This window comes from Bombyx mandarina, chromosome 11 (assembly GCF_030267445.1).
Source record: "Bombyx mandarina strain Sakado chromosome 11, ASM3026744v2".
Taxonomy (NCBI): Eukaryota; Metazoa; Arthropoda; class Insecta; order Lepidoptera; family Bombycidae; genus Bombyx; species Bombyx mandarina.
Genome location: NC_143218.1, coordinates 7,270,525 through 7,414,703, shown reverse-complemented (window position 1 = coordinate 7,414,703; position 144,179 = coordinate 7,270,525). Strand labels below are relative to the sequence as shown.

At 37.5% G+C, this 144,179-nt stretch overlaps 5 protein-coding genes and 2 long non-coding RNA genes across 9 annotated transcripts; 2 read left to right on the top strand and 5 right to left on the bottom strand.

The window, feature by feature from the left end:
• The first annotated feature begins 31,201 nt into the window (after positions 1 to 31,201).
• Positions 31,202 to 34,775, top strand: ND-24 (NADH dehydrogenase ubiquinone). Its single transcript, XM_028173314.2, has 7 exons — positions 31,202 to 31,360; positions 31,483 to 31,608; positions 32,090 to 32,280; positions 32,823 to 32,970; positions 33,570 to 33,629; positions 34,064 to 34,140; positions 34,623 to 34,775. The coding sequence occupies exons 1-7, from the start codon at positions 31,325 to 31,327 to the stop codon at positions 34,720 to 34,722; spliced, it is 738 nt and encodes a 245-aa protein (XP_028029115.2). The 5' UTR covers positions 31,202 to 31,324; the 3' UTR covers positions 34,723 to 34,775.
• LOC149501995 (uncharacterized) lies at positions 31,615 to 33,656 on the bottom strand. Its single transcript, XR_016323765.1, has 3 exons — positions 33,524 to 33,656; positions 32,672 to 32,777; positions 31,615 to 32,008 (listed from the first exon to the last, which is right to left on the bottom strand). It is a non-coding gene; the product is annotated as an uncharacterized LOC149501995 (long non-coding RNA).
• LOC149501994 (uncharacterized) lies at positions 34,767 to 36,750 on the bottom strand. The gene is made up of 2 exons (XR_016323767.1): positions 36,451 to 36,750; positions 34,767 to 35,631 (listed from the first exon to the last, which is right to left on the bottom strand). It is a non-coding gene; the product is annotated as an uncharacterized LOC149501994 (long non-coding RNA).
• A 69-nt stretch (positions 36,751 to 36,819) lies between these two features.
• On the top strand, positions 36,820 to 87,272 carry SPoCk (secretory pathway calcium atpase). 3 transcript variants are annotated; one of them, XM_089730846.1, is made up of 18 exons: positions 36,820 to 37,208; positions 48,446 to 48,538; positions 54,147 to 54,312; positions 66,687 to 66,843; positions 67,311 to 67,569; positions 68,773 to 69,010; positions 69,582 to 69,713; positions 69,823 to 69,989; positions 70,828 to 70,973; positions 72,097 to 72,296; positions 73,795 to 73,974; positions 74,653 to 74,750; positions 76,064 to 76,151; positions 76,516 to 76,645; positions 77,899 to 78,068; positions 78,615 to 78,778; positions 79,460 to 79,697; positions 80,610 to 87,272. In XM_089730846.1, exons 1-18 carry the CDS (start codon positions 37,113 to 37,115, stop codon positions 80,744 to 80,746), a joined length of 2,859 nt encoding a protein of 952 aa, XP_089586972.1. In that variant the 5' UTR covers positions 36,820 to 37,112; the 3' UTR covers positions 80,747 to 87,272. The 3 variants fall into 3 exon arrangements, with proteins under 3 accessions (XP_089586972.1, XP_028029183.2, XP_028029184.2); XM_028173382.2 differs by lacking the exon at positions 36,820 to 37,208 and adding an exon at positions 40,163 to 40,355; XM_028173383.2 differs by lacking the exon at positions 36,820 to 37,208 and adding an exon at positions 43,948 to 44,125.
• Positions 87,273 to 87,837: 565 nt separating this feature from the next.
• BGRP2 (beta-1,3-glucan recognition protein 2) lies at positions 87,838 to 99,792 on the bottom strand. The gene is made up of 9 exons (XM_089730851.1): positions 99,664 to 99,792; positions 96,903 to 97,130; positions 95,363 to 95,535; positions 93,413 to 93,558; positions 91,900 to 92,057; positions 91,635 to 91,759; positions 90,227 to 90,350; positions 88,704 to 88,840; positions 87,838 to 88,300 (listed from the first exon to the last, which is right to left on the bottom strand). The coding sequence occupies exons 1-9, from the start codon at positions 99,785 to 99,787 to the stop codon at positions 88,100 to 88,102; spliced, it is 1,416 nt and encodes a 471-aa protein (XP_089586977.1). The 5' UTR covers positions 99,788 to 99,792; the 3' UTR covers positions 87,838 to 88,099.
• A 3,645-nt stretch (positions 99,793 to 103,437) lies between these two features.
• Positions 103,438 to 121,389, bottom strand: BGRP1 (beta-1,3-glucan recognition protein 1). The gene is made up of 11 exons (XM_089730849.1): positions 121,263 to 121,389; positions 119,623 to 119,755; positions 115,129 to 115,353; positions 112,774 to 113,069; positions 112,042 to 112,172; positions 110,888 to 111,054; positions 110,636 to 110,780; positions 109,807 to 109,886; positions 104,872 to 105,014; positions 103,951 to 104,140; positions 103,438 to 103,580 (listed from the first exon to the last, which is right to left on the bottom strand). Exons 2-10 carry the CDS (start codon positions 119,732 to 119,734, stop codon positions 103,952 to 103,954), a joined length of 1,488 nt encoding a protein of 495 aa, XP_089586975.1. The 5' UTR covers positions 119,735 to 119,755; positions 121,263 to 121,389; the 3' UTR covers positions 103,438 to 103,580; position 103,951.
• A 4,095-nt stretch (positions 121,390 to 125,484) lies between these two features.
• On the bottom strand, positions 125,485 to 142,245 carry BGRP3 (beta-1,3-glucan recognition protein 3). The gene is made up of 8 exons (XM_028173384.2): positions 142,062 to 142,245; positions 131,006 to 131,230; positions 130,059 to 130,318; positions 129,699 to 129,832; positions 128,693 to 128,859; positions 128,127 to 128,351; positions 127,178 to 127,320; positions 125,485 to 126,629 (listed from the first exon to the last, which is right to left on the bottom strand). The coding sequence occupies exons 1-8, from the start codon at positions 142,192 to 142,194 to the stop codon at positions 126,447 to 126,449; spliced, it is 1,470 nt and encodes a 489-aa protein (XP_028029185.2). The 5' UTR covers positions 142,195 to 142,245; the 3' UTR covers positions 125,485 to 126,446.
• Between the last annotated feature and the right edge of the window lie 1,934 nt (positions 142,246 to 144,179).

Sequence of the window (144,179 nt, the reverse complement as noted above, 5' to 3'; positions counted from 1 at the left end):
TTCGACTTTAAAATGGCTGCTTTTCGGAATTCCTAATTATGAGTTCTACTTCAGAGTTCGGAGGTTGGAAAGATAAGTTTGACAAGATATGGAAGGTATGAGAGAGATCTACGCTAGTTATAAAAATCTCATCATTGATCACCGCTGTTTCGGAGATTTAAAACGGTGAAATTCCTTCATTGTGGATACCGTTAATACAACAAAATTTGAACCCAAAAATACAAAAGATAATTAATATATAGCTATAATTTTAATGAAGTTATAACATACAACAGAATCCTTACATCTGCAACGAGGCATCATCGCCATAGCTCGATTATAATACTTATAAATATATACAGAACAACATTCTTTATGAACCCTTCCAGTGTATGGAGTTCGAACATTCACGTAAGATGACTTTAGTCCGTCTAAATAATCTTGATACTTATAATTCTATTATTAAAATAAGATTTTTGTATCTTTTCATTGAATTACGCTTGTATCTATATAAGTATTTAAATTATTATTTACAACATTTTAAATTTGTAAATAATTTACTCACTGCATCAGGCTTTAACGTTAGGTGCTTCAAGGCACTACTTGTTACCTCTTAGCTTTGACCATATCGATGTTAACGCATTTTGCCTATTTTTCCTTGAATCGTTTTCTGGTCATCCCAAGGATCTCTAAGGATCTAAGATCCTAAGTATCAGACTTCCGTTGTACTCGTATCGAACGCTTAGTCCATGGTGCTGTTCGAATTCCACTGAAAGATACCAATTTTTGTAAAGAAATGACTTGCTTAACACAATATGTACGAATGATTTCAACGGTGAAGAAATAATATCGAGTAACAAAAATGAAATCTGATAAGATAAAAACTTGCGTAATTAGTGGTGTTAGGCGCTTTGTTGGCCCACATGGGTAGGTACCCCTACCCTACCCGTTTTCGCGGCAAAGCACTAATGCGTTCGACTTTAATCCAATTAGCTAACTAGGTAATTTAATGATAATTAAAAGCCCCACTTTTAAAAAAAGTTCCAGCTCAATATGGACACTTCTTTTACTTTAATTGCAGGCAACTGAGCATACGACCCACCTGATGGTGAGTGGTTACCGTCGCAATGCCAGAGAATAGCCAAACTACTATCTGAAATCTGTAGTCGTAGCATTCACGTAATGTAATTATGCCTACAATCAGGTGAGCCTTGCAGTTTTGTATCAAGTATCAAGATTGATCGATCGCAGTAACGTCCGGTGACCACAAGATGGATAGAGCACCTGTTTGAGCCGCGGGCGATCGGGCTCTCTCGGCGATCTTCGGCTATCTTCGGCTCAACTCTATACGCAAGCAAAACAGCTTACTTTCTCGCAGCTGTCTCAAGGGCATAGAGTCGAAATTCCCTCGTACATACACAAAGTTGATTAAGTTCCTAAGGGGTTGGTACGTGGGAAAAATTCATGAGGGATTGTTGTCTAATTTTATTAACCCTTACCATGCGTGGGTGTTTCGTTCCACAGATGTGGCTGGATTTATACACGTAAGGGCATTCCCTTGTTTTTGGTAGATTATGATCTTCAAGAAATTTTTGTGGTGAGTGCATTATGGTGTTCAAAAGCTATGAGGTTATGCATCAGACTAAATTGGGGACATTCGTCTTTCAAGGTACAACTGGAAAATTAATTTATCATATATTTATTGACTCTCAGATAAATAGATACAGATAATCTTGGCCTGACATTAGACTAGATTGATAATAATAATAACCAAGGACACAAGTCACACACGGACATCTCGACTCAAACTAAAAATCCCTGTATCATGTAAACCAGAGACTGACAAACATACTTATATAAGTTTAAATCTTTGATCAACAATAGTCACTACATATCTAGATAATAGCGACCCGCTCCGGCTCCGCTCGGGTCTTTAACAAAAATTTCAACGATATTTGACGATGTTTTATTTTTTTAAATAAAAGAACACTTATTGCGGCATTACTGTAATAGTTAGACATATGCTGTCGCGACACTTTGTGTTAATAATAATGTGTTCTACAAAGTCGTAGCACATTATTTTATTCAATCATCAATAGTTTTCGCAGGGCACGCAATGTAAAGAATATTTTAGGTATTTTTTTGACATCTTAGGTTACATTATTGGAGTTTTAGTAAGGATCCCTAATTTTTTTCAAAAAATGTTATAGCCTATGTCACTCGGGAATAGTGTAGCTTCCAAACAGTGAAAGAATTTTTCAAATCGGTTCAGTAGTGTCGGAGCCTATTCAATACAAACAGACAGACAAATCTTTCCTCTTTATAATATTAGTATAGATAAACACAAAGATCAAATAAAACTTGTTCATCACACGAAGGTTTGCTCGATGCGGGAATCGAACACCCGACCCTCGGCCCAGCAATCAGGAGCATTCACAACTGAAGCATCAAGTCCTTCAAACTGCCACCAAAGCTGCCAAACTGAGTCGTGAAGACCAGTGCTCAATGGATCACAAGTTGCCGTCTATAAAAGACCGATTGTGTATACTTCGCTTCCAACAGCCAGGAAATAAATAGGTACACAGATTGAAATAGTTCACTTGATTCTGTATTGCTTTGTTTTCAACTCCCCTTATACAATCATTAGATATGTGCTCACTACATAATACGCCGCTTTTTCTGCTGCTTTTTCTCTTTTCCAGATTACCGCCTTTTTTATTATGTCTCGTCCCCACTACTGCCATTGCTCTCACAACAGTGTTGCAATATAGCAATCCGAAAATTGCCAAATTTAACATGCTAAATTTTCTATTACTTACTAGCTGACCCGGCAGACTTCGTAGTGCCTCAATCGATAAATAAAAGACCTAAACTTTTGTATAAAATAAACTTGAAACAAACAAAAGGAATCGGTCCGAAGGGGGACACATCAAAGGAAAAACAAAATTGTTATTTTTATTTAATTTAGGACATTTTCATATCTATCTACCTTTTAAACCTTCTCTGGACTCCCACAGATAATTCAAGACCAGAATTAGCCAAATCGATTCAGCCGCTCTCGAGTTTTAGCGAGATTAACGAACAGCAATTCATTTTTATATATTACTAGCTGACCCGGCAAACGTTGTTTTGCCATAATATATAAGATTTCTAGGGAATTTCTAGTGTAGAAAAAATAAACTAACTTATTGTAAGTGTGTAAGGATGTGGTAGATGAGTGAAAGAGGCATGTAGCGCTGTGAACGATGAAGGAATATAAAAATAACAATACCTCATTCAACCACATAATGTCTCATAACAACAAAAAAAAAATTGTCCAAAAAATAAAAAAATAAATCTTAGGGGTGGACAACCCTTATCACTTAACGTTATGAAAAATAGATAGTAGCCGATTCTCAGGCCTACTGAATATGCATAAAAAAATTCATGAGAATCGGTCAAGCGGTTTCGGAGGAGTATGGGAACGAACATTGTGACACGAGAATTTTATATATTAGATAGTGATTTTACAACAAACTTTAAAATTGCAATAAAACGTTCACAAACATCAATTATGATAAGACGCCCGGTGAATTTGTATCGATTGTTGCAACTACGCATATAGGTCATATCCAGGAGTTGATGCATATAGTTCAAATCCAGCAGACAACTACTAACTAATTCTTCTTCTAAGGGAATACGATCCCAATACGTATGGTAGGCAGCGCCTTGGCTCTGTTACTGGCATTGCTGATTGATATCCATGAGCGATGGTAGCCACTCAGCATCAGGTGGGCCGTAAGCTCATCTGCTTACAAGGGCAAATAGAAAAAACATATACACGTGCCTGGAAGATTTTTAAATTTCGTAAATACTGGCATAAATACGCATTGTTTCCACACGAGTGTGATACCACTATTCTGTTTATTAAAATGAAATATAAAATATCGACCACAATAATTCTCAATGATTAATTATTTACGCCAAATTGATTGATGTAATTTTGTAAGCCAGGTCAACGCTGGCCTGGTTTTAATAGTTATTATACCTTGAGACAAGATTCAGTATTATATGAGGTCTATTTCATCCTTATTACCGGAATTTGTGATGGTTTCTTTGTACAAATTGAGAGGATGGTGGTACTCACCACTACCACCAGTGTACGAAGTTTCAATCCAATCAATAAAATAATGACGGGTTAAATTTTTTTTTTTTTATGTTTGAAGGATTACTGGTGGCCCGGAGGCCTTTCCAGTTTCACCAGGACAGGGGGTTAACATTTAAAACAAACAGAGGTGTATGCAAATGTTTACGCTTCAGATTTTTAATGCGATTTTTAAATGATAATTCTATTTATATTTCCACAATACTCGCGATATTTGTATTAAAAAGCGCGACGCAGTCTGTTGGTCTTATTAAACAAAACAATAACTAAACAATAAAGAGAAACACTTTATTTGTCCGCGTAAATTTAATGAGAGTGCAGTTAATAAACAAAATGGGACATCAGGAATTTGTAGCCTCTCTAAACTTGACTACGATGTACAATGTCATTCGTGGATACAGCGTGTTCGAAAACAATCCACATGTGGTTCGCTGTTTTGTTATGTTGTGTTATTTTGTCTGCAGCTTAACACGTTGACGGCGGGTCCATTTTGAGGGATTCTTAAGCCAGTGTATATGAGGTGTTCTCGATGCAAAAATGGACTTCTTTACGGCGCGTATGATACCTCACTAAATTTTATTTTTTAATATACCCTTGAACATAGAAATGCGGACGTGTTGCGAAAAAACGCGGCTTTGACTGCCGCACAGTGCCGCAAGGGGACAGTCCATCATGAGGCTTTTTAAACCACATGACGCGGTCAACGTGTTAAATTGACGACGAGCTTACAGTCTCGCTGATGCTTCACGTATGTTAGAACTAGGGTTTGCGTAGCCGTTGTAACTATACTGAGACCTTAGAACTTATATCTCAAGCTGAGTGGCGCATTTACGTTGTAGATGTCTATGGGCTCCAGTAACCGCTTAACATCAGGTGGGCTGTGAGCTCGTCAATCCATCTAAGTAAAAAAAAAAATCATAGTCGAACATAAACACAAAATCAAGTTTTCGATTTTTTTTATTGTCCTTGTAAGCAAACAGCATATGGCCAACCTGATGGTGAGTGGTTACCGTCGCCAATAGAGTCGAAAGCGAAAATATTATTTACCATATAAAATACAAAGCTGCTAGGAGTTATTTCATATTTATCCCGAGATTTCGGAGCTCATTGTAAATGTACTGTTGGCGCACTGTGTTTGTGGCGGGTAGCCATCATACGACGCAAGATATTTGACAGATGCCTGAATCTCGCTTACGCATTTTTAAGATATGTATATATATATAAGTATAAGTCTAAGTTCCGAACTTGTATAAGTTCCGAACAACAACATTCGGACCGTCGTCGGTCTAACGAGCAATATCACCCGCGCGGTGGAAGATCTTCTTCCCTTTGTCGTTAAATTTACTTACATATTCTGTCAGGTGAAAAAAAATAAACATTACTCGGTGTTGCTTAGTACTATACTCGTAATATATTAGGTTCATTGCCCTATGAAAGTGCTTGTATTGAAATAAAATTTAACAAAACAAACGAGAGTGAGTACTAAAAGATTACATACGAAAGAAACCGAAAAAAAAATGTATAAGAAACATAATGATTCTCTCAATATTTAACATGTGCTATAAATCCTCTCTCTCTATACAAGTACTCAGTTAATCCATTTATTTTCATGACGTAAAAAGAACAAAACCACTCCCCTTTAAAAATTGTTATCTCACGGATTTATAATTCTCATAAGAATAATCATAGTAGTAATAAGGCGCATTGACGCAAGTACTGAGTGCAGGAAATATAAAAATCACATCACATGTGTCATCCTTCTGTACGAAGACGTGGTGTAAATGTAGAAAAATCTTACAGAGAAACAATTTCGGAAAAAAACTATTATTGAATTTGATAAAGGCATTATCTATGTTGACGATGCTGTCATAAAATCAAGCAAAATCCAGAATAGAACCTTGTAACTCGACCAGATATATGCGAATATGCAAAAAATACTTTATTACTGAATATAAGTACCGAACCTTTACTAAGTATTTCGGAGTTATCAGTATCTGCCCGGCGACCACAGCAATAGATTGCTGACACATTGCCAATATTTAGTACTCTAACTGTATTCAAATATTTGTTTATAAATTCAATCAACAGCTGCTCTATTTGGATATGGCATTCAATGATTTGGTTAAATTAATTTTATTTTTTGTTTAATTTTAAGACGTCTTGAAGTAGCAAGGAAACGAGGATGAAACATATCTGAGCGCTTGTAAAATAAATAATTATTTGAAAAAGCCACCACCCTGTAGACGGCCAACCCTTTCTTTGAAGGCGATTCATTTTTACCTTTTTTACCTCCAAGTCAATCCTTTTTTATGGCTATTACTTTTTTTTTCGTTCGTAAAGCTATCGTTTTTTACGAGATCCCAAATTAATACGAGTTTTTTTTTGTGTGTGTGACCGTATCGCGACCGAACCGGTTAGTCGTCCTTTTGTGGGAAACGTATCCGATGAAAGTGTTTCTATGTTACTATAAAATCCAACTTTCGATTTTTATTCTAGTCATATTACGTATACCACGAGTCCTACGTAGTATTAGAAAGAGTACAACTTAGCCGATTTTAGAACAGAAGCGCATACTTTTGATTGAGCCATAATAAAAATGGTAATTACAAAAAACCTAGCTACGTAGTTTCTGATTTTTACGTAAATAATAGATTTCTTCAATTCAATAAATTCAGATGATAGCTTTTTTGATTTTGATTGAATTTGAATCTGTTATTCTGTCTGTATTTTCTGTCTGTTTTCTTATTCCTTCACGCTCGAGTCCCCCGCTATCCAGCATATTCTTTTATTTCCTAATGTACAGTTTTAGTAGGTGGCCATTCATTCAGAGTTTAATCATGCAAAATATTGCGACTTCAAAACGCATCAGGATTGCTAAATTAATCTGATTTGAACTAAAATCATTCGATATTGGAACTTGGGTAATATAATTAGAATATCTTCTACCGAGCCGGTTTGTTTGGTGGGACAACGTTATAAATGCGCATGTGTTGTGATATGAAACCTTCTAAATTATATCTTGATATTATTCAATACTAGCTGACCCGGCAGACTTCGTAGTGCCTCAATCGGTAAATAAAAGTCCTAAACTTTTGTATAAAATAAACTTAAAACAAACAAAAGGAATCCGTCCGACGGGGGACACATCAAAGGAAAAACAAAATTGTTATTATATTTTTATTTAATTCCAAGCATTTTCATATTTATCTACCTTATAAACCTCTCTGGACTTCCACAAATCATTCAAGACCAAAATAAGCCAAATCGGTCCAGCCGTTCTCGAGTTTTAGCGAGACCAAGTATATAGATGTTTCACTATGTGCTGCTTTTCGTATGTGAATTCCCTTCGAACTACAACAGGTTTTTAAGCTTCCGTCATGATTAAACTAGAGTCCATACCTAGCCTTGTGTGAATAGTGCTTCGCAGAGTCTACCACCGGGTCGGAATCGCGACCCATTGAGAAGATCCGGCGAGAAACTTAGATGGCTGTGTCTATGGGTTAATTCGCTCGTCAAACTCGTCGATCACGACGAAGACCGGACGGTGACCGGTGCTTGAGAGACCTAAAAGCATCGATAGTGAATCCCCCCCGGATTCACTATCGATGTTTCCGACAAGACATGTTTCGGGCGACGGCGGCTTTGCGTTGCCCCGCCGCGGTCAGATAAGACATGAGTGAACGAATAACGCGAAGGCAAACTTGTAGAATGTTCGGTATCAACCGGAGTAGATGGTAGGACCTCTTGTGAGTCCGCGCGGATAGGTACCACCACCCTGCCTATTTCTGCCGTGAAGCAGCAATGCGTTTCAGTTTGAAGGGTAGGGCAGCCGTTGTAACTATACCGAGACCTTAGAACTTATATCTCAAGGTGGGTGGCGCATTTACGTTGCAGATGTCTATGGGGTCCAGTAACCACTTAGCACCAGGTGGGCTGTGAGCTCGTCCACCCATCTAAGCAATTGAAAAAGAAAGAAAAAGATGCGAAAATACCGCTAGTTATGTAGTGACCAGGGAGGTACTTATGCACCACCTAACCAAAGCTATCATAATGAGACTACGACCGATAATACTCTTATTAAAATTAAGAAACAATTTGTAACAAATTAAAGCCTTTTAGTAAAAAACAATATATAGGATATATGTACCTGATCCTGATTGAAATACGCAGGATGTCAGAAGCCGAACTGGTTTGACGGTATGCCGTCAGACTGGCAAAGTCTTGTTTTGAACTCTTGTTTTTCGACCAGTAATTGCGATTAACTGTTCAATACTGTTATATGGGTTGGAGCGATCTTTTGTTCGAAAAATTAATTCTTCATTCAATTAATTTACGTCACTACAAATTTAAGATTTCAATTGCATGTCACCAAATAAACGCAATTGTAGTTTTGATTTACATTATCAAGAAAAAACACTGTACGAGACATTAAAAAAAATTAACATTAAATGATTCCGAAAATACGATTTATCTCCTGTGTTATTCGTACTGAAAACAAACAAGACCAGAACGTTCGGTTTAATACAAGTAATGTATTTTAAATCTCTTCGATTATCTATATGGCTGTGGCTTCCAGGAATCGCATTATCCCTAATTAATTATCCAATATTTATTCTCTCCAACTACCGAATCGCCGTAGGCTTGAAAACTGCAGATCGAAGCCAAGAATCGTGTTTTTTTTTTCAATACGTAACAAAGCCTTATCCGCGAATATCGCCAAAAGACCAGACGCAACGCATAAATCCTCATTTAAATATACTTCGTTGACCATAAAACGAAAAGGACATAACTACACATATTTTTTTTAAAAGATTTCCTACATTATTCCTTTGCGAATAACAGTCATTTGTAACGGAAGACAAATTTTATACAGCTTATTACAAAAGGTCGTCAATGATTTGTATGTGAATAAATCACTACCTTATTCTCTAGCGATTACAGTGCTTAATGCTATGTAACGCTTTCAAAGGGCTTTTATAGCAATAAATAAAGGAATATCGAAGTTGGCTGTGTCAACAACGCGTTGCATTCTTGCGTCGTGTGTACGATGCATGCACACACGCAAATAATTGCGAGGAAATTCCTGTGTGCGTGTGGACACAAATACTTATTGGTAAATGTTGAATAGAGGACAAAGGTGTCGTGGAGTGTTTTAAAATTATGGATTTTGTTTTGAGTGTTAAAAAAAGAACAGGAAGAATTACATTGCGTATTTACGACCATCATGCCTGTTTTTTTGTTTTGTCACAATGCAGCAATGATTTTTTAGAATAAGATTGATTCTCCGACCTCATATGTTAGGGCAAATGTCGGTATTTCATTGTCCTATCTGGCAAAGTTGTTCGAATTGGGAATTGGGAATGGGAACACGAATTCTTCGCGGCAAATGGAGATAAGATTTTTAAACAAAACTGCGAATAGTTACACCTGTCGCGGCTGACACATAAAAAACAAAATATATCAACATCCTCTCCACAAAACCCTGTTCATCTTCCCCTGACCTTGAGCCGAGTTGACCCGTTCCCGCGAATCAGCCGCGTTTACTCTCTCAGTCGAGGGGATACGAAACACATACCCACGTTTAGTATAGGCAAAACTTTTAAAGCAAAATAATCAATTTATTGTACTATATATTAGCCTGAATATGAAAGATTCATACTACTACTATACTACTACATATTACTATACTATATATTAGCCTGAATATGAATCTTACAAATAATATATTTTTTCCATTGTGGTTTTCTAAGCCTGCTAACAGATCTTCAACATTGTCTGAATATTTAAGGCTCTGTGAAAATAATATAGTTATAAATTGGGTTATAATTATTTACTAGTTGATGACCATCATGAGCCATCTTGTTGTGTCTTTAAAGCGGTTAGTTGCCCTCAATTAAAAAAAATAGTATTGTTGCTCGCCAATAGATGTCGGGAAGAGTTGATTATTGAAAACACGAATAAAACAACATTTTCTGAAAATAAATCGTAGCTAGATCGATTTATCGCCCCCGAAATCCCCTGTATACTAAATTTTATGAAAATCGTTGGAGCCGTTTCCGAGATTCAGATTATACATATTTATATATATACAAGAATTGCTCGTTTAAAGCTATAAGATACCAAAAGTATAATGTCCCGCCTTAATTTATGATTAAGCAAAAAGTACCACAATTATTTGGGGTATTGGGTATTAGAGACGTATTGTGTTCCTGGAAGATTAGACTCAACCGTTTTGCCTTTTTCTGTCGCGTAGTATTGTAACGTCCCGTTTTGAAGAGTGGGACAGTCAGTTGACACGTTGTCTTCATGTTTCAAGGTCAATGTCGGCAGTCACATAGTTGAGAATGAAAACCTTAGGCTGGCCATAACTTCCTTCAACTATCTAATGCAATAAAAAATCAACTTATGAGTAGTTTTTATTAACGATCATGCCAAGATGTATGGATTAACAACTTATTCTACTTACGTATAGTTATTAGGATACTAAATGTCAAACAAATATAGTAACATTCAATTAACATAGTACTATTTTACTGGTGGTAGGACCTCTTGTGAGTCCGCTCGGGTAGGTACCACCGCCCTGCCTAATTATGCCTTGAAGCAGTAATGCGTTTCGTTTTGAAGGGCGGGGCCGCCGTTGTAGCTATACTTGAGACCTTAGAACTTATATCTCAAGGTGGGTGACGCATTTACGTTATAGATGTCTATGGGCTCCAGTAACCACTCAACACTAGGTGGGCTGTGAGCTCGTTCACCTATCTAAGCAATAAAAAAATAAATATATTTCATGACCGCGAATACGTCCAGTAGAATGATTCTGTAATAACATCAGAAAATGAGTTTCTTGTCTACCCCAAAGATGGATGGATGAAAGGACGGAGGATGGAAGGAAGAGGAAGTTTCAAAATACTAGAAGGAGGTAGATAGTTTTTTATATTTATACCGGTCACCGTCCTCGTCGAACGCGTCGGTTTCGACGAAGAACGAATGAACGAATAGATACAGCCCACTAAGTTTCTCGCCCGATCTTCTCAGTGGGTCGCGTTTCGGATCGGGTGGTAGAGTCTGCGAACCACTACTCTTGCTAGAGCTAGTGTTAGCAAATTCTCTCAGGTTGAGCCCGTGAGCTCACCTATTCGTCCGGGCGTAGCTTGAATAGCCCCTTAGGCTACCAGCGTATAGGTAGGAAAAATAATAATAAAAAATCCATAATATATAGATTCAATGGTTTATAATTTTTAATTTCCCGTGGAGGAAAACTTCGTAAGGACACAGCTGCGTATCCCACGTTTCCTTTTAACTTAAACATTCATTCTCCTGCCCTCCTCCCAGTTACCTGGGATCGGCGCAACATGTTTTCTCATTCCATACACCTCTATCATATACCATTTCTTCGCTCACTCCTCTCTTAAACCTATCATCTGTCACGCAATCCAGCCTTTTCTTGTTAGGTCAACCTCTTCCTCGAACTACATATGTATATGGCTATATAAAAACTACAATATTATTTAACAATTTTTAAACAACAAACATTTCTATTGTTAAAACGTTTTATTTCGAATATAGGTATAAACAAATGAGAATTCCCTTGAAGGTCACAATCGTATCTCGAATAAATAAAGTGTGTTTTTTGCAAATTTTTATAATTGTTTATTACACGGAGCGGCTTATCTCGGTTTTAGATCCGCTTGGATCTTTAATCAACTTTAAATACGATTGCTGGGCAGCTTCACCGTGGACCACGTTCGCCAGCCCTTTAAAATAACCGGTCCGATCCCGTCTCTGTCGCACTTAAGCCGAACGCATCCTTCTACGCCGTTCCTTCGATTGGTTATTTTTTCATCTCACTCTCACCAATGCTTAATCTACCACTTTCCCTTTTTAAAGGACGAAGACTGGGTTCTTTGTCTCATTTTAACGCGCTCGATGAGGTCAATGCGTCCTTGTCGGTCTTCAGGATTTGACCTTGAGACGGGAGATGCAAGCTTCCAGTCTATTTTTACTTTTTTTCTCGGAACGATGACGAAATCCTCTGTGGTGTTAGTGGCCATTTGTGATATTTCATATTGGACTTTTATTGTTGGATTAAAATCGACATAGGTTAAGTTTAAAAAAAACAAAGCTTTTGGTTGATATTTGAAAAATTCAGAACAACATATTGTTATTATGTTTTTGATGTAGAATTTTATATAAAATAAGAATACTTAGTACAAACAGAGAGTTATACAAAAAAAATGATTGTACTAATATAATATTTATTTATTTATACTACTAATATATATTTTTTACTGGTGGTAGGACCTCTTGTGAGTCGGCGCGGGTAGGTACCACCGCCCTGCCTATTTCTGCCGTGAAGCAGTAATGCGTTTCGGTTTGAAAGGTGGGGCAGCCGTTGTAACTATACTGAGATCTTAGAACATATCTCAAGGTGGGTGGCGCATTTACGTTGTAGATGTCCATGGGCTCCAGTAACCACTTAACACCAGGTGGGCTGTGAGCTCGTCCACCTATCTAAGCAATAAAAAAATATATATTTATATATTGTTTTCTGTAATTGCATTACAGAAACACGTTATTTACTTACTTTTTAATACCTACTTATAATGCTTAATCATTGCCTAAATTATGTAAAATATGATTTATTATAATATATTATGTTTTCTGTCATAATTTTTTGTTCACTCATTTTAACAAGGAAAAATTGTTGGATCATTATTCACTGACGATCGTCTTGTTAGGCTAGGGACAGTCTTGACTGTTATACCACGGAATCTGAGTTCGATATCGATTAGGAACACTATTTTTAAGATATTCGGTTCCGTATTAAAATTTCCCGCTGATGTGTTTCCGGTATTTAGAATCCTAGCTTACCGCCTTTGACTGTCTTTTTATCATTACCATTGCAAGCAGACGTGCTGTGCCATCCCCCTGAGGGTACATTACCGTCGCTAAAGGACATCAGCAAAAACACGAACTACTGTTAGAAACATTTACCAAGCCTCGGTTGTTGAAGTCCCACCGCTCTGCGTGCTTTTTTGCGAGTTTTTTAACGTTCTCGATAGCGTAAAAGTTAAGTCAAATTTGTATGCACTTGGAACAGCGCCCCTAGAGCCGAACGTAGGCAAACGTTCCAACTCCATACAAATTTGAGTTAACTTTTGCGCTATCGAGAATATTATTATTAAAAACTCGCATTAAACACACACACACACACACACACAGAGAGAATACGCTATATTGCACATCCAAACACAATTTACATTCAAAAACAAGATAGTAATAATAATTGTAAATAGACGTGCTTTAACAAAAACCGACTTCAAATAGAAAAAAAATTATTCCAAAACAAATTAATATACACTAAAAAACAATAATCATCGAAATCGGTTGGCGTGACATTGATTTATTGAGTTATTCATTTATTTGTCGCGCACGTACTTGATGCAAATTTAAGACTTATATGGCTATCTCATGGATACCATTATCAGAACTGGACTAAATTGAAATGGGACCACACGGGAAGCGTCAGCTTTCTAATAAAAAAAGAATCATCAAAATCGATTCACCCAGTCAAAAGTTATGAGGTAACAAACATAAAAAAAAACATACAGTCGAATTCAGAACCTCCTCCTTGTTTGAAGTCGGTTAAAAACCAGATACATTTGTACAATAGGCGGTCCTATCACTAAAAGCGATCTCTTCCGGACAACCATTTAAATTATAGAATTTCTGCAAAATATAAAACTATAGCAGTTATGTTGCAGATTAGAAACACAAGGGATTCACGGGGGAATGTGTATTATATGTACTTCGATCAACAATAATAACTATAAGCTTAATGCGATGGCATTTACAGATAGTAGTGTGAGCTAAAACCCGTAGGTACGGCCATCCTGGCTATTTATGCCGCACAGCGTAACAACTGTAATACAGTAATAGACTTCAACCTCATAGTTTAAGGAGTCTGGATGAATTGTCTAAAGGCTTTTATTTTATTGCATAAATGGGTGGACGAGCTCACAGCCCACCCGGTGTTAAGTGGTTACCGGACCCCACTACAACGTAAATGCCGCTACCCGCCTTGAGATATGAGTTGTAAGGTCTCAGTTTAGAACGGCTGTCCTACCCTTCAAACCGAAACGCATTACTGCTTCACGGCAGAAATAGGCAGGGTGGTGGTACCTACCCGTGCGGACTCACAAGAGGTCCTACCACAAGTAAAAATTACACCAAGTGAGCCGTGAACTCTTTCAACTAAATATAAAGTGCAAAGTAGATTTTTTTACCAAAGGCTGGTTACTGAGGCGAGAACGCGAGACTTACAAAGTTGCTTGCAAAGCTCAAATGCTCCCAAACAAGTGTCGATCGCGAATCGTTCGTGGCAGCAAAATAAAACGAGCTTGCAAAGCTTGTCTTATCCTTTACATGTTTATTTATTTAGGTAAGCCCCTTCGCAGGTCACCTGGTCTTAAATTCTTATTTATACCGAAGATAACAGGAGGATACCACCGTAGATTATGAGACATAGCTTTATATATACAAAAGCGCCTATTTCTGCCGTGATGCAGTAATGCGTTTCGGTTTGAAGGGTCGGGCAGCCGTTGTAATACTGAGACCTTAGAGCTCATGTCTCAAGGTTGATGGCGATATTAACTTTGTAGATGTCTGTGGGCTCTGATAAGTACTTAACACCAGGTGGACCGTGAGCCCGTCCAACCATTTAAGGATTTTAAAAAAATCGTGTCGTTACAACAGCTGTCTTACAGTTCGAACATGAATGGATAGATGATTAGCTGCATGATGATATCATAGGTAAGACTGAAATCTAAGTGTGCGTCTCACAAAAACGTAACAGTAATTAGGTAAGCAATTATTTTTGTTACACAATGTTATTCCGTTACCGTGGAAACGTGAATGTTTTTTTAAGTACGTATTTCATTTGAAAAATTGGTACCTGTGTGCTTATAGCGAGTTTTTTAAGGTTCTTGAAAGCGTAAAAGTTATGTATGCAGTTCGAATAGCACCCCGAGCGGCAAACGTAGGCAAACGTTCCAACTCCAATTAAATATTAGAATTAAAATAATGGAAGCTGTTTATATGTTAGAAAATAGTATAATCACTTTATCATTTAAACTAGAGGACATTGCTAACGGTTTAATGTTCAGTAAGAATAACGTGCTTTACCCTGCTATATGTTCTCCTCAACAACTATATAACGATTTAGTGGATAATTATAGATTCCTTCCCAGTTCTAGAGAACTTCCAATACATTTAAACCCAAGTAATATTCATATATTAATAGATGTATCTAGCTTAAGTACATTTTATGAGAATAACAAGATCATTGAAAAACCTCAAGTACTTATAAGTGACGATAATAATTATAATTCATTATCTCTAATTGTATACACTATTGTAATAGTTCTAAGTCTAGCTTTAGTTTATAAACTTTATAAGATCAGCAACCCTTCTAGATTCAACCCTTCCCATAACTCAAACGTCTCTCCAGATCCAGAGTCACCTCCTATCTCTAGTAATCCTAGAATCCGCATCCATACATAAACTTCACCATTAAGGGTGTAAGTTTAGTCCTGGTCGGGGGGCTGTTATGATGCCCTCTGGTTCCTAGCTTTCCTTTCATCATCACCTTTCCCGAACAGCATCAGCAGTTATGATCCTTTATTAGAGAACAATCCCCTCCCTATCCAGTCAGTCCTATTCCAAATTCCACACGGCACGGTTGCCGTCATTAATCGTCGTGAAATCTTTATATATTCATTTCGTCAATAAAATCTTTTTTTTAAAAGATATTTTTTTAATTCCGTATAACAGTAAGAATTTGAATTAACTTTTACGCTATCGAGAACGTTCATAAACTCGCATGAAGCATACTGATTGCGGGATTCGAATACCGGCACAGTTGCGTCGCTCGATACGAATGCACCGGGCGTCTTATCCTTCAGACCACGACGTCTTTAAAAACCGCCCACCTTCAGACAACAAGTCGAAATATTTTTGCTATGAAACTCATCACCGTCATGGAGCAGAGATGGTGATATTTAGCATTTACAATTTACATACGCAGACTTGTAATTCCTGCGGCTTTTTATTTTTAATACTATACACAATATTTCACCGTGGAAGCTGTTTGTAAAATGGTAGAACCTTAATAATGACGTATTGGTTTAATTTTCATGCTGTCATGTCAGCCATCGTCGGTAAAAATATGTAGTGACAAAAAAAACTTACAAAAATCACCCTCTTTATTCCATAATTTGAAGTTATTTGAGAGAGCGAAATAAACGACGAGATTAATTTATTATTAGATAAGTTGTTAGAGTTTATTTATTTATGTGTAGCGCCAATCAGTTTCATTGAAGAATTCCTGACGAATTTCTCAATTAATAATCTATTTCGTTTTCGGGAATTGAAAAAGAAAAGTGACGTCACAATCTCGCAAGTAAGACCTCAAGTTCAATGTATCGGTTCAACGCACTTGCAGATCACAAAACGAGCAACGCGCCCTCAATGAGTCTCGGGGAACACCAAAAAGTTCCTCTCCTGACCTACATACGGCTCACGAGATAAAAAGAATAAAATAATAATAAACAAAGTGAAAAATAAAAAGAAATGTAGCACTAAAATAAAAATAATAATGACGGACTTACGGTTGCGCTTCGGTTCACAGCGTAGATTACTTCCAGCTAGTACATTGCGGACTATCGTAGCGCTTTGTGACTGAATAGCCCACTGAGTTTCTCGCCAGATCTTCTCAGTGGGTCGCATTTCCAATCCGGTGGTAAATTCTGCGAAGCACTGCTCTTCCTAGGGCCAGTGTTAGCAACACACCCGGTTTGAGCCCCGTGAGCTCACCTACACGTCAAGGAGAATCTGATATAGCTTCTCAAGGCTAGCTAAGTATCTTACTTAGGTCGTAGTTACAGTTTTTATTAGCAAAGATAAACGAGCTGGTTTTCATAGTAACCATCGAGCAGAGTCTACAGTTCATTGTACCGCTTTTTAGAACATAAGATTAAGATGCATATTTATTTAGATGAGATATATGTATATTTAAATAGGATTGGTACTACATCTAGCAATTAATATAGAATTGTTACAGACTAGTGGTAAATTAAATTAGTATTATCCATGTAAACTGATCGAAACTGGTGGCAGTATCTCGAGGCAGCTAGAGTTAATTACCAAACCGTTTTCTACGGTGTGAATGGTACTATTCAATAATTTTTTTGAATCAAACAGTCGCGTGCTATTTTATTTCGACATAACGCCAGTTTTTGTTAGGTACCATATAGAGTTCAACTTTCTGGAACTCATTTACGCTATAGCGCAATCGTCACAAGCGCGTTTTTCATTCACGCTTCGCCGGAATAGTTCTTCTCTTTTTAAAGGAACGTGCCGCGAACTCTTGCTCCGATATTTTCTTTTTTATCTTTTTCATTTCTTTTTATTCCTACTTTGTTCTTTTTTTTAATCATTTCACGAATATGGAGATTTTTTTTATCGTTCTCCCGGCGGTTAGGTCTTCATTCATGAGCTTTCTGAGTGAGCGATAGCCAATTTTAGTACGAGCATAGTAATAATAACCAGTTATTATTAATATTAGTTATAATTATTTCTGGTGGTGGGGCCTCTTGTGAGTCCGTACGGGTAGGTACCACCACCCTGCCTATTTCTGCCGTGAAGCAGTAATGCATTTCGGTTTGAAGGATGGGGCAGCCGTTGTATCTATACTTGAGACCTTAGAACTTATATCTCAAGGTGGACGGCGCATTTACGTTGTAGATGTCCATGGGGTCCAGTAACCACTTAACACCAGGAGGGCTGTGAGCTCGTCCACCCACCCAAGTAATTAAAAATAATAATAATAACAATGGTACTTTTATTATTATTGAAATTTAATTTGGAATTGTATAGATTGTAGGGCTAGAGGCTTAGCGACCTCATATGGGTGGTATCACCCCACCTATTCCTTCCTCCAGAACTCGCGAAGATTCAGGCGCGCGCTTATTAATAATAAGCGGGAATAATAAGAATAGATAATAGAACAGCGGCACAACCCGAAGAGCTCACAGTGTATTTAACCTATATGAGTATTGTGACCTGACTCACCATAGAATACCTCAGTAATTTATTCATATAATTGACAGTTAGGAGGTTACTGAGACATTATTTGGCAAACGAATGAAACATAATTAGAATTGTTAAAATAAATAATAAAAACGGTACAAGAGTCCGTGCGTGACGATGAAAACTGTATTAGAGTTTTCGAAGCGTCAGGAATAATAAAACAAAAATAAAAAAAAACGCGAGATTAAACCGTAAAAGTAAGATTAATTATGTCCACGACGTACAAAGACTGAAGCAAATACTATTTAATATTAAACGCTTTTATGTTCTAAATTTCATGCCCTATACCCGGGATTACGTTAATCGACAATCACACATATTAAGCGAAATTTAGTCACATAAAAAAACAGGAAAAATCTCACAAAGCGGAGGGAGGGTTTCGAATTTAAAGATAAACTTCTCATGTATGTAAAGAACTTTTTCTTTGAGATAGAACGTTTCTGGGTGTTCCGCAAACCTTGGCGCATCACTAGGACTGATTGGCTAACTCAAAAGCTCATAAGTAGAGATTTGCTTGATTTTATGTTCTAAATTTCATGCCCTATACCCGGGATTACGTGAATCGACAATCACACTCATAAAGCGAAATTTAGTCACATAAACAAATACGGAAAATCTTACAAAGGGGAGGGAGGATTCCGTATTTAAAGACAAACTTCTCATGTATGTAAAAAAACTTTTTGTGTGGCATAGATGGTTTCTGGGTGTTCCGCAAACCTTGGCGCTTCATTAGAACGGATGGACGAGCTCAAAGGCTCAGAAGTAGAGATTTGCTAACAACCCTAGTGGCCCTACGTGAGACCTAATGATAAACTCAGGGGGCTGATATCACCAGTACAGGAACCTGGGCTTTGATTGCAGCTATCAGTAGTGTCCGCCAGCACGGAGAAGATTGGGTGGATGCGTTGCGTCCTGGGCTCCTGAATGAGCCTGATCGACTTATAAAATGCCCCAATATGTGTTCACATATAAGGATTCGAAGCATACCTATGACGACAATACCAGTAAAATTGTGTTACCATTAAAACCACGTTAAAACTGAGAATACCTTTCTCTGATTCCTCGTTTTATCATCGGACACCGCAAAACTTAGAAAGTGTTGGATCTAAGCAATAAAGACACAATCATTTTGTACATTTTTTTTTTTATTCTAACTCTTTCTAGTGCAACGTACTTTTTTGTTGTTTTTATCTCGAAGTCCAATTTAACACTTGTCGCACCGCACTCGCGTGGCGCCTTAGTTGCAAGAAGCTCGGTTCGGATTGGCGTCGATGTAGGTAAAAATTAAAGGTCGATGAACCTTTGCAAGCTTCTTAATCATTTCATTTCGTTACGCGAGAATTTAAGTGTAAATATTTCAGATTGCATACTGAATGATTTAAGAGTTGGAAAATTTAGTATTCGCATGAATTATGTAATAATTCTAACAATCATGGAAATAATCACAAGAGCATACATTGTAGCAAAAAAAGGCATAAAAAAGGAGAGAACAACTTATATCTGATACACGCAAATAAGTCGGCTTGACGGCATATTTCTTTATTCAGAACCATTGTGCATTAATAATTCTATGAAATGGTGTTATTTGAACAATGTTGTCAAAAAACTTATTTAGGGATTATGTTTTTTCTTGTTCTCCAAATATTAGATTAACGCTGTCTCTAAAACTTATGTATCCATTAATATTGAAGCACCAACATATCTGGCAAAATTAAGAGACGATTTCGAAAAAAAAAAATATTACCATAAATATATTAAAATTCAGACATCTACACATAAAGCTTTCAGTGCGTCTTGCTTTATAATATAATCAATATAACTAACAGCCAATGTGCACTATTACGACAGCCAACCGTTCAAATCAACGAACTTTTTGCGCCAAAGAATGTCCGATAAAAAGCAACCGTGTAATAACAATCTGATTTTGCCGACCGTTAGCGGCGATGGCTCGCGATCCCCCGGTCCATTGTCCGATTCCGGGCAAAAAGATAACAGATACGTGAGTAATTTTATCTTTAACACTTTAATTTGGTTGTAAGTGTATTTAATAATTTTTTTAAATGGCCTCCGCCGTAATGAATGAACGTGATCCATTATGATTATTTAATTGAATTTTCACTTGGTTGTAAACTAATAGGTTATTTTGTTTTAATGTTTTGTGTTATTTTGCTTGAATTCACTGATATTTTTATTTATTTTTAAAGGCAATTTTTTTAATTTTATATAGATCGATCGCGTCTTAGTACCTAGTGCCATCTAGTTGTAAGAAAGCGAAACAAGCATTGATTTTAAAAGCTACAATTTTCAATTAGTGATTTCTTTTGAATGTAGGGAAAATATTATCTGTGGTTTTTTGTTTTTTAAGTTGTAGTTTTATGTAGTGATTAGTATTTTATTATTGATGAGAAAATGCAGAGCAGATCACCTATCAGCTGCTCATCTGCGCAAAGCAACCTAGAGTGGAATCGAGAATGCTTTAAAAGTGTAAGTAAGCGTCTTATCACTAAAAACAATGACTACTACTCAACGATTCGATGGTCATTAAACATCACTATTTCTATTATCTGTATAAATAAAAATTAAATGCAGATCTTTATTATGTTTTCTTTACTTATTTTTAAACACACAACGCCAAAAAAAATTTTTTTGTTTAATCTATAAATATATAAATCTACGGTGGTTTTTACGGATGTTCTGTTATAACCACTGAAACATGCATCCGATTGATTTGAAACTTGGTATCCATGTAGAAAATACATGTACTTAATGGATAGGCTAATATTTATATGAGTGTTGGACTCCCTACACCAGTTGCGGGTGCGTTAATGATAAGAACCTTTGTGGAGGTGAGAAATAATAATGTTAATTTGAAATGCCCAGCGAACACCCAGTTAAAAAACACATTTCAAATTCTGACAAGACTTCTGTATCGGTTACCTAGTTTTAAATATAAACAGTTGGTTCTTTGTATGTGTTTTATGAACAAAAAATATTTGAAAATTATGAATAATTTATTACCGATTGCGATAGTTAAATTCAGCTAATCGTTCAGCTGAGTGTGCGAATCCTGCAAGCAGGTACCAATTTCTCTAATGAAATACGTACAAAACATTATTTCACGATTGACTTCCACGGTGAAGGTATGACATATCGTGTAATCAAATTCAACGCGCAAAAATTGTATATGCGAAATTACTAAGCAATTAAGACATAAACTTTATGTACCATAGTGGCACTCACGTGTCTACGGGCTCGGTAACCTCTTAACACTAGGTGGGCCGTGGGCTTATTCACTTAAGGATGCAATAAAAAAATGGCAATTTATAATTGTTTTCCGCTTCAGTTAGAACATTGGACATTTTCGCCTTCAGGAACATTACAATACCAAAATCACTACGGTAGTAATTTTTCCACTCTACTCTGTGTGGGATAGCTGTCAAATGTCATAGCACTTTGCAGACACCTTACACTTGTACAGCCGTTACAGTATTGAGATGTCCATCTTATATTTCAAGGCAAACTGGAGAGTTCTCTACCTATGTTCAGGAATAAGCAATCGTCATTCTCAGTTTCAATTAATTTTTATTTGCAGCCAAGTGTGAGTTTCCTTTAAAAAAAAAAATGACAAATTTTCGCGCCCATTTTTCGTATACCTTTACTGATGCGTCATTTGAGAGATGTTCTCTGCACTAAGCGCTTCACGTTTCCCCCTTTGCCTTTTCATGAGTGTGTCATGCGAGGTTCGGACGTGGATTGTTGAGCGACAGAAAGATTTAGTTGGTTCGACTCCGACATGCCCCGCCCTCCATCCCTAGTGGAGGGCGGAAGTCCGGCGAGGACTTTTTGGCGGGAACGCGAGGAGAGAATTTGCGTGATTTGTTTTATTTTATCTATTTAGTGTTTCTTCAGGTTTAAATGTGTAATAACGATGGCTTATTAATTGTTTAATATCTGTGAAAGTGCACAAATGTGGGAAAATTACACAAAGTTGTGGGACGTAACTTCTCGGGATCCTCCAAAAAGTCCACTGAAAAAATCTCAGTAATAAATGACCACCATTTTACTGAGATTACATTTTATCCCATGTCATCTCATCTCATTTAATTTAATTTCATCCCAGTTGATTAATGTCTCAAATTAATCATCTTCATTTCATTTCATTTCACTCCATATAATCATTTTTCATAAAAATAAGAATATAAATTAAAATAAGACATGACTTAAAGGTTTTAGTTACCAGATCATAAAATTCCTTAAAAAAAGTCCGACGATTTCCTGCTGACCAAAAAAAACCGATTCTTCATCTAGCCTCAGTAAGCCAACTTCGGTATCAACCGAATTATAAAAAAATCTTCATCGTAATTTAAAATATAGTTGCACACTCCAAATTACATGTTCATTGTGTATAACGGATGTACTTTTTGAAATAAATTGTCACGCGAGCGCGTCGTTTGAACACATGTTTAATATAAAACTTTACACGCAGGAGAAAGTCATAGTACGTCTTCACTGTCAACATGTACCTATCTTATTGAAGTGTGGATGCAGCAACTAATGCTGGACCATCTATATTGGGATCGAGTCCAAAAACTGATTAAGTATCTCAAAGCATTACCTTTTGGAAGTTGTCGTGGCCTAAAGGATAAGACGTCCGGTGCATTTGTATGTTGCGATGGACCGGTGTTCTAATCCCGCAGACGGGTACCAATTTTTCCAATGAAATACGTATTTCTGCCGTGAAGCAATAATGCGTTTCGGTTAGAAGGGTGGGGCAGCCGTTGTAACTATACTGAGACCTTGGAATTGGAGCTGTATCTTCTTAGCTTGTCTCGCTATTATAGCATGAGAAAACCATATCTATATATTAATACGTGAAGCAAAAACTGTGTATCCCTTTTTACGAAAACTGTGCGGACGGAGAAGTATGAAATTTTCCACACTTATAGAGAATATAGAGAAGAAGTGCATAATGCTATTTTTTTTTTTTAAATAGTGCATAAAAGATACTTTAAATCAATAAAGAAAACATCGAGACGTCTGTGGTCAAATTGAGAATAGATTAAATGTTGTTGTAGCCTTGGCGAAATTTGTGATTATAGAAGTATAAAATACCGTCATAATAATGTACAAACTTATAATTTCAATTAATTATAATAGTCGAATTTCGACTACCGGGGGACCACTAGTAAGACTTAAACTTGCATCAAGTACGTGCGCGACAAATAGATGAATAATTCAATAACTCAATATCACGCTAACCGATTTCGATGATTATTGTTTGGAATTAATTTGTTTTGGATTTTTTTTTTTCTATTTGAAGTCGGTTTTAGTTAAAGCATGTCTATTTACAATTATCGTAACACGAACGTCACTCTACTTAATGGCATTTTGGGGGACACTTTTTACGGATAGAGTATATTATCTCTGGCCGTAAGAGTAGGACGTTTTGTAAGTAAATTGGGTGAGTAAATTTGTAAGAGCACGCACAGTTTGTTGTCGTTTTGGTATTTCTGCTCATTTCTTAGCCAGTCATCATCTCGGCTTCACGTGTGGCTTATACACAAGGATATATACCACGTCTGTGCACTCCGCGACTCGCCACATTTTATATATATTTTACAGGCGAAAACTGCGGCATCTCTTGGATTGTTCATCGTCTTCAAACTTTCGTATTATAGAATTATCTCTCATTACCTCTATGCCTCATAGAGATAATGTCAGAACCAGTGTCAACATACAGGGAGTAATTTTAGTGTTTCCGAAAAATAAGGTAGTTCAGATTCCTGATAAGATAACATTGAAAACATTAAATGACACAGAACTAACTAAAGGAATATAATTTATTCAAATTTCAATTTTGCAATTGGTTCCGCTACACCCTGTATAAGGAGCTGTGACTCCATACCTCCGTCTCAAGATGTGCGAAGAGATATCCTTTATGCTGCCCATGGATAATGCTTCAGCCTGTTGTTCATAAAATCCTCTACCCTTCCACTTCAATAACAAAACATGCAATACAAATAAAACAAAAAAAGAAATTAGTACTAACACTTAAATAGTGCCGTAAAGTAAACTCGATTTATCTGCACAATTAACTTTATAAAAAGCTTCCAAGATTTTATTGGTCATCACCAAGTTATTGCCTATTAAAATATTTATGGTTTAAATTAGTTTATGAACGCGTAAAACACGTGACAAATGCCACCAAAAGCCAATGGTTCTCTGAACACCATTTAGGACTAGATTATCCGGCCTTTATCTACACATATAATAATATGTAAGTGTATGAGAATGAATCCCTATTTCCCTCGTTCACAGCATCACGCGTGAACGATTGGACCGATTTTGCTAAATTTTTTTTCTTGTATTTGTTTATTGTCAGGAGAAAGTTCTCGTTAAGAATATTGTAAACTCAATTCTGGGTAAAGCTACCAAGGGCATTCAGCGGTGAAAGGGTTGGAGCATCATACCAGCTTTATTGCGATTTCCAGTCGGCATTTACGGGCGGTAGGGCGTATCTTAATCACTGGCAGGTACATCTAGCTTATTTCTGCTGCGAAACAGTAATGCGTTCTAGTCTAAAAGGACGGTGAGACATCATTAAGATTTATATATCTTAATGCATGCGTTGTGTAAATGATTACGAGTACTTGAGATTCGTGGTTTGTTTGTTTTACAGTTTAACTCACTTATTAGTGTTAATTCGACGAATGCTTTTTCATATATATATATATAGAATTTTACGTTATAGTGGTTTGCCGGATGAAAATTCACGTATGGTTAAGTGAGAGAGAGAGAGAGGGAGAAAGAGCCCTTAACTAGTTTACAGGCTAGCCAAATAACATCGAGTCGAAAGGCCAATTCGATATCAGAAAAAATAATCTGTATACCCAAAGAAATTTATCGTTAATGAATTTATGTTAATTAGTTAATAAGAAAAAATACAATATTAATATTATCATTTGGATACCGATGACGAAGCTATCAATTTGAGGAATTAGTATTTGGTATACAATTTATTAAAGCACCATTTAAATAAAGCAAAAGACATTGTCAAACAAAACACGTTAAGCACTCTCAGCGCGCGTATCGGCAGCCATAACTTAGGTTTTAGGGCCGTTTTGACCTTTAACTTTTTATAGTTTTCTAGAAATAGCGCGGCCCGACCTACAGACGTTCTCGGAACTAGTCGGTTCGGTTCCAAGCTCGAGGAGACACAAAAAATACACACTAATACGTTAATTTAAATATTCACTATGTATACGATACCTAAACGCAATAAGTATTTTGTTTGGATTTAGTATCCCATTAAATGTACCACCTATCCTATATTCATAGATAATATTTAAGCATAACTCAAAATGAAACGATTATGGAGGGTAGAAGTAGGGAGCACCATCTTGTCTAAGGAACAAATTGAAAAAACAGTGCTAGTGTAGGCAGTGGAAATGATATGAATATAGCAGTTTCCCAGTATGAAGTTTTTTATATTGCATAGATGGGTGGACCAGCTCACAGCCCACCTGTGTTAAGTGGTTACCGGAGCCTATAGACATCTACAACGTAAATGCCACCACCCACCTTGAGATATGAGCTCCAAGTATAGTTACAATGGCTGCCCCACCCTTTAAACCGTATTACTGCTTCACGACAAAAATCCCTGCCTATTTTTGTGTACCCAAACTGCTAATCAATATTCGAGTATTAAAAAAAAAAACATTTTCTGACAGGAAACATCCCGCCCGTTTACTGGCATTTTAAAATAATCAATATTGAAAAATAAAACCGTAGACATGGACGTGACCACGGAAATACACAATATCATTTTTATTGTTTGCAACCTTTTACAGATTGTATAAGTGTAAATTGGTTTTGTTAGTATTTACTTTATACAATACAAAACAATTTATTGCGCCTAGATAGACTAAAATACCGACAATGTACAGAAAAATTTAATGAGTAAAGTTAAACTTAAAACTAAAGTACAATAGACGGACTTATCGCTGAAAATGATCTCTTCCAGTCAACCTTGTGTAACAATGCTTACAAAATCATCATAACCTTCATCGCTACAAATCAGCATGAATAACATGTTAATATCGCAAATTAGTTCAAAATACAAAATAAATATGTTTAAGGCTGCATAGCCCTTGATATATTGGCCCGTTCCATGTCCAAGCGATCGACGAAACGGCCACTGGCGGCAAACAGCAATGGCAGCTTTCACTTCCAATTTCTTTTAACAATAACTATTATAAACGAGCTCTGCATTTAATTCGTTATCAATGCTGTGTATTCCGTTAGTTAATTTCTTAACTGTAGCAAGAAGTATTGCCGCTAACCGTGACGGACGGTTCAGTTTGGTGTGTCGTTGGCTAGTGGATGTTTGGACATTAAAATAATAACAATATACATACCTATTATTTTCTATCACTATTTATAAAATTAGCTCGGTCTATATGAATGTCAATAATTCTGCTAAAATCTTATTCTAGGCATCTCAATTATTCAAATTTTACTAATTTGTATTGCACTATCACCATTTTTTAAAGCCAGCCAAGAGACAATACGAAACCGAATTTTATAGCGATATACTTTTTAGGATAAGATTATAACAGATTGCAATCTAATCAGCCATATTCTTGCTGTGACCTACAAAGAGTGTTACATTTTTAGTACACCCCAAATCCGGTTTTAAAAGGGAAAAGTATTTTTTACGTACAGCCATTAATACTCTAAAGCCATTGGTATTTTGCAGATTCCATTGAGAAGGAAAATAAACCAAAACACAATTAAATAAAATCTAGTTCACATCACTTAATATATTTCGACAAGTCTGAATATACATTAAGTAAAGTTAAGTTTTTAGTTCACATCTAGTTCGATAAGTCAGAATATACATATAAGTAAAGTATGAGCCATAAGTTTATGAGTTTATTAGTAGCCAGTTAAGAAATCCTTTGACGAGGGAAGGTGGGTAAGACAAGGCACGATGCTCGTCGCAACGTGAACCACCACCCACTTTGATACATGAGGTCGAAAGTCCCAATTTCAGCTAAGTAATTTAATTGAAATTCAATTTCAAACATTTTAAGAGTAATTACTTCACTGGTACATTTTACGTACTGCAGCTGTAAAAGGAAAACAAAATACGTTGACATTTCTAGTGATGTCGTGTACACTGTGCAATTAATTAGGGCGAGCAGAGTTGCGATTTACTAAGTACATAACTGCGAGTATAATAACAATCATTAGTCCTGAATGAACAATATCCACTGTTAGCAAATTGTATTTTAAACGCCAAGAGATTCCGAAAGTCTCCGTGCTAACGACGAGTTTAACATTAATGAATAATAACTATTTTTGTTATTTTTTTTTACTTTGAATTGTTCTCAATATAAAGTGAACAAATGGCAAACAGAATAAATTAATTTAATATATTTCTTAATTTAAAAGATTCGTCCCGTCGTGAGCATTATGCAATTACCAATTAACCTGAACTTAACTTTACGTTCTGTCTATGGATTTGACGGATTCCATTACAAAAATCAGACGGACAAAGAACTCAACTGTCCGTCTTTAAAAAAATAGCTACCTAGATTACGGCACGGGTTACTGGTAAATATTGAAAATATTAAATAAGACTGCATCAGACAGCAAAATAAAACAAAATCTATCGATCATCGTGCATTCTCGTTACCCTTTGCAAAACCTTTGCGACCATATTTTCGGCGGAGTGCGGCAGTTACCATGGCAACCGTGTCGTTGTTTTGCCAATCGCCCCGCGTCTATTCATTTTGTTTTTGTTGCGCTTTTTTGGACGCGGAAATATAGGCACAGGGAATCCAGCAGACAAAGCCTGCATGCGACGTGGCGTGATTGTGTGTGTTCTATGTTTACATTGTCTACATACATGTAGCCTTTGTATGTGTATATGTATGAATCTGGATTATTACGTTTCACATTGATACCTAAATACTGATTTTTTTCATATAAGTATTAAACAAGCCTCCATTATGAACTCAGGGAGAAATTTGTGTGGATTTTAAAATGACTGTCATTACAACGTTTATGGAAGCAAACTTTTATTAATAGTTTTTTACTTTTTCGTAGCAAAATGACAACTTAAGTATCATCGTTCTCCTCTATCGCATCGATTTAACTTAGAGAATTAAAATATTTTATAATATTGAAATATTATGTATTAACTAACAATGTCATTCTGTATAAAATTATGAAAATTATGCTGTATATTATGCTGTATATAACCAAATAATAGATGGATACATTTTTTTTTATAAGCATGATCTTAAATCAGCGTATCTATCATACCATTAATAACTACTGTTTTCAATTAAGATCTTAAATATTTTTTCTTCTTATCATTGTTAATGTACGGGGTACGTTGGGGTTCTAATAATTTCATTCCAATAAAGCGTAAAAATACATTAGAAAAGCTTTAATTAACTTGCATTAACTGTCTCTATGTTTGTATAGGTCAAATTTTGCAAGCTAATTCAGAGCCACTTCTTGTCTTACATGTTGGTTCAAATTTTAAGACAATTGTTTTTGTATGGTTAGCATGGCCTGAATCGGCAGATTAACTCTAGATTTCCTCAACGATCCACGGTTTTAAGTTCTACCGTGGTTCCTGTACTCAGGGTTGGGTCTAGACTCTAGACTAACGAAATCTGAATTATTAGCAGTACAGAAAATAAACATATTAGCAGTAGAGATATTCAGTTATGATAACCCATTCTAAGTGTGATCAGGGTCTGATCTGCTCTCAGGATTCTGAATGAAGAAAGAACAGTCCTACGTTCACGGGCACGAAAATCGATATTCGTTATTCGCTATACATACCTACATAAATATCGAATATCGGTCACAACAATGGCACACCTGTAACACAAGTTCTTTACGAACTTATCACGGGACCAGTTAACGTGGCGTGATTGTTAGTAAAAATATTTATAAAAAAAAAATGGCTGAACAAATGATGTTTTATACAAGGAACACAAGATGCATATTGCAATATTCTATGTCTTTTCTATTGTATTATCAACTGTCCAGACGTACGTGGCCTTAATTAGAATCAAATCGCTAGGAGGTCTCCTTTCCAAAGAATTAGACTGTACTTAATGAACAAGTAATGGACTATGCAACAATGACGCGTTAAATGAAATGTGCAGACTTAGTACCTAACATGTCTAACGAACATATAATAAAAATCAATTTTAGACAAGTTAATATCGCGACAAGCTTTTCTATTGCACATTCATATGTGGTACAGTTAAGTAACTAAATGTGAAACATTTATGGGTTTAATTTTTTTTAGAGAAAGAGAGAGAATGTGCTATAAAGTACACAAAAATAAAGATGCAAAATATTAAATAAAAAAAGTACAATGTGCGGTCTTATCGTTAATACCGATCTTTCTAGATAACCATCAGGTGGATAAGAATCACTTATGAAAATAAATGAATTTTTATGGGATTAAAAAACACATATTTACGAATTTAAAACATATTAATCTTTGCTTGTTTGCTCGTCGATCTTTGATTTAATCGCTAACAAACTTCACATGGTCTCCCGCTAAGCCAATTTAAAGATTTCTTGAAAATTTCATCGAAATTGGTCCAGCATTTTAGGCGTCTAAGGAACATACACACACATCGACTTTATATGTGTAGATTGATTTCTCCAAAACATTACTTTTTTTTCCTACCTCTAAGTTGACAGTCTAGAGAGACCATCGCTGGGCTAGTAGGTGAGCTCACGGGGCTCAAACTTGACGATATTGCTAACACGAACCCTAGTAAGAGCCGTGCTTCGCAGAATCTACTACCGGATCGGAAACGCAACCCACTGAGAACATCCGGCGAGAAACTCAGTGGGCTGTCTGTGGGTTAATTTACTCGCCGAGCCCTTCATCGCAAGCGACGGCTTCGACGAGGACGATGACCGGTCCTTGGGGTACCTAAAAGCATCGTTAGTGGATCGGGAGGCAACATTACTTCTACATTATTCTGTTGTCAAGTATTAATGCATTGAAAGGAAGTACTGTTAAAGTGAGACTTCGAATTCACGTCTCAACGTGGGTGGCGATATTGACGTTGTTAATGTCAGTGGCACCGGTAGCCACTTTGCACTAAATGAGCTGTGAGCTCGTCCACCCTTCTTAGCAATAAAAAAATCTTTGGTTCGTGTATGTCTTACCGGCGCTTTCATAAGGCTAGAAAAATCTTGCTGACTATTGCATTAAAACGATTGAAAATTAAACGTTGGATTTAACTTTTTTAAACTTTTTTTTTGTTTTCCTGCCACTAATAATTTTTTTTTTTGTTCAATTGCCCGGGAACGAATTATCATTAAGAATTGAATCAGTCAACTTGGATTACATTTTGTAATTTTACGTTATATTTGGTATAGTCTTCTCGGCTGCAGAACATTAATACCCCTGTCCTGGTGAAACTGGAAAGGCCTCCGGGCCACCAGTGATCCATCAATCATAAAAAAAAACCATTAATATTGTGTATCAAATACTTCACATATTTCCGATCAAGATATTTTTCGCACAAAGGTAATGCGTTAAGTAACAATTTTTTTTACAAAAGAGTTCGGAAGCATTTAATCGTAATGCAATTTTAGTTTTGAGTTATTTTGCTAAAATAGTACGCAGGGGCTTTGTTGAGTCTGAAGTTAGCCAATCATTGGTTGCGTACGTTTAGAATAAACTCGCCACCCAGGTTTCACGGCTCACAAGATTCTAAAATATGTTAGTAAATTTCAAACAATAATGATAACTTAAGCAAATTCTCATAACTGCGTGTTATTACACTATTTTTTACTTTAAAGTCAAGTTGGTCATGACTTAATATTACTAAATACAAATATTTGACAAAACAATAATGGTAGGTATGTACTGGTTTTAGAACGCACAGTAGAATGAGTGAGATACGAAGTTTGAGCTGAAGTTGTGAGCAAAACGAATCTGTTCGCGAACAGTGTTTCGCAATAACTTTTATAGCAAATTAGAATACAATCAAAAAAATGTTATCCAGCCTCAGGACTGGAGTACAGGGCTTGGTAGGTAAAATTTCACTCACAATTATACATAAACTTTGGATATAACAGGGTTATATAATTATTGTTTTGACGTTTGTGATACCTATTTTTCTACTGAAAAAAGTGATCGTTTTTGATTTCAGTGGCGTATATCCTCTAGGTCAATTCAGACCACAGCATCAAGGCAACATGACAGTCTATTTGTCCACCGAGACACTCCTGAGGACAACCCGAGCATTCCCTTTGAGTTCTCGCAGGCCAATCAAAAGGTGTGCCTTCATTTGTTATTGCTGGATCTGAATTTGAATCTTCTGACAATTGAAAATAAAAATAAAAGACGATTTTTAGTATTCTAATAAATAGTTATAATTTTATCTAAGTTAAATAGAATTAGATAAAAAAAGGTATTCCAATTTTAAAAAATTCTAAATTTTTTTTCTTTTTAATTATATTGTCTTAGTTCAAATGAAAACTTAACAAAACTTGAAGAAATCATTCAAATCTGAATTCAATAATATTGCCATCTTAATAATGCCATGTACCATTATTTCTCAAAAGAATTTAACCATTGATATTGTGACTTGGAGACACATTTTCAGTTAAGTGCTACACAATGCCATAGCTATAGGTACCGCATAAGCACATAACAACAGATGGAGCGTCTGACATCTGGCAAAAATATTAAAAATAAAAATAAAATGGTATGTTTTTTTGAATTCAAATACATCAATATTAATTTTTGTTTTCCAGAGAGTAGAGGCTTTGTTGGCCATTTACCCTGAAGGTCACAAGCGAGGTGCCATGATTCCTTTACTGGATCTGGCACAACGACAGAGTGGAGGCTGGCTACCGATCTCAGCTATGCACAAGGTGGCTGAGATCTTAAATCTTCCAAAAATGAGAGTTTATGAAGTAGCTACATTTTACACAATGTTCATAAGGTAAATATTAGCTATTAAAAGCTATATTATTTACTATTTAAATATTATAAGCACCTTTAGAATTATAGAGACCCATATTGAAATTTTTGGATTTCGTCTTTTAATTCAAACAACGGATCTAGCACGACACTTTTCAGTGATTCTTAGTAATCAAATGATCAGTAGTAGCTTATAAAGGGACAAAGCTATCCATCAGTCTCCTTCACTCCGTCCCCTTCCTCTACGTTTTTTCGGATTGAGAACTTTAATCGATGTTTTCCAAAAAACACATTTTTTGAGTTGGGTCTTTATAATTCTAAAGGTGCGTTACGTGCATAGACAATATATACAGTTCATAGATATTTTTAAATTTTTCTACCAATTTTTTTTTTCCAAAAAAAAAAGAACTCACGTTACGCTTGGTGTTAAGTGCTTTCTGAAGCCCTTAAAGATTAACAGCGTCAATTTTGTGATGTGTATGGGTTCATTAACATGAGGGGGGTTATGGTCTCAGTTACCTGTCCAAGCAATAAAAAAATTATCAGAATTATTAACTATTACAGACGACCAATTGGTAAATACCATGTCCAAGTATGTACAACTACCCCTTGCTGGCTTCGAGGCTCTGATGCCATATTGAATGCAATTAAACAGGAAACAAACTGTGAGGTTGGAGGCAACAGTCCTTGTGGAAAGTTTTCCGTTTCAGAGGTTCGTACCAAATTGTCATTTCTTTTGAAACAGCATAGTGACTTATACAACAACATGACACATAATAATACTAAGGTTAAAAATAATTTTACATTAGATTGTTAAATATGTTATAAATACTTGAAAGCAGTAGAGAGAATACACAGTCCATGGACCACAGTCATTGCATGGCCATCATCAGATGCATATTAAATTTGAAAGCTTTGAAAAGAAGAATGTATTTGAAATTTTATATTAAATATCTAATCTAATTTAATAAAATCGTTTCCCTAAGGAAATATTATATTGTTTTTCGTTAAAAAAATAACAAACTAATTTAGCTTAGATTCTAGACCAAGAAAGATAGGATAGAATTGACTATGCAGACATTTATTGCTTAATACACCAATGAGCCTACATTAATGGTGTATTTGATTTTTCGTTTTAGCTTACCTAACATAAAGTATGTCCATAATACAAAATTCTAAGTACTGACAGTTGTTAGCTTGTTACTGATGTCTATAATTGGAAATATGATATAAATACAATTTTAAAAGATATTACAGTTACTCACTGTTAATGTGCTTTGAGATTCATTTCACATTACTTATTTATTTCAGGTTGAATGTTTGGGAGCTTGTGTGAACGCCCCAATGATACAAGTCAATGATGATTACTATGTAAGTTATTATATTTATCTGCAAGTAAATTAAAAAATTACTGATATAAATTCTTATATCCTTGATCAAACATTTCAAAAATCTAAAGTAATGTATATTCATTCATGTATATACATTACTTTAGATTATCATATGTAAATTGTTTAAAATATTTGTATAACGCATATAAAAATCATGTGTAACGCATTTCACACACGTAGGAATGAAGCCTCTAGAAGTAGATTGTCTTATTCTCTTGCAAGTTAAATCCCAGAGAGTTATAATATGTCTGCATCTTTTTAGTTTCGTTTTCTGACTGATATTTTTCTTCGTCAAATTGCATTGAGTTTAAGTCACAATGAAGCAAATTCTTTCCACAAATAGAACATTAAACATTTACAGGGTTTTTTAATAAAAAAAAGAGACTTCTTAATAAATGAAATGTTTTGTTACAGGAGGACCTGTCTGTAGAAGATACAAAAGAAATTATCAGCAAATTAAAGAAGGACGAGAAACCCAAACCTGGGCCCAGGTATTTCAATTTCTCATATTTTAGATACTGACAATCTGTAACCCACTTCTGGTGTGTGATAATTGATTCATATGAACTATTGAATACACACTAGAAACAATTATTTTTATGTATGACAGTGTGGATAGTGTTAAAATTGTGCTAGGATCATAAGGTATTAAGTATTTTAAAATATTAAAAAAATATAAAATTTGATATGTCATACCACAGCTTAATAAATAGCATTAAGTATCATTAAGTTGGCCTCGTAACCTATTATTGACATGCGAGTCTCCAGCATGTTGTGAGCCTGTGTAATATGCTAACTGGTTTATTACTGCAAATCAAACATGCATTTCCTTTTTTGCCAATGAAATTAACAGTTTGATCTCACGTCTAGAGAGTGTGAGAGTGTCTAAATATTGTTTAATTGTCTATGACAATTTCTTAACATGGAACAAACTAATGAAGTTTTTTATTTTTTTACGTCCATGTAATTTCAGGAGTGGAAGATTCGCGTCCGAGCCTCTCGGAGGATTGACCTCGCTGACTGAAGAACCCACAGGGCCTGGCTTCGGAGTACAAGATGCACTCAAGGCGTAAATCTGGTGTTGTCTTGTGTAAATAGGAATTATTTAAATAAATCATGTTAGTGAGCTTCTGTTTTATTTAAGTACGTAAAATTTTGAGGTATCTGCCAGTGGTATGAACGATATTATACATAAAGATAAACATGAAATCCCAACTCATTAAAACAAAAAGTGTTTTTATAGAAATATTGTTTTCCATTCATTCATCATCATTATTCTACCGGCACGCTATGATGGCCGTTTTCACGTTTGTCCACTCATGAAGTCTCGTATTAATAGTAATTACATTTGAATTTCATACTTCAGTGCCTTTGATGGAGCAAATTGGTGTTCTGTATTGTCAATAGTGACGTGCAGTTAGTCTTAAAATTTATCGAATGTATTATTGTAGGTATTGATTTGTAAACTATTTATATATTAGGGTCCCGTGAACATTTTTTTTTTAATAAGATTATAATTATTGGTGTACTTATTTTTTTTTTGTAGCTCACAGTCGTCCACTTCGGCTCTCCTTATTCACCTCTTGCCAACCACGCTTCGGATGTCATCGTATCACCAAGCCACGGGGCGTCCCATGTTACGTTTTCGTTTACGTTAAAGGAAACTCTTTATATTTGTTTCGTCTTCAGGAACGATCCTCTCTAACTGACGTACTTACAAAGTTTTTACCTTAAAAATTATCATCAGCATCGAGTTTCTCTCTCTCTCTCTCTCTCTCTTCAATCGGTGCGACTAGCTGTCTCCATCGATCCCGTTCTGTACCTTCCCCAAAGGTACAGACAAGACAAGCTACAGGTGCGTCGCTGACAAGTATTTTCAGTTCCTCCGCTATTTGGTCCGACCATCGTTTGGGACTCTACCCCTGAGACTTTTTCCCTCGATTTTACCGGTCAACACAAGGCGTTCAAAATTTCTGGTATTCCTGCGAGTATCGAGTTTCATTAGATGCTATAAAATAAATTGAACACATAAAAGAGTTTTAGGAGCAGGATCTTGAGACATTATTGCAACTCGTTTTTTCAATGATCTTCAATGTGCATTCCGGTTTTTAACCAAAATTGATCTCACGTATTTCATTAGGACTGTTAGTGACGTTGTGGCGTCTGTCAACGACTTACTAGGATGATTGTGATTTCTTATTTTCATAACTATAAAAACCGTTCCGCAAACACTGTGATCCTATCTTTGAACTTCCACTGCTTTTCATTTATTCAAAATGATCACCTCTTTTTTAAACAATAGTTTTGTTTAGAGCCCTCATTCCTATTTTGATCTATTATGTACTGGCCGCATCGATGGATAGGGGCCGTGCTGATATCTCTGCTAAGATTTATATGATATCTCTGCTAAGAAGGGAACCTCTAATTGTAACAGACTTCAATCGTGCTTAAATTAGATATCTATGGGCTCCGATAATCGCTTAAAATCATTCATGCTAGCTTCTTGTTCTTTTTTCCTTGAAGTATATCCACTTAACATACTACATACGCCAAATCCCTGGCATACATTTTACGACCGGCTGCATTTCAATCCGCTTTGGGTTATATAGGCCGTTTTCCAATTAGAGCACAAGAGCGCATTATGCGGCAATGGTAGTTTTCCAATTACAGAGCATAATGCGACTCAGTGACGCACAATGCCGAATTATGCTGAAGCTTAGTTGAGCATAATGCGCTCTTGTGCTGTAATTGGAAAACGGCCATAATTATCCAGTAAGTAGTATACATCCATCGTAACGTACCTATCATAGAAAGAAATATTTCTGTTTCTTCTTTTGGTGTGTCATTTCCTTCCTTTCCTTCATTGATTTTTAGTGCTATGATTTGAATTTGATAATTAATTAAGAACATTTACGGTGATATTTAGATGTTCAGTTACCAAAAATATGAAAATTTCACATTTTATTCATTTTCCTTTATTTTCATGATAATATTTGGGTTGTGACATCATCTACCTGTATTTTTAAATATATTTTTTTCATAAATACAAGCCATTTTCAATGAAGCCCAAAGTTAGTAAGAACGTAGATAAACCACGAAATCTGTTTATCACCGTTGCAGCGATAATGATAACTCCATGCGCGCTTTTACACGCTACGTAAAATCACATTTTCAATGTATTAATCGTGGCATTTTGACGTCAAACCTTATGTAGTTTTGAAAATTAGCTACTAAATACAGATTTTCCATGTTTATAATAATGAATACGTGCTTATTCATTCATATTTAAGATTAAATGAAGTGTATGGTAGTGGTTGATCCAGTGAATTTTTAGTTAATAGTTTATTGAAGTAGTGAACGTTTTAAACATTACTTTAATTTAACATTCAGTGTAAAATTGGGTTAAAAATTGGATAACTAGTGTCGAACTCAATACCAATAAAGTGCTCTAAAAGCATTTTAAATGAACCGCAAACAATACAAAAATGTGCCGAACAGGGAAATCAAAGAATACACAAAAATAGAGCTGTGGGATACGGACTCCAAAGATTATGGATATGTAAGCTTTTTAACATTTCTGATTGTTTTCATTTCAATAGACATTATACCGTGATAAACCACGTCATCAATGTCAAAGAGTTTGTCAGACTTTAACTTACTTGGTCAATGTCATCAATCATCGTTGTGACAAAATGTAGCTAGAGTATAAATTAATTCTGAGCACAGAATGGAAGACCAAATTTTATTCAGATAATTATGTAACTTTTAATTTTGATATTTTTTCACATAAACTCTGTCTTTTCTATAATTCTTGATCACCAAGCACGCAAGAACTGAAAACAGCCATTTCAAAAAAATAGCAGAATATTAAAGGTTATTTTTATTAAGTTTTTAATTATTTTAGTACCGTAAAATGGGGCGATTAGGGACAAATTCCAACTTTATGAGCAATTTTAAGGTAGTTGTTGATGTATATAATGCTATATCAGGATCAAAATGATTGAGTCTTGGGGGCATCTTTATTGTCTAATTTAAAATTATGCAACTAGCATTCCAGTTTAAGCAAAAAATGCAAAAATAGGTGTGATCCCTATTTACCCGAAAATTGCGGTTAATTGGGACGAAATGAGAAATTTCCTAGGGTTGGCACTACTTTTATTTTTATATATAGTTTTAATTTATTTATTTATTTAGTTGCACCAACAAAGTGATCATCAATAAAAAAAATTGAAAATCTGACAAAAGTACATGGCAGACATCACCTCAATTATAGGTGCAATCGACAGTGCTGATATTTCTATCTGGGTTAAGAGATTAGGTGTGTCGGTTATTCCATGGATTAATCAGATGAATACCCCCACTCTGAACAAATATTAAATATTTTATTATGTATTACTTAGACATTTTTGTCCACCTTGAGATTTCATTGATCTTGTTACATGTCTCTGCAAAATCGACTTACTTATATTAAATTGCTTATCTATTTCAAATAAAGACTTATTCCCAATTTCGCTTCGAATAAACCAGATTTTTACCAACAAATTTAAAAAATATTGTTATAACTACATAGACAACCCTACAAACCTGTACCTATTTATACTTAGGTCGTTTCCATTTCACGTATTCTCATCCCAATTGACCCCTTTTTCGTTGTTATTTGTACCTAAGACGTCCCCAATATCCCCAAAAACAACAGATTTTTACATGTATTTTTATTTAATCAAATACATTAAAACCAATAACAACTGAGACTTACCTTTAATATATATGCTGGTTCAAACACTAAATAACGTTTATAAATCATATTCGTCTTCTATTATTATCAAATAAATAAAAGAGAGCAAAGTTTCTAGCACTAAATTAATGACCACCACAGGAAGTTAATTTGAAACGCGATTTTTTATAAGTTAGCAGCTATTATCATGCATATTCAGAGTTGTTTTGTGAACTTTCAACATTCTACTATTAAACTACAAAAAATGGAAGATTTTGCAACGAATATAAAACTTATATTGAGCGTCGAAAGATTTTCCCGGTTTTTTCCCGATTCGCCTGTCAATCCCTAATCGCCCCATTTTACCGGTATGTAATGCTTATAAGACCTATTATCTCATCATGGGTAGACTAAAGTGATCTTAAAGTAATAGTAAATCACATCTGACATTTATTTTGTCTTTTCGATACTGCTACCTACCGCAATCGATTTTGAAATAGTTTTGCGATGGTTTAAGCAATTAAAAGTTTTAGTTAGTTAGCTCTTTGTTTTTTATGCTACTGCTCATAGCCTTGACAAGCTATTTCAGCTTCATACTAGCGTGTAGGTGACCTCTCGGAGCTCAAACCGGACGTGTTGCTAACATTGGTCCTAGCAAGAGCAGTGCTTCGCAGAATCTACCACCAGATCGGAAACGCGACCCACTGAGATGATCCGACGAGAAACTCAAGTCTGTGTGTCTATGGGTTAATTTAGTCCCCGAGTCCTTCGTCGCAAGCGACGGGCTCAGCGAGGAGGGTGACCAGTGCTTGAGGTACCTAAAAGCACCGTTAATGGATCGGGAGGATCCGTAATGACGTGTTTAGGGCGATGTCGACTGTTTACCATTGATTTCACAGGATCGGGTATGTAAATTTCGGCGGACACAACAAGAGGGTTTTCGTGTCGTGTCGCCTTCTCAAAATGTATATAGCTTAGAATATACTTTTACCTACCTTTATAGGAATGAATGGAAGGAGGAAGGAGAGAATGAAAATTCAATTCTATTTTAATTGGGCTATGTTGAGGTAAGAAATCACAATGAAGATATAGACAGGCTAAAATAGTAGTAGACAATATTAGTTTCTCACATTAGATCTTCTGGCATATTTTACAATTAGATGGTAATCATGATAATTGTAAGTACGTATTAGTGGATGTTTTTTAGTTGTTCACTATAAGAAAATATACAATTGCTTTATTCATTGGTGCAAGGATTGTTTGTATAGACTGATTAACATAAATAATCTGGTACCACTGATGGAAAGGCAAGTACTTGCTTTTTCGTTTATAGCTTTGTGGACGCTTATAACTCGATATGGAATAGTTTATTATTAGGTAGGTACTGTTACTGTTAGATTTATTGGCTGAAAATGTGAGGAATGACAATTTGTAAATTGTTTAATCGATTCAATGTTTTGATACTCAGTTTATTAACAGTGGCATATTAATTGTTTAATATTTGTGAATGCGCATGTACGAAAATGAAAAAACATAACTGGACGTAAATTTTTAAACAAAAAAATCTTTGAAGTTTTAATAAGTTCCCAGCATATATCTTCTCATCTTATCCGACACCAACAGTATTTCTCTTTTTATATTTCATTCCTTCCATTTCGCTTTCCCAAGATCAGGCATTACTTCAAACTTCGTTACAAAATATATAGCTGCATGGGCTATGTTTTCTGTGTCTGTACATTTAACGACGCAAAAAAAAAAAATTAACTTGATAGGAGATGTCACTTGCTTGACATATTTCAGTAGACTTCTCTTTCTCGTTGATTCGTGTCGTCTTTTCTGGGAAAAAATGTCTATCGGGGCCTAAATCTTTAGGCATTGTGTGTGTGAACAATGAGAAATAGTCCGACACGTAAATATGAACCTTTTTCTAAAGAAACCATTGGTAAAGAAACGGATAAGCACTCGCTAGGCAGCCAAGACACCGCTAGTGTGGTGAGTTGCTTTGTTGAAATTATCGATTTTGTTTGTTAAGACTTGATATTATTGATTTGTAGGTGTTAGTCATTAGTGGAGAGTGTTCTAGTACATGCTAGGTGAAAAAAGACGATGACGCGGGTACTATATTTTGGAAGAATTATCTGAAGATTTATACTAGTTGGTTACTTTGCTGTTGATCGATACGTTGTATTGAAAGAAAAATCCCTTAAATCGCTTACTTTAAATAAAAATGATCATGATTATTGAACATTGCTACGTATTCATGATTTGAGAATGAAAATGTTGACAAAAATTAACATCAAGGAGATTTCACTTTCATTATGTTTTAATTGTGTGAAAGTACAACAATCTTTCGTTTGACATAATTAATAAATAATAATACGCCGCGGACTGCCACAAAAAGATCACTTTCAATTTATGTAAAAATACTTTATCCAATTATTCAAATTGTTTGCTTTAAATGAATTGCTGATTCAAAATAAAGGGTATTCTTAAATTACAATTACTTACAATAATTATTTAAATATTAATAAAAACTAAATTTTCCAAAGAAAATTAATTCCAAGCAAATCAATTAAAATAACACAATTACTAAGTACAAATTGAATGCATTTGAATGAACAAAGTATTTCAACAGAAAAAGAACAGAAATGTTTCAAATCTTCTTATCTCATTAGAAATTGAAAAGGCAATACTAACTGAATGTTAGTATTGCCTTTTCAATTTCAATATCTACTAAAATATGTAAAAAGGAGAACAAGTACCTTCTGTGCAGATTGATAAAACTTTAACTTGCAAACCTCAGGAGAGTTTGTTTGTTCAGAAAATAAAGTTTAAATTTAAAATTATATCTGTTGAAGTCTGTTAGACTATTATCATAATAATATATATTATAATAGTATATCAGTTTCTATGGTTATAGTTCTCTGTGAGTTTAAAATTGCAAATTAATCAATAGGTACTCTAAATTTGATTGAGATATAAAATTTTATTTTTATGGAACACTTGCAACACATATACATTATTCAAAGTCATAATCAGCTAACTTATAAAAAAAAATCTAATATAAACTTGATCAATATTATGTTGCAACTTAATCTTAGGTGATCTTAATCTTAAGGTTCGTAAATTTTAATCATGAGTAGCGACTAGCCTTCATAGTCACACAATTAAACTTAAATGTCAATAAATAATAAAAAAAAAATTTACACATGACAGACATGAAGATTAACATAACAATGATAAATATGATTCTTTTTTTTGCTTTTTGCTGGTGGTAGGGTCATGGTAGAGCATAGTGTGTGTCTGTATATGTAGGTAACATAACCATGCACTTTTTTGCTGCAAAGCAGAAATCCATTCTGGACAGTTGCTATATAATACAACTGAGATTTAGACTTCATATCTTAAGTTAAACTTGAAATGTGAAGCTTAATTCATCAGCCAATAAGATCATTAGAGTCAAACACTTATACTTTTAATGTCTACTGGACTTGGACTGGTTGAACTATTGAATCCCTATTAGGGTCATGAGTTTATTAACTCATACACATGATTAAAAAAATTTAAGAAAAAAGTAAATGCTCTTTCATCCTTTATAAATTTTTATTTTTTATTTTCTCTTATTGTTTAGTAGGGTGGACGAGCTCACAACCCACCTGATGTTAAGTGGTCACCGGAGCCCATAATAGACGTCTACAACGTAAATGCCGCCACCTACCTTGAGACATGAGTTCTAAGGTCTCAGTTCTAACAGTACAACTGCTGCCCCACACTTCAAACCGAAACGCATTACTGCTTCACGGCAAAAATAGGGAGGGTGGTGGTACCTACCCATGCCGACTCACAAGAAGTCCTACCACCAGGTACCACCATTACATTAATTATGATTTTGCGCGTTTCATTTTTATTACACACTAGCTGACCCGGCAGACTTCGTAGTGCCTCAATCAATAAATAAAAGACCGACGGGGAACACATCAAAGGAAAAACAAAATTGTTATTTTTATTTAATTCCCAGCATTTTCATATTTATCTACCTTTTAAACCTTCTCTGGACTTCCACAAATAATTCAAGACCAAAATTACCCAAATCAGTTCAGCCGTTCTCGAGTTTTAGCGAGACTAACGAACAGCAATTCATTTTTATATATAGAGATTACACATTACACATTTGAATGTTTATTCCTTCACCGTGAAAGTCAATCGTGAACAATTGTTAAGTACATATTTCATTAGAAAAATTGGTACCCTGTCTGCGGGATTCGAACCCCGGTGCGTCGCTTGACACTAATGCACCTGGCATCTTATACTTTAGGCCACGACGACTTCAACTTTCCGCCGTTTCGAGAAGTCTAGTACAAAACGATATGAGCGCACTATTGTTTTCGGCGCGAAATGTCATCTAAACTTATCCAAGACATTGCACACATTACGACTGAAAAATGTAATGATTTTTATAAATGCCGAAGATATGTATCTCATGATATGGGTGTGACGTTGCACACACACAATCGGCAACCATAATCTGTTTTCAATTCCATGTAGACTTTGAGATTGTATTTATTGAGTGCCCACTGATGTTCTGTAGGTACTTGTTAAAAATCTCTGGGACTTTCTTATACAGGTTGTTTTTTCCTACCTATGCTGATAGCCTTGAGAGGCTATTTCAGCTTCTCCTTGACGTGTAGGTGAGCTCACGGGGCTCAAACCGGGAGTGTTGCTAACACTGGCCCTAGTAAGAGCAATGCTTCGCAGAATCTACCACCGGATCGGAAACGCGACCTACTGAGAAGATTAGACGAGAAACTCAGTGGGCTATGTCTGGGTAAATTTACTCGTCGATCCCTTCGTCGCAAGCGACGGGTTCGGCGAGGACGGTGACCGGTGCTTGAGGTACCTAAAAGCACTGTTAATGGATCAGGAGGATCCGTAATGACGTGCTTAGGGCGACGTCGACTATCTACCATTCGGTCCACAGGATCGGGTATGTAATTACCGGCGGCCACGATAAGAGGGTTTTCATGTCGTACCGCCTTCTCAAAGTGGCGCAATGATGCCGACTATAGATACTTACTGACTGAGTCAAGCTCCAGGTCATCATGGTGATCCACGTTCCTTAGGAACCATGGTGCTCCGACGTCTATCCTGCAAAAACGGGATTGAATGACTTGAAGAGGTTTCAAGTTGGTGCGGGCCGCGTGACCGAACACTACGGTCATGACGGTGCGTATGCAAGTTTTGTAGTGTAACCTTTTTACGAAGGGACACTTTATTTCGCTTTTAGGTGTAAGTCCCTATACTATAATATGGTTATCCGAGTCATCTGCCTTGCTGAGGCTAGTATTTAGCAAATTTGCAAGGCTGAACCCCGTGAGCTCACCCACACGTCCTGTAAAGCTAGAATACCCTCTCGAAGTTACTAGCATAGGCAGGCAAACAAAAAAAAAACTAGCCATCGGACCAGAGTGATTATAGGACAGGCACAAATAAAATATTGTAAAAAATCTCTCAACAGCCTGTATGTACGTTATTCGATAAACAGCATGTTTAATTTATAATCGCAATTCGCAATGTTAGATAAGTTCAGTGAAGTTCAGTCGCTCTCTCGAAGCGGTAAGGGGCGGACGTGCGCTTTTTGTAAAAAAAAAATGTCGCGACGTGACACGAATAGTTTAATCGATTAAAGACTGTGAACATTGAATACGTTTTCAATAATGCGTTTACTGATTTTAAATTATTTCTTAAGGAGGCTATTTAGAAAGGTAATGTGTTTGTTCAGTTAAAATTATTTCTATAAATAGTGTATTTGTTTTCAGCGATACCTTGATAATGTAAAGAGTTTTGAAAAGATATAAACATAATATACTTTTTAATATTAAGTTTTTGAACAATATTTCTCATTAAAAGATATAATAATTGTCATCGCGTACTGTAAAAAAATCAATGTTAATTCTTATTATAGCACCGTTGATATGTGCCCATCAGAAAGCATTACCGCCGATGTTGACTCATCTTCGACTTAAAGGAGAACAACGTTCATTTAGTTTAGCCAAGCAAGTATATCGTTTTTACCATTTTATATTTCGTTAACCGTACTAGAGTCGCTAGAGTGAAGACAATTGCGGACGTCCCCAGTGTGGAGCTGGAACGTTTGCCTACGTTTGCCGCTAGGGGCGCTATTCCAACTGCATACAAATTTGAGTTAACTTTTTCGCTATCGAAAACGTTAAAAAACTCACTAAGCACACAGCTTATTTTTAAATGTATACATTGCGTTTAGTCAAAAATGTCCATCGCAATCGGAAACATTGTCTATCACCGTTTATTTATTGATTATTCCCTCACAGGCATAGGATTGCGATATAACTAATCGAGTCAATTAAAGAATTCAAAATGAATAAAAAATTTAATTACAATTGAAAGGTATTTATTTTCCTTGAAACCGAATAATAATAATAGTTTTAACGATATGTATTCAAACTAACGACGAGTCTTAAGTAAACGAACTGAAATAAAATAAACACTGATTAAATAAATGTGAAATAAAAATGAACGGTGATAAAAAATAATGCAATTGTTCCACTTCATTGTTTGATAGTAATTTATCGTAAATTTTTATTTATCATTAATAAATAACATTTGTCAGCTGTGTGTGAATGAATCGGTCGTGCCACTTGCGTGTTTGATTCGACACACGACCACAGTAAGTTCTATTATCAGGGCAGGTTTGTTTCGTGGAATCGGAGTGGTGGAGCTCGCACGGTTAGGTACCACCACCCTGCCTATATCAGCCGTGAAGCAGTAATGCGTTTCGGTTTGAAGGGCTGGGCAGCCGTTGTAACTATATTGAGATCGTAGAACTCTTATCATAAGGTAGGGGGCGGTATTTACGTTATAGATGCCTATGGGCTCCGGTAACCACTTAACACCAGGTGGACTGTGAGCTCGTCCACCCATCTTTGGAATAAAAAAATAAAAACAAAAATTGGAAGAAGAGGAGGACTTTGGTCTCCCTCTACTAAAATACTGTAGCGAGTCCGCACATGACAATATTATTGGCCTCCCCCGACATTGCCGCAAGAAAATCAAAATTTCTAGAAATCCACAACACAATTGATCAATACCAAAATACGGGTCGCACACATACAATAATATTGACAATATCATGGGTGTATGTGCGGCTAGACTTAGATGCGTATCGACTGTACGTCAAATTAATTGAATATGCAATTTCGAAAAGGCACATCTCTGAAAATGTAAAATGTTCAGGAAATGAAAAAAAAACAGATTATTTTCTACAGCAGTGTAAAATTTTAAATATTAACTATTGAGATATATTTTAGTGTTAATTAGCAATTGAAAATTACTGGAATTATAATAAAATGGGTGTAGGTAAGCCTTAAAACTACATATATATGAAAAAACGTATTTGACAAAATATGTGACATGTGCTCTTTTCGTAATTGCATACTCAATTGCAGACGGCTGGATTAGTGCAGCTGTGTGCGCATTGCTTTTCGGCGCACGCAAGTTTCTTCATTTTCTTCCCACAGACAAGTACTTACAATGTGTTGAAGTAATACATTGCGCATTCTTTACTGGGCCTCTCGGACTATTAAAATAGTTTAGCCTTTAGCTAGTTTGGTTGTGAATCGAATTGCGATTTCTCTCCTTTAAATTGAATACCGAAGGTCAGTCACCTAACCCTTATGTTTACTATTTACTGTTCTTGCAACAAACTAACACGTCGCCTTAATTAATACGCACAGCCTATCAAACATTTAGACAGGCTTTTTAAGCCAATAAAGTTATTTTGATTATTGATACAAATTTTGTTAAAATATTAATGAATGTTTCATTTACTACCTCATGCTACATTACAAGAAAATATAGCATTCATGAAAATATAAATTTGCTAACACTAATTAGAGTAGCAATAAAAATGTACATGAACAACAATTAAACCTAAAATAAATACAAATAAATAATAAATCCAAGCATATTAAAATTAAAATAGATGTAAAAAAAACTCCCAATTATTATGTTTGTCTATCTATGTTTTGAAATAATTATGGAAATGTTGGAAAACTTTAATTAAACAGAATCGAAAAGTTTGAATACTATTATAATACTCCGTTCGCTCCGAGCTAGTTTGTACAGCTGTCTGGCGGTCTGCTTGGCGAGTGCGGTTAATGATTTTAAACCGTCTTGGATATTCATGTTTTACGACACGTTTTTGGTCCATTATTCCTCGCCGAACACGTCGCTTGGGAGTAAATTCACCCATAGACACAGTCCACTGAGTTTCTCGCCGGATCATGTCAGTGGGTCGCGTTTCCGATCCGGTAGTAGATTCTGCGAAGCACTGCTCTTGCCAGGGCCAGTGTTAGTAACATCTCCGGTCTAAGCCCCGAGAGCTCACCTACACGCTAGGGTAATACTGATATAGCCTCTCAAGGCTATCAACATAAGTAGGGGAAAAAAAGGTCCATTATGATGTACTAAAACTGGATTTTTCATGTTTCCCTAAGTGCCCCGATGCCAAAGAGGTGTCGGGGCCTAACGAGACCCCGGGAGATGGTTCCGTCTCAAACTCAATTGTTTTCTATGACGATTGGCCTACTCTTGACACTAAGAAGTGTTACTGCTCGAAAATAGACAGCTTAGTGGTACCTACCCTCTTTGACTATAATGCTATATTTAGAGATGTTACCTTCACCGTGGAAGCGATTCTTAAACATTTTTTATGTATGTATCTCTCATAATCTACCTTTATGCGGAATTCGAACACCGACATAAGTCGATTGCTTCGATGCGCATACAGCCAGTCTTAACCTTTAGTGCAAGACTTCAAAACTTTTTTATGGTCGGTCATCCTATTCTTTATACAAGAACTAATTCGGGCTTATGAATGTAACAAGGTCGCAAGCTTATCGTCTGCCCGACTATCCTACAAATTAGAATTGAGTAGCGTTTTCGATCCTGTTTTATCCTTTCGGCAAAATGCTAAATAATTAAACAACTTCGGCTTATGTAAAAGCGTGGCAGTTCCTTCTAGCATTATCGGGCAATGTGTGCCGCTTCGCTAATTATCAGACGTCGTATATGTTATCTTCTATGTAGATAAATATAAATCTGAGTGTACAAACAAACTTTTAAAACATAATGGTGTTTAAATTTTTTATTATTATATCTTTCTTTAGAAATCATTGAATCCTTTGTGTGATATTCTATACCACATTCCTTGCTATAGAGTCACTTTGCTTGTTTGTGTGGAAGACGAAAGCGTAAAGAAGTAGAGCGTAGTTGGCGTTAAAGAAAAATAAAATAAAACGACAAAAAAAAAAACATTAAAAGCAATTTTCAAAAGCATTTTCGAAATGCCCGTCACTCGCCTCTGTAGTACTTGAATATTAAAAACAAAAAAAAAAAATCTTAAAACTAACCTCCCCGCCTTCTCTTTTTATCTATTTTACTTTGACGATGCTCACCCAAAACTCTTCTTTCAAATCAATACGCTAACTGAATTAAGTTTCAACGTAATCGAATTAACTACGTTCAAATGAACTAAACATATATTATATGAACCTACAAATCTATATAATTATATTAAAATCTTCAATACTCTAATTATAAACGACAAAATATCGTAACTTAAATACACCCACTAAAAGCATAATGTAATTTGTACACATTAAGTTAATTTTTATTATTAATCATATTAAAATCTTCAATACTCTAATTATAAAGGACAAAATATCGTAACTTAAATACACCCACTAAAAGCATAATGTCATTTGTACACATTAAATTAATTTTTATTATTAATCATATTAAAATCATCAATACTCTAATTATAAAGGACAAAATATCGTAACTTAAATACACCCACTAAAAGCATAATGTCATATGTATACATTAAATTAATTTTTATTATTTAAATAGCAATGCACACAATATTTTTCTAAACATCGTACGTTTTATTAGTACGAAATTACAACGCGATAGTGTTTAAATCACGAGAGCGATTCGTATGAACTCTGAGTAAACTAAGGTCTAAAGAGTTTTCACACTTGTTTCAGCATTCCGAAGAGGGTGGACGACACGGGGTGATCGAAGGCGCTGGCGACATGTGGATCAGCGCAGTCGAGAGCTCCATACTGACATGGGAGGAGGTAAGAACTAAGTTTTTAAGAAGAACCGAACTATGTTACATATGTAATTGCATAATTATGAGTGCTCCGGGGGAACCTATGTGCTCCGGGGGAACCTATTAAGTAACGGATACTTCAAAATGGTAAACACAACTGCTGAGTTGTTGCAAATCTATTATAACTAGTGGTCCCGCAGTAGTCGAAATTTGACTATATTTAATTGAAATAAGTTTGAACACTTCTATAATCAGATATTTCGCCTAAACTACACTATAGACAAATAATATTAAAGATAAACAATATTAACCTATTCTCAATTTGACCACAGACTTTAAGCAATAACAAAAGTTTGACAATAAACCGAGTTTATATATGTGTCTGTGTCAAATACAACATGGTAGTGTGTGTGATGTTTTTTTTATTGATTTAATGTATTATTAATGCATAATTAAAAAAAATATTAGCATTCTGCACTCCTTCTCTATATTCTATATAAGTGTGGGAAATTTCATACTCCTCCGTCCGCGCAATTTTCGTAAAAAGGGATACAAAGTTTTTGCTTCACGTATTAATATATAGATAAAAAATCGTACGAGTTCGATGGCTTAATATATACCAGAGAAAATATATCTTTTTGAAAATGATATCCCATTTGCCCAATTAGAGATTGTAGGTACAAAATGATGAACCGGTGGCTTAATTAACAGGTACTTATTATGCCGGCCACTCACATGCGGGCAAATATTCGTACATTGTACGAATGTTTGCGCGCATGTGAAGGGCCGTCAAACATTCATTCGCAAACTTAGCAGCTGCTGTGCAAATGGGTTCGCATACTCAATTTGCGAACCCGTTTGCGCTTCCTCCTACACTTGTTTACGAATGTCTCACGAATTTCTCCTCCTTTTTAATTCGTCAATAGAACATTGAAGAGAAAAAGAGTTTTGAATTCTTTCCCAGACATCATTAACAGCCATGCTGTTTTTATGGGATTTCTTTTGATGAAGATACGCTACACAGTAGACGTCACGAACTATGAAAATGGCGATACGTCCGTTACCTTCGCAATCGTCGGCGCAACTGGGCAAACGAATGTGTGGGAGACTACGCGAAGGTTCGCGGTTCGCGCGCTTTGATGTCTGTTAAAAAACCGACACAGCTTGGAAAACCACGAATGTAGCGAAAACTTTGCATAATCATTTGCAAATGTCGTCCTACACTTGCGGGTTTGCGTATTCGTGCGCATGTGAGTGACCGGTGTTACAAGATGAAGCTTCACTGAATCTCCCCATGCTCATGTAAAATATGAATTCTGCTATTGCATATTTAGAACTGAAATTGACGATGTTTGATACGATGTTTGACCTAAATATAAATTAATATGAACCGCTGCCATAATTGGTACGCCGAGACCAAGTTGCTACAAACTGGTGTTGAATAGATTAAATATTTTCAATTGCCAATAATTGGTATACGATTTGACCGCTACAAGCATTCGTTACTAAGAAACATTCTGGTTGCCTAGTATCCAATTAGTAGTACTAACTATTGTAACGCTTGTTATCTAAACATAACTTCAAGGATAAAGTAACGTAACGTTAAAGTGAAGTAAGTAGTATTGTGAATAGATTGAGGAATAAGCAATATGTATTCAAAACAATCGTGTTTGCAAGTATCTTCGATTTTGTACAGAGCTATTTATGTATGATGATATTACATATGAAAAAAAAACCTAATTTCTGCTTCTTTGAGAAGTCTAAATTATATCACGAGTTCCAATTTGAAAATTATACTCGTGTTTCTTGGTATTTGCTTTAGTGGTAGTTATTATAGAGAGCACGGTTGCTTTCTTAGGTCTCCGTTGCGTTCTCTCCCGTCCGAAGTTCGGGTGCAGGTTTTTAAGCGTTTAATAGGCTAACTACCTTCAACGTGACCAAAAAAGATATTTCTGAATGAATTTCGTGATTAGTATATCAAAGGTCGAATTGATATTAAGTCTGTCCGCAAATTGAACGATCTCCCCTAGTAGGTTTCTGTGTCTCTTTCCAATGTGTCGGATAAATGGTTATTGCTATTCGACTGCTTTTTAGCTTATTAGTTAGCTGACATTACATTGGCATACATCAATGTCTATGATTTGATTTTTTGAAATTTATTATACCTATAATTGTTTCTAATGTTTTATAAAATACTAGCTGTACCCTACCGCTTCGCTGGGCATTTAAAATTAACATTATTATTTCTCACCCTCACAAACATTCTCATCATTAACACCCCCGCAACTGATGTAGGGAGTCCAACACTCGTATAAATATTAGCCTATCCATTAAGTACAAGTATTTTCTACATGCATACCAAGTTTCAAGTCAATCGGATGCGTGGTTCAGTAGTTATAACGGAACATCCGTAAAAACCACAGTAGATTTATATATTAGTATAGATGAGACTTTTGTAAAAAAAATTTAACATAAAATTGCTTATTTGATCTAATAATAATACATATAAAAACCGTAACTTTATGAAAAATAATAATATACGAATCGATATAAACAGATATGATTACAGCAGAAAATTATAGTGAATAGGTGATAGAGTATAAATTTAAACAAATAATCTTATCCTTAACTGGTGCTGATATTGTGTATCAAAGAGATGATCGATATTTCTGCTCTGAATAAAAATTAAGCATCGATTAATATCGTGATAACAGAAACTGTATCTCGTAAATACATCTAGTAGCCTTTGGAAATGATAAAGTCATATAAAGGAAGGTAGATAATTATGAATAGATAATTAAGAATCTATTTAATCCATTTATCTATCTATCTATCTATTTAATCTAAAAAACCATACATAACTAAACTACACATAAACATAAACTAAACATACATAACTCAGGCCAACTATCTGGTCGGCTTAGAAATCTTAAACGGCGTGCGTAAGACAATAGACGCTTTGCATCTAATGTATTATTTGATTATTGCTTATTAGAATTATTAATATTTATTTATTAATTACCCGATAGAACAGATACATCTTCCACTCAGTACAGCGACTTAACAGAGATTTTTGTTAATTAAAGACTTCATTTCTACAGACTTCATGTGGTGATGTATCATTTTTTATTTTGAGCTCTGATTCTTTTCCATTAGACGAATCTTAGAGAGTATCGCGGTCTATCAGATCTTCAATTTCAAACCTATACATATTGCTTTCCACTGCATATTCCCATTAGTATCGATATTGATATTGCTCATTTACGAACGCATTTGATTATGTTGTTGAACCTATAAAATATGGTATGAATTTATGAAAGTTATATTATTTACAATGTTGGATACAAAATTTCTTCACGAGCCAATTTCGTTTCAGACCAAGGCTTATCATTTCTTTTACCATAGCATTTAGGTCACTAATTATAAGGACTCCATGGCAACATTGTTTGGAGGTTAACATCGACGTTATGATTATCGATTTTTATCGTCTTGTAGTTATAATCTATTAAATTACATTCGAATTACTAAGTCTGATCACTTTATTATATTATAATAGAGTTAAGCGCTTCGATTGATTACTACGCATTTTGTGTTTGGTCTATTTTTAGAGGATAAATTGAAACGACATGAAGGTAAAGTGGCAGGGAATGCATAGGTAAATAAAAACCCTGAAATGCAATGTGGATTATGGTCGTCTAATGGTGTGACAGAGTTTTTGTACTTTCAGACATTGCCATTGACATTTGTCTTTGATATAATCTATGTAGAAATTGACAAATACAATACATATGAGGATTCCTTCTCGTGTTTGTCAACCGATTCTTTTTTTTTGTTTAGAACTCTTGACAAGTTTTAGTGTTACCAATAAGCAAAGTTTTGTTCATATTTACAAAAAAAAGTCAAGAACCAAGCAATAGAAAAAATTTAATACATAAAAAGTATAAATCTTGAACACTAGTATGTATATTGTGGATGAATCTATCTTAGATATGTTTTCTATATCTATTCGCTGGTAGCCCTTTTTTTTTCTACCTAAGCTGATAGCCTTGAGAGGCCATTTCAGCGTAACCTTAACTAGTAGGTGAGCTCACGGGGCTCAAACCGGAGTGATGCTAACACTGACCCTAGCAAGAGCAGTGTTTCCCAGAATCTACCACCGGATCGGAAACGCGACCCGCTGAGAAGATCCGACGAGAAACTCAGTGGGCTGTGTCTGTGGGTTAATTGGCTCGTCGAGCCCTTCGTCGCAAGCGACGGGTTCGACGAGGACGGTGACCGGTCTGGTAGCTGAGCTCACGGGCTCAACCTAAGACAATTTGCTACCGATAATCTCTTCTTAAGCTTCAAAAGAAAACAAGGCATGAAGAACGTTGTTCGTTGACTTAGTTCCAGCAATTACTTATATTGTTTGCTGTATCTGTTCCATTATGTTGCTATATTGCGAGATGTTTTAACGTTTCGTGTGCTTGCAAGCGATTGTTTGTCTCATTTACGTAATGCCTTTTGATGTTTGAACAATAAACGAATGAAATTGTTTTTGTTTACTATGTTTAATCCTTTTGTTTGAAACCAGTCGAAGGTGCCCTTCGTTTTGATTTTAATGTGATTTTTATAGTTTTAGCTTTGTTTTCGGTTTCGTTTTTCGTAAAGATTTTATTGAGTGTTGCTGCGTTATTATCAGTGAATTTAGATTTAATTTAATGGTGAGCTATTTTAGGATCTCTCGGAGGGAGTGCTATGTTTTTGATACACACTGACTTTTTTGCCAGGTCTTTTTAAGTGGGTTGTGATTCCGAACCGGCGGTAGACTCTGTGAAGCATTGCTCTTGCTAGGGCTAGTGTTATTAAATTCTATCCGTCCGGGCGTATTTGGAAGAACCCCTTAGGCTACCAGCGAATAGTTAGGAAATAAAAAAGATGCATGATTTTAGTGATTGGAAAGGAATTTGTTTGTACAAATTCGGAATCGACTGAGGGCAATTTTCGATGAATATACACATATTTTGCAGCGTCACTCGTTCACAAATTACCATATATTATATGTAGTAGCAGATGAGTTGCTTCCGTGGTACGCCTTAACGATGTGTAATTGTGATAGAGGCACAAACAGCATCGTGAACACTAAACATGACGTTTTGCGTATTGTTTAATCGTAGATCGTGTTCGCAGATTTTGTATAATCAAGTAGAAGATTTCATTAAAATAATAGTCCGTCAATACTGGTGTAATGTTGTTGTAAATTATAGTAAGACTTATTAGATATTCTTTTCTAAAAGTAGATTTCGCAGTCAATCTTTGTTAATACGTCATCATTATTATCCACACGTGTCTACCACAGTACGTAGGCCTCTTCCAACTTTATACCACGGAGCCCGGTTTTAGGCTCCCTTGAATATATATATATATATATATATTTATTATCGCTTAGATTGGTGGACAAACTCACGGCCCACCTGGTGTTATTTAGGTTGTTACCGGAGCCCATAGATATCTACAACGTAAATGCCGCCACCCACCTTGATATATGAGTCCAAGGTCTCAGTGTAGTTAGTAATTTCGGGAGTGGTCTCCTAAAACCCAGTACATGTGTAGCGCTTTGCTTTATTTTTTGGTGACGATTCTTTCGTTTGAAGGTATCGGAGCGTTTGAGCGTCGACGTCCGCCGAGGTTTGTCATGGCGCGAAGCCAACGACCGCATGAACTTCGTTGGAGCCAACGAGTTTCAGGTGAAGGAACAAGATCCGCTCTGGAAGAAGTACATCGAGCAGTTCCAGAATCCGCTCATACTCCTGCTTCTCGGTAAGTCGAAAGTAAATCTAACTACCGGGTACTTTGGGCTTGCCAATTTTTGCAGTGTATTCGCAGGATCTTAAACATTATTTAACAATTAGTCATATTAAAACCGGACTTGTCGTTTTTCGTGATGCCCGAACCAACAAAAAGACAAAAAAGGAAGAATTAATGAAATCAGATGCAAAGAAATATCGCGCCATCTGTTTAAACTCTTTTATGTTGTTGTTGTAAACCTTATATCAATGTACAGACAGAATTACACTTGTAATCAAACCAATTTTTAAATGGAATAAGAGAAGAAAAGAGAAGCGACAAATAAAGTGAAAAAGAATATTAAAACTGGCATTACCGATGTGTCGTCTCCGCCTGAAGAATACTTTAAAATGAATTCATTTTGCTACCTAAAAGGACATTCGAGTCTACGAATTATCTGTATAAATAAATATGTCACTAGCTATCAATCCTTTATTGGTTCTTAAACTCTTCATCGGATTGTAATGAAACTTGGCACAGTAGTTGTTGACACTCTAACGGAGGTTTCTAACTTAGTACCACTAACATAAGATAAGTGGCGCGCAAGTAGATTCAATAATCGTAAAATCATAAAACCGGATTTCACTAATAATACACACATAAACATTCGACATTTGACATCTAAAATCTACAGTTTTCTCCTGCGTTATGATTACCAGAAATAAAACCAGGAAAAGAACGCCCAAATACCTTTTGAAAAGATACTGACTCCTGTCAGGATTGGCATCTGGATTCCGTAATCGGGAGCACTGATTCAGAATCAACGCAGACCAACAGATTTTAATTACTTTTCTGTGATCCAAGCCCTCCCAAAGCAGCGACACGATAATTAAAGAACGATCGAAATTAGTATTTAACATGATGTTGAACATGAAATTATGCTGGCCTTAGATCTCCAATTTTTTTACTTGCCAAGGCATTGAATTTACACTATCTTTTGGGTTTTTTTGCAATTTACTTGAAATTGAAGGCTGGACGGCCTAAACTGACTTAAAATTCGTATTCAGCGGGTCGAAAAACATGCCCGTAGATGCCGTTGGCGCCCGGTGTACAGAATTTTTGTTTGTGTGCCCGTGTAATGATTCATCAACTTTGCAGTAGTGTAACCGTAGCTACACGTTTATGCACTAAAATGAACTGAACGATGTTAATACTAGTCCAGATATAAACATGTATACGAAAATAGAACTATTACCTTAATCGATAGGAATGTTCGTGTAGAATAACGAGAATAGGTTCCGTCGGGAATTACACTACGTGGCTCATAGTGAATTCATTGGCTTAACTATTTATGGGTATAGTATAGAATGTGTTATACCCTGTTGATGCTATCAACGTTTTTACAGCAGCATCTTGGCTGTGCCCCCGGTGTTGCTGGTGTTCATGACCCATAATTATGTATCATCACGTGGAAAGCATAATTTCTTTTCGACCTATAAAAAACACTTAGTTTAATTATCACAGTTTGATGCCACGAAACGCTAGGCTACTGAGTGTATGATGCTGAGTCGGCTGGTTGGATAAATGCCACTTGTCCTTGAAGAATGTTCGAGTTTCGTGATGAAACAACGAAATAAGGTAAAACGGTGTGACGGTGTAAAAAAAAAATGGTAAAACTTTTTACTTGTGGTAGGACCTCTTGAGAGTCCGCGCGGGTAGATACCACCGCCCTGACTATTTCTGCCGTGAAGAAGTAATGCGTTTCGGTTTGAAGGGCGGGGCAGCCGTTATAGGTATACTTGATACCTTAGAACTTATATTTCAAGGTGGGTGGCGCATTTACGCTGCAGATCTCTATGGGCTCCAGTAACCACTTAACATCAGGTGGGCTGTGAGCTCGTCCACCCAACTAAGCAATAAAAAAAAAGGTGGATGTGTATAATTGGGTTACACTATACCCTACTTATGTTATAAATGCGAGAGTTTGTGATGATGGAGGGATCTTTCTTACACTTTGACGCAAAAGTTACTAGACGGATTTTGATCAAATAAAGATAGTTTATAACCTAGATTATCGCATATGCTTTTATTTGTTTATTGTAATATTTCTTCGTTTGTTTTTGGCTTGGGCGTCCGGAGTTAGCACGGGTAGGTACCACCATCTCGCCTATTTCTGCCGTGAAGTAGTAATGCGTTTCGGCTTGCAGGGTGGGGCAGTATAAAACCGAGACTCCGAACTCATGCTGAAAGTCCTCTTTCTCTATTCAGGCCTATCATACGTCATCTCTGCACTCTTACCTTTCTCTCGCATGTCCTCTTTCATGGAGTTTAAGTCTTTTCAAGGACGCCTCCTCCTGACATTTCCGTCCACTTTCATAGCCAAAACTCGCTCATCCGTTTATGCTATATAACAAAATCCCGAATGAATGTATGCCGTCGACGGTAAAGAAAGTAAATGTATAATTTTATCACTCAGACAGATTTGAATGTTTCAAATAACCCCTCCTCTCGGGCCGAAACCCGTTCCCTAATCGATTTAAACTGTTTATGGACCGGCATCTTACTAATTTTGGCTCATCATTGCGTGTCTCAACTTTATTTCGAGAAACGTCTCCGCGGACAGACATCTTTAACGTTAATAGTGACGCATTTCATTAATAATCGCTTTACCTATTAATAAGTTATATTTTGTCGTTTTTTTTTTATTGCCTTTGTAGGCAGACGAGCATACGGCGCACCTGATGGTGAGTGGTTACCGTCGCCCATGGACTTCAGCAATGCTAAGGGCAGAGCCAAGCCGTTGCCTACCGCGTTTCTATTGTAATCTGTAATATTCCATAATGAGTTTTTAGTTATTTATCTTAATTTATTCCTTTGATAGATAAAAGAGATCGCGGCCACTTTTACAGGAAGTCGATCAGATATCGTAACGCGAACGGCTTCACCCAACTTAAGACATGAGGTCAAAATTTCAATTGGCTTGTATAAAGACCGTCGAAACCCTTTAAATATCGTTCTTCGTACATTTAACGATAGTTTCAATGAAGCGTGTCAGAGGCTCGTTAGGAAATAATAAAAATACATAATTTTATGATTCTGAAACGTGTAGTCGGCGCCTATTGATTTAAATTGAAAGAAAACACACACACACACACACACACACACACACACACACACCTATAGCGGGTAGCCATCAGACAACGCAAGATAATTGACAGATGCCTGAATCTCGCTTACGACATTTTCAAGATAAAGCGCATATAATATACAAGTTCCGAACAACAACATTCGGACCGTCGGTCTACCGAGCAATATCGCCCGCTCGGTGGAAGATCTTCCCTTTGTCGTATATCTACACACACACACACACACACGCGCGCGCGCGCACGCACGCACGCACGCACGCACGCACGCACGCACGCACGCACGCACGCACGCACCCACCCACACACACACACACACAAATTGCACGTAAACGGACCGCATTATTATTTTGTGGCTGTAGGAACAGAACGATGGGACTAGATATAATAAAGAGTTCACTTTATCAGTAATTTCATTAACAATTACAGTGGGATATAAGTAAATAAAAATAATTGTAGAGTTATAATAAGCAATCTAAATTTTATTGAAACATTCACCCAATAAGTATATTTAAGCGCTAAGAAAAGATGTATTAAGACATTTTTTCACCTCTAACCCAACAAGAATCACATAGCGTGGCGTCACATGTGGCTAATCGTTTTGTATTAAATATAATATGTCACGTGCGTCGAAGTTAAGCTCAGTCGAGCTTTGTAAAATTGCCAGGAAACCTTGTAAATATGAGTTGTCTTTCACTACAGCGGATGGATGACGGTGCATATAATATAAATTGAAATAATAAAATTATATTATTAACTTAAAAAATAAAAATAATTATATTGAAGTTGTCGTGGCCTAAAGGGTAAGACGTCTGGTGCCTTAGTATGTACCGATGCACCGATGTTCGAATCCCGCAGGCGGGTGCCAATTTTCCTAATGAAATACGTATTTAATAAATTTTCACGTTTGACTTCCACGGTGAAGGAATAACATCGTGTAATAAAAATCAAACCCGCAAAATTATAATTTGTGTAATTAATGGTGGTAGGACCTCTTGTGAGTCCACACGGGTAGGTACCACCACCCTGCCTATTTCGCGGTTTGAGAGCTTGGGCAGCCGTTGTTACTATACTGAGACCTTAGAACTCATATCTCAAGGTGGGTGACGGCATTTACGTTGTAGATGTCTATGGGCTCCGGTAATCAGTTAACACGAGGAGACCGGTGTCATATGCTAGCGTTACCGCAGAAACACGCCTCACTGAAACAAATAAGAGTTACCTCCCCTCCTACTTCTGAATGCGTTACGTCATCACTAAACGTTCTCCGTTCATACGATGCCTCTCATAAATATTATTAAAACATAAAAACGTACGTAATCAACGTGTTTTAATAACAGATGTTCGTCTCCCATGAAAATACAATGTTAACCATATTGAACACAATATGTAGTTTCATTGGTCAAAACTAAATTTGAACTATTCTTGACGACTTCAAAAAGTCGCGATCGTAAGATCGAATCTTAATCTTCTCTACATTACCCAAATATAATGAATATTATGAATATTTACACGCAGTAACATTATAAACTGTCTCGGTCTCTGGAAAACGGAATCCTGTAGATTGATATGTTCGTTCGTCTCTTTTTAGTGTCACTTCTTCGTTTCATTAAGTTATTTTTCCCCCTACCTATTTGCTGGTAGTCTAAGGGACTATTCCAGCTACGCACGAATGGGTAGGTGAGCTCGCAGGCTCAACCTGAGAGAGATTGCTAACACTAGCCCTAGCAAGAGCAGTGCTTCGAAGAATCTACCAACGGATCGAAATCACGACTCACTGAGAAGATTCGGCCTAAGTGGGTCGTGTCTATGGATTAGTTCGCTCGTCGAACACTTTGTCGTAAACGACGAGTTCGGCGAGGACGGTGACCGGTGCTTGAAGAGCTTATAAGCAGCGAAAGTAGGTCCGGGGAGCCGACAAAAAATGTTTCAGGCGACAGTGGCTTCGCGTTTTCCCCATCGCCTGTACCCGATATGATCAAGTTCCAAACCATAACTATGCTGATGAAATTTACACTGCAGAAAATCGGAACGTAATGTGAAATGTATTCGCGAATGCTTAAGGTCGACATCCCATTAATTTGGCAACTTTATAGGCATAAAGGAATTTGCTTTGTAATGTCGACACGAATGCAACTACGTCTACGTTTTTGTTACCATTAACCGGCTATTAAAAGTACCGTAATTACAGCCTCCTTTATAATCGTACCCACAACGTACAAAATAGGGTTGCGACAAGTAAATTCGCATAAAATCGAATACTTGTATAGCCGAATACTCGACAAACCATTATTGTTTCGAACTCTCGATTGGTTTGCGTGTACTTTGCTTGTCATTGCATCGAGATCTCTACCTAAGGGCTATAACTTTAAGATCAATTACATATTTATAAGTAATTTCTTTCATAGTTGATCGCTTAAATACATTAGAACTAATTATAGTCTTGAGATTTTAAATAATAGATGAAATGAATTTGTGGTCTAATTGCTAAGACGGCCTAATTGTGTCGAGAATGGAATTATATTTTTGAAATCTTAACATACGATAGTAATAATAATAGGTAAAATCTCACAGGTAAAAATTATAAATTTTCTTATACACTCACATTCTGATTCGTGTTCAGAAATCGCATGAGTATGTTTCTGTTTCAAGGGTTACAGAGTTATGATGCTAATGTAATCGAGATTCCGACCTCACATCTCAAGATGGTTAGCGGACGTCATGTTGCGATGTAACCACATAAAATGATAAAAATACGAATGTACTTTACTTGAAACGTGCGTTTTAAGAATATCTTGAAGAGTTTTTTATGTTTGAGAGATTACCGGTGGCCCGGGGGTCTCTCCAGTTTCACCAGGCCAGATGGGCGAGCAAAGGTTCAGCCAGGAGGGGTGGAATTTGCTAACAGCTGCTCGAGCGCCTCTAAAGGAGACCTAACAAATCAAGGGCAGCTGCTTCGCGTATGAATCTACCACCGGATCGGAATCGGTGGTATTGAATAGCCTAAAACATGCACTCGATAAACTTTATATCATACCTGTTACTTAAATAAATTAAGTGTTAACGATAAAGGATCGCATACGGAACACCGCATCTCGAAGTATCGATATTTTTTGCGCCTTGTTCGCACCTCTAGCGCAGTATACACTTTCGAATGTACATACGAAGGTACGTTGACCCGATGTACGGCCTCAAAAAAATAGCGATGTCTTATCATAGTCAGCCTTCGAAAGAATTATCTAGAACTGTATAGAACAAAAAACGAAACTTGGTTAATTACACCGGCCGACAAATGAAAATTTTTTGAAAGTTGTTTGTATTTGAGCCAAAAATATCACCAATTTATACTATTTTAAACACAAAAACACCTACATATTTGCCCTATCACATCAGATTTTTTTATAAGAAGGAAAAACCATTTTTTTCAAAATTTAACGAAAAAATCAATAATCATATTACAAAAACATATATTTGAACATTTACAAAGAAAACAATGAGTCTAAACAATGCTGCAACTATTTAGAGTGACATCTTTTACGTTTCGTGACAAAATTACGTCTGGGTGTAGTTTTTTTGTGAGTATCTTCAGTAATATCACGTGTCAGTGACCAGCAGTAATCAGCCATCATATTCACATTCCATCGACCTTGGTACCTTGTCTCCATAGTTTTTATGTCCTGATGAAACCTTTCTCCCTGCTCTTTACTGTAATCACCAAGATTATCAGGAAAAAAGTCCACATGTGAATCTAGAAAGTGGAGTTTTATGCTCATATTACACCCTAATTTTTGATACTTATCCAATAAGTTTGCAACCTTATTTTTATGGTCGGGATGTTTATTATTTCCTAGAAAATTGTTGACAACATCTCTGAACGCCAGCCAAGCATCTGATTCAGTGTTATTCATTGTGGCATCAAATTTTTCATCAGCCATCAAAGATCTGATTTGCGGTCCATCGAACACTCCTTTAATTTTTGCATCAGATAATCTTGGAATTTTTTTACACAGGTATTCAAAACTAGCATTGTTTTTAGCCAATGCTTTAACAAACTGTTTCATCATACCGAGTTTGATATGAAGCGGAGGTAGTAAAATTTTTTCAGGACTAATTAAATTTGTTTGTATAACGTTTTTTGTTTCTACTTTGAGATTTTTACGAGGATTCCATTATTTTTGAACGTAGTGCTTGTCTCGTGCTATACTGTCCCACACGCACAAGAAGCATGGAAATATATATAAGTACGTAACGTAAGAATTTTTTTAAATAAACACACTAATTTCAGTAAAAAGTTTATGAACAAAGTAACTGTAGAGGTTTATTTGCATGTAACCTGTTTCGAATGGGTGTGTCGTTGTTGCAACTAATATATTTCCTCACGAGAGGTCGCACGATTCGAGAAAAGAGCGCCAAAATCTAAAATTTAATTTATTTTAATCAAAAAATTTAAAATAGCCAATGTCTTAATTTTTTTTAAAACCTGATGTGATACGATAAAATGAGGTATAATTTCGTGATCAGCACTACCAAATTAGTGGAAAAAAGTAATCAGAACATGAACAAGGAAAATGATGTCGGCCGGTGTTATTATTCGAAGGTTGTCGGTAGTGTTGAGTTTTTCTTCAATTTTCTAGAATTATGTTGGCCGTGTATTGAGGCTAACAGGTAGAGCGTGCCATAATAAGTTAACTGTTTCTTTCGTCTTATTCGACATAGGATGGACACGTGTGAGATGTATAAATGAGTGAGCACGTCGTTCCAATCATATTCAAATTTACCCATTTTTAATAAATAAATATAAAAGAATACGAACCTTCAATTTTCCCAGAAAAATATTGTCTTAAATATAGGCATAATAGAGATTCTAAAATAATTATTCTCGGAATTCTGCCTTGAATACACGAACATATAGAGGAGATACCATAAAAAACGAATTTCTCAAAAACTCATTATGCTAATGAGCAAATAAGGACAGATAAAATTGAATAATGAATCACGGGTATTAGTAGTAGTATCTCGCGAAAAATAAGCCCAATGCACTCTTCGGCTCTATTTATGACTTTTTTACTGGATTATTTATGGTTATTTTTTATTATTTATGATTATTTTTGATTATTTATGGGAGCAGACCGCGGGCTAAAGGACAGTGCCGACATGTACCCCAATCCTGATATCTAGAAAAAGGAAAAAAATAACAAACTCATTTTTATGTTCGTGTTTCAAACTCATTTCAATGTTTATTCTCAAAGAAAAACAAACGAGTTTTATACAATTAAAATATGTAAAATACAACCATTATTTCAAGTATAAGAATACGTTGAAAACTCTATTAATATGTATCTTTATTCGCTCCACTTAAAAACTCAACATTGTATTACATACTTGTTTGAGTTTTTATAGTTAAATAGGGTTATATTGGCAGCGCAATTTATCACTCGCTATAAAACCTTAATATTATGTATCTGAACCTGTTTTTAATGAGTTATACATAATTTATTGAACCTAACGTTCTCATTGAAACCATAGATAGGGTTTTAAGGTGAAACGCAGGTGCCGAGAAATTTCTAGAATAGGTTTTATATTTTAGGTGTTAGGAGTTCACCGGGGCCCATAGTCATCAGTCACGTCAGTGGACAAGAGCATATCTGCCGGAGACAAAGCTCGCTGATAATATTCGCATTCCTGCTTCCTTTTCCAGTATTGGAGAGGCATGACGGGCCTAAGAAGGACTGATGAAAAAGTTTTTAATGAGTTATATATAATTTATTGGACTTTACGTTCGCGTTGAAACCTATAGGGTTTTAAGGTGAAACCCTGCGTTTCCCTGCCGAGAAATTTCTAGAATAGGTTGTATATTTTAGGTGTTAGGAGTCGACCGGGGTCCATAGACTTCGGCCACATCAAGCGCATATCTACCGGAGACAAAGCTTGCTGATAATGTTCGCATTCCTGCTTCCTTTTCCAAAACTGGAGAGGCATGGCGGGCCTAAGAAGGACTGATGAAAAACATTTCAAAAAACAGCGTATAGCTCGAATAGATAAATAAATCGAGTGGTGCTGTTCAGTTTACGCGATATTTCGCTTAATATACGATATTTATGTTTGTAATTAAAATTGGTATTAGCGTCAGCAACTCCATGTTTTTAAATGAATTTCAATTAAGCTTACTCCTTTCGAATAGCAGAAGTTTTTTTGTTTTGAAATTTTTTCCAAATTTAAACTTTAAATGTTTCTCCTGTTAAGTTACAAAAATTTTTTTTCCTACCTAAGCTGTTAGCCTAGAGAGGCTATTTCAGCGGAACCTTAACTAGTAGGTGAGCTCACGGGGCTCAAACCTGACGACGATGCTAACACGAACCCTAGCAAGAGTCGTGCTTCGCAGAATCTACCACCGGATCGGAAACGCGACCCACTGAGAAGATCCGGCGAGAAACTCAGTGGGCTGTGTCTGAGAGTTAATTTACTCGTCGAGCCCTTCGTCGCAAGCGACGGGTTCGAAGAGAACGGTGACCGGTGCTTGAAGTACCTAGAAGCACCGTTAGTGGATCGGGAGGATCCGAGATGACATGTGTCGCTTAAACTAAATAATATATCTTATAGTATAAAATATTTACTTTATTCATATCCTTGGTTACTATAATATACTACTACTACTAGTAAAAAGGTTACTATAATACGCGCTATTTATAACATGCACTCAAGGGAATCCCTGAGGGAGAAATTTAAAGAAATTAAAGTTCTCACTATGCCATCCCAGTACATTTTTGAAAATTTGATGTATGTTCGTAAACATATTGAGGAGTTTCCTAAAAAGTCGGACATACATAATAGAAATACTAGGAACAAACACAAGCTTGTTGTGCCGATGAGTAGGTTACATAAGATACGAAATTCATTCGGGTGTTTGTCTGTGCGCCTGTACAACAAAATCCCACAAGATGTTCAGAACCTACATATACATAGGTTTAAGAAAACTGTTAAAGAACATCTGTGCAATAAAGCTTACTATAAAGTCAATGATTATCTAGAAGATTGCACAAAGTGGGAATGAGTTGCTCGCTCCGGGCATTTCAATATTGTAGTAATTGTTACGTTATAATACTCATTGTAAAAAACTCATATTAAAAAAAAAAAAAGTAATATTAAAAAATTTATAAATAATAATTGCTTATTAAAAAAAAAAAAACATGCCCGCTGAGTTTCTTGCCAATTCTTCTCAGGACGGAGGCTAGTTCTTGTGAATTGGCGGTAGTTCTTTTGACGTTCAACAAGTATGTACTTTCATTTATGTTGAATAAATTTTTTTTGATTTGATTTGATTTGATTTGATAAACACAAAATAAACCAAGAGTTCCTCCGCTCCAGTGAGTAGGAAACATATTTTCAAGATATTTAAATAATCTCGCATGCTATTTTAATGATAGCTGATAATTGGCCACGGGTTCTGCTCGGCCCGGTCATTGTCAGGGTCGCAATGTAATGCACTCGGCTTTACGACTAGTTTTTGCTTGTTTCTTTTTTGCCTTTAAATGAACTTAGCCATGTTATTCATAGTTTCCAGACCGGTTTAATGTTTTCTGTATATATTGTTTTTTGTTCTTTCATTCTATTATCGAAGTAAAATAATTCAGTCAGAGAGAATTGCCTTCAATGTTAACATTAAATGATGATTAGTTACACATTATGGCTTTGTGGTATGGAATAACGTTCATGATTCAATGTTATCTATATATTAATACGTGAAGCAAAAACTTTGTATCCCTTTTTACGAAAATTGCGCGGACGGAGGAGTATGAAATTTTCCACACTTATAGAGAATATAGAGAAGAAGTGCACAATGCTAATATTTTTTTAAAATAATGCATAAAAGATACATTAAATCAATAAAGAAAACATTATACACACTACATACCATGTATTTGACGCACACACGCATGCATACTATTTATTGACAAACTTTTGTTCTTGACATCTGTTGTAAATTGAGAATAGATTATATATGGTTTGTCTTTGTTAATATTCTTTATAGTGTAGTCTTGGCGAAATTTGTGATAATAGAAGTATAAAATACAATCATAATAGTGTACAAACTTATTTTACAATTCCAATTAATTATAGTCGAATTTCGGCTACTGCGGGACCTCTAGTGTTAGCAAATGCGTACCCAGTATTTTATCTTCAGGATACGTACGATTCGAATGTTCAAAGCATTTAAGGGTTCCGCTTCGGAATAGCTGGATTACAATATCATCGAAACTTGATCGATCATATTACTGGTGGTAGGACCTTTTGTGTGTCCGCGAGGGTAGATACCACCACCCTGCCTATTTCTGCCATGAAGCAGTAATGCGTTTCGGTTTGAAGGGTGGCGCAGCCGTTGTAACTATACTTGAGAACTTAGAACTTTTACTCAAGGTGGGTGGCGCATTTACGTCGTAGATGTCTGGGCTTCAGTGACCACTTCACACCAGGTGGGCTGTGAGATCGTCCACTCCTCTAAGCAATAAAAAAAATATTAAATGTCAAGTTTCATGGTTATTATTATTATTATCCATTTAACATCCCTAGGCCGTGTTTGTCGGTCCATTTTGAGCAATAACAAGATAAGCTATTTGGGAACAGTTGAATACTGCTTTAGGGTACGTCTGCAAATGGAAAATCTTTCATCTAGCACTTGTGTTTGCTTGGTATATCAGATAAATGTTTGATCGATTCGGAGCTACCGATACAAGGAAATTTTAAGACATTAGCCATTTTAGTTCTGAAATTTAGTGCAAAGAATTTTTGACGTGACAACGTCTTATAATTCGATGGAGCCGGCTGCACGCACGAAAAAACATGACTCATGCGGCGTTACCTCGCTCTGAGGCGTACATGTTTTCGTCAAGTATGAAGTTCAATGAAAAGTGAATTTTTTTTTTTTTTTTTGTTCCTACCTATGCTGATAGCCTTGAGAGGCTATTTCAGCGTACTCTAGCTTGTGTAGGTGAGCTCGCGGGGCTCAAACCGGAGAATTGCTAACACCGCCCTAGCAAGAGCAGTGCTTCGCAGAATCTACCACCGGATCGGAAGCGCGACCCACTGAGAAGATCCGGCGAGAAACTCAGTGGGCTAGAGTGAATGTGGTGTCAATTGTTTATAGCAACGATAATTGCGATGATTGAAAAATGAAACCATTCCATCAGTATTTTCTTATGACGTTGTCACGTTCAACTATCGTCAGTAAACCGACTTTACAGACAACCGATTTTTTGTCTTCCCCAGGATCGGCGGTGGTGAGCATTTGCATGCGCCAGTTCGACGACGCGATATCGATCACGGTCGCCATCATCATCGTGGTGACCGTCGCCTTCGTCCAGGAGTACCGCTCCGAGAAGTCGCTCGAGGAACTCAATAAACTTGTGCCTCCATCATGCAATTGGTGAGTGTATGGTCTTTCTTGTATGTTGATTTTGATTTCGAAGGAGGAGGTCAGGGACGTGAATGTGTATGAAAATAAAATAAAAACAAGTCCCCATGTTGTATTTTTAGAACCCGTGGTAAATTGAAATTTTGACTTTAAGTAATAATGTTCAAATTCGAATTATAATAAATTATTTTGATATTGATTGTAATATTAAAAAAAAAAAAAAAATTGATTAGGTACCGATCTAGTGATTTCATGTATATTTATGTTTTTTTTTCTGTGTTTGCGGTCGACGTTAGCGTGGTTTGGAAAAGTGTTGTAATATAGGTAATCGCTAGAACGGACCACTTTTCGATTATGACAGGGAAGAAACTTATAGAATACAAGTTTGTAAATCGTTCGAAGTATAAAACACATTGTCTTCAAAATTTTAGTTAAGCAACTTCAATTCTAAAGGTGCGATCTCATAAAATAACACACAGCCTACGAGAGGGAAGTCTCGAGCACTTCCTCGCCCGCAACCTGGTCCCGGGCGACATCGTCCACCTGAACGTCGGGGACAGGGTGCCGGCCGACCTGCGGCTCTTCGACTCCACGGACCTGGCCATTGACGAGTCATCGTTCACCGGGGAAACAGAACCCGCCGTCAAGAACATCGTGCCGAACAAAGCGGCCGCCGGCAGGGTCAACAAGGATAACATAGCCTTTATGGGAACACTGGTTAGATGCGGCAATGCTAAGGTGAGTTTGTGTAATAAAACGCTATTTTGTGGAAGCAATCGTTTTTCTACAGGTATAGGGAAATAAGGTCGATGCTCTGGATATGTGGTGCTGGAAACGAATGCTCGGTATTTTGTGGACCGAATTTCGCACGAATATCTTTATTCTTTAAGAACTCGGCATTAAGCAGCGTCTTTTGGCGCTCGTACATAGGCGGATATTATCATTTTTTGGATATCGCCCGGCGAGGAAATTACTCCATAGAGCACCTTGTCGTTAAGGGCAATGTAGAAGGCTCCAGACCACGCGGAAGCTTGCCTATGCGATGGAGCGAGCAAGTCAAGTCGGCAGTTGGCGGTTGTTTGCATTAGTGTACTACTCCGCAAACCGGGGGAAGTGGCTATTGCTCGTGATGCCTATAACATCTGTCCACAGCAATGATACTGACTGACGACCACGATCGCTCTGACAAAAGTGATACAACAAAGAAATAAATCATTTAAGTTTTGTGCGTGCTGTTTCGCGTTATACTCATATTTTTAATTTTAAGCTCTTTTGAGGGTATATCGATAAATCCCCCCTACCTTAACCAAGGAACCACTTACACCAGCTAAGGTTAGGGCCACGTAACTAATGCTGTTTGAATTAGTCTGTTGCGAAACGATTGTGGTTGATTGTACAAGTGTTTGGAATCATCATGGTACTATCGATTACACCGCAAAGAGCACATTAGCATGTTTTGACCTAGAAATCTATATACATGCATATATATAAGAGAGTGTATGTGTGGTGGGTATGCATGTGCACCTTAAACTCGAAAACCATTAGCCCAACTGATATGAAACTTTGTACACATGTAAAAGGACGACATGACCGCTCCGATGAACATATTGAGCGTGTGTCTAAATCTATCTATTCTGTATATATGTGCACCTAAAAATCTTAAAAAAATGTTTCTGAATCACCTTGTGGTTTTTATGTTTGAAGTAAAAAAAAATGCGTTTGGTTGCGGACGCAGACAATAATTTAATTATAAATCTAGTTTAATCAACATGCATTATATAAAAAATATTAAATTAATAATTTAAACCACTTTTTTTTTCGACTTTATAATAATGGTAATAAAAATACGAGATTTAACCGTAAAACTGGTTTTAATTATGCCCACCGTCAATAAATATATAAAAGAGTAAGTAAGCTAAGGGAATAAATTGTCCGCGACAGGGCATCGTGGTCAGCACGGGAGAACGTTCAGAGTTCGGTGACATCTTCCGTATGATGCAAGCCGAAGAAGCCCCGAAGACCCCGCTCCAAAAGTCCATGGACACCCTCGGGGGCCAGCTCTCGATGTACTCCTTCTGCATCATCGGCTTCATCATGATCACGGGTTGGCTCCAAGGAAAAGCCCTGCAGGAGATGTTCACTATCGGCGTCAGTCTCGCCGTTGCTGCCATACCCGAAGGTAATGTGCCAACGATCGTACTAAATTTTGAGAGTAGTTATCATGAAAATCGGTATATTTCAAATTACCTATAGCGCGCATCTTAAATTGGTATGGGCAAACCTTAAGCACTGGTCGCCGAAACCGTCGCTTGCGACGAAGGGCTCGACGAGTAAATTAACCCATAGACACAGCCCACTCAGTTTCTCGCCGTATCTTCTCAGTGGGTCGCGTTTCCGATTCGGCGGTAGATTCTGCGAAGCACTGCTCTTGCTAGGGCCAGTGTTAGCAAAACTCCTGGCTTGAGCCCCGTGAGCTCACCTACACGTTAAGGAGAAGCTGAAATTGTCTCTCAAGGCTATCAGCATAGGTAGGTAAAAAAAAGGTATGGGCAACTGTAATGGCCAATAGGCTCTTGGGTAACCTAGTATCGACCGGAATACCGCATTTCGTTGTGGAACATGACGTTGAAGACATATTTGGACAATAATGTTCGCATAAAAATAGATACTAGCTCCCGACTAGATCAGGGCCTACCACTACTGCACCTGATGTAAGACCCTACTCCAATCTCACCTAATTCATGTTTCAGGTCTGCCAATAGTCGTGACTGTGACCCTGGCCCTCGGAGTCATGAGAATGGCGAAACGTAACGCCATAGTGAAGAAGCTGCCCACCGTTGAGACTTTGGGATGCGTTAATGTCATCTGCAGTGACAAGACGGGTGAGTGAATCATCTACGAGAAGGTTACGACGGAAGATTATCTTAAACTGCTGACTGAAATCGCTGACCTTGCGAACAAATGCTATAGAATCCGAGTTGCTTTCTGCAGGAACGTTGACGAAGAATGAAATGACAGTGACGACAATAGCGACATCCGGCGGCCACATCGCCGAGGTGACCGGAACGGGATACAACGGGCGCGGTGACATACAACTGCGAGCGTACAAGGGCAGAGACCTGGACGTGGCCAGGATGGGTGTCACCAGCATGTTGGAGGTGAGGGATTTATAATTTTAATTGTGACAATAGTTTCAGGGATATCTAACATTACTAGCGATAGAGCGTGTTGTGCACCGCGCATGGCTAGACACCGCAATGGGTATTTATACCCGTAGTTATACTGGGCATTTATACCGGTATCTGTACTGGGTATTTACACCGGTATTTGTACTGGGTATTTATACCGGTATCTATACTGGATATTTATATAAGTATTCATACTGAGTATTTATACCGATATCTATACTGGGTATTTATGTCGGTATCTATTCTGGGTATTTATACCGGTATCTATTCTAGGTATTTATACTGGTATCTATACTGGGTATTTATACCATTTCAGTGCATAAAGCAGGACAACAGCTCTTTCTTATGCAATGGCTATCTTGTATCGGTGTAGCACTATCGCACTGTTTCCGGTGAGTGTCGTAATAGGTGCTTACAGCATTCACCAGAGAAAAGGCAGCAAAGTTCTCCGAGTCTCATACCAGCATACTGCCGACCTTCTCAACCTTTGTTTACTGGCACTTTTGTAAGGCCGCACGCCTAGGTATCACCGTCATGCCAATTTCTGCCTCAAAGCATCATGTGTTTCGGTTGAAAGGGTTAAAGGGGCTTAAAGGGCATGACAGCCAATATACCATGCAATCGAGACTTCATCATGTCTTAAGGTGTGGTTATATTTCAGTTATGTCTATAGATTTTGGTGGAAACTTTGCGTCGGGCTTTTGGCTCATTCACCAAATTGAAATCCACGTAATTCTTAAGGTCCAAAAGACCTAGCAGGTTCGTTAAATGGTCCGGCCATTAATGTAACGCAAACATTTGTCAACAGGTGGCGGTGCTGTGCAACAACGCGCACATCCGCGACGAGACGCTGTACGGGCAGCCCACGGAGGGCGCGCTCGTCGCCTGCGCCATGAAGCACGGCCTGCGCGACCTCCGGGAACAGTACACCAGGCTGCACGAGATACCTTTCAGGTGCGTCAGGCTCACGGGTGCTCAGGCGTCAGAGCTCCCAACCGGGCATCGGGCGCTTTGATGAAAAAGGGGGTGATTGGAATAGGAACGATATGCTCTGTCTTTTTCTTACAAAGTGGATGCTAGTATAAATTTGTATGGGGTACGTGAGGTGTGACGTCACTTCCCACTAGAATAGTGTTATATTTGAAATAAATGTTAGTGTGGCCGTCTTCGGTATCACTTGTCCCCATACGCATTTTTGGCATTGCTGAAGCATGATTGCATGGGCGTCGGTAATCACTCACCATCAGGTGAGCCGTATGCTCGTCTGCCTGCGTCTGTCAATAAATATATATATGCGCACTAACAAAACATTGCCGACCAAAATGGGACGAATAGTAACTATACGTCTTGAACTGTTAAGCCGCTTGCAGACTACGCTATAATATAATAGCATATGGTATATAGCTCATAGCACAACAATATTGCGCGTCATACATTGTTATGGACACGTTCACACTCTACTGCACTGTAATAATATTATTGGCTAAGTATACGCTGCTATTCTATATGGCTGGCGGGCCCCGGTTTCCTGCTGACTGTTGGCCCTGATGTATATAGTAGTTAATAATTAGTTGTAGTTAGGCTTAATTAGTTGGTAAGGGAAAAAAAATCAAGTAGATGACAACAATTGGCGCTGGGTTGCATCCTCCTCGGCCTCCATCCTGCCGGTGACTCAAGCCCAGCATCGTATTATGTATAAGTATATATGTCGATGTGGAGTGCGACGAACACGCATGCGAACCCCCCTTCTCAGGCATCCCTGCATCAGTTCACCCCTGCCCTATGTGGCAGGGAGCTTCTGCCCGGGCGGGTTCGCCCCGAGGCCCGTTCCGTGCCCCCGTAAGGGGGTACGACGACCCCTCTTGTTGTCTATATGGTAGGCACTATAGTATAGCGTATTCTGAAAGCAGCTTTAAGGGAGGAAATGTTATGTTTGAAATAAATGTTAGCGTGTCACTGGCCGTCTTAAGTATCACTTGTCCCCCCCCCTCCCCCTCCCCATACGCGCTAACCCAACAAATACCATCTCAGTCTGATCATGGAAATCAACCGTCGGAACTCTATTTTCAATTGGCAGTTCAGAAACGAAGATGATGGTCGTGAAATGCGCCCCGAAGTTCTCCGACGGCGGCAAGGAGGAGTTGTTCGTGAAGGGGGCCGTCGAGAAGGTCCTGCCGCTGTGCACGCAGTACATCGACAGCGCCGGCAACTACGCGCCGCTCACGAACGAGAAGCAGAACGAAATATTAGCCGAGGTGTACAACATCGGACGAATGGGTGAGTTCATTATGTTTTTTTTTGGTTAAATAATTGGACGAGCTCTTTTTTTTTTTTTGCTTATATGGGTGGACGAGCTCACAGTCCACCTGGTTTTAAGTGGTTACTGGAGCCCATAGACATCTACAACGTTAATGCCGCCACCCATCTTGAGATATAAGCTAGTATAGTTACAACGGCTGCTCCGCCCTTCAAACCGAAACGCACTACTGCTTTACGGCAGAAATAGGCAGACGAGCATACGGCCCACCTGATGGTGAGTGGTTACCGTCGCTCATGGACTTAAGCGATGCCAGGGGCAGAGCCAAGCCACTGCCCACCGCTTAATACTCTCCACAAGCCTCGTTTGAAGAAGGACATGTCATAGCGCTCGGGAAACACCGTGGAGGGGAGCTCATTCCATAGCCGGATGGTACGTGCCAAAAAAGACCTTTGGAAACGCACTGTCGATGAACGCAGCGGTTCCAGATAATATGGATGAACTCTGCTCCGATGGCGGGAGGTACGAAATGCCGCCACCCACCTTGAGATATAAGTTCTAAGGTCTCAGTATAGTTACAACGGCTGCCCCACCCTTCAAACCGAAACGCATTACTGCTTCACGGCAGAAATAGGCGGGGCGGTGGTACCTACCCGTGCGGACTCACAAGAGGTCCTACCACCAGTAGGTTTACTTTAAAACATTTTTATTTTCGCTAACAGTTAGTTCATTAATGAGTGTTATTCCAGTAAGATCAGTTCTTTGTTACAATGAAATTAGTTCTGTGTTTATGGGAGCTCATAGAAATCACAAAATGAACACTGCGTTTTTATTCATTTAATAATATCGACGGGTGAAAGGCTGTTTGGTTTAAGCGACATTTTTTGCAACTTTACATGAGAGCACAACAAAAAACGGTGCAACTTGGTGCGCGTGAATGAAGTGAAACTTCTTTTTCGATGTGTAGTATTGTGGTTTTCTTCATTTTTCATCCTTAAATCAGATTGCTTTTGTAATAGGGAATGCTGTCACATTTTCAACCCCTTTATAACATATATTTTAAATTATAGATAAAACAATAAATGTATATATTTTTTAAATACTTCATTAAAGTATTGGACGCTACTCGTTGCTAACGTTCGCTCTGCCCTGTAACTGCCTTGCCTACGCGCATGCGTTCGAGTGCCACGCATTCAGTCTCGCTCTGTCTCTTTCTATTCTCCCTCGCCAGGAGCGTTAAACGTTTAACGCAACCATGTTGGAAGTCGCATTAGAAGTTTCACTTCAAAAAACTTCTTCAGCGATTTGAACGGGATAAACTTTCTTGAAGTTCAATTAAAAAACATCGATTTGTTAATGCTAATACCAAATAAAACGGACCTTTCATTACAAAAATAAATTTCGCTTAAAATAAATACCCTTTCATCGCTCGATATTTGTGGTCCTGTTTAACTAGTTACAAAATAAGGTCGTCAGTCGACGGTTCTATTCAAGCTATTGTAATCTATATGTTGATAGGTTTAAGAACGATAGCCCTGTGCCGCGGCGCGAGCCTGGAGCGGCTGGTGTACGCGGGCGCGTGCGGCGTGTGCGACCCGCCGCGCCCCGGCGTGCGCGCCGCCGTGAGCACGCTGCGCCGCGCCGCCGTCGACGTCAAGATGGTGACCGGCGACGCGCGCCCCACGGCGCTCGCTGTCGGTACGCGCCTCTGCACGATCGCTTTGTTACTCCTCAGCCGTACAAATAAATTAAACTGGAGTGTCCCTTTTAATATTAAAGTAACCGATTTTTACTACATGCATATATGGTACATTTTAGTCTGTACAATTTTTGTCTGTCTGTCTGTTTGTTCCGGTTAATCTCTGGAATCACTGGACCGATTTAGACGAGACTTTCACTGGCAGATATTTGATGTAACTTATGCTACTTCTATGTTTAAAAAATGCCAAAATTAATATAAAATTTAGTATTTTTTTGTCAAATTCCACGCGGAGGAAGTCGCGTGTACAGCTAGTTCTCTCTAACAACAAATGACACGCGACTTCCACGGTTAATAATATAAACGCGTGAAATTTAAAGTTCGAGTTTCATTGCGCGTTCACAGCGTGTAATGTATCCAGGTACAATCGCCGCCCGGGCCTCCACTCTGGTTCCTAGCTTTGCTTCCATCATAATTTTTCGCGAATAGCATCATCACTTATAACCCTTTATCAGAGAACAATCCCTTCCCATCCGGTCAGTCCTATTTCTAATTCCACACGGCACGGTTGCCGTCACTGTCGTCGTAAATCTTTGTATGTATATTTCATTATATATATATTTTTTAAAAGATATTTTCTCAATTCCGTATAACAAACAGAACGCAATATGTTTCAGCACAAATGGTCGGCTTGGACGTCCTGCACTCTCAATCTCTATCCGGCGAACAACTCGACTCGATGGCCGACGAAGAACTAGACCGCATTATCGATACGGTATTTTTATTTATAATTTATTTTTAACGCGAACCAATTGCTTTAAAAGTAAATTTTAATTACTTTAATACGAAACAAAAAAAAAATTCATATCATTGAAAAAACCGTCACAAATAAACCCAGTTACTAGCTAGCTATCTGCCGCCACTTCATTCTGAACACATTGGGTGACCATAATTTTATGATGGATTTTTGAAAACTTTTTCTTGTAAATCTTTAGCAATTTGGCCGTACTTCTGACCTTGTTGATGTCCACAGGCGATGCTGGCCACTCACCAGGTGTACTATATGCTCGTTCGTCTCTTTGCAAAGCCAAAAAAATATGATAGTAACAAAACTTTGTTGACTTGCAAAATCACTGGATATTAAAATTTGAGATGATTATCGCATAAAACTAAATAATTATTAATGATTAGATACATTAAGATGGACAATTATAATTACATAATTTAAAATCGCCTGGGATTGTCAGTACCTTATATGATAATCAATTTGGTTTTCGTATTGCCGTAAAATTCTTATCGCGACGCGATTAATTACCTATTTTTAAATTAATCAAAGTATCAGTTGATCGGTTCCAGAAAATTCACGATAGTAAAATTTAATTTGGCTTAAATTTTTGTTGACAAAAAAATAAACTTTAATTTTCTGAAGCAATTGATTAATTTGAGTTTGTTAGTGTGTCATCAATATAAAAAAGGCTGTGTGAATAGTTAATTTGAAAAAAAAAAAACAGTTTGTTACAGTTGCAAAGAGTACCAGGTAAAAATCAGTCTTAGATAACTCCATGAATGAATTATTAATAGAGTATGGTTAGCAAAAAAAAAAAACTATTTTCTATATTTCATCATATCGTCTTCTTATTAGACATATTTGTTCATAACTATGAAAATTTTAATTTATAGTACTAATCGGAATACTATAGCTTTTTAAATTCAATCCAACAATCGTTAGTCAATTGATTGTTTTAGAATGGAATCTACCAGTGAATTAGAGATATTTCTATGCTAATCAAGTGTATCTTGGCTACATTTAGCAGACCATTGACGCCGTGGTTAATGTTATAATTATTTTCATTCGCGAAGCAGCTACTCTTGTGTTAGTTACTTACTTATTTAGTTACTTACTTACTTATTTAGTTAGCTACTTACTTATTTAGTTATGACATTGCTAATGCAATTTCCGACATCAGAAACATGAATTACGACTGTATTATATGATTTAATGTTTTGTCTATTTTCCTTTAATAATTGAAATCATGAATAATAAACATTATTATTGAATCCAAATTAAATGTTATGTGAATTTTTCAGGTGAGCGTTTTCTACAGGGTAACGCCAAAGCATAAGCTCGCTATTGTGAAGTCTCTCCAGCGGCTCGGGAACATTGTCGGCATGACGGGTGATTGAAAATATATTATTTATTTATTTATGAATTTTGCACACCCTGTACATTTTTTTGGATTTTTTTTTATTGCTTATATGGGTAGATGAGCTCACAGACAACATGGTGTTATGTAGTTATTGGAGCCCATAGACATCTACAACGTAAATGCCGCCACCCACCTTGAGATATGAGTTCTAAGGTCTCAGTATAGTTACTACGGCTGCCCCACTCTTCAAGCCGAAACGCATTACTGCTTCACGGCAGAAATAGGCGGGGTGGTGGTACCCACCCGTGCGGACTTACAAGAGGCCCTACCACCAGATTGTGATTTATATCGTCGTTTTCTGCGATACAACATGTTTGATGATGGCTAATGCAGGTGACGGCGTCAACGACGGCGTGGCGCTGAAGCGGGCGGACATTGGCATTGCCATGGGCAAGAACGGCACCGACGTGTGCAAGGAGGCCGCCGACATGATCCTGGTCGATGATGACTTCGCCACCATCATGTGAGCCATTCGTCAATTTCTTTTTTTTTTTTCAATATGGCAATAATGGCTTCATTGCGACCCCATTGTTGCCAGTGTCGAAAATAAAAATATTCAACGATTATTATATTTAAATAAAACATATTATTATATACTGTTAAATAAAAAAATGTTATGGATCGATTAATGAAGTGAAATTGATTTAGTTGAGTTTGTAATCAATTGTGATGAAAATCAATGAAATTAGATTAGAATAAATGAAATAGTTACACTTGAATAGTAGTTGAGTTTGTAATCAATTGTGATGAAAATCAATGAAATTAGATTAGAATAAATGAAATAGTTACACTTGAATAGTGAGAATTTACTTGAGATTTAAGTGGTACTTTATTCTGTTCTCCCAACCTGGTGCACACATTCGCAGATGTTAAATCGCAATTATTACATGTTTAAACATGAAGAAACATTCACACAGCTTCGTTGCTCGCGTTTCCGCCAATTAGTGACCGTGTCACTGTCATGTCTTACCGAAGAGAATGTAGCGACGTGGATTCGGGTCGAAAAATGCTATTGCTAAATTTATACAATACTAGCTGACCCGGCAAACATTGTTTTGCCATATTTCTAGGGAATTTCTAGTGTAGAAAAAAAAAACTAACTTATTGTAAGTTTGTAAGGATGTGGTAAATGAGTGAAAGAGGCATGTAGCGCTGTGAACGATGAGGGAATATATAATAAAAATAACAAAACCTCATTCAACCACATAATACCTCTATATAACAAAAAAAAAATCCAAATAAAAAAAATATGTTAGGGGTGGACAACCCTAATCACTTAGGGGTATGAAAAATAGATAGTAGCCGATTCTCAGGCTTACTGAATATGCATAAAAAATTTCATGAAAATCGGTCAAGCGGTTTCGGAGGAGTATAGGGAACGAACATTGTGACACGAGAATTTTATATATTAGATTTTGCCATTTGATTCGCCAAGCTTACACGAGTATCTACTCAACTGGTTCGTTTTGTAGCTTTTTTTCCTTTACGAAAAGCTCAATGTTTGCTTAGAGTTGCCCGGGGGCTTCCGGAATAGTAGCAGCTGCTTTAATAAATCCATCGGTACATCGGAACGTTACCCGCTAATTAGATCCTACAGGTCTTGCTCAGTGAACACCTGTAAGTGATTGCGTCGCTCACGGACAACGGCATGTCTCCCACTACAAATCGATGCTCAGCTGACGGATTCCGTTCGATGACCTGCCACTTCAATTACAGAGCCGCAATCGAAGAAGGAAAATCGATATTCTACAACATTGGAAACTTCGTGAGGTTCCAACTGTCCACCTCGATAGCGGCGTTGTCGCTCATCGCTCTGGCAACACTGATGGGCGTTCCCAACCCGTTGAACGCCATGCAGATTCTCTGGATCAATATTATAATGGACGGTGAGATACATTGTAGAATGTTGCCAAGCAATGACAAGACTTCTTTTTAGTGTTACCAAGTTTCTTAATTTTTTGGTTTTTCAGAAAATCTGTTATATGAACCGTTTATTTTGAAAGTGGTGTAAATCTATTTTCTTTTGTTTCGAGAAAATTAAAGGTTACTATATTTGTTGATTTAAAAATACAGGCAAATCATATGAGGTCTGGCTATGCCACCTACCTCTGTCAATTGGACTTACACCACTTTCATAATCGATGATCATGCAATTTCATTTACCGAACGATTTTAAGTTGTACAAAACACGGGATTTTTTTGAGAAATTAAATACGGACTAGTTATATATAAAAGATTTACATTAAATTAAGCATGAATTACGTGATAGATCATTTTTCTCAAAAATAATAATAATTCTCAAAAAGCTGGGCGGCGGTACCTACCCGTGCGTATTTACTAGAGGTCCTACCACCAGTAAAACCTACCTACTTAACCCACTCACCCTAGCATTCACTCGTGTCTTGAATCAATAAGGTGATGTCGTGTTGCAGGTCCGCCGGCGCAGTCGCTGGGCGTGGAGCCCGTGGACCACGAGGTGGTGGGGCTGGGCCCGCGCGACACGCGGCGCCGCCTGCTGTCCCGCCCGCTGCTGCTCAACGTGCTGCTGTCCGCCGCCATCATCATCGCCGGCACGCTGTGGGTCTTCAATCGTGAGGCACGTGCTCTCTATCTACTCGGGTGGGACAGCCGTTGTAACTATACTGAGACCTTAGAACTCATATCTCAAGGTGGGTGGCGGCATTTACGTTGTAGAACACCAGGTAGGCTGTGAGTTCGTCCACCTATCTAAGCAATAAAAAATGAAATCCTCTTTACCCATAAAACTCTTAATGAATACGGTACCTTTGGGAAAATTGTAAAACAATACTATAAAAATGTTTATTTTTTTATTGTATAGATGAATGGACGTGCTCTTCCCACCTGGTGTTAAATGGTTACTGGAGCCCATAGACATCTACAACGTAAATGCCGCCGCCTACCTGGAGATATGAGTTCTAAGCTTTCAGTATAGTTACAACGGCCGCCCCATTATTCAAACAGAAACGTATTAATACTTCACGGCTGTTATGTAAATTCTGACGCGGCTCTGAAACTACTCCATCGACAAATGTAATCGATGGAGGTCACTTCCGAATGACGATTAGTATGCATGATACATGCATGAGCATACGGCCCATCGAAGTCAGCAATACCGCGGGCGGAGCCAAAGATATTTTTCACGACGGAACATTTGGTTTTGGAATGGACTTTCTTCTACGGCGTTTCCAGACTGTGTGACAGTGGCTCGACCCTATGTATGCCAAAACCAGTCGTAAGGTTGTGTGACTCCCCGCAGATGTCGGACAACACGATCACGCCCCGGGACACGACCATGACGTTCACGTGCTTCGTGCTGTTCGACATGTTCAACGCGCTGTCGTGCCGCTCGCAGACCAAGTCCGTGTTCGAGGTGGGGCTGCTCTCCAACCGCATGTTCCTGGCCGCCGTCACACTGAGTCTGCTGGGTCAGGCCCTGGTCATCTACTTCCCGCCGCTGCAGAGTGTGTTCCAGACGGAGGCGCTCACAGCGCACGGTGAGTACGGAACCGCCCTCCCCCAACACCTGTCCACCCTTTCCTAGATTAAGGGAAACACAAACTTCGCACCTGTCCACCCTTCCCTAGATTTAGGGAAACAAACTTAGCACCTGTCCACCCTTCCCTAGATTTAGGGAAAAACATACTTCGTTTTGTGCGTGCCTAACGCCTTCATAGTTTGCGCTCGGATAGGAGTCCAGGTCACCGTTTAACTTTAAATAATTGGATAGGTGAATAAACTTCAAATTTAGTTCTAAGATAATATCCTTAGAGAGAGAGAGAGAGAGAGAGAGAGAGAGAGGGAGAGGGAGAGAGAGAATACTCTTTATTGCACACCAAAACACAATTAACATTCAAAAACAGTCAACAAGCAGACAACTTTGTACAATAGGCGGTCTTATCGGTAAAAGCGAACTCTTCCAGACAACCCTTTATTTTACACAAATTCTGGAAAATGTAAAGATATAGCAGGCGTTTTGCGGTGTACTATCGACAATACATTGTTATAGAAATTATACCGTATACAATAAATAGATAATAAATAGATATATACCGTTTACAATATAATCTGAAATAGCTATTCTTTTTAATCGTTTTACTTTGAGGATGTCTGTTAACAGTAGCTCTGCTTTCAGTCAGCCAGACTCGAACGTCTTCAGACTACCCTATAATAGCATATAGTATATAGCTCATAGCACAACAATATCGCCTACCATACACTGTACTGTACTATATATTATTGGCCAAGTATACGCTGCTATACTATATGTAACTATAGTATAGCGTAGTTTGAAAGCAGCTTTAGCAATAATTTAATAGGAGCTACGGGACTGACGAACGATAAGCGAGGAATTTTGGCGTCTTCGGATCAATATCGACGTATTTCTAATGAAGCTTGACATGTTGCAGATATACTGTTCCTGGTCGGTCTCACGTCGAGCGTGTTTATAGTAAGCGAAATTAAAAAGCTTATCGAACGCACGCTGAAGAAGCGCGTCTACGGCAAGTACGCTGCTAAGGCCCACGACGCTATGGACTTTGTATGACACGAGTCGGACAAGACGCTGTAAGTGGAGCCAGCGCCAGTGACGTCACGGAGCGGGGTCTGCCGACGCGCAGTACGGACAGTGCGGAATGGACGCGACAAGTGAACTAATCGATTATGCGATTAATCGATATTCGTAATCGTTTTCGAGTTCGATACGTCGTCGCAGTATTGTTTGATAAGTGTTTTTATTTATTTATATAGGGATAAATTCTAGTGAGTTTTACGATTTATTTATGTGAAGCAAACGTTTCGGAACTTATCGATAGATTAGTCGAAATTAAAACATTAGTTTATTAATCGTTTTATCGTTGTAAGTAAGTGAGTAGTAATCTCGTATTCGATGTCACATCGATGAGAACTGTAACTAGCGGTGAATTACGCTTATTTGTGAATAGAATTAGATTAATAATAGTTGATTATACTTAGATTGAAGAAAAAAAAGAGAATTAGCGCTTTCTCATATCTCTCAGCGCGCATTTCGAGTAGCAGATTGTTAAACTTAAATGATATATCTATGTATTATAATTTAAGAAGATTATTTATAACATTAATATTGATCGCTCGCCATTAGTAGCATTAACTCCAAGGTCGAATTTTAAAGTGAGCAAAGTTTTTAGAAATGCTACCACTGAAGCCTAAAGCGCGCGTTCGTTACATTGCATAATATTATGTCACGGAAGTTGAAATAAAATTTATTCGATTTAAATCGAGAGATCTGTCGAAGCACTTGTTATCGATAATCGATATCGAATATTCGTGTTGTTATTATGGTCGTACAATAGAATATAACTATCGATATTATGTTAAGGAATCGATCAGTATAAGATAATAGATTCGTTAGATAATATATAGTAAATTCTAATGCTTAGTTTAATTATTAAATAATAAAATTAAATATCATTTAGTACATATATTTTTAGGGTTGTAACAAAATAGTGGATTAGGTCCTAGTATTTGAATTGCTTGAATTAATCTGGCTTCGAAAGTCGCCGTCTTCGTTGCGGTACATGAAATTTCCTGCGTAAATCTTATAGTATCTAAAAACAATTATTCTTACTTGTAAACGATTTTAAAAATTATAATATATAAATAGATATATAATAATAAATGTAATAAATGTTACCTGCATTTCATTAAACTAATAACTTATAGTACTTCTAAGTAATTGATATTGTACTACAGTTTTACTACACAATAGTTATTATTCATATTTTAAAAAAAGCTTAAAATTATTAGGTAATTTTTAGTAGTTTAGTTTTTATCGAATAAATTCGTAATAGTAATTTTGTAAAATTATCATAAACAAGTTACATGAAATTTTAATCTATTTAAATAATAACGTAATCGTATTGTGAGTTTTCAAAGAATATAAATAATAAGATATTATCTTGCAAATTAATATTATTATAAATGTTGTATTGAGTAGGCTGTGATCTGAAGCGCGTTTGACTCGTGTACAGAATGTTAAATCGATTTTTTATTTTCGGTTAAAAGTTAATCGATTAAGCGAATCAATAATCGATTAACGGCTGATTGCACCCAGAGTTAATATTTTAAACTAATCGTAATGTTTAGTTAACTAAATGACATATTACTACATATTTACGAAAAAAAAAAAAATTGTTCTATTATTTTCGGTTTCATGATAAACATTTGTTAAATATGTTAAATTTCTTATATTTTATATGTAATGTCGGACGAATGAAATATAATCGACAAACGATTTATGAATCACTCAGAGATGCTCTGGTATTATTTTAATTATTGGCGTTTTAATGAAAATTGTAAATATCTAATGTTGTGTTATTCGGAGTTATGAGTAACCCGAATTGACACGCCAGTAATATATATTTGTTGTGTGAAATTCAGTCTTAAGACAAGAATGAATAAGATTGTAAATTAATTCTAACACAGAAAGATTCTGTTCGTTTTGAAATGACGTACGTTGTAATCAAAACTTGGTCTAGTAATGGTGCTTGGTGCGTGAATGTTCTATAATATACATATATATATAATATTTAATAGTATTAATCTTGTAGTAAGCATTTAATAAAAATATGTTAAAAATATCTACTTTAAAAGTAAGTGGAAACTCAAGTCGTACGATGAATAGATTTGTGCAACATTTGATTAATATGTGTATTTTTTTTTGTGTAACCTAAATATTACAATACTATACCAATAAATAAATTAAATATCTTTCTCGAGTAGAATGTATTTTATAGTATTTTTTTTAGTGTTCCAAGGAATCGTAAATTTACTGCCTAAACGTTCCTTTTTGCTGTCGACATGTGTGTATATAATCCGGATACAAGTGGTTTGAACAAGCGCGGCTCCCAAACGGTTTGAAGTCGGTTAAGAGTATGATAAACGGTTTTTATTGTTCTTTGGTGCAGGTAAAGCACCGTCTACGTACAGACAGACCAGAATAAACTTATATATATAGCTTGCTAAAGTTCCAGTATTAGTTTTTAATGGTTGAACATAGGGAACGATTTTGACAGCAGTATTTTCCCGCGTTTTGTTCAATTCAAAATGAAACATTAAATTTGCAGCCAATACGTTGCGTGTAGACAGAACTTAACCGAATGTCAGCTATTAGAAGAAGAATTCTAATAGCTGATATGTGTATATATGAAAGATCGAACATTAAAATTACTGAAAGCGAATATAACTGCGAAGGATTTTAAGATTTGTTGTCGTCATATTTATTCAATTTACAATCAATTAAATTATTAGGTATTCAATATTTGTTTATAGCGTTTGAAAATTATAACATTAGAATGTATTCGTCTAGTTTATTAATAAAAAAACTATCACATTTTCTAGCGTAGTTTTTCGAAATAAGTGTATTTCTTGTGGCGTACGACGCCATTTCTAATTCACGTCAAGATGGCCGCCGACCGACGCGCGCGGTGTACGTAATTATTATTATTTAAAATTAATGTTTGTGATGTTGTCATTTAATGAAATAGCTTCTTTGTGTTAGTGAGTAATTTAAAACTGTTATTAAAATAAATCTCATTTTTTCGTATTAAATAGTTTGCTATGTTTATTTATTGAAATATTGATAAATTGTAGCTTGTACTCGACTGTATAAATCATTGTGATTACGAGTCATATCTTGTATGAATTTATTTCGTATCTATATATAGCTAATGTATATAGGCGTAAATTATTCTGTCTGTTGTAATATTCGTGCACGTGAACAGATTTTATCGTTATTTCAGTATTAAATGTATGTAATGGCGATGTATTGAAATTGGCGTTGACATAAGTGACGGCTGAATTTGAAATCATTCAAATTTATTTATTAATCCTCGACCAATTTTATATACATCATGAATCCAATAGCAAAATAATAGTGACTACACATTTTTAGTGTTGCTATTGTACCAGATAGTATTTAACGGTAGGCTTCTTAGTCCGAATCGAACTATTAAGCTACGAACTATTAAATATTTAATGTTTTTAGTTATCTTTATTAAAATAAGTAAAGACAATCTCCTTTTGTCAATCGATTTTTTTAATGTTGCCAGTGATGAGATGTGGTGGTAACAATAATTTCAAAAAAATATGGAAACAAATGCTGCCATCAATTTATGAAAAATATAATATAAATAAAATACATAAAATTAATCTCAATCTTGAGGTATCAGCTGTTGCTGGAATTTTGGGTACTGTGCGAACTATATACTTTAATTTTGTAAACCCGCAATTTAAAGCAAATTATTATTCTGATTACGTGTAATGATATTTTTTTTCAATAATCATTATTAATCATCATATAATGGAGCAGTTCGAATATAGTTTGTATAATGTGTTAAATCATCGATAATAACACACTACGGTATTCTATCGATACATAATCTGTTCACGGCACATCCCTAGCCTAGTGAAGTTGATTGATTTTTCATATGTAATATCTACATGATGCCACGAGAACTGAATGATTCAATTTTTACAAGCACGGTTAGAAAAAGCTTTCTAGTAACCCGGTACTAAACGTTGTCCAATATCAGGCATACGGTTAGAGGTTGCTTCTAGCCTCAGGATTGTAGTATAGAGAGACATTTCTGGGTGTATTGGTACACCTAGAGTGGTGTGCTAGTATATGTACACAGATTGGCGCCTGTAGGAGTGTCTGTTTTTATACAGGTGTCTGTTCAAAGCTGACCTCTACCGAGTGTCTGTGAGTGTCAGCATCTAGTTAGGGTGTCTGTACTTGTTATACTTGTTATTAGCACCCAAACAGAAGACTTTTTTTATTGCTTGTTTAGATGGGTTGACGAGCTCACGGCCCACCTGGTGTTAAGTGGTTACCGGAGCCCATAGACTTCTACAAAGTAAACGCTGCCACCCACCTCGAGATATGAGTTCTAAGGTCTCAAGTTCAGTACAACGGCTGCCCCGCCCTTCAAACCGAAACGCATTACTGCTTCACGGCAGAAATTGGAAGGGTGGTGGTACCTACTCGAACGGACTCACAAAACGTCCTATCACCAGTCTGAATCCAGTCTGTTGTCTGTACTCGTTGTTAGGAGCACCCAATTTGGTGTCTCTGAGAAGATTAGCACCCAGTTAGGGTGACTACGCTAATGTTATAATTACATCACGAAACTCGTGCAACTGATATCCTCTTGCAAGGTAGACAGCAAGCTTACCTGCCTTCGGTTCAAATTTTGTGAACACATATTGTTAAGTCATTCAGTTTTTATGGTCTCATATGTAAAAGGGATTGACTCTCTGTAGACCATAAGGCACACTAGGGCATTTTTTATTAAATCAAATTAAAAACAAATATAAAATGTATCTTATTAGTATTGAATTAATGAATATATTTGATCTAAGTAATCGTGGGTTTTGTAGAATTTGAACGTGGTCGTTAATTGTTGCTGATTTACTTAAATAAAGTATGTTTTTTTTATATTTTCTCTTGAACCAACTGGATAGTTGTTCGTTGGACCGTTTTCGACACGAGCCTTGCACAATATACAAATTGTGGTCCTAAAAATGTTTTTCCAAAAGTGGGTAGATAGACTTTTTGTGTAGGGATGGGAAGTTCCTAATGAACTGAAGTAGTGTTTACAAGTGCAGAAAAAATGATAGAACTTTTGATTTCATTCCAATTAAGCTCGGGCTCGTAAGTTTTGTGATTTATTTTTAAATTCATTTAAATTAAATATGATACACGATTTAAAAAGCTAATTCACATGAGGTAACACACATAATATAATATCGATAAGTTTTGTCTCTGTAATTTTTTCGTAATGCAATTATTTTTATTTCAATTAACGTATTGCTTAAGAGGAAATGCTGACAGTTTAAAATGTAGTTTAAAAAAAAGTCCTTAAGAGAACACGCAAGAGAGAAACGCAAAGGTTTCAAAGAGTGAAGGTAAATCGCATTACTGTATCTTCTATAAAAACGGCTACTACTAAATAAGTATTATTATTTCTAGTGGTACGCTGTGGAAATAGTTTGTGACGTCACTTTCGGGCACGGAATAGAACTAGGGCTGGTTATTTGCATCCAAATAACATTATGAAATAATTTTGTAGGCTCGATCATCACATCGTATCAACATTCCCTTGATCTGCCGGTGTATGGTCTACTCTCTATTTTAATATCTTATGGTTTGTTTTATTGTGGTTAATATCTATTTAACGACGGGTGAAAGGCTATTTATGTGGTTTAATGCGACACTTCGCTTAATACGCGCCCTTTATCGTTGTAATTAAAGGTCCGTTTTATTTGGTATCAGCATTAAGAATTCGATGTTTTTAATTGAACTTCAATTAAGTTTGCGCCATTTAAATAGCTGAAGATTTTTTTTAATACAGATGAAGATAAAGTGATAGATGATAGATGGAAGAAGATAAAGGGTCCATAGTTAAAATACGAATGTCATTAACTAGTGATTAATTAAAATATCTAGTCAGTTACTGTTGACTACAAATAGAGTAAAATGCTAACTCTTCAAATGTCTACTAACAGTTAATAACAATCTGAAGTGATAAACATTTCTATTATTTGTTTTGAATTGCAACCTTATAACGTTGATATTGAAGGTTTGATTGCGTCCTAAATAAAAGTAATTTAAATCAGCAACAATTCGAATCAGTTCCTTGTATTTTATAATATATTCTGAAATTTAAGATTAGTCCTCTCATATAATCTGTATTCTTGACATAGAATTTAATATTGGTAAATAGGATTTATGACGTCATCCTATGGCACAATCCTGTGTATTCTATCGCTTTATTACTACAAAACGAACGTATTTTATTCTGAAAATGTATATTATTTTTTGGAAACGTTCAAAAGGTGTTTTATTAATATTTGTCTTTATAAAATCAAACATTGACAGTTGACTTGAAGTTGAAAGTAATAAATTTCACAATTCGTTTGTTTTTGTAGTTATTAAAGCAGATTGCGATGGAACAAACATGTGTGTGTTAATGACATCAACTGTAACCTGCCCTTGAAAATTACACCGTTCAAATAAAAATAGAATTCTTTCATTGGTCTTTTATTAAAATGATTTTTTCAAGAGTACATTATTTTGTTTTTTGTTGCTCTAAATGAGCTGATAGGCTCACGATCTAGCTGGTTATAAGTGGTTACTGGAGCCAGTCGCAACTTGAATGACTCCACTCACTCCGAACCATGAGGTCTTAGTCTCAATTGTATCGTGCAAAGGTTGTCTCAAATTTCAAACCAACTGGTTTGCGGCAGAATTAGCCAGTGTGGTGGGTCCTACCTGTGCTGGTCACGGTATTTTTTGATTCCTCAAAATCTGCCAGCTAAGTTTTTTACACGATGTTATTTCTTCATCGTTAAAATCATTCAGGGACATGTGTCAATAATAGTATAAGATGCAGGCTTCCTGACTATAATATCATAGATAATTTCGCTGTTTGGTTAAGAAAGGTAATGTTGTGTTGTAGCCCTAGGGCACCCCGCGGGTACATAAGGGCCTTAGAAGTTGTCTCGACTTGACACTGTCTTGCGCTTGCGCCTTAATATCACTCCAGGTCACGTCGGCAGTCCTCATCTCGCTCAAGAAAGGTAATAATAATGCAAAACTCTGTTGTGTGTATGCCTTTGCATGCATGTCACTTAGTTTTATTTTCGCAGATCACATCTTCTAGTCATTCGCCGCTCTTTCAAAACTTAACAAAGAAAATGATACAAATAAAATTAGCTAAATTACAGATTTAGAGAGAAGAGAGATCTTTTAGGAATTAAATTTTAAATTGTAGTTTGACAATAAAAACACAGAACGCAATTAATTTTGCCTGCAGAAACTATACTAATAACTTAATTATACAAAATCTAAATGACTAGATCATAAGGCGATAACTTTGACAAAGTCCACGATTAAAGTTGGCTGACTCCACCGTGGGAACCAATCGGACATGTGCCGCCAGAAATGTACGGATGCCTTCCGAGCGCTGTCTCTCCAGGGCTTGGTGACTCCCCCGGAGGTTATAGACCCGTCGCGGAACTCCGTTATGCCTCCCGCCGCCACGCCTAGCGTTATGTAGAACTGGAAGAGTTAGAAAATACTTTTAGAAGTTAAACTTCTTTAGGCGCGTTGAGAGCACATTTTACCTCGTGATTAATTCGTTACGGCTAAAGAGCAAATATACAAATTTAGGAAAAGCGAGAGTGAGAAAATAGACAGTGTTTTTTTTATTTTTTTATTGCTTAGGTGGGTGGACGGTGGAGTCTCAGTATAATTACAACGGCTGCCCCAAGCTTCAAACCGAAATGCATTACTGCTTCACGGCAGAATATAAGCAGGGCAGTGGTAATTACCCGTGCGGACTCACAACAGGTCATCGGGAATACATCGGGCCTCAAAGATTCATTTTTTTATTCATTTTTGCCCAATTGTTTAGGTGATGTTTTTTTACTTGTTGCAAGTAGTGGATTGTATTGAAACTTACGTGGTCATCGAATGGCGCCATCTGCGAGCCGGCCTGCAGCAGGTGCCGCGGGGCGTGCGCGCAGACAGCCGGCAGGGCGTCCCGTGGCGCCTCCACTCGCGCCCACTCCTCACCGTCCACAGACAGGGCTATGAAATCTGAGAACGACAGAATTAACGACATCTACAACCATATTTTTGATTGTACTTGATTTGAAGTCTTTTTTTGGAACGAATTTCCTTATGGGACGATGCGGAGGGGTACCCTAACCGGGAAAAAACGTCCGTAACGTAAGATTTTTATTAGTAATGCACACAGTGTACGACTTAACTTTGTAATAACGTACAAAAAATAACATATATTTTTTATCATTCATTGACCACGATCTCAGAGCGTTCGTTTGCGCAATACACTAACTTTTATGCAAACAGCCGTGAATGAAGTGTACCACAATAAGTTCGCACGTTACCGAATGACCGTGGGTTGTTGCGAAGCCTCCAGTTTTTTTTTTATACCTCGAATAGAACTTAAAATTAATATTTTTATAATAAGGAACTTCGTTCCTATCCGCTGTCCCAAGACACCACACATCTTTTTTTTTTTAGGATTAAAAGGTTACTGGTGGCCCGGAGGCCTTTCCAGTTTCACCAGGACAGGTGGGCGAGCAAAAGCTCAGTCAGGAAGGATGGGATTTGCTAACAGCTGCCCGAGCGCCGGATTTGAAGTCGTATTTGTTTCCAGATGGTGCGTCTACCGTGCTAACTTGACGATATCCTAATAAGGCTTTTAGTTGTGGAATATTTATTTATATTATCTAAAACTTCATAGTTATGGAACTAATAGCCAAAAGATTTCAGAATAATTACTTATTTCGAGATGGGTGGCAGAATTAACTTTGTGATATCTATGTACTAATATTCGCTTAACACGAGGTGGGCTTAGAGCCGTAACATAATGGCATTTTGGTAGGCAGTGGCTTGGTTCTGGTTGGACGACCACGAGAGACGGTAACCGCTTACCATCAGGTGGTTGGTGTGCTAGTCTGCCTGCAAAGGCAATAAAAAAAGGGTCTTCGATGACAAAAATAAAATAATTTGTAGGTATATTAACTAATTAAAGTAACTTATTAAATTAGTTCGGTTGAGATTAAGATGACTGGGATTACTCATACGTTTCCTGTCGCAAAAGTTTTTCCTTGTTACATTACTCATCTAATTACTTACTCCCTACAACATCTACGAAGTAAAGGAATACATATATTAATTTTGACTGACTCTATGGTACAGTAGTTAGCGACTCTGACTGTTGCGCGTCGCTGTCGCTGTTGAGAGTCGTGAGTTCGATTCCCACATCGGGCAAACATTGTGTGACGAACAGGTTTGTATGCTCTTCGTCTAAGCCATTATCTCTATATATTGAAATGCATATAAGTATGTTTTTCAGTCTCTGAGCTCATAATACAGGGAATCCTAAATTGGAGCCGGATGATAGTGCGTGATTTGTTTTTAGTTATTTATTTATGTATTATTTATATACAAACAAACCAGGTGTCCATTGAACGGAATATGTATGAAAACTGTCGCCCCACGACGTGCCGTCTCTGCGTCTTTTTGTGGAGAGAAAGTTCTCGCGGCACTCCAGATCCATGATCGGTCCTCCGTACAAAACCTGTAAGAAGATTTAGGATATTATTAATATGGGATTATAGTATTTCACTTTTTGCTCACCGTAGCTCTGAGTATTTCCCTAAATCTCGGAGTAGGTATTATTAAGCGCAGGAAAAAGATCAGATGGGCCAGGATTACGGATCATCTGATATTAAGTGGTTAGCGCAGATCAAGCGCGAAAGTCATTATCCGTTTTGAGACCAAAGTCCTAATTGTATTTAACAAAGACTGTCCTAATTCCAAATCAGCTATTCATAGATGTCCATTGACGAATAAGACTTAGATCACGAATACCATAGTAGTACCATGGGATACAGGTTTGATACCACGTCCAGTAGTTTCATACATGTTGCAGATACTTTTGTTTACTCCTATACATGTATATTGGCTTTGTGGTATCTAATATATAAAATTCTCGTGTCACAATGTTCGTTCCCATACTCCTCCGAAACCGCTTGACCGATTCTCATGAAATTTTTTATGCATATTCAGTAAGCCTGAGAATCGGCTACTATCTAATTTTCTAACCTTTAAGTGTTAAGGGGTGTTCACACCAAAAAAAAATTTTTACTTTTTTTATAAATTTTTTTTTTTTATGTTTGTTGCTTTGTTATTTTTAAACAACATTCCCTCATCGTTCACAGCGCTCCAGGCCTTTTTCACTCATATTCCACATCCTTATACACTTCCAATAAGTAAGTAATTTTTTTTCTACACTAGAAATTCTCTAGAAATCTTATATATGGCAAGACAACGTTTGCCGGGTCAGCTAGTAGACCTATAATAGTACTACCTTATATCCACTGGTTTTGTAAAAGCCAAGTCAATGTTATACTAGAATATAGACAGCAGAGTTTTATAAGCATTTAACCAGCATACATATTCCTCTCTCTTTTTTTTTCTCTACCTTATCCCACTAGGGGCGGTCGGCACTGCGAATTTTTCTCTTCCAATCTCTTCTATCAGCCGTCATCTCAACACTCACTCCACTCTCTCTCATATCGTCATTCACACACTCCTTCCATGTCTTCTTCGGTCGACCTCTTCCCTCTCTACCTTGCACTGCCATTTCCACACATCTCCTAGTCACATGCATCTTCTCTTTGCGCATTATATGTCCATACCACACTAACCGTCCGCTCTTTAATTTGTTAATTACCGGGGCTTTCACACTTCCTCTGAAGCCAAATGCACATCCAAATCAACCTTGCAGCACGATGCACAAAAACGAATTCCGAATAAACTATTACCTCCCATTTGATCAAAAAGCTAAGAGAATACGTACCGTATTGCTGTAGTCATTAGGTCCGGAATAGAGTTCTGCATTACCGCGCGCACACGCTATCTTCACTACGCCGGACGCATAATTCATACTTCCATACTTCTTCAAGAACGGCTCCAATAGAATTTCTAAAATACAAACCTAAATTTGAGGATTTGAGTTTCTAAGTTTAACTCAATAAGGTTTTTTATTGTGAGCACCAAGGTAAACGAAAAACCTTTGCTTCTAAATAGAAAAAAAATCTTGTCTATGGCATTTATTCGCTTACCCGGATACAGCCAGTCTCCTTGCGGTAATTTCGCTCTGATCTCGACTGTTCCGTACGTAAATGCGAATCCTATTGATGTGATTCTGCCGCTGACGATTGGTGGTAGAATATCAGCACCGGAGGCCTGTTTGATGCACGCTTCTGCTGACGAAGTACACCTAGATGACAATAGGAAGCTTTGTTACTAGGGTTATCGAATGAGACCAAATCGAACTAGTAAGTTTTTGATCAAATTCGCTTTTCCTAGACAGGGGGGTAATAACCTTGAGAACCCTAAACTAAAGTTTAAATTGTACTCAATAGTTGACAATAAACGAAAAAATTATAACACACAAAACAATCATAAATAGCAGACAGAAATAGCAGATAGAGAAAGGCTTTGGATTGATATGACGCATACGGGTTTTGTTTCCACTAGACAGCAGGCTGTGTGCGAACTGATTCAGCCGTTAAAGCACCCAAAAAATAAAATGAAAACAGCTGGGGTAGGCGATGACCCAGTGTGTAAGTATTACATTACTCTGAATTACTTGGCGTGCAAGCTTTAGGGAAAAATTTACCAATATCTAGCTAGTGGTAATTCAAACTGGTGGTATGACCACTTGTGAGTCCGTGCGGGTAGGTACCACCACCCTGCCTATTTTTGCCGTGAAGTAGTAATGCGTTTCGGTTTGAAGGGTGAGGCAGCCATTGTAACTATACTTGAGACCTTAGAACTTATAACTCAAGGTGGGTGGCGCATTTACAATGTAGATGTCTATGGGCTCCAGTAACCACTTAACACCAGTGGGTTGTGAGCTCGTCCACCCATATAAGCAATAAAAAAAAAACAGTTTACACTTAATTATGTTTACACTTAATTTTGTTCGTTTAAGCTATTTTACTGACGTTCGTATACGTTTTTTCATTTATCTTTCTAATTAGTCTTTAGTTCAAATAATTATTTTTTAGTGGGTAACGTATGAGAACACTCAGCCATTTTCCGGATTTTAGGAATCTCGTGGTTAAATATTAAATCTATTTATTATTTATGGTCTGTGGTATGGTGATATTTTGACCTCCGATTTACGTAATTATTAGATGTAATGAGATAAAAAAATATTATTTCATTCAATTTGAAGTATATTTAAATTAAGATTTTTAATTTAAATTCACGATCTGGTATTTTACGCAATATAATTTGAAATGGCAACAAGTATATTGCAAAAATAACAAATGATAATATTCAATGATTTATTTAATCGCTGTTATGCTATATTTTCTATCAATTCACCAAATCTAAACTTCGACTGTCTTTTACATAGCTATTTCAAAGTATATAATATTATGTATTTATAGTAGTGCATCGTAGAGACATATACTTCAAACCTCCAATAATATTAGGTGCAATTTATTGTATATTGGTAGCGGTTTCGTTTTTAACCAACTTATTTCAATCCTATGAGTGGATCAAAAAACCAAGTTTGCTGATTTGTAAATTGGTCAAGTCAAAAATGCCGAAAAAGCCACTCACCCACTGAACAAATTTAGTGTGCCAGAATATATAGAGTCGTCCAGAAAGCCGGGCATATGTTGTTGAAGTTTGGCGTTAATATGTAGGTTTCCATCTGCGGTAGATACTGTTAAATTATTACGCTGGTAGGACACGAAGGGGTATTCCTGTAACATAAAATAAAAATACTTTAAATACAATGTAATGTCATTAAGGCTCCTTATACGGATTAAAATCCCTTTTTTTTTATTGCTTAGATGGGTGGACGAGTTCACAGCCCACTTGATATTAAGTGGTTACTGGAGCCCATAGACATCTACGACGTAAATGCGCCACCCACCTTGAGATATAAGTTCTAAGTCAATCGTGAACAATTGTCAAGTACGTATTTCATTAGAAAAATTGATACCCGCCTGCGGCATTCGAACTACGGTGCATCGCTAGATCCGAATGCACCGCACGTCTTATCCTTTAGGCCACGACGACTTCAAAATTTTTAGTTATTTGACAATTTTATTTATTTATTATATTTTATTCTTTCTGATGTTGCGAAAACTAAAGAAAATACTATTATATAATACTTTTATAATACTATAATATATAAGATTTTGTTTTGTATAAACAATTACTGGTTTATTCACAAAAAACAGTGTCTGCTGTCTTCGCTTTTTATATAGAAGTTTTAGTTAGCAGTCGGTTAAACAGAATAGTGGCAAACGATAGGTTTTTAAATGAAATAAAATTATGCGGTCATCGTCCACCAATGGGTTATAAGCCGTGTCAACCGTAGGCACATCCTAATCACTTCTAAAAGTTAAAGATACGATATACATATCGTCTTTTCGCATTAAAAGTGTACTATTTCCAAAAATATTCGAAATTGAGTTAATATGCGGTATCATTTTGTATCACCAGTATTTTTCTCAGAAATACTGTCAAAAGAGCATAGTTTAGTTTTAGTTTTTTTTTTATATTCCCTATATTTGGACTAAGATTAACAAAATTAATACATAATTTTATCTTACTTTAAAAGACAGATAATGTAACTGGTAAAAAAAAAAGAAATATGGCAAAGATGATTAATATTCAAAACTAGCTGACCCGGCAGACTTCGTAGTGTCTCAATCGATAAATAAAGACCTAAACTTTTGTATAAAATAAACTCAAAACAAACAAAAGGAATCCGTCCGAGGGGGGGAAACATCAAAGGGAAAACAAAATTATTATTTTTATTTAATTCCGAGCATTTTCATATTTATTTACCTTTCAAACCTTCTCTGGACTTCCACAAATCATTCAAGACCAAAATAAGCCGAATCGGTCCAGTCGTTCTCGAGTTTTAGCGAGACCAACGAACAGCAATTAATTTACATATATGTATATAGAAGATGTTTCACTATTTGCTGCTTTTCGAATGTGAATTCCCTTCAAACTACAACATAGGTTTTTAAGCTTCCGTCATGATTAAACTAGAGTCCATACCTAGCCTTGTGCCAATAGGACACATCAAAGGGAAAACAAAAATGTATTTTTTTATTTAATTCCGAGCATTTTCATATTTATCTACCTTTTAAACCTTCTCTAGACTTTCAAAAATAATTCAAGCCAAAAATTGGCCAAATCGGTCCAGCCGTTCTCGAGTTTTAGCGAGACTAACGAGCAATTCATTTTAAATATGTATATAGATAGATTCACATTAAACCTTTAAAACACTCTCCTGTAAAATTAGTAAGTTCTGAGATTATACAGTTTTAATGCGAGAATTATATGTAACCCTCAGACCCAGCCCACTGAGTTTCTCGCCGGATCTTCTCAGTGGGTCGCGTTTCCGATCCGGTGGTAGATTCTGCGAAGCGCGGCTCTTGCTAGGGTGAGTTCACCTACTAGTTAAGGTTCCGTTGAAATAGCCTCTCAAGGATAGGTTGAAGCTTAGGCAGGAAAAAAATAAAAAAACGAATTATATCTACTTACGGGGTGATAAATCGGTATATACTGCTCGATTTGCCAAACGTTTTCGTCCAGGGAATCAAATTGCTCCTCGAATATTGTCTGTCCGGCGCACGCTTTGCCGCCTCGCACTCTCGTCTTTGTTGGCTTACATTCTGGTTTCTGAGAATCTGTGCTTGCATTAGGATCTTCTAGCTCTGAAAAGCGTTAGAACGACATTTATGATTATCATTATTTTTGATTAAATAACAACATCTAGTTCCGAACTAAGATTCTCTGTACTATGTGAACCGGAAAGTAATATACTTAGTCTGGCCATAAATACTGTTACAATAAAAAATAAATAAAATTTTACATTTGAATTTGGAATCTGTCATTTTTATATGATTGCTCATTGAGTTTTCTCATTTTGGCGCCAATACATTGTACAATATTTTGCGATAATAAAATGGAGTGGGGTGATAAAGAGAACCGAATCGCTGTGATTTTTAATGTATACGTTAAAATATTAACATATAGAGGTATTGAAAACCAAAACAAAAAGCATTCGACACGCGAATGGCTGTCCGAAATGGCCGAGAATCGAACCTACATCCAGCACTCTTTGCAACTAATAGAAAAAAGTATTTCAAAAAATTTTACTACAAAGAAATTTGGTGAAACTCTGTGGAATATCTATTTCTATTAAAATTACTAGCACACTAACTCATGCATCACCTTCCAAATGTTTACATACAATTTTACGAACACCCTGTAATATCTGTATTATAGTTTCGGCGATTCCAAGCAGAGCATTTCTAAAGTTATCTCCCAAAACAAATACTGCAGTAAAATCATTGGATTCCAACGTCCAATTCCAGTTAGAAGTCGTAAGACGGGCGGAATACATCGCTTCGAGGAAAAGCAGGGGCGGCTGTCATATGCGTTCACATATTCTGATTTACAAAATACGAACTTAACAAATACACAGCTATTCATGTCTAGTTGGCTAAATGAAGATTCATTTCGATCCATTGACGTTTCGGCGCCGGGAATAACCTCTTTACTGTCGGTAAATTGTCTAATACGTATTACGGAAATGTGAGCTAGGATTTCAGTGAAAAATTGCTAACGTAGATTTTACTATTTGTATTAGACTATTTGACTATGATGCTGAGATGAAGTGCCAACTGTCTTTGATTTAAATGGCTGAGATATACAGAGAGGTTGCATTGATGGAATTATGACAGGTTCCTTGATTTATTACGAAATTTTAAAATATTATTATCCATTACACGCTTTATGTGCCCATTTAGTTTAGCTGGAAATTTTACAGGAATGAATAGAATTTGAAACTTCTACGATTCCAACGCTGAGAACTATCGTTTTGCTTTTAAAACTAAGACCATTTGTTTTTACGTTTCTCATGATGTTGAATCCCTTACTACGCTCAGGATTCTAACTTTGAATCTCGTTACGCTCGTGAATCAATCATAGAATCCTTCGCTTGCTCGGGACTCAAAATCAGCACTCAAAACAAAAAACAACTTTGCTCTCTTGTTGCGCAAATAACTATTATTCGAACCTGTTATGGTGAACTGTTGGTTTGTTTTCTCGTATATTTTCTTGTTGATTGAGAAGACCGCGTTATAATAGACGACGTCCTTGACTTTTAGTTTAAGGTCGGGCTCTTCGTACACCCATCGGCCGTTGACTGGATCCAGTACCTCTGCACTCAGTGTCCCGACGCTGGTGCTATCCAGTTTATGGTTCAAGTTGCCATGGAACGCGAACAGTGTCATTTTGGGGACGTCTGAAAATTTTCCAAAATTTATTTCGATGGAAAGTATTTTTAATGCTTAGATGGGTGGACGAGCTAACCTGGTGTTAAGTGGTTACCGGAGTCCATAGACATCAACAACGTCAATGCGGTCACCCACCTTTAGATATAAGTTATAAAGTCTCAAGTATAGTTACTATGGCTGTCCTACCCTTTAAACCGAAACGCATTGCTGCTTCACCGCAGAAATAGGCAGGGTGATGATACGTACCCGTGGGGACTCACAAGAGATCCTACCACCAGTAAAGTAAGTTCTGAGTCTCTAAGTTTGTTTTACGATGCTATCTCTGGTGACTCTTCATGAAACTATGAGATAACTAAGTTTAAGTGAACATCCAATTTGTTGTAAACATTTTATTTGAAATAAGTACCGTATTTATGTTTGTGAGAGAGTAGCTAATCTAAATTTGAGTTGTGCTGGACACTCAGCCAGGCAAAATTATAGCAGATGGAGTAAGACAATGGCGAAATGGTGACCAGGATTAGGACGATGGCACAGTTGACTGTTGAGATGGTCAGGACGTGGATGAGAATGGCGGGCGATCAAATATTATGACATTAAACAGGGGAGACCTATGCTTAGCAGTGGGTATCAATATCTGACGATCAACACCGGGGCCTACTGGGATCGGAACTAAAATTCCATGATCTACCTCAAGAAATGAAGCATAAATCTCAGTTATATTTCATAAGGGCTGTCTCTCCCTTAAAATGGAGCAGAAATGAGCAGGATGCTGATAAGTAGTCGTGCGGACTTACAACCTGCACGTTGAAAACACAAACGAAATTATACATAGGAATATCTCTGATAATTCTTATTACAATATTGAAAATCGTTTTAAAGTTACTTGCGCGGCATAGGTACACGAAAATAAAATCAGTTAAGTCTCGATACAACGATCTCTTGTGGTTCGCAGAGGTATGTTTTCATACTATCGTGCTAAATTTGCCCAGTGAGTTTCTAGCCGGATCTTTTTATAAGGTTCGCGATTCAGATCTGTGGCAGATTCAGCGAAACACTACTCTTTCTTGAGTTAATGTTAGCAAATTTGCCGGGCTAAGCCTCGCGAGCTCGCCTACACGGTCGGTGAAGCTAGGATAACTTAATAATAATTCGACCATCCTTTTCCAATGCTGCTATAAGAGAGAGACACATAAAACATCTAGAAACGAACGAGCTATACGTCATTTTTTGAGCAAGTTCACGAACGAGCACAGTCACGATTATTCATAAGACGTTGAGACAATACCTCACTCAACACAAATTTAAACAACAAGTAAGGTAATTAAATAAATCCAGTGACGAAATTCAGTTTGTTTATTCATTAGAAAAAAAACATTAGGCGTTGCAGCATCGTCATCAATGGGAATCCCTCGACAGGGACTTTACCTGTTACTAGTATACAAATGACTAAGATAAATGCGATAAGTGTGATGCTCATGACCGAACATTATTTTGATATAGCCGATGTCACAGGGTATCCTAGCGATAGGGTTATGAGTTCAGACCTGTTTTGTTTTGATAACGATATTATGAATGCGAAAACGTGTGTCATAAATTTTTATTGTTCGAAGCAACATGTTAGCTTATATTATAGTCTTCTAAATGTTCTATATTAACTAGAGGTTCCGCAGTAGTCGAAATTCGACTATAATTAATTGGAATTGTAAGTTTGTACACTATTATTTTGTGTATTTTATACTTCTATAATCACAAATTTCGCCAAGACTACACTATAAAAATATTAACAAAGACAAGCAATGTTTAATCTCAATTTGACAACAGACATCAAGAACAAAAGTTTGACAATAAATAGTATGCATGCGTGTGTGCGTCAAATACATGGTATGTAGTGTGTGTAATGTTTTCTTTATTGATTTAATGTATATTTTATGCATTATTTTAAAAAAAATATTAGCATTGTGCACTTCTTCTCTATATTCTCTATAAGTGCGGAAAATTTCATACTCCTCCGTCCGCGCAATTTTCGTAAAAAGGGATACAAAGTTTTTGCTTCACGTATTAATATATAGATTACTTAATATAGTGGATGTGTATGTTTAGAACAGATTGCGGAAACCTCGTGCTGTATACAAACAGTTCTTAATTTAGTAACAGATGAATTTTTCTTAGAGTAGTTTCTTTGAATACTTTTTTACGTCTTTATATTTTTCAAACCGTAATCGCATTGGTTTTCTTCTGCGATCCAAAGACACCAAAAATACACACACGCGTGCTTTCTTAAGCATAATTTTAACTGATTACACTGAGCGGAGTAAAAAATGCGAATTTTACAGTTGAACGAAAAAAATAAAATGAATTTTCCATTTATAATTATTAATAAACAAAAAAATGACAAGAATCAAACATGACGTATTCATGCCCAAATTCAAATACTCGACAATGAAACATGCAATACCGTTATTCCAAAAGCACATTAAAATACAGAGTACAGAATTAAGTCGCGAATTTAGTTATTTCATAATTTAATTATAACATTCTCACCTTGAACGGATATTCGAAGTCCTTTCGGCCGAAAAGCTTGTATTTTCACATCGGGCATTTGAGCGTACGATATTTTTATAAATAAAATCAGACACAACACGCGTCCACACATCGCGGCTGCCATTTTTGTACTAAGCAAAAAGTAAAGCAGTGATCGGCCAGTATAAGTGCATTATGAAAAACAATAAGATTTAAAAAAAAAATTGCTACTTTTGACGTTTTCGTTTATGTATTGATTAATAATTATCGTGTCACTGTAATTTCACGAGTAAACATTATTGATTCAGTTTTGCTTTTATGCCATATATTTTAATATCAATCATACTTGTTTTATTAATAACATCCGTCTTATTTTCCTTCTAATTCTTCGTCTGAAATACAGCATGTTATGAGCTGGGATTATCATTTCTGTTTCTATTTTTATAGAGTTTTTTTTGGCTTAAGTTAGTTGACGGCGTTTTCTAGCATTTACTATCTATGGGCTGCGTTTTAACCGCTTAATATCAGTATTATCCAACCAGTAGACCCCTTGCTTGCGAAGAAGAGTTCGGCGTGTAAATTAACCCTCAGACACAGTCAGCTGAGTTTCTCTCTCAGTTTTCTTCTCGGTGGGTCGCGTTTCCGATCCACTGGTGGATTCTGCGAAGCACTGCTCTTGCCAGGGCTAGTGTTAGCAAATTGGTCAGGTGAGCATTGGTGAGCTCACCTACTCACTCGACGAAGCTGGCATAGCCCCTCGAGGCTAAACAGTACCGGTAGGAAAAAACATTGTCGCTCAAAAGGTTCTTATTAATTGAAACTGTTAAATCACAGTTAAATTAACTTTCCATAAACTGCATTAAATTCGGAGTGCGTCCTAGATTTCAGTAAATTATTTTTAGTGTTCTTTATTTAGTTTGGTTGATGATTTCATTGCCCCAGGTTTGTGAAAAAATAAGACGTTTGCGAATGTGTTCCATTTTATTTATTTTTACGAATTTATATATAAATTTCTTTTCGTTTTTACCTAAAGCTGTTGTAAATTGATTGTTTGAAGACGAGGACCAAATCTATGAATTTTATTATTCCTTTTAGTTCATAGTTGAAGTAGCTTGTAAGCGTGTTGTAAGTATCGGCATGAGTGAGTGTCTCTTTAATTATGGTATTACCGTAGATCGGTAGAAGACCTCTGTGTGCTTATTAGTGCGAGTTTCTTAACGTTCTCGATAGCGTAAAAGTTAACCCAATTTTGTATGGAGTTGGAACAGCGCCTCTAGCGGCAAACGTAGGCAAACGATCCCATTCCATACAAATATGAGCTAACTTTTACGCTATCGAGAACGTTCAGAAACTCGCACTCGCACACAGATCACACTTGATATTAAACGGTAACTGCAAACATCACAACATAAATGCCACCATACACTTCCAGATGCGAAGTTGAAGTTTCATTTATATTTCATTGCAACTTCCCAAGTATTCAAACCGAAATTCTATATTGCTTTGCTGCAGAAATAAGCAGAACGGTATTAGATATTGCAGTCCATTTCATTCACCTTCCTTCACAGTCAATAGCCAGCTTAAGAACAAGGATGGAGTGGTACTCTCACGTTTGTGTAATTATTTAAACCATTTGAAACATCAGCCATGTTTGCTTAAAACCAATAAAAATGAGCCCGCGATGGATGGTACATGTGAAACATTGATATTGTTTTGTACAGCTATAGATGCATACAAAAATAGTTTACGACAGGAAATATATGTAGTATAATGAAAAATAAAAAAAATATTAATATTAAGGAACTCCCGTTTGTGTATGGCTACGCGTCGCCACATCGTACACGCTAATAGTTATAGATTGTAATCGAGAGTACTGAGTTTCTCGCCGGATCTTTTCAGTGGATCGCGTTTCCGATCCAGTGGTAAATTCTGCGAAGCACGGTTCTTGCTAGGGTTCGTGTTAGCAGCATCGTCAGGTTTGAGCCCCTCACTTACTAGCCCGGCGACGCTGACATGGTCTCTTTAGACCATCAACTAAGGTAGAAAAAAAAACTGTAATCGCTTTTACGTGCGCCTATAGATGTTACACATCAAAAAATGGAGCAGAATTGAGACTAGAACAAATCACGTGAAGAGTTCAGAAACGAAATGATCACGGCTAATTCTCAGAAATAAATGATCAGTGTGAATATAAGATATGTAGTAGATATAGAGTAATTCAACTCCTACACGCGTGAGACGAAAATAAAGATAGTAAGACGGAACGTGGCTGAAATTAAAATTAAATGACAATCATATCTCCAGTGTCCGTAATGCGAACGATGCCGCCACGCTACCGATACTTGTTTTAAGAATACGTCTCAAGCAAGCTCGTAATTGTTTTGACGTAACTTGTTAATTGGCAATTAATTTAAGAAAAATCGTTGTCAAATCAATCTGAGTACATCATTAGGCAATATGTTGTAGCAAAATATAAATACTCACCAAAGTTAAAGCATAGCATCAAAATTTCGTAGCAGGTTTTTTTTGAAATATCCTACCTTTTGATCTGTTCACAAGACAAAAGCTTAAATTAAAGGATAGGATGCACCAAATGAAAATGTAAAAGATAGAATGAATGTAATACCTAATTTGCGAGATTTTTGTCTTCTTCAAGTTTAATCCATGCTGAGTGTAGATTAAGGTTTCTTGCAGCTATTTCCACCATTAAGGTGTATTTAGTTCTAACGGCTACGATCTGTTCATTTATTTCAATTCCTATCACCCATCATAGCATCCGATATCTAATAAAGCGTTAAATTTATTTTAGGTATTTCATAAAATTGTTGAATCAAAATCGGCACGTATGAACGTTCCTAAAAATTAAAGACTGGAACAAATATTATTTATAAAAAAAAAACGCGTAACGCGCGAATATCTCGTTCGTCAAGAATATTTTTATATTTTACCTAGAACGTCACACGCGATCGTTGATGTTCAACGAAATATAAATTAAGAAAGGTTTTGACCAAGTAGTAAATGGTTCACTGCTTTGATGCGAGCAATAGGCATGGTAGGCAGCGGCTTGGCTCTGCCCCTGGCATTGCTGAAGTCCATGGGCGACGGTAAGCACTCACCATCAGGTAGGCCGTAAGCTGGTATGCCTACTAGGGCAATAAAAAAGGGAGTAAGCGCTTTCTGGTTTGAAGGTAGGGACAACAATTGTGCAACGCAATTACGACTTCTCGATCAGGTTGTGAGGTGTGGCCGATCTCGATCAGGGCGTGGTATGTCGGTGTGATGGCCGTCCATAGCCTCCGTAATTACTTAACAATATACGAGCCGTGAGTTAATTATCAGACCCGTGCACGAAAGAAGACTCTTTTCTGTCACCGCTCTGCCAATTTTTGCCGTGAAGCAGCGTAATGCGTTTCTGTTTGAAGGGTGGGGCAACCGTTGTACTGTTACTACTGATATTATGAAACTCATAGCTCAAGGTGGGTGACAGCATTTATGTTGTAGATGTCGATGGAATCCGGTAACCACTTAACACATGATTGGCTGTGAGCTCGTTCACCCATGTATGCAATAAATAAAAACACTTTTATTTAAAAAAATAATTGGATTCGCCCTATCTATAAGATCGTTTATAATGCATACTTACGACACTAAAGGGCACGAACAAAATAAATATTCGATTTGGGATTATAAAAAAAAATATATAGTATGCAACTAAATGTTCCCAAAAAAGTAAAAATATAGATCGTAAACAATAGTATTGTAGTAAGTAATGTAGTAATGAAATAAAATAATACATTGGAGGTAAAAATTGGTTTTTATTATCAAATAAGGCAGGCAAATGACTTGAAGTGAGATAGCGCTTTATCGGATTCGAATTTTGCATTAAGTAGGTACGTTGTTAATTATTATCATCCCCACTATGTTCTCAGATGTAGCATCTGTAACAAAGAAAATACAATTTTATGAGGGATAATTACAAAGATGTCTTCTTCTTCTTCTTTCTTTCCTATTACCCTCTGCTGAGGTGGATGGCGGCATTTGTGTTGTTGATGTCTATGGGCTCCGGTTGCTACTTAACACCAGGAGAGCCGTTAATTCACACTAAGATACGACGTTACGCACATTGGGGCTTAAAATCTAACTTACTGTTTGAATGTACAATCCTGATTCAACAGTTCAGGACATGATTGCTTCGCAGCAGAAGCAAGATGGTACCTTGCCACCAGTAATCTCATTTTTACCATCGAAATAGGTAGCTGATATTAACACTAACGACCAACTATAAGACACTAGAAAGTATTAGCTTACCTCATATCGCAAAAACTTTAACATAGTCCACCTGAAGAGCGCTATCTTCATCCCACGTAGGGAACCACTGACTACGGGCGTCCCAGAATTTGAGCATTGCTTTAGTGGCAGAGTTTTTCCAAGGCTTATTGGAGATGTCTTCGGAGAACTCTCGGATTCCAGCCACATTAAGACCGATCGACACATAGAACTGCAATTTTTTTTACTAAAAGTTTATTTAAATATGCATAATATTTTTTCTATAGATAGAGAGACTCACTCCTACTCTATAGAAATGGTTATCTGTAAACGCGAGGTATGGTTTTATGCCCATAATAGTATCGCCATCTATCGGCGAATAACAGAAACGAACGAGAACGCTCGAGAAGTACAACGCCATCTATTGTCAAATAGCGCAAACACATCGAAGCTACTCGACTTGCCCAGAATGTTTTCGAAAGTTCTAGGGATTTGGTATCGACTATAAAAGCGTTGCAGAGATGGCACGAAGGCGTTAGTGATCAAAACGACTCGAAGCGAAACAGCGAACGGATCACCTGAAGCGAAGCGGAAGAATTGAATTAAGAATTTTAAAGTGTTCTGTGAGTGTTCTAAGTGTTAATACAGCGTTAATTTGTACTTCGGTAGAATTTTTATTTATTCCGATCCCCAGCGCGTAACAATAGATAACCAATTTTTGATGAGCTCTCTACCCACACCGTGTAACTTATTTATTAGAACTTGCTGGAATGTGAGTTGCCCATTTAAAGACAGGATATCTAAGTTATCTTTGTTTTTATTATTTCCTGTGAACGCAGAGAGCCATATGACCAACCTGATTGTAAGCAGTCAACGTCGTTTTATTCAAAATCAGCTTATAGGCATGACTATAATATCATTTTTAATACCACAGGGGACGTTTCATAGAAGTGAAATACTGACCAATTCATCAAAAGGCGCCATGATTGTGCCTTTAAGCCACTGCGGCGCTGCTTCAACTTTATATGAGTTGGCCACGTTGTAAAAACCTTCTCCTGGTTTTATCTCGCCATAACTTTCTCCATCAACTAACAACGTAATGCCATCTGTTGACGATAAAAAACATTAGAAAATGTAAAATGATAATTTGAAGATATAAAATATTTTTTGTTATGGCCCTGTTATATATATCTTATACCTTTAAATGAGAAATTCTTGTATATTATAATATATATAATCTGAATCTCGGAAACGGCTCCAACGATTTTCTTAAAATTTAGTATACAGGAGATTTCGAGGGCGATAAATTTATCTAGCTACGATTTATTTTCAGAAAATGTTGTTTTATTCGTGTTTTCAATAATCAACTCTTCCCGACATCTATTGGCGAATAATAATACTATTTTTCTTAATTGAGAGAAACTAACCGCTTTAAAGACAAACAAGATGGCGTTATAAAAAAAAAACCGAGCAAAGCACGGTCATCATCTAGTTTTAATAAAACGAAATTGCTTTAGGCTACTACGCCCATTATAGCCATGCCAAAAAGAAAAACTGTCGGTTGAAATAAAATGAATAATTATTAATGTAAACTAAACAATTTCATACTGACAGTATATTTGAATTTTTCTAAATTTAATCTCAATTTAAAGTAGACTTCTACTTTGAATTACTTTGAATTTGTATTGCTTAATTCAAACTTAATCAACTAAGGCTTCAAGGTACGCAAACCTCGCATTGAATGATAAAGAGTTTTTGGATAGATTTTTAAGATTTTTAAATTTAGTTTATTTTTGTAATTCGTTTTATAGATTTCAATTAGTTCAAAAACTATTTGAGCAAATTCGAATCAAACGAACTTGGACTTTAGGGGTCAAAAGATATATTTTTTTATTTATTGTCAATGTGGGTGGACGAGCTCACGGCTCATCCGGTCTTAATTGGTCATCGGAGCCTATAGACACCGCCGCCTATCTTGAGAAATGAGTTTCAAGTCTCAGTTTCTACAGTATAACGGTTGCCCCAATCTTCAAACTGCCCTCTGCACTCGCGATCAAAAAACCGCGACGGAACCGCCTAGCTGCGTCCTGTGTCGTACACAGGGTCACCCCGCAAATTACCGCGGATGCCCCCGAGCCCCGAAAATAAATCGCCGCGTCGCCCGCCAAAACCGCCTCCGAGCTTCCGGCCCAGACATCAAAGCCTCGGCACCCTCTGTGTCGCAGGCTAAGCCAGCGTTCGTTCCGGCGCCGATGCCCAGTGTCTCGGCTTGGGCGAAACCGCTGCCGTACACGAACACGGTTACAACTCCCTCCTCCGCGATTCGTCCCGCCCCCGCAACTCGTCCCTCTCCCGCGACTTGCCCCCCGACCGCGTCCGACAATCTCGCTTTAGCGATCGACTTCTTTCAGTCGATCAACTTTGAGCGCGTTAACGCTTTGGGCGACGCCATTCGCGCTGCCTCCACTGCACAACACTTTATCGCCGTTGTGCAAGAATACGCCGACGTACACGCGTCATTAAATACGTACGTCCTCCCCTCACTCCGCCGGTAATCAATGGCGTATATAAGTAGAATAAAGCCCCTATCCGTAACGATAGGATTTTTTAACGCTTACGGTCTCGCAAATCAACGTGATCAGGTTTCTGACTTTTTGCGTGACCATCAAATTGATATCTTTTTAGTGCAGGAGACCCTACTTAAGCCCGCGCGCCGTGACCCTAAAATCGCGAACTATAACATGGTCAGGAACGACAGGCTCTCTGCCCGTGGTGGTGGTACCGTCATTTACTATAGAAGAGCCCTGCATTGCGTCCCGCTCGATCCTCCCGCGCTCGCTAATATCGAAGCATCAGTGTGCCGAATCTCACTGACGGGACACGCGCCGATCGTTATCGCGTCCGTTTATCTTCCACCGGATAAGATCGTTCTAAGCAGTGATATCGAGGCGCTGCTCGGTATGGGGAGCTCTGTCATTCTGGCGGGCGACCTAAATTGTAAACACATCAGGTGGAACTCACACACCACAACCCCGAATGGCAGGCGGCTTGACGCGTTAGTCGATGATCTCGCCTTCGATATCGTCGCTCCGCTAACCCCGACTCACTACCCGCTAAATATCGCGCATCGCCCGGATATACTCGACATAGCGTTATTAAAAAACGTAACTCTGAGCTTACACTCGATCGAAGTAGTTTCAGAGTTAGATTCAGACCACCGTCCCGTCGTTATGAAGCTCGGTCGCGCTCCCGACTCCATTCCCGTCACGGGGACTGTGGTTGATTGGCACACGCTGGGCATCAGCCTGGCTGAATCTGATCCACCATCGCTCCCGTTTAACCCGGACTCTACCCCGTCTCCTCAGGATACTTCTGAAGCCATACACATCTTAACGTCACACATCACCTCAACATTAGATAGATCATCGAAACAAGTTGTAGCGGAGGACTTCCTTCACCGCTTCAAATTGTCCGATGATATTAGGGAACTCCTTAGAGCTAAGAACGCCTCGATACGCGCCTACGACAGGTATCCTACCGCGGAAAATCGTATTCGAATGCGTGCCCTACAACGCGACGTAAAGTCTCGCATCGCCGAAGTCCGAGATGCCAGATGGTCTGATTTCTTAGAAGGACTCGCGCCCTTCCAAAGGTCTTACTACCGCTTAGCTCGTACTCTCAAATCGGATACGGTAGTAACTATGCCCCCCCTCGTAGGCCCCTCAGGCCGACTCGCGGCGTTTGATGATGACGAAAAAGCAGAGTTGCTGGCCGATACATTGCAAACCCAGTGCACGCCCAGCACTCAATCCGTGGACCCTGTTCATGTAGAATTAGTAGACAGTGAGGTAGAACGCAGAGTCTCCTTGCCACCCTCGGATGCGTTACCACCCGTCAACCCGATGGAAGTTAAAGACTTGATCAAAGACCTACGTCCTCGCAAGGCTCCCGGTTCCGACGGTATATCCAACCGCGTTATTAAACTTCTACCCGTCCAACTCATCGTGATGTTGGCATCTATTTTCAATGCCGCTATGGCGAACTGTATCTTTCCCGAGGTGTGGAAAGAAGCGGACGTTATCGGCATACATAAACCCGGTAAACCAAAAAATCATCCGACGAGCTACCGCCCGATTAGCCTCCTCATGTCTCTAGGCAAACTGTATGAGCGTCTGCTCTACAAACGCCTCAGAGACTTCGTCTCATCCAAGGGCATTCTCATCGATGAACAATTCGGATTCCGTACAAATCACTCATGCGTTCAACAGGTGCACCGCCTCACGGAGCACATTCTTGTGGGGCTTAATCGACCAAAACCGTTATACACGGGAGCTCTCTTCTTCGACGTCGCAAAAGCGTTCGACAAAGTCTGGCACAACGGTTTGATTTTCAAACTATTCAACATGGGTGTGCCGGATAGTCTCGTGCTCATCATACGGGACTTCTTGTCGAACCGCTCTTTTCGATATCGAGTCGAGGGAACCCGCTCCTCCCCACGACCTCTCACAGCTGGAGTCCCGCAAGGCTCTGTCCCTTCACCCCTCCTATTTAGCTTATTCGTTAACGATATTCCCCGGTCGCCGCCGACCCATTTAGCTTTATTCGCCGACGACACGACTGTTTACTATTCCAGTAGAAACAAGTCCCTAATCGCGAAGAATCTTCAGAGCGCAGCCCTAGCCCTAGGACAGTGGTTCCGAAAATGGCGCATAGACATCAACCCAGCGAAAAGTACTGCGGTGCTATTTCAGAGGGGAAGCTCCACACGGATTTCCTCCCGTATTAGGAGGAGGAATCTCACACCCCCGATTACTCTCTTTAGTCAATCCATACCCTGGGCCAGGAAGGTCAAGTACCTGGGCGTTACCCTGGATGCATCGATGACATTCCGCCCGCATATAAAATCAGTCCGTGACCGTGCCGCGTTTACCCCACTCTACTCTACCTCTACCCCATGATCTGTAAGCGGAGTAAAATGTCCCTTCGGAACAAGGTGACACTTTACAAAACTTGCATAAGGCCCGTCATGACTTACGCGAGTGTGGTGTTCGCTCACGCGGCCCGCACACACATAGACACCCTCCAATCTCTACAATCCCGCTTTTGCAGGTTAGCCGTCGGAGCTCCGTCGTTCTTGAGGAACGTTGACCTACACGACGACCTGGGCCTCGAATCTATACAGAAATACATGAAGTCAGCGTCGGAACGGTACTTCGATAAGGCTATGCGTCATGATAATCGCCTTATCGTAGCCGCCGCTGACTACTCCCCGAATCCTGATCATGCAGGAGCCAGTCACCGTCGACGCCCTAGACACGTCCTTACGGATCCATCAGATCCAATAACCTTTGCACTAGACGCCTTCAGCTCTAGGAGCAGGCTTAGGGACCTCGCTAACCGTACTCGTCGAACTCGACAAAGAGTTCGCCGTGCAACCTAACCCATGAATCAGCTCGCTGAGTTTCTCGCCGGATCTTCTCAGCGGGTCGCGATTCCGATCCGGTAGTAGATTCATTCGCGAAGCAGCTACTCTTGAGTTGTTAGGTCTCCTTCGGAGGCGCTCGGGCAGCTGTTAGCAAATCCCACCCCTCCTGGCTGAGCCTTTGCTCGCCCTCCTGTCCTGGTGAAACTGGAAAGGCCTCCGGGCCAACAGTAATCCTTCAATCATAAAAAAAAAAAAAAAAAATCTTCAAACTGAAATGCATTACTGCTTCACGGCAGAAATAGGCAGGGTAGTGGTACCCACTCGTGTGGGCTCACGTGACGCTTTGCTACTAGCTTCACGCTATGACAATGCTATTTTCAACTTTACGTCAAGATCAGTGAGCCGTTTACAAAGCTCGTGTCAATTTGAAATTGCACAGCGCCTAAGTATCTGATTATGTATTTCAAGCTTACCTGGTCTCCACTCTAGGGTGTAGTTGTGGAAATCGTTATTCCATGATTCATATCCAATGTTTTCTTTAAGATAAAAAGATCTGAAATATGTTTTAATGTAAATTTACTTCTTGATACCACGTCATAATATGGTTAATGAGGTAACAATTGGATTATTTGTCTCTTTTCTCTTATACCGTGGATTGAGGTTGCTTTGCAGAATTTTGCCCACAGCAAAACATTGATATAAAGAGTCAGTATAGGTCCTAGTAAAATTTCACAATTTAAAATTTATACCATTTCACACATTTCTGTGACTGCATTTTGAAAATAATTCTTCGCGGACACATCTTTTTTTTTTTATTTATTACCTTTGTGGGCAGACGAGCATACGGCCCACCTGATGGTGCGTGGTTACCGTCGCCCATGAAGTTACCGTTACTAAAACCACTTATGGTACAGGTAATGTTACCCTTAGCAGCGGCAAATAAAATTGTAAACCTTCATCTGCGCCCCCAATGATATTTCTAACAGTTCATGGTAGACCTTTCTCGACATATCAGCACTTAGGTAGATTAAAATGCTATAACTTTGTGAAACCATACTGCACATATACAATTTATAGAACTTTTATAAGCATCTAAAAAAAATCGGTCCGCAACGGCGAGAACTAGTAAACTATGTCCATAGTCCATAGTTTTCTTCGTTCACACCAGCTGAAAGTATCGCGGCCGACCAATATGGGCTCGTTTCGTAGTGAAGGTGTGACACACACACAGGCATAGACATCTCGATTCAATCTCGATGTCATTTCGAGAAAAAATATAATAGGATAAATTAATTAGTGTACCTATAAGGATCAGATCCAGTCATTACAGGACCTGCGTAGAGTTTCTTTGAAAATTCAGCGTTTCCTTTGACGCTAGCGATTTTTAATATCCCCGAAGCGTAGTTCCGGACACCATATATATTATCACGAGGTTCGAGCAATATTTCTGCAAATTCAAAAGAATTGTCAAGCTAGCATTTACTAGGCTTATATTCGATTGAAAACCGGGCGCCGAACGCCTAGTCCATTATGTCACGCATTGAATATTTTTACCAGGATAAAGCCAATCTCCTTTTGGCATTTTAGCTCTGATCTCGACACGTCCATATTTGAAGGCAAATTGATGTCGAGTGCTGATTTTCGCAGTTATGATGGGTGGCAAAATAAGGGGACCAGAAGCTTCTCGCAGGCATTGAGGTGTTCCTACGGTTCCAGTACATCTGAAAGTAATCTTTCATTACTCATTTAGTATTAAGCAGCGGCTTAATCTCACAGGTATTTCAAAATTAACTGCTGACATTAAAATACCATATATAAAATCCGTATCGATACCGATTTTTTACTGGTCGTCATGTAATTCCGCACGGGTAGGTACCACCACCCTTCCTACTTCTGCAGTGAAGCAGCAATGCGTTTCGGTTTGAAGGGTGGGACAGCCGTTGTTACTATACTGAGAACTTAGAACTCATGCCAATAAAAAATAAATAAATAAAAAAACAATTGATAGCGATTAGGATTCGTATGGTTGAATGGTAAGAACGGATTACTGATTTTTAATATGTATAGATGTGAAATTGTTAAACCCATTAGGACCTACAAATGTAGTTCAGCAAATTAATCTATATATATGAAAATGAAATGTTGTTCGTTAGTCTCGTTAAAACTTGAGAACGGCTGGGGACCGATTTGACTAATTTTGGTTGGTTATTTGTGGAAGTCCAGAGAAGGTTTAAAAGGTAGATAGATATATATGAAAATGCGCGGAATCAAATAAAAATAACAATTTTGTTTTTTCTGTGTGTCCTGTCGGACGGATTCCTTTTGTTTGTTTTAAGTTTATTTTATACAAAAGTTTAGGTATTTTATTTATCGATTGAGGCACTACAAATATAAATGTAGGTAGATGTTATTTTATTGTTTAGGACTTATCGTATTTAGCGAAATTATTTAATTCATATTTTAATGTAATCATTAATTCATATTTGTTGTAGTCATATTTTTGTTTCCTAGTTGTCTGGTAGTGAAAGAAATGGATAATTTAATGTACAACTAATTCACACGTTCTCACTTTTCTCCATTAAGCACATCAGTAAAGGAAAGGCAAAAGTATAAGTTTAAGAATACCCGGATAGGATACATAAAATACGTTTGTGTGAACTGAGCGCAATTCTTTTTCTGGTCATAAGACCTCCAATAATGACATTTACCTTTCCGACAGATCCAAAGATTGTCGAACAAAATCTTCGCCATACTTTGACTCCAAGGTAGCTGGTTTTATAATCAGCCTTCCGTCGTTGACTTCTGCATTATCGTTTAGGTATACGTTGAAGGGAAAATCCTGTTAATAAGTAACAAGAGATCAAGAGCTTCGTCAATATGACATAAATTACTAGTGGTCTATTTCTGCAGCGAAGCAGTCCAACGTTTCGGTATAAGATATCAACCGTTATAGAATGCAATTGGTACTTGAACTGTTGAGTCCAGGCTATGTAGCATTCATGTCTATCAGCCTTGTTTGATAACCACATATCTAAGTAACAAAAGTCTTTAATTTCACTGTTTCGTTACTGTGAATTTTGTAAGACCTTCCTCAATAAAAAGCTATTAATAAACCTCAACATATTTGTCGAGGAGCAGATAGGTTCCAATACAATAGAGAATTTGACCTCATATCTCAAATTATTGACAACATTGTGTTGCCCGGATCCGGTAATCTCTTGTTGGCGAACCAGCTCATCTCCTCAGACCTTCTAGAGCCTTTAAAACAATTTTGAAATCTACCCTTCTGAGACTAACACAAGCTAGCATATTTTAAAAATAGACTCGTATACGGACCTCCAAAAATATTTTAGCTTCTACAGGTGTTCCTGGTTTTATTTATTTGTATCAATACTTAGAAAAGTTAGTGTGGTCTATGAGGCATTGGTGTTTTTACTTACCGGTTCACCAGGGAACATTACTTCTGGTACCCAAATTTTCCCTTTGTGTATTGGTATATTGAACTGATCTTCGAAAAGCAACTGCCCTTTGCATACAAAACCAGGTACTGAGACTGTGGATAGCGATAGCTCACAGGGATAGCCTTCAGATGGTGGTTTAGCGGGCAGGCTGTCTGGAGGCTGATTGGGTATAGACTGAGGGGACTCTGGGTTCAGACTGGTGCTGGTGAATTCTACTCCTGGTGTTATTTCAGAGCCCTCTGTGTTTACTGGATTACCGGCTTCATCTACGAAACCTAATTGAAAACAAATTTTGTATATAGCCTTTTTATTAAAAGCCACTTTTTAATATTAAGTATTTACCTATAATGTTGCGGTTTAAAGCTAAAGGGATTTTTTAAATACGTAGCGGTAGGCAGCGGCTTGGCTCTGCCCCTGGCATTGCTGAAGTCCACGGGCGACGGTAACCACTCACCATCAGGTGCTGGTCTGCCTACAATGGCAATAAAAAATAATAATAATATATATAGTTATATTTTTTATTCATTTTATAAGTAGAAGTCGGTTGTTACTGTTGTTGTTAGATCTGGTGAGCACAGTGGATGACACAAAACTTCCGAGAATTTATTACTTAGAGACCGTCTGATGTGCTGTATAAGATCGAGCATTGTCCTATACGAGCAGCGAGGACGAGCGATTAAACAAGGCCAGCCGAAGATACGTGAGCTTCTCGGAGTAAAGCTGATGCCATTTGCAGCTACTTACTTTGATGAACCTCTATACAATGACCATGAATTTTTAGGAGTAAGTTTTTGTTTGGAGCATTGCCTAGCTGCTAAACCAGGGTCTGGCCATCATGATGACCGAACACAATTATGTAAAACAGTCAATTTTTCATCGCAAGTTCGCATATGGTTCAAAAGTCTGTTAGGCAACGCAAGGCATACCCTAATACGTTCATGGCTCTGGCGATTATTTATTTCGTTCATTCCATCCAAAATGCTACAAATGTAGCGACAACAAAACAGTAATCAATAATTAATTAATGTAATTTAAAAGAGAATTCCATATTTTAAAAATAAAATTCATTTGAACTTTTAATTTATTGCTAGACATATCAAATGGCCAGAGCATTGTGAAACGGCAACTTCATAGGTATAACTTATGATTTAAATTTATAAAACAGGGATTCTGTGAGCCTCTGTGAACTTCCCTTGTAGCCAAAGGTGCACAGTTTTGTTTGTATAGAATGGTCACAGGAACTGGAATGGAACAAATTGCATGCAAGGAACAACCTATCATTCTGTGGTAACTTTAAGCATCATCTTATATGCGTATTAACTTTACATAAACCGTTTATGCTATCACATTGTGAACAATCGTATGGTTACAGATAAATATTTTTTTTACTGATGATCTCAGCTGACCCCGCTGTCTTGATTATGTTTATATTCGTCTCGATTCACCAAAGATATTGCGTGTAGGCTTTGAACTTCTTTTATTTTGTTTGTTTGATATTCTAAATGGTAGGAATGCTTTCACTGGTTCTTGACTTAAGACAAGTTCTTTCTTTGAAGCTATGTCGCGAATACAAATAACTTTAATAATTTGGACTAGAACTGGGAAATGGCGTAAATGGTAAATGGCGTAATTAAAGGTGGTAGGGCGTCTTGTGATCCCACTCAGGTAGGTACAACCACCTGTGTCTGCCGTGAAGCAGTAGCGCGTTTCGCCTTGCAGCGGACAGTGGCATTTACGTTGTTAATGCCCATGGGCTCCGATAACCGCTTAACACCAGGTCAGCTGTGAGCTCTTCCACCCGCTTAAGGTTCAATAAAAAAAGGCTAAGACAATGACAACGACAATGACACTACGTTGTGTATCGACTGTCAACTGTCAAACCAAAAGCGACGACTGCTTGGCGACAATAGTAAGTAGGACGGAAGTTATCCGTATACTTTTTAATTTGTTTATTGCTTAGGTGGGTGGACGAGCCCACGGCCCATCTGGTGTGAAGTAGTTACTGGAGCCCATAGACATGTACAACGTAAATGCCGCCATCTACCTTGAGATATAGTACTAAGATCTTAGTTTTCACATTATAACGACTGCCCCACCCTTGCTTCACGGCAGAAATAGGCAGGGTGGTGGTACCTACACGTGCGGACTCGCAAGACGGTCTATCAGTAAATGTCCTACCACAAGTAATAAAATATAAAATGTTTGGTATATAACCGCGTGATCTTATAACGCGCATAGCTACCACAAGTAACTATGTTGAAGTCAAAACGAAGCATGGAGAATACCCTTCGACTATATTTATCGGTGTAAGGTGCTATAATCGACGATGCTCACCTTCAACTGTCCACTCCCCGTTATCCTGTCTGTATCCTAAGCCGTCCTTTATGACAAAAGTCCAAAAGTAAATCTTATCTCCGATTTTCAGCGCAGCATTTCGATCTCTGAATATCCATCTTCCGTTTTTTGGCTTCGTGATGTCCCTGGACCAATGGCCGGCCTCTAAGCCTTCCATTTCCTCGTTGAGCTTACCGTGAAACGCGAATAACGAGAAGCCCTCATCTGAAAGTTGTAACTAATTAAAAAATAAAGAAAAAAAACGATATTAGTTGAATAGGATATAATTTTCTCAACGATTCTGTGACTGTCATGACATCGTATCCTCTCCAAAACGAAATTTTTATATAATTTGTAAATGGACAGACAGGCAAACAAATTGACAGTGGTTTTTATGTACACCAGTATTTTATGTACACCCTGAGCGGTAGGCGGCGGATTGGCTCTGCCCCTGGCATTGCTGAAGTCCATGGGCGACGGTAACCACTCACCATCATGTGGGCCGCACGCCCGTCTGCCTACAAGGGCAATAAAAAAAAACATTTGTTACAACATCAGCTTTACATATTTTTTTATTGCCTTTGCAGGTAGACGAGCATACGGCCCACCTGATGGTAAGTGGTTACCGTCGCTCATGGACGTCAGCAATGCCAGAGGCAGAGCCAAGCCACTGCCTACCATGAAGTACTCTCCGCAAGCCTCGTTTGAAGAAGGACATGTCATAGCGCTCGGAAAACACCGTGGAGGGGAGTTCATTCCAAAGCCGGATGGTACGTGGCAAAAAAGATCTTTGGAAACGCACTGTCGATGAACGCAGCGGTTCCAGATAATACGGATGAACCCTGCTCCGATGGCGATGACATATACATTATTTCATATATTTTCAATTCCAAGAAGTTAAATGTAGACTATTAAATGGAGTAATGAATACAAGGCTTTCTAGCATTTGTCCCAACCGAATGATACAATACTTCGGATACATTACCAGGAAAAACAGAGACGGTCTTGAAAAACTGGTGATTACCGGCAAAGTGGAAGACAAAGAAAGCAAATGGGGGAGGAAAGAGGAAAAATATAGTAAAACGGGTCCAATCTCGAACCGCCAAGCTCTGAATTGCGAGGCATAGTCAATGAGCCCTTTATTATAAGCTCTTAGGACTGATGACTTAATATTTGTTTATTTAACAGAATGTCTCTCAATACAGCGTGTCTATTGGCATAAGCCTCCTCTAGCATATTCCAATGTTTTCTATCTTGAAATATTACAGTGATGGACCCGCCTACCCTGGCAAAACTGGAAAGGCCTCCGGGTAATTCCCTCAGTAATAACTCAAACAAAAAAAAAAAACAAAAAAACAGTGATGATATGTATAATCAAGGCAAAAAGAGCGATAATATTATTAATTCGCATACACAATCTATTTATACTATACTATACTATACAATCCTATAATAAAATATAATCTTAAGTTTTTTCATATAAAACAGGTTTTTAACCAACACGTTTCGGTAATATCCTATCGTGATCACACATAATAGTTTTTCGCGGTTTTTGTATCGCAAAAAAAAACGTTTCTAAGAATTATTATTGAAATAAACTGACACATTTAAACTAAGAGCGGTACACTCAAAATCGATTTGATATTACAGCAATTTTGTTTTCTTAATTACTCAAGTTGATATCGAGCAAGCGTTCAACGCTACGTTTCTCTGAATCATTAATTAATTGGAAGTGCCTCGCGGTTTTATCCCTAGCTAAATTTCGAATTCATAAAGAATGGAACACGTTTTCTTGTTTAACATTGTTGTGCCTGAACTGCCGTGCGATTTGCAGTTCTATTGGTACGTAATATCACGAGCAAGCGAACCGGTATATAGATACATATTTGTATACCAAATATTTTATATCCGGTATTGCCGATAAAAAGTGTTCTATTTATTGACACGTTGACCGCCATGTAGCTCACCGGTGCCCTACGTGACGCACTGAAGTCATTATGTCGATTTCTTCTTCGATTTTCTTACTAAGACACTCTGGCAAAGACGAATCCGAAGACACTGAGACTGAATCTGTTTCTAGAGATCTAAAAGATTAAAACATACATTAAAAACAAAAGAAGGCAAAACTAGGCAATCCAGACGCGCTTAGTAACAGAAATCGATATGATTGCTTCAGTGCGCCGCGTAGGGCACCGGTGACCTACACGCCAGTCAATGTGTTAACGAATTTTGTGCGATATTCGATTCTTTTACTTTCCGCCATTTTTGCGTGATGCGTGATTCAGTAACACAAACATCAAACGTATAAGTTTCAATATTAGCATTTTATGTATTTTCATACATATAATATTACGTTACGGAATTGCCGATTTTCAAACCTAGTGAACTATGAACCTCAAATATCCGGTGTGTGCTAATAATTCCTAATTTAACCTAGCGAAGTTATGTTCCGCAATTAATTATGAATTTGTTCTTTCGTCGTTTGATTCTGCGCTGACATGCTATTATCTCGACTATCGTTTTTTTATTTTTTATTGCCTTGATGGGTGGACGAGCTCACAGTCCACCTGGTGTTTAGCGGTTACTGGAGCCCACAGACATCTACAACGTAAATCCACCATCCACCTTGAGATATGAGTTCTAAGGTCTCAGTATAGTTACAACGGCTGCCCCGCCCTTCAAACCGAAACGAATTACTGATTCATGGCTGAAATAGGCAGGTTGGTGGTACCTACCTGTGCGGACTCACAAGAGGTCCTGCCACCAGTATATTTCTTATACGGATATATTATGAGCTCACTGTGCGCCTGCTACTAAGTGGTTCTCACAGTTTTCACTATGCGAAAGCCAACGCCCATCTTAACCGATGAAATTCGATGTCTCTTGAATTTCTCGAATTGAATTTATATCGCTCCTGTCCTTTGAAATCGTAAAGCATTAATGCTTTACGGTTAAATAATATTACCAGTAAATTACACGGCACTATTTCTATAGTTAAACTTTTTTGTTAGGAAAAAAACGAACCTAATGAGACTGTCAAAGTCGTCTTCAAATTTAGCGAATGAATAAAAATAAATGATACAATGTTATTGACGAAAATTTAACAAAACAAACAATGTATCTAATAAATGAACCACCTACCTATTATACAGTACATATATATTAAGTGGAGGCTTCAAAATTTACGAATACAATCAAATTCCAATAACTGCGCTTCAACAATTCTTAAGGAAGCGATGAATAATTTATAATTTATTAGAGTTCCATCACAGCACCAATTTCGTTATTATCCTTATTATTTAATGTTTTTGTATAAGTATATTTAAGAAATGAATCGGAAAATATATTATAAATTGGTTTCACCGGATCTTAAATTTTGGAAGTATTATCAATACACAGTGAAATATTATAAGCATAATATTTTCTTTGGATTTCGCGACTCTTAGACTTTTTGACACATTTGACTTAACTGTTTTAAGTTAAATGATATTACCGTATTGGGTTCGACAGCGACAACTGCTTCCTTAAACACCCTTTCCAGTATATAAATCCTGCTTGCTTTACCCAATCTATATAGATAAAAAATGAATTGCTGTTCGTTAGTCTCGCTAAAACTCGAGAACGGCTGGACCGATATGGCTAATTTTGGTCTTGAATTATTCGTGGAAGTTCAGAGAAGGTTTAAAAGGTAGATAAATATGAAAATGCTCGAAATTAAATAAAAATAACAATTTTGTTTTTCCTTTGATGTGTCTTCCTTCAGACGGATTCCTTTTGTTTGTTTTAAGTTTATTTTATACAAAAGTTTAGGTCTTTTATTTATCGATTGAGGCAGTATGAAGTCTGCCAGGTCAGCTAGTAATAAATAAATGGGGAATCAAATAAATTTCCTAATGGTCAAATTTGTCTAACAAAAAATTAACATGATAGTTCAATGTCGTTAATCAAAGCATTAAAATTAACAGTCTTGTATTATAGCTGCTGTATGTGCTGTATATGAATGAGTTCACGTTCAACCTTATATTAATTGGCGACTGGGGTCTTTCAGTAAATGATGACAGCTTATTTAAGATGTTAGTTCAAATTTTCAAGCACGTTCTAAGACATCAATCGATCCTTTAATTCTGAACGTGTGGTTGTTTTGTAGCAGATATAGGGAGGAGACTGACGCCTTCTTCTCGCTTCGGTTCCCTCAATACTGAGGGTCGTGACCACCTCCTCGAAACAAGTCTATTCCGGAGCATTCCATGGCATTTGCTTCTATACGCGTCGTGAACTTCGGCGTCGAGAATTGTGCGGATGCCACTGGTGCTTAATAAGAAGCTAGGGTATCAGGAATGAGATGGTGAGGTAGGAATTGAATTGAGGGGGCTGCAGTGATGAATTAATAAAGGCTGGTTGTGGTAGTAGTTTCGAGAAGCCGTAGTCGTATAGCTGACTCTTATGATTAATGGTTGGATAAGATTGTTTGTTCTTGAAATGCATCACACTTACCTGGAACGGAAACCCTAAGTCCTTTAGGGTGTATAGCTTCGAGCGTGGCCGGTGGTGCCTCGTAGCACAGCACGATTTTAAATAACAAGACCCACACACATGTTTTGTACATTCTCGTTACGAATGTTGTGTTCTGAAATAAATAATTAAATTGAAGTAATCGAGAAACCCGTTTCATCTTTATCCGGCGTTTCGAATTCTCAGCAATTTTCACGGTCACGAAGACTAAGTGACGTTTTCATTGATGTCGATGACTTTAGGATAGATAGATATATATATATAATATACGATACACATATGTCAATAATACCTTTATCGTTAATGCTCTTTAGTTTTTAAAAAGGATTTTTCTTCAGTGTCATAGAGTGAAGTCTGTCATTCAGTAAAAACGAGAATTCATTGTTGTATAGTTTATCAAGCGAAGTATGTTGCGGATAATAACATGTACTTTTAGGTTAGGAATATTATGTTCTTTTTTTTATATTAATAAAATTATGGTTTATCAATACTGTTTACTGTTAAATTTTTTATATTAACTTTAAAAGAGATTAAGGGCTTTAAATGTTGTTTTCTTATTATATCACAGAAAAATCAATTAAGTATTTTATTGTTTATTCGATCTGAGGTACTAACCCCATATTATTATACATAAATACAACATAATTCAAATATAATAAGACAGGAGAAATCACATAATAATATTGCGTATCCAAAAATAGCAAAGATATACACGTTTTTTTTCTTTCTAAATAGAATTATTTAGAGCAATATTAAGAAAACAACATTAGGTAAGTAGTGAATTTTGGCAAATGAATAGTCAATAAATACACTAAATACATAACAATACACAAATATGAAGTATTATTAAAATTTTGTATTAGCACCCTTTTAAATAAACTGTTAATTGTATTACAGTTAGAATTATAGGAAGTATGTTGCTCTTAGTACCACTATATATACCTATTGTCCGGAAACTAACAGAATGCGTTCTTATCGACAGCCGATGTAACGCTGCAACGTTAAATCTAATTTAATAATTATATTTATGCTCTACGAAAAAATGACAATAATTAAAAAAATCAACTAAACTTAATGTTTTTCATTTTACACCAACTTCTATACGATCGGTTCTAATTATAATTTTTGGGGTTCAAAATGAATATTATCAACTTTTTCTTCGGTTCTGGGGTTGTATGTTATAATTGATTTCTTCGGCTTTCGTCAGTGACCATGACAATTATAACTCTTATTAGTTATATAATATTATTTTGAACTCATTACTTGCCTCTGGGAGACGTGTTGACTCGTCGAAGCCACGTGACTGTGTGAAAATTTTATTGTGTCTCAAACAGAATCGATCTTTTTTCATTGCTTAGATGGGTGGACGAGCTCACAGCTCAGCTCACCTGGTGTTAAGTGGTTACTGGAGCCCATATACATCGACAACGTAAATGCACCACCCACCTTGAGATATAAGTTCTAAGGTCTCACGCAGTATAGTTACAACGGCTGCCCCACCCTTCAAACCGAAACGCATTGCTGCTTCACGGCAGAAATAGGCAGAGCGGTGGTACCTACCCGTGCGCACTCACAAAAGGTCCTTCCACCAGTAAAAATCTACAAAGCATCAGGTATCTTACCTATTTGGTTCTGTAGGTTTGAACACAGCATGTAAGATGTTTACATGCGAATAATATGTTAGGAACGCGACGTACCCGACCGCACTGGCCGATTTGCGGTCTTCGTCTGTCACTCTGGTCTGTTGTGTGTTAGCGTATAATCTATTCTCCGTTTGCCGGACTCGATAAGTTTATCTTTACGTAATTATTGTACTGTTTTTTTTTTTACTTTAGACCGATTTCACACAACGGTACTAATTGATTGCGACTTTGACCATATCCACTTCCAAATGATTGCTGTTATAATTTTGGGAAATCCCGTATTGTGATTGGAATATAGTTGTAGTGAATGCTCTTTTTATTTTATTTTATTGCATAGATAGGTGGACAAGCTCACAGCGCACCTGATGTAGGCATCTACAATGTAAATGCCACCATCCAACTTTGAGATATGAGTTCTAAGGTCTCGCTATAGTTACAACAGCTGCCCCACCCTTCAAACCGAAACGCATTACTGCATCACGGCTGAAATAGGCAGCGTGGTGGTACCTACCCGTGCGGACTCACAATACGTCCTACCGCCAGTAATTACACAAATCATAATTTTGCGGGTTTGATTTTTATTACACGATGTTATTCCTTCACCGTGGAGGTCAATCGAGAACATTTGTTAAGTACGTATTTCATTAGAAAAATTGGCACCCGCCTGCGGGGTTCGAACACCGTTGCATCACTCGATACGAATGCACCGGACATCTTATCCCTTAGGCCACGACGATTTCATTACATACCATAGAATTGTTCGAGAATCTTAAGAACTGTTTGGGATGATCCGTCATCCCGATTTAAACCATTACGTTCACACACTGGGCTTCAGGATATAATTCTTTCCACGTACCATTTGGCTCTGGAATGAACTTCTCATTACAGTACCTATTTCACAAATGTTTATGACACGTCATGTCTTTAGTGATCGGCAGCGATTTTATTTCTGACATCAATGAAGTACTTTGAAAGCTAAAAAAATTTTAATCGACCAGACTTAATAATATCACTATAAATTTTACTATTCTCGACCCAAGAAGGAGGTATTCCTTTCTCGGTTTCTTTTTTGGCAAAGAAAAGGAGGTATTCTTTTCTCAGTTTCTCTTTTGGCAAAGAAATTTTATTGGCGTGCAAGTATCTGAGCATTCAAATTTGAAGGATTAGAATACCTTTTTATAATTTAACTTCCGCAGTAAGCGTCGTTAACCCGTCTGCCTATTCCGAACAAAGAAAAAAACAGAAATAGGCAAGATGGTAATAGGTATGCGAAACCTATCATTAGAACGCGTTAGTTGGAAAGATACTTTGATTTTTAGTCAATCAAAAAAAATGAATAAAATGACTGGGTTCAAAATGACTGGAAAAATATCGACTGGGTTCGTTTGAATTTGTGCTGTTAAATATTTTGTGGAATAAGCACAAGAAGAAGAAAAAGAAGAAGATTTTTAATAATAATATATTCATTACTATCTTTTCTGTGTAGTTTGAACTAATATACTACTATGTTATACCTAAAATTATGTCAGATATGAACGACGCTTTATTTAACTCTTGAAGATCATCTAAGAAAACAATTTTAAAGTCGCATTAATTGAACAAGCAGTTCGTTTTCCCGTTTCTCGGTATCGGCTAGTTTATTGAATGTTTTACCTTATATCGACTGGGATCGTTTGAATTTGTGTATTGTTTAATATTTTGGTCACTCAGTATTTATGCTGATTTAAAAAAAGAAGTAAATATACGAATATGCCTACCTAGATAATTCTGTTAAGCGCATCTGTCTTCTTCTCTTTATATCTTTTATGAGTATGGTGAGACATGTCAGCTCGAAAGCGCAAAAACAATTATTGATAGCTGAGACTCCAAATTGCCTTTCTTGGAAGCATGTTTGGAATTACTATTAGCAAATCCCTTTTAGTTCAATTTCTTTTAGATTATTTTTTCGGGTTTGTACTTTATAGTTTCATTGATGATTTACATCCATTCTTACGCATCGAAATGTGAAAGAGATTATGTACCTACCTTTTTTTTTTTTTCATATGCAATCAAACAATCTATTTAATAGTAAGTAGTGATCACTCATGGATGTCAGTAAGAGGTACAGCAAAGCCACTGCCAGCACTGAATACACTTCTTAAACCTCACTTGAAGAAGGACATGTCGTAGTGCTCAGGGATCACCGTGATGCGAAATTCATTTTTAAAGACAGATGGTACGTGTCAAAAAAGGTAATAATATCTGGAAAAGCATTGTGGATGACCGCAGTGACCCCAGATAGAATCGATGCAGTGTGCTTCGGTGGCGGATGATTCCATAATAAAAATGAGTAAATTCTATTATCTAATTGGAAAAACTCCCTATAGCCATAGAGCATACCGCATAAAACACAGACAGAAGCGAAGTCCCTCCAGCTGACCAGATGCCCGAAATAATTCATATGAACGGGACTTTCAACAAACTTAACGGCCCATTCTGTATGAAGGCAAATGGAAGTAGCTGGTGTTTCAGAGCATGATGCGAGCGGTACTCCATGCGAGGTCAAGCCTGGCCTTTCTAAAGCACGAGTATTTGTTCAGGAGTGTATACGTTCTGTTGACGAATCTCAACATTTTGGAACTAAACTTGGCTTTACCTTCAATATGATTCCGATACTGGATACCGTTCGAAATATTGACACCAAGAATCCCGATAATCTCAGAATGTTGCAGGGGTACTCCTTCGAATTACGACGCTTTGACAAAGGCTTCTTCACAGTAAGCCTTTATTTTCAAAGGGATGAATTGAACTAAATTAAATTTACGCATTCGAAGAGTTGCCCCGGAGAGTTCTCTTAAGGCACAAGTTTGGAAGATCAAGTGATTATTATATATTAGTTTCCCTAGTTTATCATTTTGTTAAAATGATTGAAGTTCCTCTTATAAAGAGCGGGAAAGCTCTCTATTTATTAGATGACAGGTAGGGAAACAATATGATGATAGAATATCTCGCTATTGCTATAATAGCCGGCAAACTTCTTGAGCATTTGTTGACGTAGTGGGGGTAAGTTTGCGCATGGTACACTCACGTGCAAAAATATTATTTACTCTGCGTCATAATGCAATTAAATTATTAAAATCAACATATGTATTTATTTATATATTTATTAGAACATCAACAAAAAATATAGGTTAATAATTGTAATAATTTAATCTTGGGGTAAAATAGATATTCCTTCTATTAAGTCAAAACTAGAGCTGTTGCCAGGTCTTCGTTCAGTTGAAGCGAAGCTGGTATTTGTAATTTTTTTTTCGTTATCATAATCTTGACCATTATCATCATCACTGTTTTCATCACCCGAGTCGCCATCATCGTGTTAAGTCGACATAGGGCTCATCGGTGTAGTTTACGACTCGGTCGGTTCGATCTTCTTTTTTGTCTATAATTAATTATTTTTTGAAGATATTCGATTCATAGTAATCGAATGTTACTTTTTTCAATTACCAGCTTCCGATTATTTTCTGTTTTTTTTTTCCATCTGAAGCCTAGCTCTTTCATAATTCGTCGTAAACTTCATTCCGAGCCATTAAAATGTATATCTTCTTTAAAATTTTCGAAGCCTTTTTATTACAGATTGAACGAAACTATCCATTCCGGTAACTTTCTTCTTCCCTGATCTTTTCTTACCCGGAGTCCCAAGCACGATGAGCAAGCCAGAGCCTTTAGCTTCGTTAATAATGCACCTAACAGTACTCACTGATGTTTTTGTTGCTTCCGAAGTCTGTTTTACTTTTTCCATAATATCATTCTTCCCCTGTTTTATAATGAAGCAATATACGTCGTACACAATTTTTCTACCCTTTCTTTTGAATACTCCACCAGTTTGTCGCGGCATAGTGTATTTTTTATAAAAAATCAACAAACACTCAACAAATAGCAAGGGCAACAAAGTCAACAAGCAATTATAATAAAATATAACTTAACGATTAATAACGATAGATTTTTCACTGTACGCAAGCGTACTTTACGCAAGGTTCGACTGATCTACCAATAACGCGCTCGATACGATTTCCCCTGCCGTCGCGCCTCACCCTCACCACCAAAGTGATCTAAAATTCGGTTCTGCGCAGCCAAGGTCATTTGCTCACGATGTTTGCCGGTTACTATACATAGTTTTTAAAATTCTTAATGGGATAATAGTAAACAGAATAACACCACGCAATTTTTCACAAATTTTATTTATTTTATCATTATTATTATAAAAAAACAGTTTTTTCTTCGTATTTTATAACGAAATCACGTAATCGCTTGTACAAAATTTTATAATTAAATTCAGGATATTGACTGGTAGATTGCAATGAAATACTTGGTATTGGTACAAGCCGTTACCGAAGTTTATATCTCACAAATTTTTTTTACTTGCATTGGTCGATCAACGAGCTCACAAACCATCTGAGGTTAAGTAGTTACCGTCTATCAATGTGAATGCCGTTTACTATCTTAAAGCCACGAAGTTGAAGTCTCAATTGAATAAAAACTTTCCCTTCGAACAATGCTACTTTGCGGCAGAAATAGGGGGGATAGTGGGGATCTACTTATGTCCTTTAACAATATATCTATCTACTCATCTACTACAACTAAATTTCGGTTTTATTAATTTCCGACATTCTAATCAGTAAAAGTTCTCGTGATCACGAAATATCTGGAGCCGTTTTTTTTAAATTTTATTGCTTAGATATTAGGACGAGCTCACAGCCCACCTGGTGTTAAGTGGTTACTGGAGCCCATATAAATTTACAACGCAAATGTGCCACCCACCTTGAGATATAAGTTGTAAGGTCTCAGTATAGTTACAGCGGCTGCCCTACCCTTCAAGCCGAAACGCATTACTGCTTCACGGTAGAAATAGGCGCAGTGGTGGTACCTACTCGCGCGCACTCACAAGAGATCCTACCTCTGGTAAATTGTATTTGTGCCCTTTAACAATATATCTACTTATCGACTACAACTAAATTTCGGTTTTATTAATTTCCGACATTCTAATCACTAAAAGTTCTCGTAATCACGAAATATCTCTAGAGCTTGAATTGTTTTTGTTAATAGTCAGTCGTCACTTATTACACGATCATTCCACTTTTCATTGCTTATCATTTTGAGAGTCAACCACCGTGATATGTTGATATCTTAAAGTGCATAAACTCTGACGTAATCAACCCTCATGGCCGCATCGTACCACGTCGGCAACCAGTTACTCCTGTCGTTCCAGAAGGCCAGCATTGCTTTGCTGTTCCTATTCTTCCAGGGCTTATCCGGATTATCCGTGAAATCGTGAACGCCACCAACTCGGAGACCGAGAGAGATATAGAACTGCGAAAAAAATGAAAATGCTTATAGTTTTGGTTGAAAAAACTTCATTCTAAGCGACAACAGTAAAATTCGAACAAAAATATATTTCTCTCATTATATTTATTAAGAAGTGGGGCTTATCTTTTTCCAGTTAAATGCCTGCGCATCTAGAGTTAGCGTAAATAAAAAAAAGAGAATGGGAAAAGGATAACATATATAGCTTTTTTCGCATTAAAAGTGTACAATTTCCAAAAATATTCGAAATTAAGCTAATATGCGAAATAATTTGGTATCACCAGTATTTTAAACGGTTTTTTTCTCATAAATACTGTCAAAAGAGCGTAGTTTTATTTTATTTTATTTACCTATGTTTTGACTACTATTAACAAAATTAATACATAATTTTATCTTACTTTAAAAGACAGATAATGTAACTGGTTAAAAATAAAAAATAAATGTTGCAAAGATGATTAATATTAAAAATATCACATGTTAAACCTTTAAAACACTCTCCTGTAAAAGTTTTGAGATTATACTATATTTGAGATTTAACGATACGTGAAACTTACGATCTGATCCAGTGGAGCCATAATTGTTCCTTTGAGCCATTGGGCTGCATGAGGTACTGCATTCTGCCGGCCAACAGTATAGAAGCCTTCACCTGGATCCACTACGCCGAACTGTTCTCCATCAACCAAAACTTCAATGCCATCTACAAAAAAAACCTTGCATAAATCTACATAAAAATTCGACACGTGAAATATTTTGTTGTTTATTTACACGCTCGCACCTCATATAGCAGTGAAAATACATATAAATAGATAGGTGCATATTTTTTGTTACTTGACAAAAAACTAAAAACCACAATTGAAAGAGCTATCCATCTTACTTATTGTAGAAAGCAATTATATATTTTTTGGTTTTATTTTAATTTCAAGTACGTACATTTTTGGTGAAGAACATATCTATTCAGACCTACCATCACGTACTAACCAGATTGACCGACGACCTAGTGAAAGTCGCTGGGTCATGTTGGAAGCAAGTGACCGCAGACCGGCTGCACTGGAGGTCAATTTTCTTTGCTGATAGCATTGAGAGGCTATTTCAGCTTCGCTCTAACGTGTAGGTGAACCCACAGGGCTCTAACTGGAGTGTTGCTAACACTGGCTCTAGCAAGAGCAGTGCTTCGCAGAATCTACCACCGGATCGGAAACGCGACCCACTGAGAAGATCCGGCGAGAAACTCAGTGGGCTGTGTCTTTGGGTTAATTCGCTCGTCGAGCCCATCGTCGCAAGCGACGACTTCGACGAGGACGGTGACCGGTGCTTGTGGTACATAAAAGCACCGTTAATGGATCGGGAGGATCCGTAATGACGTATTTTGGGCGACGTCGACTGTTTACCATTCGGTCCACAGGATCGAGTTGGAGATCAATTGGAGAGGCCTATGTTCAACAGTGGACAGCTATCGGCTGGGATGAGATGATGATGATGATGATATCTATTCAGTGTACTTACTAGGCTTCCAAATCATTGTGTAATTATGATATTCCTTATTCCAGTTCTCGATGCCGAGCTTCTCTTTCATCAGCTTCGACCTGAACGGCTCGGTGTCGGATAAAACGGGTCCAGCGTACAGTTTCTTGCTGAAGACAGCGTTTCCTCTCGTGAAGGCGATACGCATCAAGCCGGACTCGTAGCGGCGCGGGCCGTACATCTTCTCGTGTGGCTCCAAGTTGACTTCTGAAATTACAAATCAAATCCGCAAAATTATAATTTGCCTAATTACTGGTGGTAGGACTTCTTGTGAGTCCGCACGGGTAGTTACCACCACCCTGCCTATTACTGCCCTGAAGCAGTAATGCGTTTCGGTTTGAAGGGTGGGGCAGCCGTTGTAACCATATTGAGACCTTAGAACTTATATCTCAAGGTGGGTGGCGGCATTTGCATTGTTGATGTCTATGGGCGCCAGTAACCACTTAACACCAGGTGGGCTGTGAGCTCGTCTACCCATCTAAGCAATAAAAAAAACCACTTATGTTATCTTATGTAGATCCAGCATAATCATATTATAATATACTCACCAGGAATCAACCAGTTTCCAGCAGGTAGCTTAACTCGAACTTCAATCCTTCCATATTTGAAGCCGAATTTGTGTCGAGTTGTCACTTTCCCGGTCATAACTGGCGGAAGGATTTGTGATCCAGAAGCCACTCTTTTACATTCCGTTGTGTCGATCTGGCCAGTGCATCTGTTATTAATATAAATGTTTACAATTAATAAGAGGGTACAGATACGCTCTCAAGCACCTAGTGAGGTGGATTTATGAGTGCTCATGGTTAGAGGCCGAGTTGCGATGTAATGACCAGACTGGTTGCGACTGCAGCATACCTTAGTAGAGGACTCCGTGATGCTTTTCGATAAACATCACCTCCTTTATATTCTGGTTTGTCAATGGAAGCCTGAGTTCTCTTGGACATCGGAGTCATGATGACAGTCAGTTTATTCAAATCAACCACGAAGCGTTAATATGCTTAAAGTTTGCCTACGTAAAAAATACACTTGTCTACTCCTAAGTTCGGTGAACGAGTTCACATCCATCTGGTGCTTAGTGATTATACGAAGATTCGAATCTATGACTGCTTTGAGACCGAAATAAGTATGATGACGGTACCAACTCGTGTTAGTGGCATCTGCTTGTAGGATTCCCTTATGCTCTACCACCAGTAAATATCGGTTGGTGATCGCCGTGCACTGGTAGAATACTCAAAGAACGTTCTTGCTCATTCTTCAATGATATTTTTAGTCACCCACGGAAAGACATGAAGTAGTGCTATTCTGCACTGACAAACTTTGCAGTTTTACTTTAAACTTAACTTTATTCGACATGAAATGGTTTTGTTAGGACATGCTGTGCTATGTGTGGACACAATTGTAGTTTGTGGAATCATAGGGAAATTCTCGTACCAGCTCTGGGTTCTTTGCACATGGCATTGTCATACCGATCTGTATGTCTGCACCATACGTTTCATCTATCACCCTGTCTAAGGATATTCAAGATGGTGATAATAATCCAATAAATTATCTAACCTATTCGTTAAATCAAGGTCTTGATAAATCTTGTCTTCACTAAATTTACTCTCCAAAAGCACCGGACTGATGATCAAAGATCCGGAATCGAAGCCGATGGTCCCGTCAGTTGTGTAGACATTGAATGGATAATCCTGGAATGTATAATAGTAAGAAAGAATGTTTCAAGAAAATTAGCAGTCCAGATCGGAAATTGAATTTAAACACACAATATACATATATTATCGCACAAATTGCAGCGGTATTATATACCTATATTATATAAAAGACTAAAACGAGGAAACTTTACCTCAAAGCTATGAATAAGGTAATAATAGCAAGTGAAACTACCGCTACAAATTAAACAGAAATGACACTAACCGGTTCTTCAGGAAATCTAACTTCAGCTCCCCAACTCGTCAAATCTTTAAGGCTATTCTTTTCAAACTCGTCACTGAAGATCAAAGTTCCCTTACAGATTTTATCGCGGCCTTGGACCACTGTTTCTGACGTTTGGCACGTCTGTTCCGGTCTAACGATAGGAGTGCTGGCTTGTTGGGGTGTCTGCAGTGGACCCGTGGTAGATGTGGCCACAGGTGGGTTGGCTACGTCTACTGGATTCCCATTTTCATTGACGAATTCTGAAAATAAAATGTTACTGTTCTAAAATCACTCGATTATGAATTTCTGTCTTCAGATTACATTTGTTTTTTTTTTTTACTTCTGTTCCAATTTATTATTTGAAGCTCTACACTTTCTATTTGAATTTCCACCTCAAATGTGGTATGTGATAATGCCTATAACAACATCGAAACAAATTAGCTACAGAATGAGGATGTGTGTACCCGCCGCTACAGATTCATCATAGCAATAACTCCTAACGATAAGATGTCAAAGACAAAGAGGATAGGGAGAAGCTAATCACTTAATTTACTGGGCGTATTGGGAAAGTAATACTGGTAGTTCAAGTAAGTAGCTGGGAATTTGCGAATCTTCGAATAATAGTTGAAGACATTAGATCCTCAATGGAATGGCATGGATTTTTTATTATGGTTTCATGGGAAGTATGTGTCTTTAGCAAATCACACGACTGGTGGAACTGGACTGCAGCTATCTCTGATGGGGTGGCATTTTGTAAAATGCAAGGAGCAGAAATAGGCAGGGTACCTATCCGTGGGGGTTCACCAGATGTCCTACCACCGTCAATTTGATTTTCCGTCGCCGATCCTCAATTGACGTATTAACTACTTTTGTGTTTTTTTTAAATTTACTATCTTAATTTGTGGTGTTTCAACAAAACATATCTATATATCTATTATAAAGCTCACCTGTTACAGTCCATTCGCCGTTATCCTGCCTATATCCGAGGCCATCCTTGATTACATACGTCCAGAAATAAATCTTATCTCCCAGTTTTAGCTGAGCATTTCTGTCTCTGAACGTCCAAACGCCGTTTTTGGCTTTAGTGATGTCCCTGGACCAATGCCCCGATTCCAGGCCTTCCATCTCTTCGTTGAGCTTGCCGTGAAAGGCGAAGAGCGAGAAACCATCGTCTGAAAAACAGATGGAACTGCGTTAGATATTTTTTACGTTTACTAATAATATATATTATTTTACTAGAGATCTGAAATGCAAAAGCCTATTTTATTGACTTAAATGGATAAACGAGCAATTAAAATCTAACAGCTGCCTGTGAGAATGCCAATATACTGTCACAATAGACAGTAGTTGTGGTCAGTCGTGAAAACAAGATCGTTTTCACGACTATATAGTTGTAAGTATTGCAGATGCGATACTCACAACTTAATACTAATGTATATAATTTTAGAATCACGATGGTTAAAAATTGTCAAGCATCGAAGTGCTATGCAAGATGTGCTCAATTGCAAAATAAGAAGAAAATTCGAATTTATAGCGTGCCGTAAAGGTGATATTAATACGCCATACGTTGCCACTGCTAGGAATCGATTATTCCCAGAATTCAATATTCGTTCAGCCTCAAGTACTCTACTCTACTCTAAGCTAGACCGCCTTAGATAGTACTTCGCATCATCAAGTTTGCCGATTATTGCTTAAGGTGCAGCATTATTTTTCTTTATTCATTATTCACATATTATAAATATTTTATTGCCTTTGAAGACGAACGTTATAAGGCCTAGAGATGATGAGCTGTAGCCATTGGGTGTCACCAATGCTAGAGGTGCTAATGCCTACCACTCAGCTCGGACTACAGCTCTGTTAGATAAAAAGCTGTTCAAAGCGACATGGACCCGCATTGGCCATTCTCGGTGCTTTTAGGCTTAAGCACCGGTCACCGTCCTCGTGGAATAAGTTCGACGAGCGAATTAACCCATAGACACAAATCATTGAGTTTCTCGCGGGATCTTTTCATTGCCGTTGCTAGAGCTAGTGTTAGCACACTCTTAGGTTGAGCCCGTGAGCTCACCTACCCGTCCGCGAAAAGGTAAATGGGCTCTTAGGATACCAGGAATTAGGTAGGAAATTAAACACACAATTAACGCTCTTTCGATGAATGCATCAGCTCTAGACAATATAAATGAACACTGTTCTGGTATCAGGTGATGCGATGATAAAATAGAGATGCCGGAATCATCTCAAATAACACCACCGAGGAGAAGTTTTAATTTGGAGACAAATCATTGAGCGTTATAATATTGGTCTCGACCTGCCACCTTCAAAAAGTCCTCGAGTGTTTGCCGAAGATATTCGATTCTGATTCGTCTTGGGTGTTTGTTTGTGTGAAATAAATCGAAAAATCTCACTTCAAACATCTTTAAAGTTACTGTTTTTTTTTAATTACCAAACTCGTCAAACCTGCTTCTCATTTATTTACGTGGACTGACTCAAACGGCAACTTTGTATAACCAGTTTACTCAGCAGTGTGCTCATTGCACTGTTAACTTTAAAAATAAAAACATCACTAAATGTCGGATACTTGATTTTATTTTTACTTTTTTTATTTCTCTAGTTTTTAGTTCCTGCGAGCATTGTAATAAAAGAAGACGCGTAAAGGTCAATCAAAATAAAAGATTTATATATTATGGTCGATTGGATCTGATGACCGCTTAACACCACGTGAGCCGTGATCTCGTCTATCCATCCTTGCAAAAAAGAAAAAACAAATTGCGAAAGTTAAGAAATTTTTAAAAAGGTGCAAATATTAGATGTTTTACTTAATAAAACGAATCAAAACTTGAAATATCGGAGACAAGGTCGAATTCTGATCACTGAGAACTATTTTATAAAAATTATCTCTAAATTTTATAGTCTAGTAGGTCGTGACTTTGGAGCTGAGAGACGCGAGAGGAACATTAAAAATAAATATATATATTTTTGTAGAAAATTCAACATTTAATCTATGTTACGTAATTAAAGTTACTTTTACTGTTTAAAATCGCGTTTATTGTTCGCAAAATGTCGAGATATCATTTCTATTTTTTTTTTTTTTTTTTCTTAGATGGGTGGACGAGCTCACAGCCCACCTGGTGTAAAGTGGTTACTGGAGCCCATGGACATCTACAACGTAAATGCGCCACCCACCTTGATATATAAGTTCTAAGATCTCAGTATAGTTACAACGGCTACCCCACCCTTCCAACCGAAACGCATTACTGCTTCACGGCAGAAATAGGCAGGGTGGTGGTACCTACCCGCGCGGACTCACAAGAGGTCCTACCACCAGTAAAATTTTAAATTTAATTGTAGTTAATACGATCTTCAAATATAGAATATCGAAATGTCTGTAATAATATAATGATAATAATAAACCCTATACATATTTAACCCTTTACTTTCGAATATGTCTAAGACTAGCAAATTTCGAAAACAGAGACTGTACTATTTGCGATGTATTTTTATTTTTTTTAATTCCGAACTCGTTTATCTTAATGTCTGTCAGTGATTAAAGTTTTTGTGAAAAAAGTTTGAACATATCCCATGAATAATGATGATCAATCGAAGCGGCGCCGTTATGAAAGGTGAATGACTTTAAAAGCTATTTATTGGTTTAATATCTTTGTTGATTTTAAGGTCTCCGAACCAAAACGCCACAGCTTTGAGTCTCGTTAAATTTATTAAATACAAAAGTGGAAAATAAATAGTAAGTAAGAGATATATTTTTTCATGTCTCAAATGGGGAACGGTAAGCAGGGTGTGATATTTATGAGCTGGAATATATACTTTAATCCCTCGTATTTCGCTCCACTTGTGATTCGCTGGATGACGGCAACTTAATCCATGCTTCTTCGTTTCCTGTTAACTTTCTATTATTAAAATCACTCGTCGAAGATTGATAAAAAGAAACAATTATCCTGTGATGTACACAAACATCTCGTTTTCGCACTATATTTTGAACTAAACTCATACGCATATCAAACAAAAGCAACGAATTAAATTTAAATGTAATGGTGTTACACCAATGCACTTCGTCAGTGCCTTTTTTGGGATAGTGGAATATGTTTGTGGCTCGAAAAACTTTCCACCTTCACTGTGACCTATCAGTTTCTACCATCTACCATTGCATCAGACTAGGATCGTTCCTATAGAAGCTTATATTTTATCCCGTATTATAGAAATGCTTACGAACAAGTCAGCTTATCAAAATTTCATAAATACGAAAGGATCTAGATCTCTAGCCTCCAATTATCACTCTCAAACCATTGAATTGATTTTGACAATATTCACTAAGGAAATAGTTTGAGCTGTGAGAAAGAAAATACATATGTGTAAACTTTGAGAGCGTTGTCCAAATACATTGACCAAAGCTACTGAGCGCCCATCAGAAGTTTATACGGTACAGTGTCTTCATCACTGACTAGACTAACGAGGTAATAAATTAGTTTGAAATCACATTTATGCTACTCTTTAACCATATAAGTACGATTAGTTCCAACATGAATAATTAATGCATAAATTTTATTTAACGGAAAATCCAGTTACACAGTTTCTTAGCGTACGAAATGATTTTTTTACATACAAAAACCGGTACATGCGAATAATTCTTTTACACCGCGAAGCTTTAAATCCATTATAGTTCATTGCCTTATCGAAGACGGTGGAGTCGTGGGCCCCTGCGTTCATAAAAAAGTGGTCAATGGCCACAAAGTGTTCATTTAATTTTTCAAACGCTGACATGCAGACACAACAGATGATGATTTGTGGAAAGAATATTAGCTTAATGATTTTCACTACTGGGTAGGACCAACAGTCTACATGGTGTTGAGTGGTAACAGTAGTCTATTCGCTCCAATATAAAAATCCCGACTAGGATATGGATTTTACTGGAGGTAGGATCTCTTGTGAGTCCGCACGGGTAGGTACCACTACCCCACCTATTTCTGCGTTTCGGTTTGAAGGATGGGGTAGCCGTTGTAACTATAGTGATACCTAAGAACTTATATCTCAAGATGGGTGGCGCATTTACGTTGTAGATGTCTGTGGGCTGTGAGCTCGTCCACCCATCTAAGCATTAAAAAAATATGACACATGAAGTTCAATTGTAAAATTGCTTTCTGGTCATACAGCACAATGTGAGCCCGGTCATGCAGCACAATGTGAGCCCACAGAATGTACCACCGTCCTGTCTATTCCTTTCGTGCATTTCCTTCACTGCTGACTCATAAAAAAATGTTCAAGAGCGTAATTATTAACAATCGAACTGATTTTCTAGTTGATGCCACACACCAACATCGCAGAGAAATGCTTTGACCAATGAAATAAAGCTGAAGGCAGGGGCTTATCTATGCCCAGGAGAACCTGTATCCTACATTGAATATTAAACAAACCTGATATTGGCCGTGAGCACTGTTGAGGATAAAGGCACTGAATTTATTTGAACATATGTAACGAGAAAACTGGGGAAATAAGCAGTGTTAAATTTGAAGAGGTCATATTTGTTATCAACCGATTACTTTATCATTGTCTCGTTTTCCTTAAATCAAAGTCATTTGTTGATGAATTAATGGATTTGAATTTAAAGCTAGCTGTATTCGTCTGTGTAGTAGATTTATTTATACGGAAATATTTATTTGTTTTAACAAAAGGTTGAGAATTCGAAATATGTGTGACTAAGAGAAATTTGGAGCTTTTGTGAATGAAACTAATTATGGAATATTGTTATAACGTCTTGTGAACGACCTTCATAAGTACTTTATAAAATATGATATAGTAATCGTCGATTACGACGAAGAGTTCGACGAGCGAACTGACCCATAGACACAGCCCACTGAGTTTCTCGCCGGATCTTTCAGTGGGTCGCGTTTCCCATTCGGTGGTAGATACTGCGAAGCACTGCTCTTGCTAGGGTTAGTGTTAGCAAATTCAGGTTGAACCCGTAAGCTCACCTACCCGTCCAGGCGTAGCTGGAATAGCTCCTTAGGAAACCAGCGAATAGGTAGAAAAAAAAAGTGCGAAAGGATATCTTGAGAACAAAATTAAAGGAACAACAAGAACTATCGCTGTACAGTCAAAGTAAACTACAAAACACATTTCGTAAGCGGTCAACAACAAAAAAAAAAACTGGAAATATAATAAAAAATAAAAAGGCCTGAGTCATTGCCTTAATAGTGTTATGACAATATCACGGTTTCTTAGTAATGAAGTTAAATATAGACTTGTTGTTACTTAAATCGTAATCAAATCATACACAAAACATATTTATGTTATTGTGGATATATATATATATTTAGATACTGTCGCAGAAACTTTTTGCAATCTATATAGAGTCTTGTCTTTATCTCGTCAAAGTTACAAACGAATTAGTGTAGTTTAAATAGTGACATCTCAGCGAAATACGACTGCGGTTCACTAGATTTTTTTTATGTGCACTAGTATTTATATCTAGTATTTGACTAGTATTTTATAATAATGCTCACAAGTATTGGCTAGTATTTTATGGTAATGCTCACAAGTCTAGTACTGACTGACAAAGGAATATAGAACACGTGATAATAGTTCTGTTTTATCACAGGATACACAGCATATCAAAATCCTTGGTAATACTAGCAGTAGATTCTAGTCAATCGTTCTAAATACTAGTTTCATCAACTTACGCTAAAGCAATTCTCTTCCTATTGCTTACTTTGAGTTAGAGTATGTCTTCTCTATTTTTAGCGTAAAACGTAGGCTCAGCAGTAGCAAAGCAATTTCAATGTAATCTTTTTTTTTCTTAAGGACCTCATTTTTAAACAATGTTTTCTCTCATTTTGGATTTGGATCGTAAACATGTGATAATTCCAATTTACATAGCTGTTTCGAAAAAAAAAATCGTGTGGCACTCGGGAACTGCCGCGGTAAAGCTATTGCATAGCATTTTTTATCAACTTATGCAATTATAATTAGACAATGACAATTTAATATTAAAGCAATAATAAAACAAGACCACGCTATATTAAACATTAATAAAAGCAAAACCTTAACTGTCTCCTTCACACTCATAAGCTAGACCGAGCTCAAGGCCCACGATAAAAGCTATTTAATAGCTTAAAAATATCAGCGAAAAAATGTCAGGTAATAGAAAAAAATATACATGACAGTACGCCTAAGGACGATTTCTGCAAAAAGAAGATTTGCCTAACGCTGATGTCAAAAAATATGTAGCACTATATTAGAATTTTCTTTCCTTTTAGTAGAATTTTAGTGTATGAGAGAGTCTTGATTGTTAAAAACTTACAGATTTAAAAAAAAAACTTGTGACATCTTTGCTAGAACAAGGAAAATGATAAACAAAACCATTATCTTTATACATATTATTACACGTATAAATTTATACATGTATTGAAATGATAAACAGCATTGATGTGTCTGCGTGTATGCTAAAACTCCGCATCTGGGTGTGGAATTGACCAAGATTTTCAATTGCGTTTTAAAATTAAGCCGATCTAAGTTTTTTTTAATTTACCTTACTTACCTTAATTTACCTTAATTTACCTTAATTTTGGATACATAAATGTTTTTTTGATACTAACATAATTTTAAGAGATGTAGTAACGTAATGAGTCGTGGTTACTTTATCAAATAAATATATTATCATTATCATCACCTATTAGTCCGGGTTGGACAAATATATTCCAATACGAATTTTTTTTTTATTACTTAGATGGGTGGACGAGCTCATAGCCCACCTTGTGTTAAGTGGTTACTGGAGCCCATAGACATCCACAACGTAAATGCGCCACCCACCTTGAGATGTAAGTTCTAAGGTCTCAGTATAGTTACAACGGCTGCCCCACCCTTCAAACCGAAACGCATTACTGCTTCACGGCAGAAATAGGCAGGTACCCACCCGCGCGGACTTACAAGAGGTCCTACCACCAGTAAAGGTAAAAATAATCTTGGAAGGAACGAAGATGGCATCAAGCCTCAGTAGATTTACGTCGCTTATTACGAAATAGATTCCCATTTTGAAGTTTCATTGAATATTATAAAATATATTGATTAATATTAATATCAATGCATGTCTCGTTGGAAAATAGCTCGTAAAGAATATTTAACTAATTTATTCTCCTAAAGCGATTGGGTATGAGGATAATTCTTTTCGAATACAATATTAATGTGATACAAAACAAAATGGTTGACAAAAATTGAGTTGTTTATTAATTATTTTATTATATTTATTATCATACAACGGCCATCCCACCCTTCAAACTGGAACGCAAACCTGATTGATGTAAGAAATAAGCAGAACTACAGGATAACAACACGCCCTACTACTGGTATGTTGTCTTAAAATCATTACTCCAAACGCTTTAGAGTCTGAAGTCGTCGTGGCCTAAAGGATAAGACGTCCGGTGCATTTGTTTCGAGCGATGCACCGGTGTTCGAATCCCGCTGGTGGGTAGCAATTTTTCTAATGAAATACGTACTTAACAAATGTTCACGATTGACTTCCGTTCTAAGCAGTGATATTGAGGCGCTGCTCGGTATGGGGAGCTCTGTCATTCTGGCGGGCGACCTAAATTGTAAACACATCAGGTGGAACTCACACACCACAACTCCGAATGGCAGGCGGCTTGACGCGTTAGTCGATGATCTCGCTTTCGATATCGTCGCTCCGTTAACCCCGACTCACTACCCGCTAAATATCGCGCATCGCCCGGATATACTCGACATAGCGTTATTAAAAAACGTAACTCTGCGCTTACACTCGATCGAAGTAGTTTCAGAGTTAGATTCAGACCACCGTCCCGTCGTCATGAAGCTCGGTCGCGCTCCCGATTCCGTTCCTGTCACGAGGACTGTGGTGGATTGGCACACGCTGGGCATCAGCCTAGCTGAATCTGATCCACCATCGCTCCCGTTTAACCCGGACTCTACCCCGTCTCCTCAGGATACCGCTGAAGCCATAGACATCTTAACATCACACATCACCTCGACATTAGATAGGTCATCGAAACAAGTTGTAGCGGAGGACTTCCTTCACCGCTTCAAATTGTCCGACGATATTAGGGAACTCCTTAGAGCTAAGAACGCCTCGATACGCGCCTACGACAGGTATCCTACCGCGGAAAATCGTATTCGAATGCGTGCCCTACAACGCGACGTAAAGTCTCGCATCGCCGAAGTCCGAGATGCCAGATGGTCTGGTTTCTTAGAAGGACTCGCGCCCTCCCAAAGGTCTTACTACCGCTTAGCTCGTACTCTCAAATCGGATACGGTAGTAACTATGCCCCCCCTTGTAGGCCCCTCAGGCCGACTCGCGGCCTTTGATGATGACGAAAAAGCAGAGCTGCTGGCCGATACATTGCAAACCCAGTGCACGCCCAGCACTCAATCCGTGGACCCTGTTCATGTAGAATTTGTAGACAGTGAGGTAGAACGCAGAGCCTCCTTGCCACCCTCGGATGCGTTACCACCCGTCACCCCGATGGAAGTTAAAGACTTGATCAAAGACCTACGTCCTCGCAAGGCTCCCGGTTCCGACGGTATATCTAACCGCGTTATTAAACTTCTACCCGTCCAACTCATCGTGATGTTGGCATCTATTTTCAATGCCGCTATGGCGAACTGTATCTTTCCCGCGGTGTGGAAAGAAGCGGACGTTATCGGCATACATAAACCCGGTAAACCAAAAAATCATCCGACGAGCTACCGCCCGATTAGCCTCCTCATGTCTCTAGGCAAACTGTATGAGCGTCTGCTCTACAAGCGCCTCAGAGATTTCGTCTCATCCAAGGGCATTCTCATCGATGAACAATTCGGATTCCGTACAAATCACTCATGCGTTCAACAGGTGCACCGCCTCACGGAGCACATTCTTGTGGGGCTTAATAGACCAAAACCGTTATACACGGGAGCTCTCTTCTTCGACGTCGCAAAAGCGTTCGACAAAGTCTGGCACAATGGTTTGATTTTCAAACTATTCAACATGGGCGTGCCGGATAGTCTCGTGCTCATCATACGGGACTTCTTTTCGAACCGCTCTTTTCGATATCGAGTCGAGGGAACCCGCTCCTCCCCACGACCTCTCACAGCTGGAGTCCCGCAAGGCTCTGTCCTCTCACCCCTCCTATTTAGCTTATTCGTCAACGATATTCCCCGGTCGCCGCCGACCCATTTAGCTTTATTCGCCGACGACACGACTGTTTACTATTCTAGTAGAAATAAGTCCCTAATCGCGAAGAAGCTTCAGAGCGCAGCCCTAGCCCTAGGACAGTGGTTCCGAAAATGGCGCATAGACATCAACCCAGCGAAAAGTACTGCGGTGCTATTTCAGAGGGGAAGCTCCACACGGATTTCCTCCCGGATTAGGAGGAGGAATCTCACACCCCCGATTACTCTCTTTAGACAACCCATACCCTGGGCCAGGAAGGTCAAGTACCTGGGCGTTACCCTGGATGCATCGATGACATTCCGCCCGCATATAAAATCAGTCCGTGACCGTGCCGCGTTTATTCTCGGTAGACTCTACCCCATGATCTGTAAGCGGAGTAAAATGTCCCTTCGGAACAAGGTGACACTTTACAAAACTTGCATAAGGCCCGTCATGACTTACGCGAGTGTGGTGTTCGCTCACGCGGCCCGCACACACATAGACACCCTCCAATCCCTACAATCCCGCTTTTGCAGGTTAGCTGTCGGCGCTCCGTGGTTCGTGAGGAACGTTGACCTACACGACGACCTGGGCCTCGAATCAATTCGGAAATACATGAAGTCAGCGTCGGAACGATACTTCGATAAGGCTATGCGTCATGATAATCGCCTTATCGTTGCCGCCGCTGACTACTCTCCGAATCCTGATCATGCAGGAGCCAGTCACCGTCGACGCCCTAGACACGTCCTTACGGATCCATCAGATCCAATAACCTTTGCATTAGATGCCTTCAGCTCTAATACTAGGGGCAGGCTTAGGGACCCCGGTAACCGTACTCGTCGAACTCGACAAAGAGGTCGACGTGCAACCTAACCCATGCATCAGCCCGCTGAGTTTCTCGCCGGATCTTCTCAGCGGGTCGCGATTCCGATCCGGTAGTAGATTCATTCGCGAAACAATTGCTCTTGAGTTGTTAGGTCTCCTTCGGAGGCGCTCGGGCAGTTGTTAGCAAATCCCACCCCTCTTGGCTGAGCCTTTGCTCGCCCACCTGTCCTGGTGAAACTGGAAAGGCCTTCGGGCCACCAGTAAACTTTCAATCATAAAAAAAAAAAAAAAAAAAAAGAAAAGATTGACTTCCACGGTGAAGGAATAACATCGTGCAATAAAAATCAAACCCGCAAAATTATAATTTGCGTAATTACTGGTGGTAGGACCTCTTGTGAGTCCGCACGGGTAGGTACCACCGCCCCGCCTATTTCTGCCGTGAAGCAGTAATGCGTTTCGGTTTGAAGGGTGGGGCAGCCGTTGTGACTATATTAAGACCTTAGAACTATATCTCAAGGTGTGTGGTGCATTTACGTTGTAGATGTCTATGGGCTCCAGTAACCACTTAACACCAAGTGGGCTGTGAGCTTGTCCACACATCTAAGCAATAAAAAAATAAAAAGACCCCAACGCAAGACGTGAAGAACATTCGTTTATGTTCCATAAAATGTTGCAGTGGAAACCCTAGCTAGATTTGATCCAACGATTTGATTTTCATTCAAAGTTCGCAGCGCCAATTAATTTATGATACTTATCTAGGAATTCCGATAATTTCTTGTTTATCCTTTGAATAGTAACGTGTTCTCATGCTAGCATTATTTTTTCTTGTTCGTTTTAATCTTTTTTCTCTATCGATTCACCTGGCCTTTAGAGGTTACCATAGGGACGAGACCTTTGTATTAATGACTTAGAAAGGCTGTCCTACATTCGAATCTTCGTTAGCGGCAGAAATAAGCAAAAACTGAGGATCTTCTGCCTTGCATACGTCAATTATAAAAAGACTTACGTACCTGGCACTGTTACTCTTAATCCAGCTGGATATATAGCTTCAAGTTTAGCTGGAGGGACGATGTATTGGGCGGCTCTGGGTTGCGCAGAACATATTGTGACTAACACACTTAATATAATAATTTTGAGGAACATGACGTCTGCACAGTGCGACGGTAGAACGCTGACTGACTTCAAAAATCTTGAAGCGCTCTGTATCTTGCGTGTGAGCGTCGTAAAATGTGCATAATATAAAATTTAGACACGGCATTAATTTCCTCATCATTTTTCCTGTACCAAATAAGATTGCATTTTAATGAAACATTTTATATTCACTCTTTTAATTAATTATTTCTTAGATGGATGGAAGAGCTCACGGCCCACCAGGTGCTAAGTGGATGCCGCAATCTATATACATCTACAACGTAAATGCCGTTACCCACCTCGAGACATGAGTTCTAAGGCTTAAATTTTTACTGTACAACGGTTGCCCCACTCTTCAAACCGAAACGCAATAGTGCTTCACGACAGAAATAGGCAGGTGGTGGTACCTACCCATACGGACTCATAAGACATTCTACCACCAGCAATTACGCTAATTAATTTTTTGAGGGGTTTGATTTTTATTATACGATGTTATGTAAGTATGTATGTATGTATGTAAGTATTTGTTAAGTACATGTGTATATAGTCATTTGTGATATATAAGACATATAGGACATTGGCTATTTTAGTGATTGAGAAGTCGAACTCAACATAAATATGATGAATAGATGATGATGATGAATAGTGTGTGATGACATTCATGTTCCGTTGTATATGCGCCACCGTAACCATTTTAAATGAATCTCCCCGAATAGACAATTAATTATTATCATTAACTAATAGGTAATAAAACTACTATTAAGAGGTTAATTACGGACGTTTCTAAGTTATGAACTGTAGATAATTTTATAAGAATAATTCTCAGAGTCGGAATATCAGTAAGTTCGTAACACTTCGCGTTACAGAACTAATAATCTACGAGAAGAGGAAAATAATATTCAATTGTCAATTTAGATTATTAGCAACAAATTAAAATGTTTACGCCTAATTACCTCCAGCTATAATTTGGTCTTTTAATATGGGCATCATCATTCAGACCCTTAGTGTCAAATATTTTTACAAAAAAGATTGATTCTGATTGGAAAATAAATCAATATATTGCATTACGGTAATCAGAGCTATATAGCGCAAAGATCGAACGGCTAGTGGGGTAAATATATTCTTGAATGGAGACCACGTACTGACAAGTGCAGTGTGGAACGCCCACCTGTCAGATGGACCGACTATAGAAAACTGCTGGGTCATGTTGGATGCAGATGACAATGGACCAGCCGCACTGGATATTTATTGGAGAGGCCTATGTTCAGCAGTGGATAACTATGGGTTAATTAATTGAAATTATAAGTTTGTACACTATTATGATTCTATTGTCAAAGGCTATTTATTATACTTCTCTAATCACAGATTTTGCCGAGATTACACTTTAGATTTAGACAAATAGTAATAAAGACAAACAATATTTAATCTATTCTCAATTTGACGACAGACTTTAAGAAAAGTTTGACAATAAACAAATAGTATGCATGCGTGTGTGTGTCAAATACATGGTAGTGTGTGTAATGTATTTTCTTATTGATTTAATGTATTTTTTATGCATAATTTACAAAAATATTAATATTCTGCACTCCTCTACAATATCTATAAGTGTGGGAAATTTCATACTACTCCGTCCGCGCAACTTTCGTAAAAAGGGGTACAAAGTTTTTGCTTCATGTATTAATATATAGATGATCAGGGTTATTAACCACAACAATGACGCGTTAATTAATATAATTGAAATTTCTTGATAACGCAAAGTCAAACGTCAACTATAATTATTATTCAATGTGATTTTTATATTTGGTTCAAGAGAGTAGCTATAATTAATTACATTTACGGTTTAATCTAGCGTTTAGTATTGCCATTATTCTAAAAGGGATCCCTTGATTCTATCTAGATCTAAAACGGAAACTAATAAACGCTAATTCGTCGAAATTGCAAATGGCATCTAGTTTAATGAATAGCAGTTAGCACAATAATGCTATTTTCATGTCTGT

Coding starts and splice junctions, on each gene's coding strand:
- ND-24 (XM_028173314.2), top strand. CDS start 31,325: ATGTTATCCAGCCTCAGGACTGGAGTACAGGGCTTG. Junction 32,281..32,822: donor TTTTACACAATGTTCATAAG/GTAAATATTAGC, acceptor TAACTATTACAG/ACGACCAATTGGTAAATACC. Junction 34,141..34,622: donor AAACCCAAACCTGGGCCCAG/GTATTTCAATTT, acceptor ATGTAATTTCAG/GAGTGGAAGATTCGCGTCCG.
- SPoCk (XM_028173382.2), top strand. CDS start 40,254: ATGAGAAATAGTCCGACACGTAAATATGAACCTTTTTCTAAAGAAACC. Junction 76,646..77,898: donor GATGACTTCGCCACCATCAT/GTGAGCCATTCG, acceptor CTTCAATTACAG/AGCCGCAATCGAAGAAGGAA. Junction 79,698..80,609: donor GGAGGCGCTCACAGCGCACG/GTGAGTACGGAA, acceptor GACATGTTGCAG/ATATACTGTTCCTGGTCGGT.
- BGRP2 (XM_089730851.1), bottom strand. CDS start 99,787: ATGGCAGCCGCGATGTGTGGACGCGTGTTGTGTCTGATTTTATTTATA. Junction 95,536..96,902: donor CCAACAGTTCACCATAACAG/GTTCGAATAATA, acceptor AACGCTTTTCAG/AGCTAGAAGATCCTAATGCA. Junction 91,760..91,899: donor AGGAGACTGGCTGTATCCGG/GTAAGCGAATAA, acceptor TTTGTATTTTAG/AAATTCTATTGGAGCCGTTC.
- BGRP1 (XM_089730849.1), bottom strand. CDS start 119,734: ATGTACAAAACATGTGTGTGGGTCTTGTTATTTAAAATCGTGCTGTGC. Junction 110,781..110,887: donor AGGAGATTGGCTTTATCCTG/GTAAAAATATTC, acceptor TTGAATTTGCAG/AAATATTGCTCGAACCTCGT. Junction 109,887..110,635: donor ACTGGATCTGATCCTTATAG/GTACACTAATTA, acceptor AACATATTTCAG/ATCTTTTTATCTTAAAGAAA.
- BGRP3 (XM_028173384.2), bottom strand. CDS start 142,194: ATGTTCCTCAAAATTATTATATTAAGTGTGTTAGTCACAATATGTTCT. Junction 131,231..142,061: donor ATTAAGAGTAACAGTGCCAG/GTACGTAAGTCT, acceptor TCTGTTTTTCAG/ACGATGGTTTCTCGCTCTTC. Junction 127,321..128,126: donor CACAATGATTTGGAAGCCTA/GTAAGTACACTG, acceptor TTTTTTTTGTAG/ATGGCATTGAAGTTTTGGTT.